Source organism: Chanos chanos, chromosome 2 (assembly GCF_902362185.1).
Source record: "Chanos chanos chromosome 2, fChaCha1.1, whole genome shotgun sequence".
In the NCBI taxonomy this organism is placed as follows: domain Eukaryota; kingdom Metazoa; phylum Chordata; class Actinopteri; order Gonorynchiformes; family Chanidae; genus Chanos; species Chanos chanos.
In genome coordinates this window covers 33,348,359-33,468,176 of record NC_044496.1, presented here as the reverse complement: position 1 = coordinate 33,468,176, position 119,818 = coordinate 33,348,359, and the positions used below count along the sequence as shown (strand labels likewise).

The following is a 119,818-nucleotide window of genomic DNA, read 5'->3' as shown; positions in this document are numbered from 1 at the left end:
CCTCGTTAGATGAGTTTGTAATCTCCCTCTCAGTGTTTACCATTTTTAAAAACAATCTGGAAACCGCTCTAGCATGAGACACTCATTATTTTCGCTCCACACATGACTCTCTTCAGCACAAAGGCCTGAATGACTCAAATAAGTAAATGATGACAACATTAATCCCACCATTTTGCTTTCTGATGTTTTCGCCGGCTGTAAGCTTCTCAGGTTACATTCGGTCAGACCAAACTCGACACACAGTGGGTAAGTGTAGAATTTCCAACAAATCCGTGCTCTTGGAATTAATTTTCTTTCAAAGGTTAAATGTTTGGGAAGTCAAAATTGCTCATAAGAGATAATTATTTACTAGTGATTCAGTCATTAAGTGCAGAATAATATACTGAAGTACTTGTATGCTAAGAGCTTTGTGGCACTCAACATGGACTTATAGCTAACCATAAAACCGAACACAGGGTCTGTAGTTCTCCGGGATATGGTATTGGAAGCTCATGATTGTTGTAGCTGGTACCGAAATGATCTGACATGAGCGCAGACATGAAAATGGAAAAAAGAAGGAGTGTCAGTGCAACACGAGTATGCAACTTTGGACATTTCACTGAACAATTAAAAAACTGTAAATGCTTTAGTTTTTATACCTCGTAATTATGCAGGGCCAACATGGACGCGAGACGGCATCGTTTGCTTTATTTTGGAAGTTTCAGATTAAATATTTCCTGACAATTTTCAGATGAAGTAATGATATACGATTCAGGACACCCAAGAATGTCATCTTACTTACATACCGGTAGACAAGGACCTGTGCGCACGATGCATTCAACCCTTGTGTTTACTTTTGGTTACTTTAACAGCATAAATACACCAAAACTAGTCACTAGATGGCGCTCTGATATTATTTTACGTTTAGGCATGCATCTAATTTGTCCATGCCCTCATTTCCACGACCATGCAAATGTTTTACCTGTTTCTGGTGCCTTTGGGTGGTTTCAATCGCCTTTTATTAAAGCATAACGGACAGAAGTACAAGCAATTAAACTCCAAACCAAATTAAAGGAGAGCAGGAAGTGACCTCCTGTCAATCTGATCATACAGTACATGCATGGTATGATGTGGTCAAACCATTTCTATGAATAAACTGTAGATGTGTTCTTGGGGATAAAAACAAACATTTATCGAGGTTAATGTATCTTCACTGGCTGCTGCTGGAGAGCTGTGATGACTTGGTCCAATAACAAAGGTATTACAGTAATGCATTTGTAAGATTACAAAAGTGCCCTCATTAAAGAGCTATTCAGAGCAAAATATACAGCATGTTTTGGTGTGGAGTAGCATTTTTGTACAAGCATTGTTGGCTTCATTATGAGACAGGGTTTTTTGCAGATGGGGTTTAAAGTGTCTGAACATTTGAGAACATCTCGGTCATTTATACAGCGCACATTAAGAACGGAATTAGGAACTAGATTTCTCAGCTCCCAAACCACATCTCCTCATTATAAAATACAAGAAGTGCTTTTTAAAAAAAAAAAACAAGAGGAAGAGTTAGAGACAGAGACAGACAGAAAACAAGCAACTCTAATATGAATTAAACATTATTCACTGGTAATTTGTTTAAAAAAAAAAAACTACTTATGGTTTACAAACGATGTCTTTAAAATGTATTTCTATAAATTTAAAGTAGAAAAATATGTGCACATCAGTTCCATTTCAGACACATTAATTTGTTACATTCTTTGTTTAAGACTGGTGAATACAGCTGATGATCATCGAGTGCAGCATGAGATTTCTACTGTGGTCAAGTCTCAGTCCTGCTCTGTGTAGCGCCATCAGCCTGCACGGGGCAGCAGTGCAGGGAGATGTAAACAGTGCCACTGGGTGACACATTACATGTAATGGTACGTTTAGAGACACAAGCGCACCTGGCAGCATCAGTCTTCTGGAACACTTGGTAACATCCTCAGTCTCGCACAGTAGAGCACTTTGACCACTCAGTTGGGCCTGCTTAAGGATTTGTCGCATATCTGTTCGACATTCCACAGTCCACAGTAACACTACTCTCCATGGAGGCTTAGCACCACGGCCAGCTGAGGTGACTGCCAGTGAGTCGTCTTCCACAGACACTGGGACAGTGCAGCAGTCACATCCTCAGGGCAATGTATATAGTCCACAGCAGGAAAGGGATCCCTTAAAATCAATAGTGAGTCTCAGATTGATGTCTCGTTGCTTCCACTGCAAGGACACAGAGAGAGAGAGAGAGAGAAAGAGAGAGAGTGAGAGAGAGGAGAAGTGAGGGGGAGAGAGGAGATAAGAAGAGGAGTTTATCATCTCCATAGCCATGTGGAGTACAGTAGAGCCCAAAGGAGTGTGTCATTATATTTAACAACACAGAACACAACGTTACACTTTCTAGTCTTGCAGTAGGGTCTGATTTCAGTAATACTGATCCAGTACAGTAGACAGATACACAGGTTTTCAATTCACTCTGCGTTACACATGCTTGACATACATCTTCATCCAGTAGCATCTTTAAGTCTAACATCTGTAAAGCAGTGGTGGAATGTAACGAAGTACAAGTACTTCGTTACTGTACTTAAGTACATTTTTCATGTATCTGTACTTTACTTAAGTAGATTTAGTTGTGGGTACTTTTGACTTTTACTCCACTACATTTTACAGCAAGTATCTATACTTTCTACTCCACTATATTTCTACAATGCGTTGCGTTACACGTTACAGTCACATTGCGTTTTTTTGTTTGTTCGTTAGTTTTAAAGTAATCAATGGCGAGAGGGGAATTGGTCCACTGAACCAATCAAAGCGGACAGGTAATGTTAGACCCTCCTTCATCACGAGCGGGGCGCGCCCGCAGCAGCAGCAGCACTAACCGGTGATAAAACACCCAAAATGAATTCGAGAGAGGCCACCACAGAGATTCAGCCATTAGATATGCGCCACCAATTGCCTTATTTAAAAGAGTTGTTTGAGATAACCGGTTCTAAAAATGATTCATGGAGATTCCGGTGCCATCTTTGTCTCCCTCGAAAACACGAGATGCTAGCTTTCAAAAATTCGCCGTCAAATTTGAAGAAACATATTGAGGTAAATTAGGTTGCTTAACGCTACCTGACTTTTGCATGTTAAATTAATTTAGGTTAGTGAAGTCTTATGTAACCTTAGCTAGCCTCTTTTTCAAATGCACCACTAGCAACAAGTAAACACGATTAAATTATTATAATCTAGCGTTAACTGGCAAGTAACACATGCATGTTGCGTACGCAATGTAGTCTTGGTCCTGGGTGTTTGCTTGGATGCTAGATGCCGGGAACATCGGTGGTTATGTTGCTTGTGTGGCTAGGGGCTCTTTAGCCCTGTGCTTAGAGTTAAGGTTTAAAATGAGTTGGTATTATAGAATGACAGTATTAACATCGTAGTAATTACTTTAAAGATACCTTTGTCTTAATTACACTAAAATGGAATTTAAAAGTCAGACTGTCAACCCTACTTGGCATGCTTATATTGAGCCAAACCAAATTTCCATCTCCTGTAGGAACAGTCTGGCAAAAGTATACATTTTGTAATAGATAATATGTTGAAACCCTGTGTTAGGATCAGTGCCTATTCCTTTGTTAGGTGCATTTAATGCCCCTTTTTTCAGGCAGACAACTTGACTTGAATGTGTTTACTGCAGTCAATATAACACAATGGTTTTGCATTGTGTTCTATTGTGTTTGGTTTTATTTACAGTTAAATAAAAACTTTCAAAGGTATAATCAGTCCTCTTTATTATTTTGCTTAATGGCATTTAACTCTGCAGGTCACCCCTGAAATTCTGATTCACAGAATCGTAAGTCCAAGTGTGAACTGTGTCACAGAGGGTAAACACAATAAAAACAATAACCTTTCAAATAATTGATAAGAGATTGTTTGCCAGTGTTATCAATAGCATCATCTGCAGCATTGTTAATTAAAATGGCACAGCCCATACTATTGATGTATTAAACAAAATATAACTACAGTAGGCACACAATGATATTGTAGACCATTGCATTAGGGAATACATTCAGCAAGTACTTTTACTTTTAATACTTTAAGTATATTTAAAAGCAGGTACTTACTTTTGCTCACGTAAAAAGGTTAATGTGGTACTTTTACTTTTACTAGAGTACATTTTTGTCTGTTTATTTGTACTTTTACTTAAGTACAGTGTTTGATTACTTCCTCCACCACTGCTGTAAAGGTATTTTGGGTGGAGCATTCTGAGAGCAAGAGTTTTTGTGTTTTTAAATAAGCAGTCAGTTTAATGAAGGAGATGTGTAAAGCAGGTTTGTAGTTTACAACCACTCACTCAGAGTTGAACTGTTCGCCTGCTGTGACTAGGCTTGTGCCCTGCTCCATGGTAACCCCATTGGAGGGGATTACTGGAGGTAATGGGGGAGGTTTGATAATGATGCTGTTGGTCTCAGTGCCCGTGCAGAGCCCTTCAGTAGACCCTAATGATGGAGTCTTACAGCCAGACAGTGGGGGGTTGTAGTCACTCGGCTTCTCCCTCAGTCGGTTTTTCATGTTCTTGTCAGTAAGTGGCAGCGGGTAGGTGATTTTGTTTTTTAAAATCCCTGAGAGAGACAAGTACAGATACAGACCAGGCTCATATCTCACAGGCTTTGTTCTCTGTTCAACATTTAGCCAATGAGCATTTATTTATCATCCGTTCAAAAGCAAGACAAAACATTGTTTTGATAGACAAGCAATTTGTGACATGACAGAGCAATGATGGACACTTCTCTGACCTCTCCTGGGTAACTGGTTGCTCCCAGGCTGACTTGGAGGTTGCGGGAGATCTCCATTATGACTGAGTTTATTCTGCTGATGAAGTTCCACATTCACCCTGGTCTCCACACACGGTTTCTCCATTTTGCCAGCATTCTCACTCTCACTGGCTGTTGGGTGCTCTACTGGCCAGTGCGGCCTTACAGGATTGGACACTGTATCAACTAAAATAATAACAGCTAGTCAACCCACAGCTCAAAAATAAGGACAAGAGCAATGGAAACGATCTTCCTTTTTTCCCCTCTTATTTGTCTTGTTCTCAAGTCCTATAACAGTACTTTACCTGCATCACTGTGGACACTGACAACATGTTAACAAATAATTTTTAATTTTACCCAAAGGTGATATGTACAAAAAGATGAAGAGTGAACCAAGAATCAGTCCATGAGGAACTCCTAAAGAAATTTTATCACAATATTGTTTTCATAATGTGAAATAAAGAAAGTGTTACCTTTAGGAGTGCTGTGGAGTGGAGATCTTTCATTATTCCATTTAGGTTTAGTCTTCTTCTCCTCCTCATGCTCGCTGTCTGATGAGTGAGACGAAGCACAGGAACAGCTATTATTGTCTACTGAGAGCTCACTGTCCGAGTCTGACCCTAGATCACACACACACACACACACACACACACACACACACACACACACACACAAACAATAGGTTAATGTACAACTGATGAAGAGAATAACACAAAATGTCTGATATAAAAAAGAGAGAGGGAGAAAGAGGTGTGGGGTGTAATGTACATCAATTAATTACTTTCAGTAGACTGTCAACATGTTGTCAATTCACATGTTCAATATCGACTCCCAGAATCTGTGAATACATCTCACAATGTAATTCAGTCCTCACCCTCAGCTTTTTTACTGTTACGGTAGAAGAGAGATGAGTCTCCCTCCCCATGCTCCTCTTTTCTGCTGGTAGAAGACCCTCTGCACCTCTGTCTCGACACCTCCCTGTATAGGAACAAAATGAGAGCAAACCACTCCCATACACACCTGGATATGTTTTCTGATGTTGATAAGTGTAAACACAGACAAAGACACTGCACAGTGAGAGAAAAGAGCCATTAGCTGCTTACCTGAGTGCATATGTCAGGTAGCCGCTGCTACAGCTCTTGCCTGACCTGACAGAACTTTCCAGAAACACAGTGGACTCTCCGATCGGTGTACGGTATAAAGCCCCATCCTCCGTGTATGTGTTACCATTCAGAGAACGCTGTGGACATCAGAGAGACTTATTCCCTATATCCCTCAATATACACACACACTTCAATTGTGTCAGCTCTGCTATTTCCACTTAAATGTGTCAACTATACCATCTCCATTTAAATCCCTCAACTATATTATTTTTATTTAAATGTGTGAACTTTGCAAAATCCATTAAAACGTAATGTTTCAAAAGTAACGTCATTTGGATCAATTCTTCCACTCCTGGTCCCTCATGTACAAACAATATGCACAAAGATGTTGCGTGCACCATCTTTCACGCTCACGGTCGGATGTATCAAGAGTGAAATGAACGTGAGAATGTGCGTTCCTCCACGCCACCTTTATGTCTGGCGTACGCACATTTCTAATGGTTTTTGTCCATTGGCGACTCTTAGAGGCTATGCAGTGAAACTGCTAACATTGGGAATTGGTTTCCGAGTCTGTCGGACCACATGGAGATGCCGGAGATGCTAGGTTGTTCGGGAGAGACAGACTCAGAGTGCGTGCCACTGGAGTCTCCTGCCACCACACCGTCTCATTGAAAATAAAGAAATCACACCAAAGAACATACGCTGCAGCCTATTCATTGTAAACAGGGATGCCTATTTGGCATCATTGCATCTTTACATGTAACAAGGTTATTACATAAAAGTAAATCTAGTAATCTATAGGAAGGTTACCCAAAAACATGGAATTTTTTTTCCTTCATTGCGACCTTGTATGCATTCAGTCTCCCTCACATGCATGTAATAACCCCGTAAAAATAGCGTCGTCCACAACAGAGGAAACTCTCTGTTCTAACGGTGTGAGTCCTTGACTCCTGCACCTCCGCCTGCTCTGCCACCACTCTGGTGGTGGGCAGCAGTCCTCCGCTTCACGTCCAGAAAACCAAAACCATCTCTCAGTCACCAAAACCATCTTTCAGTCACCAAAACCATCTCTCAGTCACCAATACCATCTCTTCAGTCACCAAAACCATCTCTTCGCGGGCCAACCAGAAGCCATGGCTGACAGCAGAAGTCCGGGCACTGCTGAGGACCCGGAATGATGCATTCAGATCTGGTGATAAGTCAGCCCTCAAGACAGCACGGGCCAACCTGTTGCGTGGCATCAGGGAGGCGAAAAGACAATGTGCCCAAAAAATCAACAGCCACTTCACAAACGGCAAAGATGCACGGCGTCTGTGGAAGGGAATCCAGACCCTCACTGACCTCAAGCCTCCTCCTCCTCAGACCTGTAGCAATGACCCCACCCTCCCAGATGCATTGAACGACTTCTACGCACGGTATGAGAGACTGAACAATGTGCTGGCGGTAAAAACTACCCCCCGGACGGATGACCAGATTCTGCAGGTGACTGCAGACGAAGTGAGAAAGACCCTCTCCAGAGTCAACCCACGAAAAGCTGCGGGCCCAGACAGAATCCCAGGCCGAGCTATCAGGGACTGTGCTGAGCAGCTGGCAGATGTTCTTGCTGACATCTTCAACATCTCGCTGTTCCACGCAGTCGTCCCCATGTGTTTCAAGTCTACTACAGTCATACCAGTGCCTAAGAAGTCCCCCGTGTCCTGCCACAATGACTACCGTCCCATTGCGCTGACTCCCATCATCATGAAGTGCTTTGAGAGGCTGGTCATGAAACACATCAAGTCCAGCCTGCCCTCTACACTGGACCCTCTCCAGTTTGCATACCGCGCTAACCGCTCCACAGAAGATGCCATAACCTCTTCCCTCCACCCAGCCCTGTCCCACCTGGAGAGAAAGAACAGCTATGTGAGGATGCTGTTCATTGACTTCAGCTCAGCTTTTAACACAATCATACCTCAACACCTGATAGAAAAGCTGAGCCAGCTGGGCCTTAACACCCCTGTCTGCAACTGGGTGCTTGACTTCCTCATGGAGAGGCCACAGTCAGTCCAAATTGGCAGCATCACCTCCAGGTCCATCACACTGAGCACCGGCACTCCACAGGGCTGTGTGCTCAGTCCGCTCCTGTTCACCCTGCTGACCCACGACTGCACAGCATCATCCACCTCCAACCTCATCATAAAGTTTGCTGACGACACTACATTGGTAGGCCTCATCAGCAACAATGATGAATTCTCTATACAGAACAGAAGTGGACCAACTGGCAGCGTGCTGCAAAATCAGCAACCTCTTCCTAAACATAGGGAAAACTAAGGAGGTCATCATCGACTTCAGAAAGACCAGAACCCACCATACCCCCCTGACCATCGATGGTACGGACGTACAGAGAGTCAACAGCGCTAAGTTCTTGGGAGTGTACATCACAGAGGACCTCTCCTGGTCCTCACATGTCACTGCGCTCTCCAAGAAGGCCCAGCAGCGTCTCCACTTCCTGCGGTGCCTGAAGAAGGCGAGTCTCCCCCCATCCATCCTCACCACATTCTACAGAGGCACCATAGAGAGCATTCTGACCAGCTGTATCACTGTCTGGCATGAGAACTGCAAAGCCTGTGATCGCAAGTCCCTGCAGCGGATAGTGAAGACAGCTGAAAAGATCATAGGAACTGCTCTCCCATCCATACAGGCCATCTACAATGCACGGTGCACCCGAAAGCCCTCAGCATCGCGAAGGACCCTACCCACCCTTCCCACATCCACTTCTCCCTCCTACCCTCTGGCAGGAGGTTCCGGAGCATCCGTGCTGCCTCCACCAGACTATGCAGCAGTTTCTTTCCTCAGGCTGTGAGGTTCCTCAACAGCTTGAACACTCTCTGACCTCTCCTTTGCACAATAAACTGCACAACTGCACCTTTGAACAATCAACTGCACTACTGCACAATCAAATTGCACTAACACCCCATACAACTCACCTACCTACCTGCACAATGCCAATGCTGTTGCCAGTAATTCACTGTCTGTGTCTGGTGTTATGTCTGTAGGTGTTATGTCATATATGTCTAGGTTTGAAATATGTAGGGTTGTTTTTTTGTTTGTATGTTGTAGAAGTTTTACTTCTTACTACTACTACTTACTTAGTACTTTCTTTACCCAGTACTTTCTGTCTTTACTTAGTACTTCTGTTTTACCCAGTACTTTCTGTTGTCATATTTATTACCCCCCGGATTTCTTTTTTTCTTTTCTTTTTTTTAACCCTCCCCTCAGTACTTATTGTGCGTATTTATTGTTTTATGTGGTATTTATTTGTTATATTGTTTTATGTGGCACTGTGGTCCTTGTGTAACACAATCTCGTTCCCCTGTATGTATGAGTCATGCATATGTGGAAATGACAATAAAAGCAGTCTAAGTCTAAGTCCACCTCAATATCGGACCACTTCTTTTTAAATTTCATTTACCGTCCGTTTCTCCGACCCAACCGCATCAGTAGCCTCTGCCACACTGTCCCACTCCATTTTTTTCCATTTCTTTTATTATGAACGCCAGAGGACAGAGTGCCAAATAAAATACTGTTTCTGGCCTCCACCTCTGTCAATAGCACCTCCACTTCGCACTTGATGAAATTTAGTTTTTTGATCGACTTGCCGATTGCTTTCGCCATTCTTCATGAATTTGAAGAGAGGAGACTCTAGGCCTATTCATACTCATTAGCATATTACAATCGGTCTAACTGATGGATGAGAGAGGTTGGAGTGCGGCGCACATGCATGTGCACTCAATTTCACGTTGACTGAGATGTACAAAGAGAAGGTGCGAGGAATCTTGCATGCGCGCGGTTTCATACATCTAAATTTTTTTGTGCATACGCAGCTTCCCAGCTTCGTGCGTATGCTATTTTTTAGTATGAATTCTACGCAAGGTTTTGTACATGAGGCCCCTGATGTTTTCCTGATAATTACGATTTTCATTTTATTGATACTATTTCTGCCTGAGTAAGCAGTTATGAGTTCATGTCATTATGTGTACTGTCATGAGCTCATGTCATTATGATTATTGTTAGTGCTGAATGATAAATGCAGCCTTATCTTTAAAGTGCTCATCTGGTAAAAATGTGTTGATGAAACTTATGTGTTGATGTGTGATATGTTAGCTTTATAACTGATACTGCCCAACAGGAATAATGAGTCCTCAGATAAATGAATCCTCTGTAACTCACACTCACCGTGAGCAGAGTGAATCTGTAACTCACACTCATTGTGAGCAGAGTGAATCTGTAACTCACACTCACAGTGAACAGAGTGAATCTGTAACTCACACTCACCGTGAACAGAGTGAATCTGTAACTCAAACTCACCGTGAGCAGAGTTGCACGCGTAGCATTGAAGGCACTCGAATCCCCTGCTGACAACTTTTTCCCTGTGAAGAAGCTTTTCAAATTTCTCCTCACATCTTTGTTGAAAATGCAGTGGAAGAAGAAGATACAAATGCCCTGGAAAGGGGAGAGAGGGAGAGACAGTGAGAGAGAAAGGCAGACTGAATCCCCTCCATTTATCCATTACTTCTTGTCACTTCTGTAAATGAATCAGAGGGTCATAATGACTTTAGTCAGTGACACTTACAGAAATTAACATACCCACAGATAGTGGAATAAAGAGAGAACTGACCCATAGGATCCATTGGCACCACAGAATCACATTGCTTCTGGATGATCACACCCTGAGCATTACCTGCAGGCAGCTGAGGATGGCAAAAAGGTAGTGGAAAGTAAGAACATCACTGTTGACCGCCATTAGTCCCAGCAGCCAGGTGGCGCTAATGAGCAGAAGGAGCATGAAAGCCACACGCAGAGCAGAGCTGTAGAAGAAGGAGAGGGTGAGCAAGACACAAAACAGTCAGGACACACGGTACCCATAACTTATCCTGCCGTAGGAGAATATGTTTAGTTTAACAGAATTTAAATTTGATTTATTCTTCCATGTTGCACATTCACAGATACTGTTTAGAGATGCAGGGCAGGGACTGTGGCCTTGAGAGCACAGATTTCCTGGTTTATGTGGTAAAAGAGAGACTGTGAAATCTGGAAAAAAAAGCTGTTTAAAACCGGAGAGGGGAATTCTGATAGGACTTACATTGCTAATGTCTTTTCAAAAGTGCGCTGCCTCTGTCCACAAGAAGCCTTGGCAGCCAGTGTAAATATTACCATGTTTATCTGAGAAGGGAGGGAGCATTTCCGAACATTATAACAGCCAAGATAATCATTAAGTATGTTACTGAAACACAGACACACATGCACAGACAGTGAGCAGACAAGAGAAAAGTAGCCATGGCTTTGCTAATGAAGCTTATCATACACACTCACACCCACACAGACACACACACAGACTGACCAGGACTATGACAGAGATGGGGCCAGTGATGCTCCAGATGAGTGTGTCATGAACAGAGAGCCAACAGAAGTCTGGGTTCCCATAACCCTGAGGATCCAGCCCCACTGCCAAACCTACAACAGAGACACAATATACAGTGTTAAACAGCCCCACTGCCAAACCTACAACAGAGAGACGATACACGCTGTTAAATAACCCACTGCCAAACCTATGACAGAGACACAACACACACTGTTAAACAACCCACTGTCAAGCCTACGACAGAGAGATGATACACACTGTTATACAGACACAACACATACAGTTAAACAACCCACTGTCTGTCTATATGTATGCTAAATGTATGACAGATATACAACACACACAGTCAAACAACCCACTGCCAAACCCATGACAGAGAGACGATGCACACTGTTTGACATAACACACACTGTCAAACAAGCCACTGTCAACCTGACACAACACACACTGTCAAACTACCCACTGTTAAACAGTGTGAGCAGATAAGCGACCACAGTGACAGACACGCATTCGGTCAGGACAGTCTTTTCAGTCGCTAATATCTGAACACAAATAGAGCAGAGAACTGCTCCTTTCCGCAACACCTTAAGTCTCTCTGTAGTGTAGGCACACAGTTAACGTATCAGCACATAAAAAAAACCTAACTGAACCAAAAAAATAATAGAGATCTGTATCTGTTAGCATGTTAATCCTTCTTGAGAAATGTAATACGCCAACCAATCAGAGGCAGTCAAATGAGAGGTGTGATCTGAATTATACTGAGCTGACAGGAAGCAGAGGATCAGTATTCCTATGATTAAAAGACACCTCCAGTTCCCCTCTCTGTCTGGGCATGGGTATATTTCTGATTCAAGATATTGTCAGGGTGTGTGGGATTATAGTTGATTAGGAGAGGAGCCTGCATCAGAATGTGTGTGTGTGTGTGTGTGTGTGTGTGTGTGTGTGGATGGAGCTCTGTGTGCATATCCGGATGTGTGTGTGTATATGTGTGCACGCGTGCGGATGATTACGTCTGTGTCTGTGTACGTGTGTGTGTGTGTGTGTGTGTGTTTGTGTGTGTGTATGTTTCTGATTCAAGATATTGTCAGGGTGTGTGGGATTATAGTTGATTAGGAGAGGAGCCTGCATCAGAGTGTGTGTGTGTCTGTGAGTATATGTGTGTGTGTGTGTGCATGCTTGCGTGTGTGTGCATGCTTGTGTGTGTGTGCACGCGCATGTGTGTACAGATGGGTGGGTGTGTGTGTGTGTGTGTGTGTGGATGGAGCTCTGTGTGCATATGCAGATGTGTGTGTTTATATGTGTACACATGTGTGGATGAGTACGTCTGTGTCTGTGTATGTATGTGTGTGTATGTATGTGTGAGCATGTGTGTATATGTGTGCGTGTGTGCACAGATGGGTGTGTATGTGTGCACAGGTAGGGGTGTGTGTGTGTGTGTGTGTGTGTGTGTGTGTGAGCCTGTGTGTGTGTACATGTGTGTGGATGGGTGCATGTCTCACCGGTGATAATGGCAGGAAAGCCCCAGCCGATGGCATAGTAGAAGTGCATGTGACCGTGATTAATGTTGCGCATTTCTGTGAGCATGCGGTAAATGTGCAGACCCTCCACAAACATCCAGGCAAAGGTGCACATGTAGGAATAATGCAACACAATGGCCACCACTGTGCACACAAACTACAGACAGAACGAGAAAAAAAAGCAGTTTTTTTTTTTTTTTTTACAGTCATAGAAGGTTCCTGTCTGAAGGGAGAAAGTTGATCAAGGCTTTGTGAATGAAAGTCGTATCCTGTACAGAACATTTTTAAAGGCGGCTTTGAATATCTCTAATGTCTGTAACATGTCCATGATTGTCAGAATATATGAGGTAAAAGAAAGTAGAAAGAGAGCCACTTTGATCCAGACACACACTTCAGCGTTAACTGTAACCAACACACACATACACACACACAGAGGCATTTGAAGAGACTCTGTCATTAATTGTTTGAGGTGCTTACTGAATATCCATGGGCTATGTGGTACATAACATCTCTTAATCTAACACCTCAATGTGACTCTCACACAGAAACAAAATCTCTCTCGCTCTCTCACACACAGACACAAACGTGTGCACGTGCTCATGTTATACTGTACAATATCATTCACAGAGGCTTGGTGCTTATTGTACAAAATAACTACAAAAAAACTTTTTACAAAAATGCCATTTAAATGAAACAGAATAGGTACAGTTGTCATGCTCCCAGTCAGATGTGGGTGTTTAGCAGTTTAGTCAATGAATCCTGCCCAAAGTTTCCTGCGGTAGAGCTAGATTAAAGCATGTCTAACTCCTCAAGTATTTCTGGACGCGCACAAAAAATGAGTGCCTAAAACAGATTAGTGCCTATGCAGAGATCAATACCCAGTCTTTGTCTTTTTTTGGAAGAACACTGTCCTGCTGACCTGGTTATCTGTCTGATTGATGCCTGTGAGGAAGACGAGCTTGGAGAGAAAAATGGATGCCACCAGGTTCTTATGGATGCTGTGCAGGTTAGAGCGTAGTTTGTGGAGGATGGCGAGCAGGAGAAAGGTGATGAGGAGGGCAACCAGGGAGGCTGACACTGTGGTGTATGTCACCACCTTCAGAGGCAGAACATCCCCGTGCTGACAGAGCAAAGATACGACAGAATCAGTTAGACAGAATGAGAACCTCGGTGTACTAGCAACCTACTGAATAGGTCACAGAACACAGAACACAGGTCACATAAAATCTCATATTAAAATAATGTCTTAAAAATATTTTGCATAAGTTGTATGGTATCTAAGATATGTGAAAAGGAATAATTTAGAAAAGTAAGTGCATCCGAGATAGGATCAAAATAATTATTGAATATTTTTCCGTTTTCCTCTAAGGACATTTTAAAGTAAGAATCACATCACATTTTCATTCTGTATGTATTCAGTCTTGTCTGAATAAAACACCTAACCCACACACACATCTGTCAGTGTTTCCTCCAGGTGAGGAACCTGTTCATGCTGTATAGACTGACCTCTCTCTTGGAGATGTCCATGAGGATGGCAAAGCTGGTCATGTGGTTACACTGGCAGCTGACGTGAGAGATGTTCCTGAAAACCAGCTCACAGCCTCTGGAAGACCAGGCCCCTGTTCCCCCAGCTCTGCATGGCAGCAAATATTACACTGATGAACCTGTGCATTCACTGACTCACCCATACATACAGATATACGCTATGACTAAGTAAACAGCAATGGGAGATAATGGGGACTTACAGGAGGGAATGGTTCCAGAACACACAGACAGGCTTGGTTCTCTCCTCTGTCTCCAGCAGTCTGAAGTGGAGGGTGACAGGACATTCAGGTGGAGCAGAGACAGGATCTCTCTCTTTGTACAGCACGGTAGTCACCACAGGACTGTTAATGACAGGATGATTTGGCAGCCTACACACACACACACACACACACACAGATCAACACACACAAAGGGACAGAACAATTACCTAATGTCCAATCACTGAATGGAATTATTTGCCATTTGTAAACAGTGCTGTAAAACACATCTCAAGTTAGCTCACCAGTATAGAGCAACTATGCATTCTTGCTTTGCCTTTCTTTTCACTGACTTAATGACAGAATGAACTAACCAAAATTTTAGTATAGAAGTTAGAGCAGATTGGTAAAAGGTCTAAAATTAAGGTTTAAGGCCTAAAAATATTATGAATTACAATATATAGGAGAAGGGGAAACAAAAGGCTCAGGTGTGATTACAAAACTGCACACGAAGCAGATTCACCGGCATTAAACTCTGACAGTGCAATCCATGCCAGCGACTAAGGATTATAGACACCCTTTTTTTGTTTTAATATAAAGGAAATCTCACTAGAGTAAATGCATTTATGAAAGCATACAGAAGAGTGCTGTCTCACATATCTTATTAATACTGTAGGTGGTTAGGGATGGGAAATGAAATTAACTCTGAAATGAACTCTGTGCTACTCAAGTAAGTGTTAACCATCTGATTTGCCATGCTTGGTTACTGTGTAGGGAGGCACTGTAAGATCACACACCGGAAGCTGCGTCGATCTGTGTCATAATTCTCGGGTAGGAGCTGGCCTAGAGACCTGTAAATGATCACCATCGCAACGGGGGAGGAGTCAGTACCCTCACTATGATGCTTTTTTTTAACCGATGGTGTGTGATTGGCTGTTGTAGGAGCGGGGCCATCCACAGGAGCGTCGGGAGGATCAGTCTGGAGGGATAGTTCTTCAGCAGGAAGAACTACACAACAAAGGACAGTGTGGTCATTTAGGACTATCTAAAGAAATACAAGAGTGGGCAGTGTTCAGAACATTCAGCTGCAGCACAAATTGGTTTCTGTGGTAACACACATGCCAAAGAGACTACATCTCCTGCATTATCTAGCTCTTAGACGAGATAAAGCAGAGATTAACCCCTGTTCTCTGCTGCCCTGATGGATAAACCCAGGAAGGAGACGGATGACTCCAGCTCTTTGGAATACACCTCCTTTATCCTCTGGAAACGAGGGATTTGATCTGAGGTGGAGAAGTCCAGGTAGTCCATAGATACAACTTAATGAGTAAAAGAAAATGACATGTAAGTTCAACGCTCACACTCTGCCCTGTTGTCATGTCTAGCAATCTAAATATACTTATGAGTTCAGAACTCACTGATGTTCTCTGAGACAGTGGTAAAAGGTCTGAGGTAGGTTCTCTTGGCGTTCTGAGTCAGGGTGTGGGCATACTCTTCAAAACTCCGCAGCAGTTGGGAAGTGCCCCCCTCTGACTGCTGGATCCGATCCCAGTGCTCCTTAAGGTCTGGGTTGAGGATGGAGCTGCCTGCCCTGATAATGTTCTGGATAATGAAGAAGCATGAAATTATTACTAACCTTAACAGGCTGTCTGTTTCCAAATAATATATTGGTTCATAAGCACATATTGAAAACCCAAATGCCCAGATTTCTGGAGGACACATGTAGGGGTCTCATCCATCCATCCATCCATCCACCCATACATCTGATAATTGTGAGTAATGTATCTGAACTACTACTGAATGATTTTTCATAGAAATACTTTCTCTCTGCTCTCTGACATGTAAATGGGGTGATTTCTCAAAGGCATTAAGTTTCAATACTTTAGCAACTAGACTGCATTATGAATGAAGATTCTCCCCTTTATCAATCATGTTTTTTCCCAGAATGTCCAGAAAACCAACCAGTAATGGTTGGCAAGTACCTATTCCACTCCTCCAGAGCTGGATAATTCCCAAAAGGGCATATCTGCCCCGGTTTAAAGCAGGATTTGGAAACTGTTAACAATTATTTCATAACTACTGAGGTGAATTCATAGACTTTAATCCGGTGTTGTTAGGTGGATTACAGGGATTTCCTGAGGTCTAGGGAAACCTTTTTAATTGACCTGTTGCCAAAGACAGTCCACAAACAATTGCTGTTTACATGTACATACATACAAATACCACTTAGTGTTGATGGATTTGCCCAGGCTGATTAAATAAAAAAGGAAATTTTTCATAATGTCAGTGAGTATAATAAAGTGTAAAACAACTGTGAGGTAAAGTGCCAGTGACTGCAGATGAGACATGCCACTTGGTCTAAGTCATTAGTCTTTGTTAAGTCTTGGTATGTGCACCAGGCTGTGTGCTTCACCTCGTTAAAGGCTGAATCGTGAGTAGAGGTCAGGTCAAATCCATGCTTGAGGTTCTCGAGCTGTAGCATGTTTGTGATGAGGTGGTAGGCTGTCTTCACGTCGTTACTATACAGAGGGCCAGTTTGCTCTGTGGCACTGCGTAGTGTGGCTGCCAGGCTTATGGATCGCTCTCTGTCTAGTCTGGAGGCATTTGCCTGGATCTCTGCACTCTGAGAGGGGACAGACAGTTTAATGACTGGTCTTAATCCCAAATGTCCTCTGCCCAAACTGCCTCTCACCCACTTGGACACAAGACAAAAACTTACACAAGTTAACAATGAAAAATGAAGACATAAAATGGAGTTTAATATGCTGGGTACCTTCTACAGGTGAGTGTATAGGTGCTCAGTTAAGGAACTTTCTGTCCATGCCTAAACTCATACTATGCATACCATCACACACACACACACACCCACACACACACACCAGAGATAAGCAAACCTCTTTCATGAGCTTGGAGAAAGCCAGGGAGGTACAGTTGAAGAGCTGCGGTGGAAGCCAGCCCTTCTCATCACTGCAGTGCCGGACGGCTGTGCCTTCAAAGATGGCGCAGACACACAGGGATGAATTCATAATGTGAGCAGATGGGCATGTGTCCAAACGTGTATTTTTAAAGTTTTTACTTAACTCACCGCTGGATCCTTTAGGACATTTCATGGCAGCAGGACTGCCAAATGTAGTTTCGGGCCACCAGATCCCTGTGTCAAAGGCTCTGGGACAGCCATCATAAACCACTGCGAATACAAAGTAAACTTTACCATCAGGCCATGTATCATTGTACCAAGTACAATTGTCAAGCCTACAGACTCTCCCCAATCTGACCCTGTTAAAAAAACACTCTCCAACCTGACCCTGTTAAAAAAACATTCCGCAGTCTGACCCTGTTAAAAAAACAATTCCTAATCTGATCCTGTTAAAATAGGACCACAGCTCCCCCATTTACGCCCTTGGTAATCCCCCTGAGCTACAGCCCAGCTGTGCATAAGTGATATAGAATGTTTTAAATCCTTATTACCATAAGCATATGCTAAGAGAACATTAGATGTGATTTAGGATGGATGAGACTGTGAGCTGAAATCAAGTGGGTACATCCATTGACAGAACACATACCCACACAGCCGCTGGGTGTGACCTCAGCAAAGGGGTTGTCACAGCGGTCGCAACGACGTCCCACCACACCCGTCTTACAAGAGCACTGACCAGTCAGAGGATCACAAGTCCGACTGTGAGCACCCAGATGGAAACACTCACAGGCGTAACAGGCGTCTTCACCTGCGGGACGGTAGTAATTGTCCTACCGAAGAGGGAGGGACAGAGAACACTTTCAGCTGTACACACCCTACAGCAACCAGCAACTGCACAATCCCATAATGCCAAGCCCACAATGCAAGATTCAAGATTCATCTGAATCTTGAATCTTAAATCTTCTTGAATCTTGAACCCCATAATGCCAAGCCCATAATGCAGTACATATGGGTATATTTTCTCTTCAAACACACGTGACTGTAGGTCACACCTGACAGTAGATCACAATGGCCAGATGCTCCTTACAGGAATGGTTTGGACATTTAAGTCATTGTGTCTAATGGAAGCTATGCAATGCAGTTTGTTGTTTTGTGCACTTCATGCAAGTCTGACAGGTGCTATGCTGTACGATGCAATACAAGTGTGTGTGCTACAAGGGCCTTTACTCTGTATTACGTCATTATGTCTGGCAAATGCTACACTAAACAGTTGTGTGGCTTGTGTAAGTCATAACTTAAAAACATTATGATAAACAGTCCTTTGGCTTGGGTAAGTCATAATTAAACAAACGCTGTAATAAAAAGTCCTTTGGCTTGTGAAAGTCATAACTTATAAACATTATGATAAACAGTCTTTTGGTCTGTGTAAGTCATAAATTATAAACATTATGATAAACAGTCTTTTGGCTTGCGTAAGTCATAACTAACAAATGCTATAATAGACAGTCCTTTGGCTTGTGAAAGTCATACCTTATAAACATTATGATAAACAATATTTTGGCTTGCGCAAGTCATAACTAACAAATGCTATAATAGACAATCTTTTGGCTCGTGTAAATCATAACCTACAAACACTATAATAAACACTCTCACCCTGTGTGTAAGTCATTGCACTGTGCTACACAGTTCTTTACCTTGCAGCGACACTCCCCAGTGGTCTTGTTACAGTCTCTGTGAAAGCCTTTGCTGACATCACAGTTACACGGCCCGCAGGTCGGGTGACCCCACCACCCCAGTGCACAGGGCTGGCCACTTCTGCACACGAGACAAAAAAAATCTACATTTCATTCCCCACATCACACTCATGGCAGAGGGCATTTATACAGTCAGACAAGTACATGCAGCCAGCTCATGTGAAATGATAAAATTAATGCCAAGCTCCGATCAGATAGGACTGTTTGGAAACTCTTCAGAAAGTAAAAAGACATTTGGACTGACGGAAAACTCCATTTCAGTCCAAAATCAACAGACAGAGCAGCCAAGAATTTATTACCATAACAGTGAAAAAGAGAAACTATGTGACTCTTACTTTGCATTTAATAATTAATTGGGGGAATGGGGGAATGTACAGACAGCTGAAACAAATGCTTTCACTTACTGTACATACACTAACACACATATTAAACAAAAGGGTCTGTGTTACTACATCTGTCCTAATCTGCATGGAATTCAGAGAGCTGTGTTCTAAACACACACACACACACACACACTAATCTGAGAATGTTTACTGTACTGTGTACTATACACAAAGCATATCCTCCTTTTATCCTCCTTTATTCCTTTGTTAATTTGTTCGGCAGTTCAGCAGCTGGTCTAAGATCATACAGGGTTATTCCACATACCTATAAATTGGGCCTGCATTAAAAGACACCTAGACAAAAGACACTGTCAATGCAAGCGTTTCCTTCTGTCAGGAAAAATTACCTGAATTTGTGGTTATAAAGTAATATTTCACTCGCTGCTATTGAGTCGCGACACTACTGTTCTCTCACAGATTTGCGACACAAATCAGTGGGAATGAGGTATAAAAGGGCGACAAAGATTACCTGTACTGGCAGTGTGAGCCGTAGTAGTTGTGGTCACACACACAGCTGTAGCCATGTTTGGAGCCTGGCTTATGCACACAGGTGGAAGTGTGTTCACAAGGGTTCAGCAGGCACGCATCGACACAGTCTCTTCCAAAATAACCTGATGCAGTACAGCATGGGAGAGAGAGACAGAGAGAGAAACAGAACAAAACAGCGTTAAGACGGCGCTTAACATGAATATATCTTGACCACCATATCGCTTTGACGACTTCTCTCTTTTATTAAATGTACGACAAATGCTATATCCTGTGAGGGCTAAATTAATCTTACTGAATCAGGTCTATGTAAAGTAGTATGCTGAAAGACTCAATGAAACATAATATCATGTAAGTGCTGCTTTCCAAGCAGCTGAATGTGAGTTACCTGGCTCACACAGACAGGAGTGAGATGCCCAGGTGTCTTTGCATCGACTGTGTGTGGGACACACTGAGGTCAAACATGAGTTAGCGACTTCACAGCCCTTCTTAATCCGTATCCTCAGAGCCTGACGCATGTTAATGTTGGCTGTGTTAGTGGATGTCTCTCCCATTCGCACACCCTGCCGAACAACAAAGTCCAAAGCCATTACCAGCAACTAATGCCTGTTTAATTTCAATCATCTGAAACATATGCACATTAATCTGTAGCTAACAATTAAAGCACATCAAATGCAGGTTCAAGAGATATGTGGGTTTCCGTGTGCCTGTGTGTGCATGCTTGTGTGTGATGTGTATGTGTATGTGTGCGTGTTTGTGAGTGTGCATGTGTTTGTGTGCATCCATGCGTTTATGTGTGCATGTGTTTATTGTTCACGTGTCTGTGTGCGCATGCGTGTTTGTTGTTTTATGTCTGCGCGCGCATGTGCGTGCATTTGCATGTGCATGTGTGTGCCTCACCTGCATGCAGCCGTTAAATCCATTCTGTACAGTGCCATCTTTCTTCAGTATTCCTCCTACAAACAGACTCCTCACTCTGAGGCCGGGCAGTTCATTCCCAATCTCCACCGACCGCTGCAGATTAACGCCAAAATACGGATTAACACAGCTATACACTATCCAAATACAGCTACAACTACCCAAAACACTTATAATGAAAAAATCATCTCAAATGACATCAGCACAAACACTGCTCAAGGACACATGTCCGGAGCCTTCACATTTCAGGCTGTCATCAAACAAAAACAGTGACCAGATATAATCCTGTTAGACAACTGAATACAGTCTCTGTGTTACTGACCCACTTAAAAAAACTCCCTCTACAACTGGGTGTACAAGGATTAACATGTGTGATGTGCCAGTATTCACGCTCTCATAGACAATACAGGGACAGAGACAATATGGAATATACTGTTGTGCCAATGGTATGAGAAAATCTGGTAAATGGTCCTTTGTGAATATTAGACTTAGTACTAATATCACTTCGCTGTAACCATAACCTTATTTTGGAACCTGAACCCAGTGAAATTACAGATATTCTGAAAAACTATTTGTAGCTCAGCGCTCTGAACACTGAACCTAGAAATTATTCAGAATAACTCTTCCTTAGCCGTACATATAATAAATAACAGCATTAATGTAGCAAGTACAAATATAGCTGCAAGCAGCAATGAAGGGGCCAAGCAGCTCATGGCCACCGGGTAGGCAAGTAATCAAAACAACCCCTGCACAAGACAGCAGTCCATCACATGGTGAACAGACACACTGAAACCCACTATTCCCTATGAAGGTGCCACATTCCATGAAAATTTACCTAGGGCTCCTTTGGCCTGTCATAGATAACCATTAAAAAACAATGATACCAAGCTGAGTCAAAAACAGAATGGCCTGCATAGAGTGTTCGTGATTCTTCTATAGGATTCTTTACTGTGACGATGCCCAAGAAGATTTATTGAAATGTCTGCGTTGTCTTGGAGTAATGAGTATTTTAATATATTTTTATATGTTTTTGTGGAATGGCGCCCCCATGTCGCCAAATTTCACCAAACTTTGTGGGTATCAAGTACTCACCCTGGCAATGAGGTGTATCAAGCACTGCCGAGATGTGCTCACTTCCTGTTTTAGAGGCTTTGCTATCAAAGTTCACTGGACGACAGGAGCCATAACGTTTGTCCTAACAAAATTCTTTATACAACTTTTGGTCAGGCTCCTCTGTACACAATTTGGGTGGTAATAGGATCAACGGTCTAGGACTACTTTTCACAAAAGTAGGTTTTTTGAAAAATTCAAGATGGCGGAAAATGAAATATGGTAATTTTTGATAAACTGAGTCCATTTCACTAAGCATGATGAAAAATAATTGCTCTAGGCCCAATGGTTCAAAAGTTATAGGCAAAAATGTACTCTGAAATTTGGCCTGTTGGTGGCGCTAGAGGCAATGATGGAATGACACCAAATTTGGTGTCTGGATACCTTGGGCTGTACTCAATAAGTGTGCCAGATTTCACCAAGATCCATTGAGGGCTTCTATTGGCTACCATTGAAAACAGTTGAAATTTGTTGAGACAAGATGGCCGTCAAACAAAATGGCTGGGGGTCATAATATTCTTGTTGGGGCTTGATACTGTGATGAAGCACAATAAGTTTCATTAAAATCTCTGCTTTTGTCTTGGAGTTATGGGTACCTGAATACATTTTTTTGTGTTTTTCTGGTATAGCACCACCATGTGGCCAAATTTCATGAAACTCAGTGGGGACCCAGGATGCCTCCTGTCAAGGAATTGTACCAAGTTTTGCATCAATCCAACCAAGCACTGCTGAGATATGCTCACTTCCTGTTTTGGCGGCTTCGCCATCGAAATTCCCCGGACAACCGCGGCCAAATCCTTTGGCCTAGAAAAATTCTTTATACTACTTTTGGTCCAACTGGTCTGTAGATGATGTGTACCAAATTTGGTGGTGACTGGATCAATGGTCTAGGACTAGTTTGCAAAAGTAGATTTTTCAAAAAATTAAAAATGTCGGAAAATCTAGTTCGGCGGAAATTGACGTCAACATGTGCATTCGACTCATCATGGCCCAAGCATTTAGGGGGGAAAAGATCACAACTCTAGGACAAGCGGTTCAAAAGTTATAGGCCAAAGTGTACCTTTAAGTTTGGCCTGTTGGTGGCGCTAGAAGTCTTTATGGATTGACCGCAAATTTACGGCCCCGATACCTTGGACTGTCCTCTATCAATGCGCCAAATTTCATCAAGATCCACCAAGCGGTTCTATGGGCTGCCATATACTTCCAAAGGAGAAAACGTAATAATAAATATAGCTGCAAGCAGCAATAACAGTGCCAAGTAGCTGAGCGCCAGCAGGTAGAGGACTGATCAGAAGAAGCCCTGAAGAAGACAGCAGTCCATCAGAGTGTGAGCAGACATCAGTGGGACTTTGGGAGAAGCAGGGACCCGGGCCCGGTCCGGAAGCTCCCCCCATTAGGGTGCCTGAAAGTAGGGGAAGACCACTGGCTTCCCTGGGGCCTGGAGGTTAGCTCTAGGGAATGAGTCCCAGTGAGGGAAGCAGGGACCTGGGCCCGGTCCAGAAGCTCGTCCCATTAGGGTGCCTGGAAGTCAGGGAAGACCACTGGCTTCCCTGGGGCCTGAAGGTTAGCTCCAGGGACTGAGTCCAACTGGGGGAAGCTTCCCTGGGGCCTGGAGCTCAGCCGGGGCCTGGAGCCACCTTCCGGAGGTGACGTCCCAGTTAGGAAGCAGGGACCCAGGGTCAGTTGAAAAGCTCCCCCTGTCAGGGTGCTTGGAAGTCGGGGGAAAACGGCCGGCGTCCCTAGGGCCTGGAGCTTCCCTCCGGGAGCCAAGTCCCACTGGAAAAGTGGGGACTCAGGCCCGGGCCTGGAGCTCCCCCCAGCGGGGCGGCTCCGGATGGGCCAAGAGGTCCCTAGGCCTGCCTCTCCGGAGCCCCAGGGCGCAGTACCCAGCGCTCCGTTGGTCCCCGAGCACCAACTCTTAAGCACGGGCACATTGCCTCCAGCATACGCCCGCTCAAAGAAGCCTGACCCTCTGGTAACCCAAACTGGAATTTGGCTCCATTCCCTCGATTTGGTCCACCAGGCGGTCAGGCCTCCGGAGGTTGCGCTAGGTGTGGAGACGATGGTTCCCGGGCTTCAGAGTGGGTGCCCGGGGACCAAGGGAGAGCCGGGCTCTGGGCTGGAGCTCCAGGGAGCGAGGCAGAGGCACAAGTTTCCCCTCACTTGGGTCAAGGTCAGTGGGCATGGATGTCCTGGAATAATGAGTACTTCAATATGTTTTGGTGTGTTTTTCTGGTATAGTGCCCCCATGTGGCCATATTGCATGAAACTTGGTGGCTACCCAGTTGTCTCCCTCTCAATGAAGTGTACCAAGTTTGGCATCAATCCATGCAAGCTCACTTCCTGTTTTAGAGGCATTGCCGTCAAAGTTCAATCTGGTGGTGATCAGATCAATGGTCTAAGACTACTTCACAAAAGTAGGTTTTTGGAAAAATTCAAAATGCCGGATAATCCAATATGGCAGATTTTCAAGAAATGGATGCATTCTCCTCAGCATGTCCCAGGCAATAAGATGACACAAAGATCACCACTCTAGGTCAATTGATTCAAAAGGTATAAGCAAAAATGTACTGTGAAATTTGGCCTGTTGGTGGCGCTAGAGACAATGATGGAATGACACCAAATTTGGTGATTGGATACCTTTTATTGTGCCTATGAGGGTGCCAAATTTCATCATGATCCATGAAGGGCTTCTATGGTCTGCCATTGAAAATTACTTATTCTAAGATGGCCGACAAACACAATGGCTGACGGCTAGGGGTCTTAGTATTCCAGATAGGGCTTGATACTGTGATGGTGCACAAGAAGTTTGGCTGAAATATCTGCTTTTGTCTTGGAGTTATGGGCATTTGAATACATTTTGTGATATTTTCCTAGTATAGCGCCACCATGTGGCCAAATGTCATGAAACTTGGTGGGGACACAGTATTCATCATGTCAATGAAGTGCACCAAGTTTGGCATCAATCCATACAAGCATTGCTGAGATATTATCACTTCCTCTTTGGAGCCTTTGCCATCAAAATTCATCGGATGACCGCAGCCACACCCTTTGGCCTAGCAAAATTCTTTATAGAACTTTTGATCAGGATTGTCTGTAGATGGTGTGTGTCAAATCTGGTGGTGATTGGATCAATGGTTTAGGACTAGTTCGCAAAAGTAGGTTTTTCGAAAAACAATTCAACATGACGGAACATCTAGTTAGGCGGAAATTGGCATATTTGACTCGCCATGATCCAAGGATTCAGGGGGAAAAAGATCACGACTCTAGGACAAAGGATTCAAAAGTTATGAGTAAATAAGTACCACAAAAGTACCTTGATATTTGGCCTGCTGGTGGCGCTAAAGGGGTGGATGGGGAGACCCCAAATTTGGTGCCTGGATACCTTGGACTGTCTTCTGTCAATGTGCCAAATTTCACAGAAATCTACCAAGGGGTTCTAGGGGCTGCCATAGACCCTTATGTGACGAAGTATAATAATAGTGGAACTTACTAACAATTACAATAGAGTTCCAGCAGCTTCGCTGCTTGGCCCCTAATAATTCTTTTCGAATTCAATACCTCTAGCTAAGTAAGTTCCTGGATCACCACATTCAGTAACTAGGAAATAACTTATCATGTACTCAAATAGTAGGAATATGAACGTACGCGTTTAACACAACGATCAAAGTCAAACGGTATAGAATGAATCTAATATTGAATAAATTGGAAATCAGTTAGAATTTAGGCACATCCCCTATACACACACATACAACAGCATCTAAACTACTAACAAGAAGACAAACAACTAATGGTAGACAATAACAATATCCTAAAGTATGTATGAAGAACAACTACGTGAGTATGAGGCATTACACACTTAACCAAAAAACTATCTGAGTGATGTTCTAGTGGAGTTACTTACACACAACAAGGGGTAGTGAGGAAGGGAGAGAACAGGGATGAGGAAGAAGAAGAGGAGGCCCAGCCATGTTCAGGTAGGAGAAACCGGAGTTATTGAGGTTAGAGACCGTGAGCGAGACTTCGTGTCGGTGCCAGGAAAGTCTTTTAGTGTCACGGATGTTCCGTAGCGGTGAGCCTGGGTCGATTCTTCGTGGAGACAAGCAGGACAGAACGGACAGACTTACATTATGGCTGATACAACCGGAGCTCAACTGGAGCTGACCCTTAGCATAGCTGAACTGTAGTACAGCAAGGAGTCTGGCATTTTATCTGATTTGTAGATGGGGGTGCTGCCATCCTTTTGGAGGTGTCTCTCCCTGAAGGGAGGAGACACTCTTTGGAACTTGGAAAGTATTAATTTGAACTGTGTTGAAATAATTTTACATAACTTTTTCCCATTAAAAATAGTAAAATTACATCCGCGTACTCGTATCTGCCGCATTTTATGCTTCCGAACGAGACCAAATATGGTTTCTCTATCATTAAAAACAGCACAGTTCAAAGGTCATACAATTAGCTGCTCGAGTCTTGGCTCCTGGTTATTTTAAAGTTTTACCGCGCATTTATGACTAAACGAACAGTTCTGACTCTATATGCATATTTAACTGATAATATCGTATGGTTAGTTTCATTTCTCTTTTGTTCTACATAGTTTGTGCCCAAGTGGAGCAATGCAGATGGGGCCTGTGCCATTGTCTGAATTCCATTCTCACAGGGAAACTAACCTCCCGAGGTGATCTAGTCTCCCTCGCAATTAAACGTTATCAGCATTTGACCAAATGGTCTGGGGGTGTTACAGTGAGGGGTTTCTGTTTTGATGTGTTTGGTCCTGAATGCAGGGAGGCCTGGGCCATAAAAGAGAGAACTGAGATCAAAGGGAATGGGGATAGAGAGGCTGAGTGAAAGTGATAGAAAGAGATAAGGAAGGGGGGAAAAGAGAGCGAGAGTTTACACTGCAACTTTAATTACTAAGGAACACTAAAGGTTAACAAATGTCCTTTTCTTTCTGAAAGCTGCACAGTGTCTGCCCGACAATACACTATGCAGGCACCCACGTCATCACTCCAGATCCATCATCTCCATTATATGAGTGAATACCTGAAACATGCCGTAGTCCAGAGACACCAGAGCCATGTACTTAATGTCTTTTCCTTCTTTAATGCTTTTCAGCTCCACCAGGACATGGTGCCATCCTCCATCGTTTACACGAATCTGTGGGAAGTCTAGCAACGCCACCAGCCTAGTTCCCAGAAATACCTGGAAATGCACATGTCTGTTGCTGATCTACAGAGAGAGAGGATGAAAGAAAGGCATTTCAAAGAGGACATCCATTATCCACATCATAATACTTTCCTTTGATCAGAGGACAGCGGACAGTTACAGCCAGTGTAGAGGCCAGGTTTTTATAGAAATAATTTGGTAAAGCCACATCTCTGACAGTTTTGCAGATTGATGCATTGGGGACAGATGATAGAAGAGACATGACAATGCAGAATTACTGTGGACTGCTGTGGAGAATGCTGCTTTGATCTGTGTAAACCATGCTTACCAGGAGGTTGATTTTGGAGAAGTTGCCGGCATTAACCAGCAGCAAGGTGCCAGTGCTCTTACGGGTGCGGAACATGAGGCCCAGGTACCAGGGTATGGCAATTGTGACGTCAGGCTCACTCCAAGATGCCAGGGCATGGCCGTCAAAGTGCTGAGGAGAGGGCATGACTAGGGCAAAACAAACATTTCACCATGTCAGTCCACATTCAAGACATAAACACCAACTCAGTAACAAACAACAGCTACACAAACCATCAGCCCCCTTAATACTAATTAACTGATTAACACAAGACACTCACCAGACCCCAAGACTATCCTAATCACTATCACTATCACACCAAGAAATGTTTCCAGTCATTCAAAAGATTGCTCAGGTATGCCGAGTACACTTACACACTCAGTCCCTCAGGCTAAACTTTTTACTCCGCGGCATGAGAACTTGTGTAAAGGCAGGGAAACGCCTGACATGTGACACAGTTTCTTTGATAGTGTTTGTACAGTATTTGATACATTAGTAACTGTGGGATCCTCCTCCTGCTCTAGTGTAATTCAGAATAGATGCAGATAAATTACACACAAAGGCTACATGCTGGTGCACTGATGAAAACTAAGGGGCAGTTTTTAATGTCTGCATAATGTGTAGCAGTGATTAATGTTTGTATAATGTTGAGGAACAGTGTCTAATGACTGTATGATGTTGAGGAACAGTGTCTAATGAATGTATAAATGTTGAACAGCAGTGTTTAATGACTATATAGTGTTGAGGAGCAGTGATTACAGTTTTTGCCAATTGCTTACACACTGGAAGTGCATGCCTAGACAAAAGCACCAAAGCCTTAACTTTTGCAACCATGTCTTTAACAAAGGCACCAAAAGTACAAACACATTTTCTGCTTTTGCACTTTGTTTGCAATTCTGTAACACGCTGTTTGCAAAACACTACACACTGTTTCTTACATTAGACACATTGTTCATGAATGAACCTCTTGCAATTCTATCAGAAATGCAAAATATAGATGAAATTGGCAACACCCAAACACGCATATAAAAAAACTTATACAGTAATTGAACACCAATCAGTCTGAGCCTTAGCACTGCAAATAGACCTCAGGTAAGCTTTTGGTGGGGGTGGGGTGTCTGTGGGGACTCCTGCAAGGAGTCTGCAAGGTGTTCTCCATCACCATGCCACCCTAGGTCGCTATAACACAGCACAAATAATCACATCTCTTGATGTACTACATACTTGTACTGGACAGACCAGAGCAGCCCAGGTTTGTCGTGGTCTGGGATATTGTTAGTTTCCACCAGGCTGCACTGGTCTGAGACTGGTTCACCAACAACAATAACTTCACAGTTGTATACTTTCCCCACTACTCCCCATTTCTCAGTCCTACTGAGGAATTCTTTTCAGCTTGGCTTTGGAGAGTGTATGACCACAAACCACATGCCCACCTGCCTCTTCTGCAAGCAATGTAAGAGGCATGTGGAGACACTGAGGTGGGGTCAGTCCAGGGTTGGATACGGCACACAAGGCGATATTTTCCCTGTTGCCCAGCCAGGGATGACATTGCTTGCGATGTGAACGAGGTGATGTGGCCAGACCCTGACAGAGGGCGGGATCCATAAACCATCCACCTCATCCCTTACAATTCCTTACAATACTAATTTTTGTTTACCATTGCACTGTAATTTTACTGTAATTCTTTTTGAGTTTGGCGTAACATATTGTATTGATTACTGTGCTGCAACTCTATTTTTCTTTGTGTTTTCTTGTCATAAAAACCTACAATGGTGAAAAAAAAAAGCTGTATACGAAATACTAAAGACAGAGGTGTTTTGTATAAAGTACATCAGTGTGTTGTTGCTGCTTTCAAAGAGTAATTCAAATGGTGCATGTGTGTATCATTTTGTCGCAAAAATGCCATTTTGAAAAAGGATTGTTATGTTTTGACTGCAGCATTTCATTTTGACATAGAAGTGAGATGTTTGTCTCCAAGTGTTGTGTCTTATTGGCTTGTGTGTAGAGTTTTGACACAATGAGCGAAATTCCGCAACAAGTGTGTAAGCAATCATAAAAAACTGTAATACGGATGTCCCGATCCGATCTCAAAGATCGGTATCAGAGCCGAACAAGGCATTTTTTAACTGATCGGTATCGGTTTTATTAAGCAGGACCCTAACTGTACGTTCACACTGAGAGCGGCGAGAGCGTCAAAGTGACCGGAAGTCATTAATTTTCTATGAGAGCCAGCGTCTTTAAGCGGCGAAGAGCGTCGCGGCAAAGGGCGTCGCGGCGAGGGTGGTTTGAGCGTCAAAATACAGTTGAAGTTCGGTTAACTTTATGGTAATGAGATATGAGGCGGTTTGGCGGCAACCAATAGGAATTTGGAAGTGCTCCGCTCTAGAGAACTGATTAAACTGATTAAATCTGTGGTGGGTTTCCCCATGTTGTACTGTAATGTAGGTTATGCACAAACGTTAGTGTTAATTAAAGACCAAGGCTAGTAAACCTGTCCTATAAACTCCATGCTGGAATTTGACCTAGTCTAGCATTACCACAAAAGACACACAACAAAAAAGCTTTCAAGTAGTGTTTTTCGTTTGTTTATTTTGTTACGAAATATGTAATTAGCATTGTTTATTTATTTCTGTCATCGGTCGATTTCGCACCTTCACATTTAAAATATCTCATAAGGTTAACTTAGAGCCTACTGGTGGTCAGTCAGCACAAAGATACCGCTCGACCTGTTTGTTTGCTTTATGGCAACTTTCAAAAACATTTGCATAATTCCGAAGATATCAACGTCAGAGCGTCCACAGTGTTCAACAGCGTTGTTAACGGGAAGGTTTGGGCGACTCTTGACGCTCTAACCGCTCTCAGTGTGAACGTACAGTAAGCCCTTTTTTTCTACGTCAGCTGTCACACAGGTGTCGTAAACGGAGAGCGTAATTTGTGGCAGGACGCGACTAAAATGTCTCCAGTGTGGAAATATTTTAAATTAGGAAATGAGAGCAGTCCAAAGCCACTTGTAATGTTTGTAATGCGAGCATTTTGAGGCGGTAGGAGCTGCGTTCAAGAGGCTACTACCGCTTTGATATGGCACCTAAAAAAATAATCACTCAACGGAATACAGTGAGTTGACTCAGGTAAAGGCTGCTCCGAAGCAACACACATTGGAGGATATACATTTAAAAGGAGAGAGAAATTTCCTCGAGACAGCGACAAGCCCAGAAAGATTACCGAGAGGGTAACTGAATCGATCGCTTTGCATGACCAGCCCATCGCTGTGGTAGCGAATACAAAGGTGCTCTGAAATTCGGCAAATTGAGGCGAACGTTGCAGGCGAATGGGTTCTTTTGACTTTCAAATTTGAACGTTTTTTAGGTCAGCATACTCCCACGATATTAAACCTCAAGGCAACTAACAACAACCAAGGTATCATTTCAAAACTGAAACACCTAACGCTTTAGCTGTATGTGATGTATGCGAGTTAGCCTAAACTAACGACAGGTACAGCAATACAGTCGCTCAACTAACGCCAAGGATTAATAACGACAGCGTACACGAAGAGGCGTTCAGAAAAAGTATCAGCGAAACTGACAGTCAAGTTAACCAGTTGAATTATACTAAGAAGATTAAATAAAATCGAAAACTTGCGTATATTTTCTGGCACAACTCCTATAGCGCACATGTTTATTCGCGGAAAACTGCCTCCCCAGATAGCAAGACGACATTGAAAAAATATTGATTTCCATCTGAATCATCATTATGGTTGAAATTTAAATCTCAATGCTAAATAAATGTTGGATCACCATTACAATACAGATGAAACCCGACAGTATAGTAATGTTGATGACCGTGACGTTGGAATAACATTGATTTATAGTTGTCCTGATTATAAATGATTGAGCATCGATTTGTAGTTGACCGAGTAACGACAATGATGTTGAAAAGTCATCGATATATAGTTGACCGGGAAATGATGATATGACATTGAGAAGCCATCGATTTATGGTTGACCAATATGATCGAGAAGTCATCAAGTTATAGTTGACCGGGAGACCATCTTGTGGAAGACCAACGGCAGCTCACGCATCTCATTTGTGAATCCAGATCAGGTAAGCATGCATTTATTTATCTAATGTTTGAATGAATCGTACCAAATTGAATGTTCGTAAACGTTTATAGCTTATTTACATTGTCTAACATTATATGCCGTCATACATTCGTGCTTGTCACAATGGTCATTATTATAATTTAGACACCTTTAAATGTCATTGAAACGTTAGCATCTGATGCCAGATTTAGGCAACACAGACCAAGTTCACTCTGCAGTTTTACAAATACCTACATAAAGTTAATTTAGTCAGTTAGCTAACCTTGGTTTACTGTCACTTACTTTGGGGGGGGGGGGGGGGGGGGGGGGACGACAGACAGCGCAGAAGTGAAGTCGCAAAGAATTAAAATAAACTTGTTTTAATAAACTTGTTTTTTAACTGATGTAAAGTTGTCCATTGTCATTTACATATAGAGCAAACCTAATGTTTAATAATATAGGGCTATAAATATATTTAATAACATCCTGGCTGTGGTTAAAGCAGGACATATTTTTTCACAGTATTTTAAAGTAGTAATTTGCTATGGTTTAATTTCGGTTGAAATACCATTGAAGTCCCGATCATGTTTAGTTATGATTTCAACGTTGTTGATATAAACCGAGGGTGCAAAAGTGATGAAGAATCAACATCGGAGTTCGACATTGATTCAATGAATTTAATGTTGACAGTGGAATGTTGATTTAACATCATTTCAATGATTGTTTGCTATCTGGATCCTTACATCATTTGTGTGTGTTCACAAACGTTCGCAGTGAACTCAAAGCAGACGAAAAACGTACGTTTACGCCAGCTACTACGCAGAACTTTATCAATAATCTCCCAGAGTTATCAACCTTGATTGGATCACTGTCACACCCCACAGAACTTGATCAGGCAACTGAATCTTTAGAGTCAACATTCCGCAACACCTTAGAAAATGTGGCCCCACTTAGAAGGAAAATAATCAGAGAGAAAAAAAGTAGCTCCCTGGTATAGTGAGCACACACCACCTTAAAACTTACCACTCAAAAATTAGAACATAAATGGCGCCAAACTAAATTGGTAGTATTCCAGTTAGCATGGAAGGAGAGCCTCCTGAGCTAAAAAAAAAAGCTCTTAGTGCCACTAGATCAATGTATCTTTCCACCCTAATAGAAGACAACAAAAATAATCCTAGGTTCTTATTTAATATTGTATTAAGACTAACTAGGAATAAGAGCACCTTGGAAACATGTACACTGTCAATATACAGTGGTGACGATTTTATGGTGATTTTTTCAGTAGCAAAATTGAAAATATCAGGCAAACAATTCAGACTATAAATTTAAAACCAGCTAATTTTATAACCAACACTATAGATAACAATATAACTATATCAGATCAGCGATTAGAATGTTTTACTCCCCTTCAAGCGACCGAATTAACCTCACTAATTTCTTCATCAAAATCACCAACTTGTGTATTAGATCCCTTACCTACACGTTTCCTTAAACAGATACTACCAGTAGTCATTGAACCTCTTCTAAAAATAATCAATTCCTCCCTTAGCATTTGCTACGTACCTAAATCTTTTAAACTAGCAGTTATCAAACCCCTAATTAAAAAACCTGACCTTGACCCCTGTTCGTTGTCCAACTACAGGCCAACATCTAACCTCCCCTTTATCTCCAAGATCCTAGAAAAGGTTGTAGCACAGCAATTATGCTCATAATTACATAGGAATAACATTCATGAAATGTATCAGTCAGGATTTAGGCCTCATCACAGCACAGAGACAGTACTGGTTAAAGTTGCAAATGACCTATTACTGGCCTCTGATCAGGGTTGTTTCTCCTTGCTTGTGTTGCTTGACCTCAGTGCAGCCTTTGACACCACTGGTCATACTATTCTCCTTGATAGACTAGAAAATGTTGTTGGAGTTAAGGGAACAGCCCTCTTATGGCTTAGGTCCTACTTGACTGATCGTTATCAGTTTGTTGATGTAAATGGTGACTTCTCTACACATACTGAGGTAAAGTCTGGATACCCACAAGGTTCTGTTTTAGGCCCACTGCTTTTTTCTTTATATATGCTACCTCTAGGTAATATTATTTGTAAACATGGTATTAGCTTCCACTGCTATGCTGATGACACACAGTTGTATGTCTCAGCGAAGCCAGACGAGAGACACCAGCTTAACAAAATTGAGGAATGTGTAAAGGATATTAGGCACTGGATGCTTACTAACTTCCTCTCACTTAACTCTGAAAAGACAGAAGTACTTGTACTAGGATCACGTGCAGCTAGGAGTAAGCTTTCCGATCACATAGTAACTCTGGATGGCCTTTCTCTTTCATCATGTGCAACAGTAAAAGACCTTGGTGTAATTATTGACTCCAGTCTTTGATTTGAAGCTCATGTAGATAACATTACCAGGATAGCCTTCTTTCATCTTAGAAATATTAACAGGATAAGAAATGCATTATCATTTCAAGATGCTGAAAAATTGGTTCATGCTTTCATTACCTCTAGGTTAGACTATTGTAATGTCTTACTGTCTGGATGTTCTAATAGGTGTATAAATAAGCTACAGTTAGTTCAGAATGCAGCAGAGTTCTTACTAGAACCAAAAGATATGATCACATCACTCCTATCCTATCCTCACTGCACTGGCTGCCAGTCAAATCTCGTATTGATTATAAAATCTTACTATTAACCTATAGAGCACTAAATGGTCTTGCGCCACAGTACCTGCGCAAACTCCTGGTCTTCTATGATCCACCACACCTACTTAGATCAAAAGGTGCAGGCTATTTGTTGGTACCCCGAGTTGTGATGGCTACAGCAGGGGCAGAGCCCTCTCTTACAGAGCCCCACAGTTATGGAACAGCCTTCCAATTAATGCTCGAGACTCAGACACAGTCTCTATGTTTAAGTCAAGGCTGAAAACTTATCTGTTTAGCCAAGCCTTTGGCTAACAGCTCTTTACTAGGCAAAGGAGCAGATCTGGAGGGTTCTCGGGCATAGAATGTTTGGTGAACTGGGATGTTTGGATGCTGTCGCCCCCCCTAACATGTTCATTCAGGTTTGCTGACGGTGGAGTGGGTGGCCGCCTTGTGTCCCAGAGTACCTTCATGTCCGTATTACCTTCTAGCTCTCCCTTTTAACTATGCTGTAATAGCTAGTCTTGCTGGAGTCTCTGCCTGCACTCGGCACACAATGTATATTTTCCCTTGACCATTATGTGGAAATGAACATCTAACAATCTCTCTCTCTCTCTCTTTCATTCTTTCTTTCTCTCTCTCTCTGTCAAGCCACACATGCTACTCGCCACACATGCTACTCCTGAGATACCAGTGATCCTGACTTCTCCTGCCCTCTGGACTGATCCATCCTGGTGTTATCATCTTTCATCCCCCTGTCAGCCTCCTGTCAGCATCGCCATCCCCTTTGTCCATGCTCCAATTTACTTGCAATTGTAACTGCCCGCTGGGTCGGCACATATTGCACACCTGTCTGGCCAAGGAGGGGTCTCCTCTCTCTGTAGTCCTTCTGAAGATTTCTCCCATTTTCCCATTTCCCTTTTGGGTTTTTGGGGAGTTTTTTCTTGCCCGCCATGAGGATTAAGTCAGGGGGTGCCATCCTGTTTTGATTTTGACCGTTGTGGCCTGTAAAGCCCTTTGAGACTGTAAACAGTGATATTGGGCTCTAAATAAACTTGAAACTTTTTTGAAGCGGTACGCCCTAACCTCTAGACACCACAGACACTGCCCTAACGAAGCTTTTCAACAAGGTTTACTTTGTTATTTTGTAAAATTAAAAATAAATAAATAAATAAATAAAATTAAGGATCAGCATGGATGCAGGCAATTTTTCCCAATGCATTGCTATTCAGTTATCAAGCATATACATTGAATTGATTTTAATACCTTTAATGTACTTGAAATGTGCACTGCACAACTGTATTATCTAGGAAAATACAAGTGTCAGATTGGGACTCAGTATTGGCAGATACTCAATATTAAATGACTCGGATCGGGATCGGGGGCAAAAAAAAAAAAAATCATGAGATCCCTATTGATTAATGTCTGTATAATATTGAGGAGCAGTGTCTAATGACTGTATGATGTTGAGGAAATGTGTAATGACTGTATCGTGTTGGGGAGCAGTGTGTAATGACTGTATAAGGTTGAGGAGCAGTGTCTAATGACTGTATGATGTTGAGGAGCAGTGTCTAATGACTGTACTGTATAATGTTGAGTAGTGTCTAATGACTGTATAATTTTGAGGAGCAGTGTTTAATGTTTTTATGCTGTTGAGGAGCAGTGATTAATGACTGTACAAGGCTGAGCAGCAGTGTTTAAGTTTTATTTTTTATTTTGCTGTGTATCTCCTTTTGTCTTATTTTTTGTATTTAGGAAAATACATTTTGAGGCAGTTATTCTTCAGAACTAAAAGCCTTTACATTGCTAGACCATGTGTTTTAAAGAAAGCGACTAATTACTTAGTACATATATAGTTGGTTAATGTGTTGCTGTACTGTACTGAAATTACTCTGTGTCTTCCTTGTAGTTTTTATAGCTGTACCTGACTCAGAATTTTGTCAGTCGAATCGGATTTGGCTGTTCAATACCAGTATTTGACTATTCATTCCTTTTTTTCCATAAAGACTTATCTGGAAATCGGAAAATCCACTGGCATGAGTTTCTGTGATAATTTCGACCACATTGACATAGTCAAGTGCAACAGAGTTATGGGAACATATTTTGAGCATTTAAAAATCAATTAAAGACAGCTGCATCCAAGATTGCAGCCTATTTTAATTGCCGACATATAATGTCAGGCTACCATGGATTTGTCGGAATAATGACACAGGCGGTACACGTGTATTTCTGTTTAAATCAAGCTCTTATAACCTGTTTTTAAAATTTCACTTTAAACATTAAAAACAACGTGTGGCCTAAATGAATGATCAAATGAAACAGTTTAAAATGAATCCATGTCATTGCCCGCTATAACTTTTGGTCTTCAACAGGATAGGCTTATTGGGCTACTATATTTCTCTTCCAACATAATGCGTAAATCTTAAGTGTAAACAAAAAATAAACAACAAATAAACAAATTAAACACTTGCAATTTAAGATTTGAGGTAGGCCTATTTAAGATGAAAAAGCAAACGTATGTCTTCAGTCTCTTTCTCGATGGCTACCAAGCTATGCAACTTACCCGTTTCAAGTGGTTTGCCATGTTCGATGTTGTTGAATGATAAACGAATTCTTGCATACAGAATTTGCATTTAACTTTGTTCGGGCTGTCCTTCAAAAGTTTGAAATGCCGCCATACTTGAGACTTCTTCTGAGACATGTTTATAACCAGCCTAGACTACCAACCACCCCACCTCAGGTTTCAGCTTCTCTCATCAGTTAACCACCAGCGCGTTTTGTCACGTGGAGTTTTTAGCAAGCGTGCCAGCTAGCCCTGCTAGAATATAAAAATATATTTATGATTCCCCTTATTTATAATTTCTCACTGAAATGTTATCTCTGTGCATTTTCTGTTTTATCCTGTCATTGTAATGCACACTGACTAGCAAAAAAAAAAAAGACTGCTGGACCTGAAGAATCTCAGTAGACTGACGGGTCTGTAAGTGCATGATCTGTCCCGGATCGTTCTGCACATGAGTACGCTGACCGTTAGGGTTAGGGTTAGGGTTAGGGTTAGGGTTAAGGATTGGGTTGAGTTGACTTTTGCGAAAGCGCATGCATGTGCAGAGCGGATCGTGCTTCCGGGACGGATCATGTAGTTACAGGGTCTCCGAATAGTCAAAACATTTACGTCCCAAGTCTTTTCCTAACCACTTTTCCTTGACCTCGATGGAAAACGTCATGATGTTAAGGAAAGATGGGAAGGAGAACTCTTAAAGACAACCGCGGTGCTAAGAGAATCCGACTGCACTTACACTAGGCTACGTAATCTTGCGACTGAGGATATTACTGACGTAGATCTGCCGTGGTGAAACTACAATGTTCCGAAGATGGACTACTAAAATCGCATCTTAGATGCTTCGCCTCGTGCGTTCATACCGTGTTTTTTCACGGCATGTAAACGTGTACAACCCACTGAAAAATGCTACTTAATTACCAAGCTTAGAATTGAAACAAAAAAAGGCATATAGGCTACCATTTCACAAAAGTGAAATGAATGGTTGCTCATGCTCACCCTCGTATCCACTCACATTTATTAACATGAATCCCAGTATGACTGCAGGAAAATAATTGAGAAATTTATGCATGATAGGCATAGGCCTTCAAATCTACTATTGTACATACCACCACTCTCAAGTTTCAAACATACTAAATCAAAAACATCATCTGGCTATAAACGTCTCATATCCCTTATCGGTCATGTTGATCTGATCCATTTTTAGGAAATATCATTTAATTTGATTTGCAATTACTAATGCTTGTATTTCAGCACCAATACTTAGTTTTAATCAGAGATAATTGGAATATTGTTTGTAGATTATTTAAATTCATATTGTGAATTTTAACTGTTAAGAATTTACGTATGAATGCATGAGCACGACGCGGTTTGCGTGAGAAGCCCTTTTATAGTCAGAAATCGTTAGAAACTGTTTAGAAACTGTTATTTCTAAACAGATTTTGAAGAGCATACGTATTTAGACCGACACCATCACTTAGTCATGTTACTTTTACTTACTTATTTTATTTTACTTGTATAGGATCAGCAAATCATTAAATGAGAAAACTTCAGCCAGATAATCTTTGTGTTGCGTCAAGGATACGCTTGTCACTGTCCAGCGGTTAGTATTTTGCATTCAAATAATCGTTTGTTTTCGCAGTGCGTCGCTTTAAATGTTGGGTACCGCAAAGTATTATGGGACGAAATTATCTCCTTTCCTTTTGTAAACAATGGTCCAGTGTACCGTATGGCAAAGGAGATAGGATTGGAGGCACTGAAGCACCTTTCCTTAGCATTTAGAGAACTCGACCAGCTCTTATCATGGCTGCCACTTAGATACTTCCGGGTCATTTTAGTCAGTTAGGAACCCTCCTAAAGATAGAAGACTATTCAGATGCACCTTCTGACAGATAATTCGACTCGTCGACTTTCACAGGGCGGCCCTAGTAGATTCCATTTTGTAGATTTGTACTCTCTTTCAGAGAGTAAAGTGATAAAGTAGTGTGTAAATTAAATAAAGTACTGTATAATGAAATAAAATAATGTATAAATGAAATAAAGTAAAGTGTAATGAAATAAAGTAATGTATAAATGAAATAAAGTAATATGTAATGAAATGAAGTAATGTGTATGAAATAATGTATGATGAAATGAAGTAATGTGTAATGAAATAAAGTAATGTATATTGAAGATAAAGTAATCTGAAATTAAATAAAGTGATGTGTAACGAGTAGTTGCTTTTTCCATGAGTTAATGAGAGAAGTAATTAGTATTCCGTAATGGATTACTTTGTCTGAATAACTATCTCATCACTGGTTAGAGGACAGTGAAAGTGTGTCAGGTTTTGCTCTAAACCTCCACTTGAGCAGAGCTGTTTATGGATTACTACACATTGCCTTCTCCAATGTGAGGAGCATGGCGTAATTCTGTGCATTAATCAGGTCTTGTGAATCATCAGCTCAGACATGGAGATGAAAACACAACCTGGCCTATCCATGACCAAGACCTGTCAGATATCACTTTCGCTAGCACCCCAACCTGTCTGCCCCTCAGGCGTAAGCAATCCAGGAGTACACCATGTTTTATGACTCATGTGCAGAGGTCTACATTAGTTTTTCATCTGGCTTCACTGGATTCCTCTATATAGCAAAATACCCATTCTTTGTGGTATGACGTGCAAATATAATTGTAGAACAGCTTGTAAGCATTCCCGGGTCAATACAATGATATATACAAAAGTACTAACTAATCAATCTCATGTGCTATACATTGAGTACCAGCTATTGCCATCAGGGAGGAGGTTTAAAATACAATGTTGTCACTTGAATAGATTTAAAAACTCTTTTATCCCTACTTAAAAAAAAAAATTAAATGGCAGCCACAGGGACAGAATTGATGTGACCATTTTCCAGTTGTAGTGCCTCTCTGTACTTTTTTGGAATTATAGGTTTTATCTATTTAATCAGTGTATGTTTTTCTCTGTCTTTTTTACTACATGTTACTGTATGTTTTGACTATTATGTTCTTAGATATGTTTCTTGTTCCCTGTAGCTGTTTTACCCTGTCTTTTATGCATGTGAAATGTTTTTCTCTATGGATGCAGCATGAGTGGAGGCCCGAGCCAGATTTCCTACAGTGTGGGACAATAAAATGAATCTTGAATCTTGAATGTGGCCACAGACACACAGCAGATCATGTTTCTGAGTGGTTCCAGGAGCAAGGTCAGAGATGAGCATTGGCAGATCATGACATTGTCAAGGTCATAGATGAGCATTGGCAGGTCATGACATTGTCAAACAGAGGAGCAGATCTGAAGCACAGACCTCATCAAAGAGCAAAACCACCAGGAAGTAGATCAAACTAAGCTCTCTGAAACCACTAAGCCACTTATAACTCCATTTCCTTCTGTCTTATTCACCACACCATCACATTTTACCATGTGTTATACTCACTATTAATGCAGCCTGACAAATTATAAAAAATACTTGTGGGTTGTCATGAAGCTGAATCTTTAATCCATCAGTGTCGTTTCTCTTTTGAGGAACATACTTCAAAAGAAATCGACTAAATGTTAATGAGTCAAAGTTCAAACTACATTAAAAAATATCAGTGGGATAACACTGCTTCTAAAAAATATACAGAAGAATTTGAAATCAAAATCACAAACTTTTTCTCAAGGTATTAAAATACATTCTCCATCATGGTGCAGGAGACCAGCACCATTTGAGTAATTTAGTCAGAGGAGAAGAGACAGCTCTAGCAGTATCTTGTAGAATAATCATGGCCAGGGTGTGGGATAGGATTAGGTTTTAGGGTTGGGGTTTGGGATAGGATAGGATTAGGGTTAGGGTTAAGGTTGGGGTCAGAGATATGGTTAAGTGTAGTCTGGCTGCCAGGGAAAGGTAGGCCAAGGCTCCAGGCTGATAATGTCTTGAAAATCATCTCCATGCCTTTGCTTTCCAAATACCAGGGCACTCAGTACACAGACCGGGTAAAAAAGTTCAATACTTTTTATGCATGAAGAAAACCCTACTGATTCCCTTAGCTGCTTGGTTGGAAGTGTGGACAGAGATTGAAGGTGTGAGTGGGTATGTTTAGCACAGTGCAGTGTTGTGTGACACACGTATCAGTTGCGACAGCCTGCTTTTGCCACCCTATCTGCTTTCACCGTTCATTCACAAACAGAACACAACCACAAGAGAGAGAGAGGAAAAGAATTCCCTACTTTGGTCACAGTTCTTGCCTCCGAACCCCAGTGGACAGTTACAGGAGTATGTATTCCACTTGTTTACACACAGCCCTCCGTTGTGACATACACTCTGTGTACAAAAGTTCCTCTTGGCAGCACAACCTAAAAAGCAGTGAGATTGCTTCAATCACCCTGAACTGAAAATGAGTAAGGAAATAGTCATCAGTGGTTTTTTGTGCCAGCGGCACTGCCTCTGGTAGGAATAGAGGCATTTTCATGGACTGGAGTGTTTGGTCTCTAACCTGCTGTTGTGCCATTGTTTGCGATGAAGCTGGCCATGTCCACAAGCTTGCTGTCAATTGTCAGGTCTTTAATGCAGCCGACAAAATCTCTGTTCCTCACGGGAAAGTCCTCAGGCAGGTTTGGAACGCCGCCCAGCAGCAGAGGCCCGGTCAGGTCCAAAGACCTGCAGACGAAACAGGCAAGCCTGAACAATACTGGTTAAAGAAAAAAACGCACAGGCGCTCACATGTCTTTTACACCACGACTATTCACACACAGAGGGCCGCAGGAGTGAATCATCCGTGAGATTTCCATCTCTGAGTGCTGTGACAGGGAGAGAAAAGATATTTTACTGCAATGTTCCACAATCAGTCACTAATCACCGGAGTCAAGCCTACTTCAAACACCCAACAATCCAAATCAAACAAACACCTAAGCACTCAAATCAAATGTTCCCAGGAAACAGACCGCTGCATCATTGCCACCTGATATTCAGTTATTGACAATGATCCAAACTGTTCTCCAGCCTTATGATCTCCTCGAAAACCCTGAAACAAAATGACCCCAATCAGATGCTGAATTGGATCCAAAATAGAAATATTGCTCAAGAGCTTGATGAAAACAAAAGCCTTTTTGTGTGTAATATGAGTAATCTCTTTGCTCAATTAATGTATTTCTGTTGCAACCTGAAAACTTTTGCCTGACTAAGATCTACTAAGAGTTTCTGGGTAGTCAAGATAAAGAACCAGTGGGTCAAATGGGGATGTGAAATGTTTGACCTGCTGGAACATAAAACTTATCACACATCTACTGTTTTCACACATACTTAATCCTAAATTTGGCCATATGTGGTACTAAACAAATATTAGACATCAATAAATGTTTTGCTTCATCATTATTTTATTTTTATTTGGGTTAATGAAGTGCAAATGTGTAAATTGCACCTGCTCCCTTTACCAGTGTGGGTTAATTACACAGAAACAGGAGCTGTCTGGAGACAGAGTGTCTGGTTGCAGTAAAAGCTGAGTTACCAGAGGACTAATGAGGTTGGCCAGTAAATCAGGTCTCTCATATACTGTACTGGATGTGGAACTTTACCCATGGCTACATTTTACCAGCAGTACGTTAAGTGATTTGATATATCTTCACATTGACTTTGTGTATATCTTAGTTGCATGCAGTAAATATACTTAATCAAAGCTTGCTCGTCAGTCCTTACTGACAGAAGAAGGCTTGTCTCCCTTTAACCCAAACGTAGCTAATACCAACTAACTCCACCGCTACAGGAGATGCAAACTGCCCTGCAAAGCTAAGTCTGGAGTGAGATTCCATTAAAGCCAGGGAGGGTGCTTTGACATGAAGCAGAATGGTGATCTGGGGGAGATTAGTGCAGGAATAGAGGGCTAAGTGGAAGGAGAGTGAGAGAGTGCTGTGTAATCTCCTATAATGATCTACTATTCAACACAAGGCTGCGGTTTGTGTGTCTCACTGATCTCATGTTCTCACATCAAAATATAAGCTCGGGCTAGAGTTTGTGAGAGAGAGAGAGGGAGGTCAAGAGAGAGTGAGTGAGTGGGAGGTAAAGAGAGAGAGAGGGAGGTAAAGGGAGAGTGAGCTTAACTATGTCTAATTTGGTCATTTCTCAAAAGAAACGAATAACTTTGATACTGAACTTGAAATTACAACAGAGGAAGCTGACAATCTACATGAATATGAATATGAATATGGGAATAAAAACATACATGATGAAGAAAAAGTAACACAGAATTGTATTGGAGTAACAACATTTCATTTCTATAGTTTTATGGTGAGATGGTGAAAAAGAACACACTGAGAGTAAGGGAGAAAAACAGTGTCATAAAGGGGCAGACAGACAGACAGACAGACTAACTTTTTAGGCCCTGTCTGGGTTCCACGAGCAGCGCAGGTGTAATTTCCGATCTGTCCTCCAAAGCGCAGTGCCATGGTAATGTCACAATCGTCCACGGCAACCACAGCTACCTTCTCTCCTGACGGTCCGTGGGGAAGGCCGAGGCGTCCGATATTAGGCTGAAACAAGAGGTAAAGACATTTGACTACAGCAGCAGGTGCTAGGCCACAGGACAAAACATACAGTGAGAGCTTTATCACACCTAAAACATTTTAATGTTGATATATTTAAAAGAACTACTCTCTCTTTTATTAGGGCTTCTAAAGTGTTTGTGAGTGACTGAGCAATAGAATTCAAAAGAAATGAGCTCTTCTTTCTTTTGGCAATTTGGAAATATGCCATCATGGAGCGACTGGTTTGGTGTTCTCTGCAGCTCAGAATTCTCATTCTTTCTGGAACCCTGTTATCTGTGAAATCCATAGTTAAAAAAGCACCCCCAGTAAGAACAAAGCTCACTAGGGAGTTGTTGCAGTGGAAATATCTAGCTCAGACACAGTGTGAGGTGGCTGCATTACACTCTGTGGATCCACGGCCTTTTCAGTAGCGACTATAATTGGATTAGGATAGTGAGACACTGCTGGAGAGGAGATATCAGAGAAAGAACACCATTCTATGTCAAATTTCTCCAGGGATCTAACAGTTTCCACAATGCAGCAGAAATCAGCGTTATCAAGCGACACCCATTCCTTTCCAACTACCAATCTCCTTCCTCTTACTACAGCAGGGTTTTTTTCAGATAGAACAAAGCCTTTTTGACTGATTCATCTCCATGTTCTGCATGTCTTTCTGTATGCCTATTATTATTCTCCCGAAACAGAGGGTGTAAATGAATCAGTCGGACGATCACAGGTCACATTGGTTGAGACGCTGAGTGAGTAAGACTTGAAGGAGTTAATGCTAGCAATGCAAATATGCTCTCTCTGCCGGGCTTTATTTCAAAGAGACTCAATCAGAGAAAAGAGGGGAGGAAACTATGTGAGCATGTTTGTTGTAGGGCAGAAAAATTGTGTTCTTCAAACAGGGCAGAGAGAGCCAAACTATGGGAGTGGTGGGGAGGGAAATTAAAAAACCAAAAAAACAAAAACCAGATTGCTTTTTGATTTGTCAGTGTTCTGCAGCTGAAATCAGGGTTTAGAGAGTAGATGCAATATGTGGAATTCTAAGCATTAGTGATTTTTCAGTAATCCATAAACATTTTTTTGTTGTTGTTTGTTTTTTGAAATGTTGCATATGTTGTAAACATCTGAAACTGCTGCTAACTGTTTTTCACTATGTACTTTGCTGTTACAACACAGGAACAGAGATACTGTTTTTGTAAGGACGTTTGCCTGTGAACACGTTCATCACTACCACTCGATGTAAAATTTGAAGCAGCATCACCTTTATGATATGGCATCTTCAAAACACGTCTTCAAAAAGTGTCCCTCTCCAGCCGGATGGAGCGTATGGACTTCATGTGTACGGTTCATATTTCTCAGAGCGTGGTGGGGCTTTGTTCCAGCACAGTGAGATCATAGTGGTAATGCTGCTGTCTTCATTCACATTATCTATAGAGTCAACACAACCTGACGCATGACTTTAGGACATACAGCTCACCTGATACACACATCCTCTGGCTGACAGTGAAAGAACGTCCATTTAAGAGCTACACATTTCATTAGCAACATCTCTGAAATTCATGAAAAAATAAATCCATTTATAAATGTTTGCTATTAATCTTAATCCAGATTTTTACTCAGTTTGTGACTGGGAACATTCTCCTGGCAAAAGATACCAATTAAAGAGGAAGAAACAAACAAAAATGTTAAGTCTGTTTGAATGCGGCTTTGTACCCATAGGATCCATTACACATTGCTACTTTGAAAGAAAATCAAACTTTCAGGTCTATGCAGGTCCCAGCACATGATAAAACAACCATGTGGTCACCTATAAAAAATATATCAGACAACGAAACGTTTTGTCTTGATCAAGTTCTCTGTGTGGAGTAAAGAGGCAGTGCTCTGCCAGTGTGAGATTTATATAAGTACACAACACCCTAAGAAAAGTCATGACATGCCACAAGTTACTGATTAACTGGGCATTTATCTTCAATTAATACATTAATTGCCCTGTTGTTCGGCCTCAGAGACTGTTCTTACAAACTTACAATACTTTCATGACATTTTGGAAAGGGAAAAGTTGAAAATGTCTGTGCATCCTGGAGGGAGGATCTGCAACACTCTTCCAAAACAGCTTTAGCATGCACCAGTGCCAAAGTGGGGGTTTACAGCCATGCCTGTATCCTGTATTCAAGCTCACCACACAGGTTGGCCTCTGGATTAAGACAGGGACTCATCCCATAGATGGTCCACAGGGTTAGGACTGTGATTCTGTCCTGTTCCAATCCTGGAACCCAGCACTGCAAACCATACCATAACATCACCCCCTCTGAATTTTGCTGCTAGAGCAACCCACTCAGGTTAGAAATGTTCCACAGGGAATCCAAACCATGCATGAGACAAAAAATCCATCAGAATGGCACAGCATATAGCTTGACTTGACATCTTACAAAACTAATTTCCATTCTTCCATTGTGTGTTGGCAATATTAAACAGTGATGCGCATTTACCTATAGCTAGTTTGTGGGCTGCAGCTCTTCCATGAAGTTTCATGTCATGCAGTTTTAAACGTGTTACAGAAAAATGGTGGTAAGATTTACTTGTGGTTGCTTGTACCTCTGGGGAGAGGATTGTGCTCTTTAATGCTCTGATGGACAGATGAGATCACCCGGTGTGGTGGCTTCTGGTAGTAAATATTTTGCACCTACTTGGTTATGTCTTAGGCTCCTCATCACCTGCTAACTTTACAACATTGCCAGTTGTCAACATGGGAAATTTTAATTCTTTCATGATAAATATTTACCCCAAAAGTTATCCAAGCCCAAATTCCCTCTGAATGTCTTTTCCAGTACTCTCTTAGTGCTGCATAAAAAACTCCTTTCCTATACACTGATCATTCCTGCCGCCAAAGTTATGTTTAAATAATGAAGCCACTTCAATTTCCCTGAAATTTGATGGGTATTGCATGCCTTTTTTGTAGACGTTCAGATAATCCACTTTTTTGTGTATCTAAAACAGTCAGGTGATTGCCAAAGTCATTCAAATGCACAAGCACAAGAAGAGTGATCTGCAGGTATCAGCCCTCCAAGCGTTATACAGGGTTCCTTTCCTTCTCCCAGGAGCAGATACAAACTTACACCATTAATCTCTTTGTCCCCCAAATCCATAAAGCCCTTTCAGAGCAATATGTTAGCAGGTAATGAACACAGGATCCCTACAGTCACAGGAGTGGTAATTGGCTGAAATTCAACTCTAAGCAACTCATAATAAAAACTTTGGCCAGCCTCGACCTTCCGTTGGAATGCCTTGATGATTACACGTTCTCCCATTTCACATGCCAAAATACAACAATTAATCGTCCAAAGGATAAGTGCCACGAGGAATGCTGAAGGCACAAAGCTGTCAGTTCAGCCCACAAACAAAACTTTGTGCCACCAAACATCATCACCTGTATGCCAGAACAATGGGCCACTGATCCCTATGGACAGACATGAGGCCTTTCCTGTCCCATAAACACAGCCCCATAAATCCAGCCCTGCTTCAGAGAACATGCCTGGTATGCACTTTGTCAGAACCAGGCAGAAATGGACCATTTTTTTTAAACACAAAACCAGGCATTTTATTGGAGCAAAGAAAGGAATGATAAAATCAGAAACTTTTACTCCATTCAAAAAGTTAATCAACATTTCCTGTTTTGAACAGCCTGGATCATCCATGACATATCATTGAAAACAGCGGCCTTATAAAGAAAAGGTATTTAGGATTTGAATGTAATGTTTTCTGGCAGTTTATATTTAAATGTAATATTTTATAATAGTTCATATTTAAATGTTATGTTTTATAATAGTTCATATTTTAAATGTATTATTTTCTAACCATCCATGTTTTAATGCAGTGTTTTCTGACCATTCATATTTAAATGATTCTGGTTCTGACAAAGATTAAGTCAGGGGGTGCCATCCTGTTTTGTTTGTTGTGGGCATATAAAGCCCTTTGAGACTGTAAACAGTGATATTGGGCTCTAAATAAACTTGAAACTTGAAATTTGAAACTTGTAACTTGAAACTTAAATGCAGTCTTATATTACTTGCAGTTCACATTTGAAGGCACAAGACTGACTGAGAGAAGGATACAACAATTTACAAAAGGTTAAATACAAGTTTCATTTAAATTATGAAAACAAGAACTCCAATGTTTTTGACCTCAACTCAAGTATAACTTATATCAGGCAGAGTTCCAGAGGTTTCACTCAGCGGTTGATTGCTGTGTTTGTGTGTAAGCTGATATGATATCATATGCAGTTACAATATCTAACAATGTTTTTAGCACAAGGTTGCACCTGCAGACAAAACAACATGCCACTTGAACTGTGTAGGGTGAAACACCAGGCCCAGGGGTCAGCTCAAGGTTAAGTGAACACAGGTTGACAATGGGAGATGACAACAGACAGAACCACTGGCCAAACAAGACTCGCCACACCAGGGTCAAGCATGTCAGACTTTTAATAAACAACAAAAACAAGAAAGCTCCTATGACACATACCCCTGACTAATATGAGCATTTAAAACAACACCACCAGTAGCACTCAGGGAGCGCAGTGGGCTTTAACGTACTTGACCATAGAGAGTAAAGTAAAAACTTCATAAGACAAAGTAAAAGTGAAGTGGATTAGCTATACTTCCAGACCCTTGAGAAACCCTTTAAACATCAGTGTCAATTTGTCAATGAATGTTAATATAGATGTTTATATATGTATATATATATATATATATATATATATAGCATATAAATTTACTGTTCCAATATTAGAAAAATAAAAGTTTTGTAAGTGTGATCTAAAGTCCAAAGTCTCTCACATGTGATGCAACAGGTAAAAATTTAAAAAGTTGTTTTATGGAAATATTTGGGAAAAATCAAACAAACATCCTTACTGAGGATTTAATTATGTTTAATTATGATTTAATCATGATTTAGTATGGGAGACGGAGGAGCTCTTATTGTCTCCAAAAAAAAAAAAAAAAAAAGAAACAAAAAAAAAACAACTCAAGATAATTTCAGATCATTTCAGCCGATTAAACACATCTTATTGTGAGACCTTGTCAAACGCAGCTTTATGAGTAATGTAGTTTTATGAGTTACAGTAGACAAAACAGAAGGTCAGAGTGACGAGATGGAAACCAGGCCAGCAGATTATGTTAATGTATGAGTTGTGTAAATTCCGTGGAAGAACTGTGGGCCATCTGGTATTTTCAGAGTCTCCAGGCGTCTCACTGTACCCAGAGACTAACTCATCAGGGGGCACAGCTATTGTCCTTCCATCTCAATAGGACCTAAATATGAACCAAGGCCCAGGGGGTGAAGACAGCACCTGTCACTGCTCCATCACAAAGGAACAGAGAAAAACAGCACTGGCCATCTGGATTAGTCCTCAGATACTTTGATTTAGTAGCTACATCAACATCATCTAAACATTATAGTTTAGAAATCTGTTTAGCATGCCAGAGACTGACTGAGACATGCTTAGTTAAAAATGTATATGTCAGAAAGTTGAGAGAGAGCCTGAATGATACATTTCTTATTCATTCATGCTTCAAAAACAGTGACCACAAGATATCTGAATGTATGCTTGTGTGTATAATTTTACTTTCTTTAAATTTAGTGGGGAAGGAAGGAAGAGCACTAAAGTAAAACAAAACACCACATATTTCTCCTAACAGTCATAGCATCGCAGCAAAAACCTTCAAAAGCGTCACAAGGAAGTCCCTCTGTCCAGAAATACCTTTCCACTTCCTGTTTTGCCACAGAGACCTTAAGCACGCTGCCCATCAGGGACAGGACAAAAACCCTCAGACCTTAAGCACGCTGCCCATCAGGGACAGGACAAAAACCCTCAGACCTTAAACATACTGCCCATCAGGGACAGGACAAAAACCCTCAGACCTTAAGCACGCTGCCCATCAGGGACAGGACAAAAACTCTCAGACCTTAAACATACTGCCCATCAGGCACAGGACAAAAACCCTCAGACCTTAAACATACTGCCCATCAGGGACAGGACAAAAACCCTCAGACCTTAAGCACGCTGCCCATCAGGGACAGGACAAAAACCCTCAGACCTTAAACACACTGCCCATCAGGCACAGGACAAAAACCCTCAGATCTTAAACACACTGCCCATCAGGCACAGGGCAGAAACTCTCAGACAAACACACTGCCCATCAGGGACAGGACAAAACTCATCAGACCTTAAACACGCTGCCCACGCAAAAACCCCCACGCAACAGGAGTGTCAAAAATCCATTTACTTTCCTCATCAGTGTGACAGTCTCTAAAGAGAACCACACAAAAAGAATGGCAAAGTCTCACCAAATATGGACTGATCTGTCTGTTCCCATGGCAACCCTACAGTCTGCAATCCAAAACATGACCCCACAAGTCTAAGAATCCCCTATTAACACAGGGAAAATCAGAGTGGGAGGCTAACCTTTGACACCAAACACTCATCCTGATCATGAATCTATCATTCTACAAAAGCCTGAGGTGGCAATAACAGCTCAAGATGACCAAAACAGTTCGTTCATAGACCAGTTTAAGGGGTCTGAATGTGTTTAGAGGTTGGTTTTTCCTCACTGGCATCTTATCCCCACAGAAAATCTACCACACACCTTCATCCATCTACTCTTTGTTCTGTTGCACAGTATTACCACTGCTAATATCCGACCAGAAATATAAATCAAACAAAATCTACTCAGTTGTATTGTATTGAGAGGCGGGGGGGGGGGGGGGGGGGGGGGGGGGGGAGTTCAGAAGTGAAAAAGACAGAGAACGTGAGAGAGAAAAAAGTTTCTCATTCCATGTGAAACTACATAATGAAATATGACACACAGTCAACAAAGGAAGACAATTTGCTCACAGCTATGAAACATGACATGCTTCATTAGACAAATACAGACTTTTTAAAAAATGTGGCATTTCTTTCCTGGCCCTAACCTATTGTATTAGGATTTGAAGACAGTGAGGATCAAAGTCACAGAGACACAAGCTGTGTTTGAGAAACACATACCTTACTAGGCCCTGATACAGGGAGAAAGCCTACAGAAGGTCTTATTTGCCTGTAAGCCACTTGAGAAAGTGTTAAAAAAACACAGGCAATGATCTCCAGTCAAGCTTTAATACTGATACTCTCTGTAGGCTGAAATCAGCAAAACCCATTGGGTCAGATTTACTGTACTTTTCTTTACATGACCTCATAACAAGAGTTCTCTTCTCAGCACTGCAGTAATCAAACCTTTCAAAAAGAAAACCTGTTCACACAGACAGTGTAGTGCAATTACGTTCACACAGACAGTGCAGTGGAGTGATGTTCACACAGACAGTGCAGTGCAGTGTTGTTCACACAAACAGTGTAGTGGAGCAATGTTCACACAGACAATGCAGTGCAGTTATCTTCACACAGACAGTGCAGTGCAGTGATGTTCACACAGGCAGTGCAGGAGAGTGATGTTCACACAGACAGTGTAGTGGAGTGATGTTCACACAGACAGTGCAGTGCAGTGCAGTGACATTTACACAAACAGTGCAGTGATGTTCACACAGACAGTGTAGTGGAGTGACATTCACACAGACAGTGAAGTGATGTTCACACAGACAATGCAGGAGAGTGATTTTCACACAGACAGTGTAGTACAATGATGTTCACACAGGCAGCGCAGTGCAGTTATGTTCACATAGACAGTGCAGTGCAGTGACGTTTCCACAGACAGTGCAGTGATGTTCATTCAGACAGTGTAGTGGAGTGACATTCACGCAGACAGTGTAATTTTTTCCACACAGACGGTGCAGTGGAGCGATGTCCACACAGACAGTGCAGTGCAGTGATGTTCACACAGACAGTGCAGTGCAGTGATGTTCACACAGACAGCAAAGTACTGTGGTGTTCACACAGGCAGTGCAGTGCAGTGATGTTCACACAGAAAGTGCAGTGTTGTGCAGTGCTGCACGGTGTTATGCATTGTTTCACAGTGTAGTGCAGTGTTATAAAGTTTTACCTTGTTGTAGTAGTGCAGATGCACTGTGTGCCAATGGCCATCACTGACTCCGCCAGGAACGAAGGGAGACACTCCTGTCTGAGCTTCTCCTGTACACACCAAACACCCCACAATTTTACACATCCAGCACACACACCAAGTCTGTCCCTCAAAAATACACATCAGAAAATATCTGAAAATATAATATTTACTTGGGCTGCACCCTAATAGTCAACCAAACCATTAGTCAACGAAAAGAGTCTTAGTTGACAAAGTTTTCATTGGTTGGTTATTCACAGAAAAAAAATGAAAACAAAAACCTCAATCTCTACTCAGGAGCTGCGCCTTGTCATTAAAAAGTTATTAGGCTATGTTGGTCAAGTCACCATCCAAAGTGTGGGATCATTTCGAATGTGTGCGAAGGATGACCTCAAGAAGGTGACATGCAAACTCTGCATACAGAAATTTGCCTATAATTCACTGACCTCAAACAGGACTTATTATTTGAAACTTGAAACATTATGCTAAATAACTGGGGGCCAAGCATCGAAGCTGTGTAGGCACCCATTGTGTTTCTACCTTTTCTCCATCTTCTTTTTCTTCTTCTGGCTAGGGTGTCTATAGCAGCCCCTAAGTGTATGGTAAAAAGTTGTAAATTTTGGCTGATTGGGGACAGTTCCCTGATTGTTTTCACCAAGCTTCATGTCTGCACCTTGAGCGCTCTAGCACCACCAATGGGTCAAAGTTGGAGGTGCATTTACGCATGTAACTTTTAAACTGCATGCCCGATTTTCGAAAATGAATATCATTGGATTCCATGGATCAAGCCAAGTTCAATGCACCCCATGCTGTCAATTTCACCCATATTGGATTTTCTGCCATATTGGATTTTCTGAAAAGGTTTAAAAAGTTTTCACAGGCCACAAATTTTGTCCAATATTCCCCAAAATTGGCAGATGATCTTCAGAGCAATCCTCACAAAAGTTATTTGTTGGCTTTTCAGTTTGCATCAACCCATTACAGCCATTCGAAATTGGTGGCGAAGTCGCCAAAATGGAAGAGAGCTCATATTTCAACAATGATTCGGTGTATAAAGACCAAACTTCGTGAACTGACTCAAGACTCCGCTCAAAGGGCATCCAAAACAAATTGCCCCATTTTACCACTCGGTGGCGCTATAATAAGAAAAAACATGTTTTTGCTTATTACTCTTCATATGTTTGGTCTAAAATCATGGTTGCTATTTCAAGTCATGCCTTTTTTGATCCTGAGGTCTGGACACTACACCATTTCTTGTTCTGCTATTGTATTCGACAGCGAAGTCGCCAAAGAGGAAGTATAGACATAACTCAGTGACAGTTTGATGTATCAAAACAAGGAGCATGGACTATTTGTTGGCTTTTCGATTTACAATAACATTCACCATTACAGCCGATCACAATCAGTGGCGAGGCCGCCAAACAGGAAGTGAGGGCATATCTCAGCCATTCTTTGATGTACTGGCACAAAACTTGGCAGGTAGACTCAGGACACCTACCTGAGGATGTGCATAAAATTTGTGTCATTTTACCAGTGGGGGGCGCTGTAATGAGCAAAAATAACTTTTTGACTCTTAAGTGTTCATGTGTTTCTCTTAGCTAAATTGATTCTTGCATTTGTTCAATTGTCTTAAAACTTGCTATCAGTGCTTACAGCCATGCTTTTAACAAAATCAGATCAAGTTACCATGTCAACTCTGCCCTGCTTGGTCCCCACATTGCTGCTTGCAGCTATATTTAATGGTCTATTTGTGTGGCGGCCTGGGAGAACCTGTCAGATGTCACTGCCACATTCAGAATCATCACCGGAATAGCCGTTAGCACTGTCGTATACAGGCGGCTCGCTTCGCGCATGTGCTTGTAAAATTTATATATTAAAGGCTCTTTATTACGGTTTTGGTTTTGTATCTCTCTGTAATCTAGCACAGTGTTAATGATGTCACTTATAACATTCTCTCTCAGCTCTGGAAGTCAACCCATTTTCTGATGCCCCCCCCCCCAAAAAAATATTATATATATATATATATATATATATATATATATATATATATATATATATATATATATATATATATATATATATATACACACACAATGCCTTTAAATAACGTCCTCTAGTCGACTAGGACAATCTTTGGCCAGGGGCAGCCCAACTATTTACATACCATGACAATCAGAGGAATGCAGCATTTCATATTCACAACATGAATTTTTTTTTTTTCTGTCTCAAACCTTGCACAAAAATAGCTGTTAAGGCTGAGGAGTGTTTTATATTGTGTTGTGTTTGTTTGGATAAAAAGAACACAAAGGGAGACTTTAATATGAACAGCACTCTTCCAGTCCAGCGCTCACAGCAAGCAGAGCATTATGGGAGGAGAGAAGGTAGTCTAATGTGTGACTGTGGAGTCTTGGACCTTCCATGTGTAAATGTAACATATCTCATGACCCCTGTGTCCCTCCACCCCCACTTTCGTTTAAGTTCTCAGAACTGTAGGTGACCTTTGACATCTTTGAATTCATCAGTCACCAGTGACTCTGTATTGTCGGCATTCCTCACGGATGCAGACAGTGAGGGGCCTGATAGTGTCTTCACTGTGAGGAAATGTACTGGCAGCACTGACCCACAACAGCATACACTACACACAAGTCATCCACCCAGTCCCACAGACTGAATGTGTGAAAGCATTCAGTTGACTGCAGTGAGATAACTGCTACCACAAATGCTCTGAACTCAGGCCAAAGATTACAAGAAAGAACAGCATGAGAAAACAAAGGAACAGGTAGATAGAGGAAGTGTGTTCCTGTGGCCTATGGCTTTTTGCTTCCTTTTCCAGGGCATCACCGTTCTCTACACATAAAGACCTGCTCATGTCTTGCTTTGAGCTTTGGAAATATCACTGAACAAATTTCACTGCATCTATGTGTGCTAAGAATGTCAAAAACCTTGCCTCAGACTACCCCTTGACCTCCACACCTAACTACACACAGTTCAGCTCTCTACCCTAACCTTGACCAGGCCAGCCATGACAGAGGCACTGAAGCCTTACAATGAAATCACTAACTGGATTAAAGGGACTGGGGAGGGAAAGCTGTCGGACACCCACCGGCAGAGAAGGTCAGCTGGATCTGCTCCTCAACAATCTCTATGGCAAGGAAATCGTGTCTCTCGTTGAACCTGCCATTGTACAGTAAAAGAGCATTTCTCTCTCGAGTGGCAAACCTGTAGGCACAAGAACAAAGAATGCACCTCATTTCGTTTAATTTTCTCATCCAGATTCAACAGAGAGGAGAGAAACAATACAGAAGTGGAGAACCTTACAGAGAGATAACAGCTTTGAGATTAGAGGATAAGATCTTATCTTATTCAGAGAACATATGACCATTTAATCATCTTTTCATACCAAACATTTTATCCCAACAATTTAGGACCGTTTTAAAAGGGCGACCCACATTCACAGCCACTAAAAGAAATGAACATAAGAGACAGTCAAGTATCTAAACACTCTTCCACTGCGGAAACACGCAGTTAACAGGAACATGTTAGAAAAATAACTGAATGGAGCTGGAAAATAAAAGAGAGGAGTTAAAGGGGAAATGAGCCAGATAAAGGATGTGGATGGATGGAGAAGGATGGAGATGGGAAAATGGCGAGACCAACCTGTGGAAGTTTCACTAAGGCTGCAGAGAGGACACAGGGGGCTCGGACTCAGACAGGTGTCACATGCCATATGGCATAGGGGCAACTTCACAGGAAGACTGAACACAAATGCCTTAACACAGCACGCTTCCTGTTTTCCTATCTGCTGAGGCATGACTGCATTGGCCTACTGGACTTATGAACTTATGGAAATGTTATATTATTATTATTTTTTTGTCTACATAGTCTCATGGAGAATTTACAAACAGGATCACTCCACTCATTCATATATAGTGTATGAGGTGGTAGAGTAAGGCCTAACTGATTACTCAGAGTGTTCAAAAGACCTTCCCTGTCCCTTAAAAATATCACGAAGAGACAGGATCCTTTGACTGTTTTAAAGGTAGAAAAACTAGGAAAAGTCTCACACACATTTCTTCTCCAGTGTCCTTGTTGTTGTTTGTTTGTTTTTGTTGATTTTGTTTTAGGCTTTTTTGTATATTTATTTCTTTCTTAACGGCCCCATAATGCTGAGGAAGGGAGCTTGCTGCCGAAACATTCACTAAATTGAAAAAAAAAAAAACAGTGTTGGAGAAAAGAGAGTGTGATCTTTCCTTACTTTTTTGGCAAGTTCTTTGTTCAGCACCTAACCAAACAAAAGTGTGGGTTTTTTTTCTTTTTCATTTTTGTAGTTTTAGGATCAGACTCAACAGGAAAGAAAGATGTGTCTGAACATGCCCAGTCATCCCCAAGTTCAACTATTTATCAGCATTGCCATGAAAACAATTTTTTTAAAAATGAAAATCTCTCTGTTTATGCTGTCAGTATGAGCAGGTGGACAGAATAATGAAACAGAATAATGAGAAAGAATAATGAGAAGGCAAGAAGATGTGTCACATGTTTCACCTGAGGAGGAGGTGAGAGGATAGGAGATTGGTTAATGGATGGATGGTTGGATGGTCTTACATGAAGTGACAGAAAAACAGGACAGGACAACAGACAAACAGTAAGAGGAGAGTCCAGTTAGAGTCCAGTGAGATGGTAAGTAAGAGTTCAATATTAAGTACCAGTAAGAGGGTAAAAGAATGAAAGTCCAGTCAGATTGAAGAGGAAAACTGATTGACTTGTATGTGCCTAGTTGGGTGAGGCAACAGAGATATGGAAATTATACTCACATGAAGGAGACAGAGAAGTGGAACCTTTGTCGAAGACCTCTGAAGGTGAGAAAGGACTGCCCAGGGAAACTGCGTGTGGTCATGTGACAGAACGGTTTTTCAAATTCCCCCTCAGGACACCGACACAAGAACCCCCCAACCAGCAGGTCAACACAATGGCCTCCGTTTTTACACACATCAGGCACACACCGTCCAGAGCGTGCATTCACCTCACAATGTTCACCTGGAGAAAAAAATGTGAGAACCACGAACAAACAACGGATTCCTGCAGAACCACAAAAGGTGAACAAACAGTAAAAAGTACAACAAAAAGAACTGTGTTCTCTCTGAGGCAAAGAGCGCTGGAACACATGCTCTTTCACATGTTTGGTCTGTTCTTACATCTAAGCTGTCTTCAGCCACACTTACAAAGAAAAGACCAACTCAAAGTTTTGTTTTGTGTTTTTATTGCATGCCAAAACACAATGTAAAAAAGAAACTTCTTAAATTTGTTTTTTTGTTTTTAAGTGCAGTGAAAGACAGATTAGATGTAAGAACAGATGAAAAGTCTCAGAAAGATCAACTATTAGTTCATGTAAGACAGAAACCCTGGCAATTCTTAAAATGTTTTCATGTTTTTAAACATCAGTCATACAATTGCTGAAATGAGTTATCCTGGCTAGACACATGGAGAGAAAGTGAGCATAAACAAGATGTAGAAGAATATCAACACACAGTCTGTTTCATTTGCATGCCATCTTTGCAAAAGAAATCAAAAATGCTCAAAGATATCCATTCACTTTATCCAGTGTGGTACTTTACGGTATAGAAAAACTCTGCCATGCCCTCATTTTCTCTGACAGAGTCCACTGTTCTGTGCCTACAAATGTACTACACAATCACCACTGTGTTCAGTGACCCTGTCTGACCTCTGCTCTTGAACGAAATCAGCAGCTCACGCCATAGCAGCCGTGGCACAATTGACTAGCTCTGGTGGTCTGAGAGGTCTGGTCCCTGTCACACTCCACTCCTCACAGGGGGACCTGAGATCTATGACCGCAAACACATGACACTGTCAGAGGGGCTGAAATCATTACCTTGTCCTTTTGGACAGTTGGATAGTGCAGTTTGAATTGTTTTAGATTTCTTTCAATCATTCTTGACACAAAATCAGGTCCATGAAAAGAATGCTTCAGATTGTTTCAAAAATATATGTCTGTTTAACTACTAACAACTCTATTAAAAATCTTTTACTGGCTGGACAATACATTCATCAACATAAGTATGTCAAAGCAACCAATCAATACCCATGGTATTAATTAAAGTCATGAACATGCTTCGTTTCCTCCCCCGTCATCCGCCGTTCACCGTCTTTAATGCTGTCATGCCGTCACGGCATGGTTTAAGACTGTCACAGCAGATTAGAGATGTGCTCTCTGTAACAAACATGCTCAGTCAGGGAACAGTGCCTGACCTTCTAAAGGTTAACTGCTTTTCAATTTCTAAATCACTGAGGTAGATTGTCTAAATGCTTAACTGAGGCATTCCTGCCAGTATGTCTTTTCTCTGTAATACATGCAAGAGAAGATGTTATAATGAGCCAAGTCTGTAATAAACCATAACAGACACAAGCATGCACCAAACAGTTCCTGCAAGGACATATGTAATGCTGTGTCACAAATAAAAGGGCCAATCAAATATGTTCTTTTATCTGACTGCCATTCTCCTGACAAGATCAGGGTCCAGAGTACCAATCTGAACACAGAAAGCAAAGTTCCAAGGCAGTAATGAAACAACTGCCACACTGATAATCCTTTATTAGAGTGGAATTACAGAGACTCCTTTCCCTGTAATGAGAGAAACCTAAGACAAATACTACCAACTGTCCTGTCAACACATCAGGTTATGACCGGGGGCTAGAAAGACACAGGCCCACTGAGTTTTGCACTGTGGCAGAGAAATTAGAGCCCACAAGGAAAGAACCTCTCTGGATCATACAGTGATCCAAAGAGGAATCTGTTCATCTGCACACTCACTCCACTAAAACACTTAAAACACTGCCCCTGTCTGCCCAGCCTTAGGGCCGGGATCAACTGCTTCAGACCATTCTGTCTGAGGATGAGGATGATGATGCAAATATAATTAGAATTATTTTACCTAGAAAAACGTTTTGAGAGTCAGTCCTTGAAATTCTCTCATTTAAAAATAATTGCAATTTACTGAATTTATTCAACTTCTTATCGGCCAATGATACCACAGTTAAGAAAAATGACTGATGAGAGAACATGAGAGGAGAGGTGGGAACCAGACACTGACCAGTGAAGTCCTCTGGACACTCACAGGTGTACCCTCCCTCGCGGCTGTGGCATTTCCCGTTATTCTGGCAGGGCCCAGAGTAGCACAGGTCTATCTCTGTCTCACAGTAGTCCCCAGTAAACCCATCTGGACACCGGCACCGCAGTCCACTGACAGGGCGGATGGGTCTGAAGAGCACAGTGTCTGAGGCCACGAAAGGAGCAGAGCTGTTGAACCTCAGGATGGCCACACACTTCATGTAGTTCTCACAGGGCTCTCGCAGGCAGATGTTGTCGTCGAAGGGCAGGACATGCTGGGCAGAGACGAGCCTCAGCAGGGTGCGGTTCAGGTAGAGCTGCTCCTGCAGCTCCTCTGATGGAAAGTAACGTCCTGGAGTGCCGCCCGGAAGCAGAGCCGAAAATGTGACATTGAGAATGCTGCCGCTGACGTCGGTGTCGTTCTGTATGTTGAAGATAAAGACACTGTCACGACTGGTGGACAACACAGTGGCCACGCCCTCAACGAAGAGTCCGAGGAGAGGGGACAGGAAGCGCTCCTGAGACATGTTGTCCAGACGCACAGTGATGCTGTTGGTCAGCATGTCGTCTGTGATGATGATGACACGCAGTGTACAGAGAGCTAAGACCTGATGGAGTCCATCTGAAACGAGAGAGACTGTCAGCCCAAGATGGAAAAAGAGACACCAACTCAATACATACATTTTCACAAACAATACCAATTTTATTTCAAATTTCAGGTAAATGAATGACTGAAAAAAAATCATAGGTGGTTAAAATGTCATCCTAGAGCAAAATCTGATGTGAGGATACACCAGTATACTTCACTTTAAAACATGCCCATGTAGGGCTTTCCCCTTAACCAAACTGTTAGTCAGTGAGAAGAGTCTTAGTCGACCAAGTTTTCATTGGTCGGTTAGTCGCAAAAAAAAAAAAAAACCCTCAAACTCCATTCGGGAGCTATGGAAGTTATTAGACTATGTTGGACAGGAAATCATCCAAAGTGAGGGATCATTTCGAGCATGTAAAGGACGAAATGAAGATATTTTGTTCAATTTAGTTTGTTAACAAAAGGCTGTTTTTTTTATTTATTTATCATTTGTTTTGTAAGTTATTGTGTTGGTGTAACAAGTTCATACGCTGTGAAATGGAGTGTTGGGACCACATTGAGGAAACAAAATCTGAGATGTCTAGAATCTTTCTGGCTGTTCCAACACATTCAGACTCATTACCCCTCTTGCCGTTAGCATTGTTGTTAACAGGCGGCTCGCTTCATGCATGTGCTTGTAAAATGTATATTTTAAAGGCTCTTTATTGCGGTTTGTATTTCTCTGTAATGTAGCACAGTGTTAATAATGTGACTTACAGCTTTCTTTCTCAGTCCTGGAACTCAACCCATTTTCTGATTTCCCCAAAATATATATATTTAAATCATCAAATTAGTATCATAAACGCACGACATCTAGTGACTAATGGCTTGAACTAACAACTACTAGTCAATTAGGAAAATCTTTGATTGGGGGCAGCCCTATGCTCATGCATCTGTCATAACCTTAAACACTCCCATGGCATAGATGCTTACCAGCTCCACTGTAAAAATTTGTGTGACAAATCTACGGGTTATTGTGACCTGAACTGGAACCTAATGCAACATCAGTCATTTTCAGGATCTGGTTTGACCGTCTCCAAGCCAAGTTCCAGAGATCACAGCTGGTTAGATTTTTTTCTCATACTAATGACACAGAATGGGACACAGAAGGCAACAATTTATAACTAAATTATTCAAGCCTTATAACCATTAACATAGACTTTGTAAAAAAATAACACAACGATCTGATGGGACTAGTATCAAATTCCAGATTGAGAACCAACACCAAAATGCTGTGCTTAGCAAAAGAAAATTTATAATTCACTGAGAATATATTATAATTCTATTTTTTCCTTCATGATTCCTGTGTAATTTCTGACATTTAAATGATAATTTCTTTTCACTTCAAATCCTTGAAAAACAATTCCTAACACTTTCTGTTGCCCAGTGTAACTTAAACAGGTCAGTGTAATTCTAGAGAATTCTAGGCTGTTTCAGCTGCTCAGTACATTGTGGAGTTCCTTGTCCATTGTCTGGCAATGTCAAAAACATTGTTGAAGTCCCTTGTGTTCTCCTCTCACCCCTGCCGCTCTGTGTGCTGGCTCCTTTAGCATGAGAATGCAGTCTAGTATAATTACTGAACAATGAAAACATGTTTCCACCCTGATTCACTGTCTTCTCACATACTGTCAATTCAGCCCCTAAACACAGCTACAGACACCACAAGTACCTCCAGTTTCCATTCATACGCACACACGCATGCACCCTCCCCCCCCACACACACAAACAGAAAGAGAGAGAGAGAGAGAGAGGGAGAGAGAGAGAGAGAGGGAGAGAGAGAGAGATTTAAGAACATCAAGAAGCATCATTTCACGGGATTACATCATTGTGAAAATTCAGAAAACTTTCTCCATTCTGGATAAAACACCCACCAGTCCACTGTGTTGTGGCCATGTGAAGCACTTCAGAGAACAGTTTATTCCCAATAGTTCACCCGACTGCATCAACTATACTTCAAACAACAAAAAAAAGCTTTTTTTTTTCAAAATTGCAAGTTCAGGAGTTGTCCATGAGATCAAACTCCAGCAATGACAAGTCTGTCAAACTCAACAGACGTCCGAACATCCTGTACAAACTCTACAAGGGCTGTCAGTAAAACAAAACCCATATCCAGGCTTTGACTTAGTTTATTTATTCATTTATTTATTTTTTTATTTAAATGTTCCCCTCTCCTCTCCTAATCTACAGGACAGATTTCCTCTGATATCAGTCAAGCTAACAACTGCTTATCGTGAGTCAGCCAGGTACCACTATTTGTGTCAAGTTACCCACAAAGGCACGCGGTTGATTGATCCTTCTGTTCACCTCTCCAGCGACTCATGATCGATGACATCACCATGGACCTCCATCTACAGTCACCAAATGCTGAACACACATGAATTCTGAATCCCAGATGTGTGGGCTATCATGGAACAGTGCATGAACTGTGTGCAACAGTCAGAGTTAACCCAAGTTTTCCATTACAAACTAAACTGGCATTTATATTATTCAGTTTCCCTATTTCTGTCATTAGAAAACGTCAGAAATAAAAGCACATCTCTCATACTGAGTCACGGCATTCATCATCCGTTTAAGAATGGCCTTTAGGTTAACTGAGGTAAAACCAGATTGCAGGCAGACTAAAGCAATGCACACTGAAGTGACCAGGAGGGAAATATGTATTTGAAGTCCTGTCTGGCCTTTAAATTCCTAAAAACTTAAGATATATAGGACATCTGACAAAAGAGAGATATTGCAATCAGGGATAGGCATCAATTAGCTAAAAACAGTCAAAAGTCAGATCCTTTTTCTGTTCCTCCTCAGCCTGTGACAGTGTCCCGGCCAACATCACCACTGATGGCTGACCTACATATTTACAGAGTTGGGCCATATCTCCTCAATAGTACAATGAGCAAAATGAACACAGACAGAGGCCATCATGAGGGAGGGCAAGAGACCAGTGGGGTCTCCCTACAGGGCCTGAAAGAAAAAACACATTCACCAGTTTGATGGACAGGGACCAGGACTATGCAAATACTACCATCAAACTCTTATGGATGTCACCTATCAAAAATTAAACTACCCACTCAGTTCAATTATGAAACATCACAATGTTTTCATGACAGAAAAAGCAGAAACTGTGATTACCTTTATTGTTGTATGTCAGTGGTAGGTTAAATACTTTGCATGAAGTATTATAAACATTTATTTCTTAGCCTTTCTTTCCACTCTGTGGGGTTCTTGTCATTCCTAACAAGTGTTTCCTCTTGTATGCTTGATACTGTAAGACCTAGAGTCATAAATTGCTCAGTGCACAAAAGAGTGAGAATGTGTTTGTCAGTTTGTTTAAGAATTACTTACTTACTAACTGACCAATTTTAGGATAAAGTTTTAAATCTCTGCAGACATACTTGCTCACATAAACATGTTATCAGTTGAACCTGCTCGCCCTGTATGGAAGACATGGAATTGGAACAGGGTATTAAATCACTGAGTTCAGAGGATCTTAATTGATGAAACATGATTCAATTTTCTGCTCTACTCTGGCTCATATTAGTTGCCTTAGTACTTTGATTCTGTCTTTCCTCCACACACGTTTTTTAGCACATGGACTGCATTCTTTCTGCAGCCCTATTAAACCCTCCTCTCCTCAGGCAGACTTGGATGGAACGTGGCAAGGTACACTCTCTGTTGTTAATGACCAAAACCTGTCTGGTGTTAAAGTGTTAAATCAGGCCCTGTACAAATCTTTGAAAAGGCATGCTCCCAGCTCTTCCTCCATAGATAGAAATGAGAGAGAGACAGAGAGAGAGACAGAGACAGAGAGAGAGAGAGACAGAGAGAGAGAGAGAGAGAGAGAGAGATCACTCTGTGACCTGTGCTATTAAATCTCCCACAGGCTCTTTTAAATATTTCTGGTAGAAAGTCTGCTTTGATCTTTGCAGAGACGCAAAGCAGTGTCAGAAATCTGTGTGAGGTAAATTCCAGCTACCATAGCTGCGGAGTTTATGAGCATCGCTTTAAAACCATCCCCACAAGGCTGGGAAAAAGGAAAGGAATGAATGGTGTAAGGCATTAATCAGTAAACTATAAAGGATTCAGAGAATTTTCATTTTTTTAACTGTGTACTTTCACCGAGAAACCAGGAAAATGAAGCACCATTTTCTTGATTTCCTATATTGGACCTTTTCTGTGGGGAGTGACACAGGAGTTCCCACAGAATACTGAAACATCCAAGAATGCATTTTCCTTTCCCTCTGTTCTGGAGGAGTGTGGAGGTTGGTGCATAGCAGTAGAGTAGACAATGGCCTTTGGCCTTAGTATTTGGGAAGTCTCACCTACACCTACATATTGCTGTGCTGCATAGTCAAACCGCCTTTGGTTTCTATTGGCAACCAATTGTTTGCTGTGTGAAAATTAAAAAAAAAAAAAAAAAGTCTAAGGGGAGTGCACTAATTTCCCTGTTCACAAGCAAGTAACACTCCTAATGATCACAACTCAGCAGTGCAACACTTTATCAAACTCCCTTCAAACCAGTAAAATGAGAACCAGTCCCATACAATCTTATTTAAAAATTATGGTGACACTGGGGGCTCATTTGGGAAACTGTCATTTCCATTAATACTGATGTGAATGGTGCACATGCCTGAAAAGCACAGCCTCTACCCTACCATGAGCTTCTACTGATCCATGTCTCAGCTTGGTTCTGCCACGGCAGACATGAAATAAAAACAAAAAAACGCTCTTTTCTCTCACTAAGTCCCTTCCACTAAGTCCTCAGCACATAAACAGCTTTGTCTTCTGTGACAGAAATCTGCATGGGGACAACGCGTCCCTGCTCCTTATGTTAAAGAAGCCCCCTCGCGCAGCCTCCCCCCCTCTCCTTTCACCCCAGATCACAAAAAAGGCCTCATGCTTCAGCACCCCCTCTCACAACAAAATTACCAAGAGCTTGAGAATGGCCCCAGTTACTATGGCAACAGCAGATGAGAGCCAGAACTTCTCAAATTCTCCACCTCAGACTTTCCTTTGGTACCAGCCATGAGAGAAACCGAAAGAGACTCTGTTGCTACAATGGGTATGCAGAACTTGGATAGTCAGAAAAGAAAAAAAAAATCTCGGAGGTTACAACTTCCCCTCATTCTGTGAAAACACCTGCCCTGTTCCTTTGCTTCTGCTATCTGATGGTATGTTTGACATCTGCTCATGTCCTCAACCTCAGCCCTGTCAATAGAATATTATAGTCGCAAATTTGCAGCAACAATTGCACTGCAAAGACAACCACGGTTTGAGCATACAATCAAAGCACATGTGGAGTCTGCTACAGGATTATGTATCAAGAGTTCTGCTTCATATTAAAACCCAGGCATCATCCACTGACATTCCATGATGCTTCAGTAGTGTACAATAGAAGAGTAACTTCTACTTGGGCATTGTGTATGTGTGTGCGTGTGTGTGTGTGTGTGTGTGTGTGTGTGTGTGTGTGTGTGTGTGTGCATGTATGTGAAGGAAAAGACACTGGAAAGGCAGGTGACAGTAGACAGAGGTTAAGCTATACTGGCAGTCCATTGGGTGACCAGCCACAGGGATGGACAAGATATGAAAAAGACTGTGGAAATTCATTCTGGTGAATGTTGAAGCGCCTTGAAAGATATTCAAAACCAAGGTCAAATGCCAAGGAGACCAGGTTGGACCACCAGTAACTTAGTGTTGCAGGACCATCACTAGTTCCCATATTGGAACTAATCTCCAGTGTATTATTGGGTGTCTTTCAGTATGTCTTACAGACTGCCCACGCAGTACTCCACCCTGAATCATCCAAGCAATGATACACTTACATTCCACACAGTTCAGACAATCATACAGACAACCCTGTGCTCTTTCCTAAAATGGTCTTTAAAGAGAACATTGCACTTTTCCTCAGATATGGGCTCAGCTTTCTTCAGTGTCTGGACGAAAGCCTGATTTTTAATGGTTGAATGATTTAAAACAGGAAGCTAAGCCGAAACCTTTCTGAACCGACACAACAAAACTCTCTGCATGTTTTTTCTGCAGTTGGATGACAGACACTCCCTAAGCAACTACCATTCTGTTACACAGAGACCATTTCTTCTATGTGGGCCACCTACAAAGAATCAGTTTATCAGAATAATTTTATCAGTTAAAATAATCTATTCATTTAATATTGAAATATTGCATTGTTGCAGTTTAGTTTGGCATATTATGTAAACAAACTGAAATACTCAAATAACTCTATTATGCCTGAAATAACGTCTAAAAATGTTTGCTTCTCATTGGAATCATAGATCAAACCTCCAGACAAACTAAAGAAACACACCTCATACCACTCCAACACATCCTCAAAACCTTTTACACTGCTAAAACAGTAAATCAGAATTAGAGGGACCCTTTAAATGCAAATTTTAGTCACAATAGAAAAGAAACCATGGTGTTTAGTGTTACCTCAGTTCCAAACAATGTGTGAGAAAAAATGAGCATTTTTGTTCATTTCACCATCTCTTTCACCATATCCATGTTTTGGTACATCGAAACGATTTGTCTCTGTACTATTCAGCAGCACATGCCATGGCTAATTTCCTCAAATAAAATTAAGAAAAGGAGCGGTCATTCACTCACTGCCCATCTATGCTAATTCACAACTCATGACCAGGGTGACCAGGGCTGACCAGGACAGCACTGGGAGCATGACCAAACTCTAACTGTCCAGGACTCAAACTATCATTCATGTCACTTATTACAACAGATTCAACCAGTTTCTCCAAAATAATATGAGTATTTTGCTTATATATTTGTGTCTAGGTGGTGGGATATGCAATACAATACACACAAGAGCTTGGACATGCTCAGAAGAGTTTAATTTCTTTTGATTTGTGATAAGTTCCCTATTTCATCGCCAGAATATTCTGAATGTTTTCTGATTAAAATGAGCATAAAGTACTGAGAATAGGCCTGCTGGCAGAGTCAGATAAGATATTAAATGTTTTTGTAATGTTTAAATGTTTTCACTGCACCAAAGCCAGAGTCTGTAATCTTGATTTAAGAAAGCAGAGTTATGATGATTACTACAAAATCAAACTCTGTTCACATTGTCATACTGTTACAATGCTGATTTTGTATTTTAGCACACACGTGCTTCTCTGGAGACTTTGGGTTGGATGTGTTACCATAAACATGCTTTCTAGGGACTTTCTGGGGTCTGAACATGTTAGACATGTCAAGCCTCTGCAATACCGATAATTCATGACAGGAGAGTCTAATAAGAAAGAGGAAATGGCACCGGCAGAGTGAATCAGGATGTGTTCAGCATCAGTCAAATCATCAAAAACTTGTAAGACTGAGCATGCTGTATGTTCATCAACTTTATCTCCCTAAATGTGACTCTGAAGTACATTTTGCACCTCACTGGTAATACTCTGTAAGACAGAAGGCCAAAGAGGCAAGTCTGTAACCTAAAGCGGTCTCACCGGAGACTGTGATCTTCAAGGTGGCTTCCAGGGGCCTGTTATTGCCCAGAATCCGGCTCAGCCTCAGGTTCCCCGTGTCCTGGTTCAGGATCAGGAGATTCAGGTCATTTCCCTCAGTAAAATTGTAAATAAGCTTATCAGACACATCCGGATCATGTGCAGGCACCTTTCCAATAATACCAGAGGGAAAGCTGTTGGACTTGTTTGTGACATAGTTGTTAAAGATGATCTCAAAGTCCTGCAAAACAGGGTCATTGTCATTGATGTCCACAAGGTGAATGTGCACTGTGGCCCGGCTGACAAGAGGAGCAGATGTGGCTTGAACCACAATCATATACTTATTCTTGGACTCATAATCCAGATCGGTCAGTGCAGTCAGGTCTCCACTGAAGATATCCAGCTGGAAAACCTCTAGGAGGTTCCCCTCTACAATCTGGTAAAGGATCTGGGCATTGGTTCCCTCATCTGGATCTGTGGCAGTGATACGAGCCAAAGTAGAGCCAATTGCACTGTTCTCCTCTATGTAAATGTGCAACTCATCCTTTTCAAATACAGGTGCATTGTCATTAATGTCCAGTAAAGACACCTGAATTTCCACTGCTGCCTTTAAAGGAGGAACTCCTTTGTCCACTGCAAAAGCCTTTAAGGTATATACAGCCACATTTTCCCTGTCTAGTTTCCTTGCTGTTCGTATAATCCCAGAATAGGGTTCAATGAAAAAATCCCCTTCACCATCATCCCCTCCCTGAAAGGTGTAGCTGAGTCTCCCATTTGACCCTGAGTCCCTGTCTGATGCAGACACCTGAAGGACACTTGTGTATACAGGCGCATCCTCAAGCACTGTGCCCTGGTAGATGTCCCTTGAGAACTGAGGTGCATTGTCATTAGCGTCAAGCACTATAATCTCCACGTATGTGGTGTCTGACTTTTGGGGAATACCATTATCACGGGCAATAATGGCCAGAGTGTAAGAGGCCTGGTCTTCATAGTCAATTTCCATCTGGGTGGTGATGGCACCTGAGTCTGGGTGGATCTTGAACTGGGGCACGTTATCCTCCATGATGTAAGTGATGTGAGCATTCTCACCACTGTCCTCGTCTGTGGCACTGATCACCACCACAGTGGACCCCACAGGACGATCTTCGCTTATCACAACCTGGTAATTGGTGCTCTGGAACACAGGGCGGTGTGTGTTAGCATCAGTGACATTTATGAAGATCTGCGCTGTGTCAAAGAGTGTGCCATCTGAAGCTGTCACTGTCAACATGTACTGCCGCTCCTGTTTGTAGTCCAGTGGCAATGCCAAGGTAATGAGACCACCCCCACTCTGACTAGTGATGGCAAACCTGTTCCGTATGTTCCCACTGGAGATCTGGTAAGTCACCACACTGTTCACATCTCGATCAACAGCCATGACTGTCAACACACTGGTGCCCACTACTGCATCCTCATTGATTTTAAGGGAGTAAAGCTTCTGTGTGAAAGTGGGAACATTGTCATTCACATCCAGGACTGTCACACTGACACTGGCTGAAGATGACATCACAGGAACCCCATGGTCCCTTGCCTCCACACCAAAAGTGTAAAATTCTGTTGTCTCTCGGTCAAGCTCTGCACAAACTGTGATCCAACCTGTGTTGTTATTGATGATGAAAGGGAAACTAGGGGATGTGTCTGTGAGCACATATTCCAAACGGGAATTATCTTCACAGTCTGCATCAATAGCCTGTATGTGAATCACTGAGTAACCAATGGGAACATTCTCAAGCACTGAGGCTTGAAAAGGTGTGCTGACAAAAATTGGGACATTGTCATTCACATCTGTAACCTGAACAACAACCAGACCTGTGCTATTTATAAGTGGTGGCCTTCCACCATCTTGTGCTTTTACCCGCAAACTGTATTCTCTGATCATCTCATAATCCAGTGGACTGATGACATCAATGACACCAGTCGGGGAGTGAATGTAGAACTGGCCCTTCACATTCCCACTGATGATGCTATAATGAACCCTAGCATTGTTCCCTTCATCTTTATCAGTAGCCTTCACCTGAGCCACCTGAGAGTTCACGGCTACATTCTCCAGCACCTGGACCACGTATTGTTTCTCAGTGAATTGAGGGTAGTTGTCATTTTCATCTTCAACAGAGATATACACTGTGGCCGTGGCACTGCGTGGACCAGGGTCTTTGCCCTGATCATTGGCCTCCACAATTAACTGGTAATGAGACGTGATCTCTCTGTCTGGACAAACTCTAGTTTTGACCAGTCCATGTCTTGGATCTATTTCAAAACCTTCAGTGAGCTCGTCAGCACTGACAATCTTGTAAATCATATTGGCGTTAGATGGAGCATCTCCGTCAGTGGCTCTGATTGTAATCACTTCAAAACCTACTTCAACATTCTCCCGTATGCTGACTCTGTACTCACTCTGCTCAAACATAGGTCCGTGATCATTGGTGTCACTCACTGTGACAGTGAGATACGCTGTTGCGGACCTCCTTGGAGTTCCCCGGTCAGTAGCAGTGATTTTGAAGACGTGCGTATCTTTCACCTCCCGGTCTAATGCCTGCAGAGTTGTAATGCCACCAGTATCGGGGTTAATTTGAAAGTAATCGTTTGATCTACTGTCAAACAAGGCCTCTATATCATATTCAATTTTTCCAGCATCTCCGTCATCTGTATCCAAGGCTTTCAGCGTAATAACTCGGGTTCCCGATGGCTCGTTCTCGGGTACAGACACTTGGTAATTGGGTAACTGAAACTGTGGAGCTGAATTCACGTTTCTCTTTTTTCGTTTCACCCAAGGATCTCCTGAGAGTACATGCCTGCGCAAAATTCTAATTTGTAATTTCACACCTACAGATAAAATACTGTTTTGCAACTTGGGCACAGTGCACAGTAAATCCAACTCGGCTCCCTCTGGGTGATGAAGACAGCGGCCGCTGTTCACAAATAATCCCCCGATATTTGAAACATCCTCCTTGTGTTTGTCCATGCACTTAGTACAGGAAATTTGTAAATTCCGCATGGCTACAGGCAAATGTTCGTATATGTGTTTAAGTAACATACTTGAGGAAAAACACTGTGTCCCATTTTCTGACCGAAGATAGATGTAGACGTTGCGCTTACTCTTAAGGTTAGTAGGGTGGTGTTTAGTAAAACAGTTTTGCCCATGCACAAATGCATCGAAATTTGCCAAAACGGAATTGTTGGACATCAAAGATGAAATTCTGACGTAAAGTGGCATAGGATTCTTCATTAAACGTGAACAATGAACTTTCCGGAAAAGCGATAGTATACCGTCATTTCTCCCAATCTTTAAATGATGTCTTACAGAACGTGGCGTTAGAGTCGTGTCTATTTTGTAAAGCCATCCTGATCCAAGAGAAACATTTGCCAGCGTTGCTCCTGCCTGTAAAGTGTCTGGAAAGTGTAAGTCGAAGCATCCACACCAGCGAATAAAAAAAATAAATTCAAACCATAGCCATCTCTGAAGTTCCATGGCTTGAAACTCATTTCATCCACGAAAATTCACAGAACAATGGAAAAATGTTCATCGCTTAAACTTCCGAATACTTGTAGTTGGACAAACTTATTTCATGGGTTCGAAATTCACCAGGTTACAATGTAACATCCACATGGCGTTCATCCATCACTCCTACAGCGGGTCGTCGTTCTCTCGCTCCACTCCACCGAAAGTAACTTGAATGAACCTGCTCGTGGGCTGTGGTCTTAGGGGAGTTGTCGTCGAATGACGCCCGTCTTCCGAACAGTTTAACAAAGGCGTTAGAAATAATGCAATCTATTAACCCTTGTCGGACGCGTTAAATCAATTTAAAAATAATATATGCCTGTGATGCTTAAACCAGATTTACGATATTTGGACCAGCAGACTGTCTTAACAACAAAAACACGTTATGATAGGCATTTAATCACTTTACTCATATGAACGAGCAGTATTTAAGTTTTTTTCCGCTTATGCATAGATAAGTTAAACAGCTAGCTGTACCAATCAAAATCACTGTGCGCTGAACTTTTCTAAGCAATCATTAAAGTATGTTTATAGTGACAGTCTGTATTTGAAAGCGTAATAGGTCAAAATAAAGTTTACAGTTTCAGGAGCAATGCAGAGTTTAAATGTGTGCCTCTGCCGTCATTATTATGAATGGACTGATTTCAGAAAGTACAAAATGTAAAACTATGAGACCACTACAAAACATAGAGTGGGCAACACCCTCTTGTGGACAATACAATCAATGGTAATGCAGGGTTAATTGAAAACTCGTACTGTTGAAGGCAACAGTGTCGCAGAGAGATTCAATTCACTATTTTTCCGACCAATCCAGTTAAATCTGTAAACTAACGTTGATAACATATTTAATGTGTCGTTGAACCACAGGCAAATTTCTAAAAGAGAAGTTGTCACTCTCACAGATGAACCGAGGTAATCCACTGAGTCTGAATTACCCCTCTAACACGCAAGCGTGTCCTGGTCATGATGAAACGAACAGCAACACACGTGGATTTCCAGACATAAACCACAGAGAATCGGTTATCATACCAACTTCATACAGCTACCTCATAAAGAGATCCTCCAACCTATTCTAAAACTGATGCAACAATTTCAAACACAAAAACAAAAATGTAAAGTTGATCTATATCAAAAAACGAAACATTTTTCATGGCTTCAAAACTTTTTATTTTAAAAAATGTATTCATATATTAGGAGAAAACATGTAAAGAATAAAGAGTCTTTATTCTGAGAGATAACAGACAGACAAAATTCATCTTCATCTACAGTATTGAAATAATCACTTCAGATGTATAATCAAATTAATATACATATAAAATATACATTCGTGCCAGACAGATTTTCAAGTCATGAATCAATAATCAATTATTGTGTCAAACTGTCACCCAGTCCCAGAGGCTCAGTGTTCTTTTCCTTGTGTTTCAGGCTGATGTGTAGGCTGTTTAGAAGGACAAGTTGATCAGAGGAGCATCGCTCTGCACGTTCTCTCTCTTGTCATCTGGGCTCCATTTTATGAGAGGAGAACTAAGGTCAATCAGCTAGAGGGAGACACATATACACACATAACCAAAAGACATTCGGCATACACGCATGTGATTGCAAGACATTAAACATAAAAAAAGTTTTCGGCTTATGAACAGAAAAAAATTTGCAAATTCAGATGTAAAACATCCATCTTCAGGGACATTTTCAAATCACAATATTCAGCATAATTAAAAAGACTGACTTTTTGTATTTGACATTGAGTGAGTAGCTCTTACTCAAAGTTAAAAAGAAAAAAAAAAAAACCCTCTAAAACACAGAGAAAATAATTATAAAGGCTATTAAACCACCAGAATCATGGACTGAATATGTCCACACAGCAAAACTGTTTCAGACGGACAACAGTTCAAAACTGGGTTTATAAATGTTGATTTTAAGTAATAGATATTTGCTTATCTTAGCTGCTACAAGAGATGACATTTTCACAAGGTTATGTCCTGAGAAATCCATATTTGAAAGTCCAGTAGCTGACAGCTAAACTGGACACAAACCAAACCCCTATCTTTCAAAAATCACTTTGAATTCATAACTACAGCTGTTCATTTCCTCATAGGCTGAATATGGATTAGAGCACTGGATCAGTCCTAAGACAGTATGCTGATGATCCATACATGCCGTAAATCCACTGATAAGATATCTAGAGAATACATTTACATTCTCTTCTCTCACCTGTCCACCGCAGGGCTTGGCTGAGGACATCCTGATGAGGTCAGGAGTGTTGGACAGATCAATCAGGGGTCTCTCCTCTGGCTTTATCACAGGGGCAGGGGCATCCACCAGCAGAACCTGTCAATCAATCACAGTGTCACACCAGTCACAGTCATGGCAGACCAACTACACATTAACATACAGATCAATGTAGGCAAACACATCTTCCTCAAATTCAGATTAGGCAGACGAGAGAAACACAACTTGACACAAGCTTGAAAAGATAAAATGTAGTTTTGGATTCCCACTTGTTCTCCAGCCTTTTCCGCTCTATGTATCCTACACATTACTTTAGTTAATATAAAGGTAATGTAAGACCATGTTCAGGTAAACTCAAAAAACAGAAACATGTTAGAAATGCTAAGTCATTGTTCACTATTCTAAAGTCCACACTAAACTGTGAGCAAGGATGTCTCCTGTTACCTCAGCGACTTCCTTCGACTCCATGGTGCCTGTCTGATCCTGGGTTTTCTCTTGTTCTGTGAGTGTGTGGAACCCTGAGCTGGAATTAGAGGGTTTCTGAGCTTCAGAGCTGGGTTCTGCTGGCTCACAGACCGTAAGTTCCTGACAGTCATCGTCCAGAGAAAAGGGAATGGAGCAGGACTGGGGCTCAGCTGGGCAGTCGTGCACCTCCCCCGCCTCCCTTCCCAATGTACCCAGCTCTGGAACTCTCTGCTGCTGCTGCTTCTCCTTCAGCTGGGCTGGACTACACAACCACATTCACAGTCATAATTTCCCATACACTTTACACTAACTGAGTGATGCAACATGCTCAGTGACTGCTCAAATTCTTGTTCGGGATGAATGACTCCAGTATAAAAGAAACAATTCAAGTGTATAAAACAGTGTATTCCATCTAAATGTGAATTTGAATGGAATAACATTGCTTAGAGCAGGAGGAGAAGAAACAGGAAGTGGCATTCAGAGGCTAAGACAGTGAGGAGAGAGACACTGTTTTAAGGCTGACGATAAACATGGTGGTGTTTAGTGAGTATGTCTGGAACACACCTGGTGGTGAAGCTGGTCTTTCTGGCAGGGGTGGGCAGGTATTCAGTGTGCTGATTGGCTGGCTTGCCATGGTGGGTCACACTTTTCGGGGTCAGCATGGGGATCCCTGTGACACAGCGGCTGACTGGCATGGGCAGGGCCAAGGGTCTCCTCAATTTAGGCTGGAGAGACCTGATGCTCCCAGCAGGGGGTGTCTGGGAGCCCACGGGAGCAGCCCTCTCAGGCTGCTGCGCCACACTACAAAGAGACAGAGAAGAACCAATTCAGATTAGATCTGACAACACAATTCTGACACAATCTGTCCGTGGATGAATATTCACCTACATATTGAGTTTTTTATATTTTGAAATGCATTCTGAGATATTAATGTATGACCATGACAATGTGACAGAGAGAAAACAACTTTACATCTGGTCTTAAAGACCAAACATAATTGTAACAGCTTCACTCTGACTCTTCTGAGAGAAAACGACAAACACACCAACATGATGATACGCCACACCAACTGCTTTTCCTTTCTTTCTTGAACCAAAGTCACATTTTCAAAATCATCATTTCAGAAATTCACTCTGGACACAGCCACCACCGTTAATATTTATGCAATTTTTGATGAAATTAAATGTATTTGAGTTTTTGATGAAAACCCCAGAAAACAGTCAAATTTCTGTTTGATCTAAAAACTGTCTTAGGCACTGACAAAAGCCCAGGCAAGGGCTAGTATGAGCTCCGAAGTCAAAAAGGGCAACATTCCCTTTCAAGTTCTCATACTGAGAGGAATGACAGGAAACCCCACAATCACATCATTTTAATATATTACACAACATGACATGAAACATGCAAACATGACCTCAGACGCTGCTTCAGTGACAGTCATTAAGTGTACAGAGCACAACAGTTAAGACATCTGAAATTTAACTGCATATTAATTAACTACACGCTTCATCGGAGCATCGTCGGAAGGGGTATCAGAGTGTCTCTTTACCTTTCCACACTGCAAGCAGACATCAGTCTCTTTGGTTTCATAATCCGAGGGACATCAGGAGATGAAACCACTGCAAATGATTTGAAACACATGATGTTATTAGCAAAAATAAATATTTATATACAAAATTATTTGAGGTGTTGAATGGTGAAGATTATCAAACGGGGGCAGCCAAGAACTGCACATATATTACTTATAATAATAAAAAAGAAATAAACACTGAGATGACATGTGTAGCTCTTTTCCACTAGGACGGTGCTGGTGTGGTGCCCATGCCGGTGCGGAGCCAGTGCTGCCTAGGTGCCTTTTGAGAACCAGCCCGCATTTCCACAGGTTAGGGAACCGAACGCTATGTAGCGAAAGTTTGGGTAATTTCAGTGGGGAAAAAATAATGTCGGACAGAATGCATCTGCTTGCTTTCCATAAATTTACTTTTACGCTAGGCTTCCGGTTCTCGATCAGGCACCGGCACCGCGTCAGTGGAAAAGGGGTAGTGGCAATACATTCCTCACCTTCTGACCTATGCGGTCCCTTTAAATGACTTGTGGGTGTGGGTGCTACAAACGCCTTCACTCTGGGTTGACCTTTGACCATGCTGTTGGTCAAGGCAGACAGTGTAGGGTTGGCAGTGGTGGAGTTTGTCCTCTCCACTGCTCTCCTGGCAGAGGCCTGCTGCTGAGGAGTGGGGACGGGGTCTGGTTTCTTTATGGGGGTGGATTTGACTGGTTTGGACAGAGGCTTGGAGTCTTTTCTCCCCTGTGTGGACAGAGACAAACGCCCTGTGGCTTTGGTCTCTGAAGCTCTGCTGATGACAGAGGACCTGCGGCTTCTGGCGGTGCCCAGAGCAGAACTGGGCAGTCTGCTCACACCACTGGGCCCTCGGCCACTCATACTGGAGTTGAGGGAGCAGTTGAGTTTGGCTGGAGAGCACATACAGAGAGAGGAAACACACTCATAAGCTCTGGACACGGGATCACCAAACTCCTCAGAGAATCCAGTTCTGGAGGAGTGGAGCACCTTTGTGTGGCTTGGGCTTTGTAAACTGGTATTATAAGGAATTCCTTTGTAGCTGATTCACTTATACAACTGTAATCACTTCTATAAGTGAAAATTAATATTTCTTAGAGGGTAACAACAAGGAACACACAGGACAAAGGTCTTACCAGTAGGAGAGGCAGTCAGACTGGAGTTGATGCTGGAGACTGATGAGGAGGACGAAGAGGTGTTTATCCTTCTATCCACCACTGTTTTGTTTGGCAGAGGACCAGGTTTACCCCAAGTGGAACCTGTCAATGCAGCCTGAAACAGGAACATCAGGCAGACACAGTTTCAAAAAAAACAAAAAACAAAACCTACTGACAGTTCATTAATTCAAGGTTAACAACTTCAGTAATACTTTAATGCATGGCAGAAACTCACAATATCTACAACACTGTGCTAAACTGAACACAGCTACAGCACTTTTAATAGCCTGATAAAACTCTCCCTGTTGCCTCCAAGACAAACCACGACCAGCTGCTGGACTCACAGAAATGACTTACTTAGTCATTTTCCTATAAAGCAGAATAAATCTGCTCTTAACATAAAAACAATTCCTTCATGTAGGATACCGAGTTAACCAGCTGGTGAGTTCTTTAATCTTTTACCTTCTTGGTGGCTGGAGCCCTCCTCTTGCTGAGCAGACTGGTGTTTAGTGAGGAGTAGCTGACGTCTGACGCTACACTGGCCGTGTCAGACAGCAGGTCTTCAGCAGAACCTGCTCTGTTCACAGTTTTACTGCTGGGAAGCTGCTCAGAAAAAAAATCAAGCATTTGGATTCAGTATCAAACCTAACATCAAATAAACAAATACATAAAGAGATCCAGCCAAGCAACTCTACAGACAATCGCAGTATCTGTCAAATTTTAGTTTATTTTGTACCAGTTCTGAATTGAGCATCATATTGTTACATGCTTTCCAGCACACAGTAATTATCTTAGCAATTCTCTGGCTGCCCCTCAGTTAAAACTAATGCTGGCAGAGAGAGGTGGCTTTACTTTGCTTGGCTGAGGAAGTCTGGGCCTGTCAGAGTGTGCTGGTTTGGCGCAGGAGGACAGTCTGTTACTGCCTGGGGCTGTAGGCTTGTTGGGCAGGACTCGGCTACCACTGGTCAAAATTGCTTTGCCTCGCAGTGCCATCAGCTGCTGGGCCTTAGCCTGGCTCACTGGGCTGGATGTGCTGAGACATGGCTTGGCTAGGCCATGGGCACCGTTTGTCTTGAGCATGCGCTGCTGGATGGTGGGTGGCAGTTTGTGCATGGGGCTGTCCTGGACACAAAAGGTGTCTCGCTTTATGGGGCTGATCACATCTGTCGGCTTGCTGAAAATGCTCATCTTAGCTTTGGAGTCTTCCTCAAACTTTTCTTTTGCCACAGGCTGGTCAGCTGTGGACTTGCTGACCTCTGTTACGGGCTTGTCTATGGCTCTCTCCAGGTGCATAGCCAGCAGGTTGGCCTCTATACAGATGTCCTCAAACTTCTCCCCCCTGAGAGGGCTCCAGCTCGGCTCCTCACCCATTGAGGCCCCACTGCTCACACTCTCTTTCAAATGGTTTTCTAGTCCATAAGAAATACACTTCTCCCTGTGACCCACTGGCCCAAGGAACACCTCATCATCTTCTTCATTTCCTTTGGAACTGTTAGCAGGTAGAAAATGGTCAAAGGGCAATTCTTAGGTGCAAAACATATAGCATTTAAGCAATGATCTCAGCAAACTAAACAAACCTGGCTGGTGACAGGGAAATGTCAAAGTCGAACTTCTCTTCGGCCACAGAGATAAATTCTAGAAGGAAAGGGGCATTTTAACGCACAACAGGTAGCTCGTTGTGTCACCCAGAGGTTTTCAAAACAATGTCCGATTATTTCAGAACTAATCTCTTGTAAAACAGCTATGTTTATTTACAAAATCTTGTTGCGGAATAATCGACATAGCATGTGTAAATCGAAGAAAAGTACTAGACTCTTACCACCGTCGGCTAGTGAAGCCATTTTTCAAAGTGAAGAAAATGTCAGGCCAAATGTCCTAAATGAAAAAGTTGGGGTTTCAAATTTCCAGAAAAAAGACAATAAAGCAGGTACAGTAACGCGTAGAGCGCTTTCAGCATACCATTTATTTGCAAAAACTGGCCTAACTGTACAGTCCAGGTCAATTTAGCTACTGAAGTAACTACAGTGGTCTGGAAAATCCTCTGGGCATGTCACTTACAAACTATGACGTACGATGTTTCACAGGTTGCGTTGCTAATTGAGGCTAACACCAAGTGAACATCAGTTCGCAGTTGATATGTCAGCTAACTTCAGTTTTCTGTACTGTACTGTCCTGTCTAGTACAGTTACTTAGGCTACCCAAGCTAGCTAGCGACCAGACTGCCTTAGTCGTTTGTCCAGTTAACAAGCTAGCGAAAGAAGTTTAATTTCATGATGACCTCTGGAAAGTATTTACTACGCTTTTACATTCTAGGAGATACACTCACTCTGCAGTTTTTAAGGATCCGTTTATGTTAGCTGTTTTCGTGTTAACTGACGTCGATTCCACTGATTGATTCAACAATATCATAACTTGCAGTTCAGCTGTCGTTTACCACATTTCAAATTTTGTGAACAGCAGCGTTTCAAAGATCATATGACTTGAATCCTGTACTGCATTGGTTGCAAACTCTTCACGGAAGTGAAAAAAAAGGCTATCTCAATGGCGCCCCAAGAGGCAACATAGGCGTACTTGATTCACAATTACCTCGTTTGAATCAGAGTTTTTAATATGTTAAACATTATAGCAATGTCATGTTATACTTGGACACGGGTATCTCTGGGAATAATTGCATATGCATTAATGGGTTGTTTCTGTGTCTAAGAGGAAGGAGTCCTTTCTCTCAGATATTTTGCAGCTCCACCTTAAACGTGTCCTTTCAAACTCTACTCCAGATATTCAGCTTTACTCGTTATGCAGGAATGTGAGGATAATTAAGCGTAAACTGTTGACGGCTGCAGGCAGTTGTAATGTATGCATCCAGATTAAGTTAATGTAACCTTTTATTGTGATAAAATGGGATCTCCATGGCTAGCCCGTTAGCTGCTTTTGATATGCTTATGATGTTGTGCTGCTTGGAAATATACGTATAATCAAATTACTGACTACAAAAATAAATAAATACACATTTTTATATATTGATCATATAGAACAGTGTTCATATATTGCTGATGTACTTTCACTTTGGCAGTATTACAAGCTGTCATACAGCATACATTTTGAGAGCATCATAACTGCATTTGTAGGACTTACTAACTGTGAGTAATACTGTTGGTTGTGGAAAGTGCATTGTGAGCAGTTTCATGTAGTAACAATAATGCTCTATATTGCCCCGGACACAGGTATCTGCAATATTAAAAAAAAAAAAATATGAATAGTTCAAGTTCAGCTAAATATTCAAGATTTATTTTTAAAAACCACACACGACTCAAAACTTTAAAATATACAATTAACCACAATATCCATTTACATAGGTCAAGATCAACAGACATTACATAAGTTATAACCAAAAATTAAATTACAAAAAAAAATAAAATAAAATAATAATACGTAGTCATTCCTGAAAGAGGAATGAGGCTACAGTATAACAAATAAAACGACGAGTGACTTTTCTCTTAAATTCTTAACATGTGAACGTTGCAAATTACAGTCTCTAGTTATTTTTTTTGTTTTGTTTTGTTTTGTTTTGTTTTGTTTTTTCAAATTCAGTGGAGCATTTCACTTTGTTCCCAAACATTCCCCTTTCCTTCAGTCTTTTTTTTTTTTTTTTTACATTTAAAACAGTGGTTCCCACCCTCCCTCTCCCAAGGACTCTTAGGCCCGCACATTCACCTAATCTAACATCAGCATCCAGATGAGAAATTGGGACCGGAGACGGAAGCCACTTATTCAGAGCTGGTCTAGGCAGTCTTCCCTTTGGGCTTTAAAATTATCTAGGTTTTTGTCCAAACCCCACACAAAAACTTTTCATTGCATTTATGAGTCTTGGCCAGGCTTTGACAGCCAGAGTCAAAGGCTGAACAGGGCCAAAAACTGTAGGTCCCAGGCCTTTTAGGGAGAGGATTTTTCACTGATGACTCAGAGGGTGAAAAGTAGAATAGCTCTCTTCCTGAGGAAAGGTGCAGGTTATTGAATGAGATTGATAATGTGGCTCATTTGAATTTGGTTGAAACACTTTAAGTGGTATTGTCCTCATGCTCTACAAGAGAACTTCCTTTATCATTTTAGGACTGCAGGATGAAAGCTAATGGCATTTGAAAAAAACAAGAAAAAGAAACACCTTACATTTTACACAGACTTATGTACAGTACTACTGTCATAGGTAATGTAATGAGATTAAACACCACATCAAATTTGCCTTATTGCTGTCCTCCGGTCAGCTACTCCAATTTCATTAGGTTTCAACAAACTAGAGGCCCACCAAGCAATAGAAGCTATATTTATTTATTTATTTTTTTACATTGTTTTCTACTGCTGTAGACATTCAACAAACCATTGTGCCTGTCGAGATTGTCCCAAATAAATCACTTAACCAAACCTCACTGGTACACAGATCACTGCTTTACTGACTTTACTCCAAAGGTCACTATCTAAAATTAAATATCATGTTCCGCTTAGACGAAAAACGTTGTAGCTCCAACAAAAACACAAATTTAATATTTTGAATTCCTAAAAAAACACAGCGGGATCTAAGTTTATCTCACACTTTGCACTTTGCCCCAAATTTCACCAATAACGAAAAAGTATCTAAGAACTTGTAAACAGACCAGTTTTCATGAGTTTAGTAACTACAAAATAAACAGTCAAAATGCCACATATCAAAGTGTTTTACTGTAAAAAGAAGAGGGGAAATGACGGACCATTCCACCAGAACTTCCACAAAAGTATAACTTTTAGATATCACCACTGTATTCTTTTAGGATGAATTACTCTTGATTACTTAATCTACATATACAAAAAGTTTCATTCTGTTCAAAAACACCCAGGCCAACAAAATCCAGACTCAACTCATAAGTGTCTGACCATCCATAAACAGGCCGTGACGGTGGTTTCTGAGTGGAGGGGTTGGATCAGAGCGAAGTCTCCAAACTATGGAGGGGGCTGCCAGGCGTTGGAGGGAGGGCAGTCTTGGCCAAGTCCTTATGGTAGTGAAAGCTTTGATCTGCAGCATTATTGTTTTGATTGAGTGAGGAGGGGATTGGGGGGAGCGTAGAAAGAGGGGGGACAGAGTTACGTTTGGTGGGCACATCATCTTCTTGATCTGTGTCATCGATGAGGGGAATCTGTGGCTCTGAGTCCTCAATACGGAACTCTGGATGACTCATAAAATTATGAATGGAACTGCGTGACTCTGGCGTCTCCAGGCCTTGATAGGGAGACATGGAGTCCCGGAAAGCATTGACCACACGGATCTGTCATAGGGAAGAGTATGTCACACATTACAGTAGGTATGTGGGAGGAAAGCATCAGACATATGCTCTGCTTAAACACACACACACGCGCACACACACACACACACACTTATGCAGCAACATATGCACGTCAGACCCAGTTTTAGTACACTGTAAACCCAAATAAGTTAGCAGAACTGAAAAATTAAGGCCACTGATTGCCTTAAAGTGAGAGGTTTTCAGAACTATTTTTTTTAAGATATAATTGCTTGAAGTTAAATCAAATTACTGATTATATCAACTCAAATTTTAGCAATATGTGCCAACAACATAATATTTCATTAAAAAATGAATTTAAGCTAACAGAACTTAACCTTTTGAATAAACACACTATTTCATGTTTTGCTTATAATACTCTGACCTAGAATCAGGTCATCATCTCTGGGAGCTGGCGGCGCTCTTTTCCCTCACCCGGCCACACGCTCACTCAGCCACAGAGACAGTGCCAGATATTCGAGGCTAACTGAAGGCCGTTACAGGACAGTATCATCGCATACATGCGAGATTCTGACTTACAGGCATTCCATAATTATCACACAGATGGTAGCTCCGCACCATTGGCTTGTCAGTAGTTGTAATGACGACTGTAGTGACCGTTCTCTTTTTTAAAAGCTCTTTTCAATCGCCGTAGAAAGTTCGCCATGCTCGAAGGATACACAATTTTTGGGTTTCATGGTGGCTCACTGGTTAGCACTGTTGCCCCACAGCAAGAGGGCCCTGGGTTCTAATCATTTGAGTGCTCCGGTTTTCTCCCACCACAAAGACATGTATGCTAAGATTAGTATTCCCTTGACCAAGGCACTGGCAAAAAGACCTGGAGTTAGTCCCCGGGTGGTGGTGGCTGCCCATTGCTCCTAGCTCATAGTGTGTGTCTCACTGCTCTAGTGTGTGTGTGCTCACTGGTGTTAGGATGGGTTGAATGCAGAGGCTGCTTTTCACTGTTCACTGCTCAGTGTGTGTGTGTGACAAATAAAGTCCTTCTCTCTCTTCTCTCTATTGCAGTGATCAGCTGCTGTCTTAGTCGGTGCAATAAATTCAAAAGACTTGCGGAGAGACTTCTACTTTTTGTGAAAAGTGCTGCTGTGCATTTCATGGTTTTTCTGCAACACTGGGTGCATTCAGTTTCCCGAACATCTTGTCTTTGAATTTTGACCGGATGAGCCCTAGCAGCCACACACTTTCACAAACCATTTATACAGTCCTTTGTATACACACATCATAACAGATTCTTTAACCTGGATTAGGGCTTGTCCTCAAATAACAGTGAATGCAGTGTGTCAGATGAGTGCTGGCAAGCATACCTGTGTCTGTATCCTGTTAAGGCCCCTGCACCAGAGGACCTGCCCCCTGCGGAGTTCCATCTCAGCATGGTCAATTTCATCCAGGTCCTCCATCTCCTCCAGTTCCTCCTCAGGGATCTCCTCCTTCTGCGTGCCATGGCCAGCCGTCTTCAGGAACTTCAGACGGCTTGTAGGGATTGTGGAAATCAGCTGCGGGCAGAGGTCAGTGTACAATGGTTTTCAGTTTCTCCATGATTTTTTCAGATAATACACCATTTTCCTCAAAATAATGAGAGGACAATTACAATATAAAATATTGTAAATTTGGTATAAATTTGAAATACCGTAAATTACAGAGACAATTATTTTATCCAAAGCTGGTTTTGAGGGCTTACCTGACCCCAGAGAAGACAGCCAAAGCCCATAAAAACACACCACAGCCACTGGTCAATACTGAGGCCCACACAGCTGAAAGGCTTTCCACCAAACTGTACAATCACAATCTGTTCAACAAACCAAAACAGAAACTTATTTTTTTTTCCTTTTCACTTATCTGCAAAAAAAACGCTGTAGTTTAATGATGGGATTGCTGTATGTTATGTTTCCCTGTGTTGTATGTATTACGCTCTGAGCGATATTTGTAAGCTAAACATCTAGGGCTGGTTCCCTTTGAGAAGAGACCTGGGAGACACTGCTCTGGTGGATAAGATTTGCTATGACCTTGTTAACAGGGTAGTGAGAGTACTGTATGTCACTGTCTATCAGCCTGTGGCACCAGAACACACCAGTGGACTTTTTTTCACTGATTTCACTTTAAAAGACTCAAGCCATCCTCTGATGAGTGCAAATGTTGTCAGATGATACCGACCTAACACAATGGCTTTGACATGTCCTCAAGGGACACTCGAAACGTTTTCAGAACTTTTCAAAATATGGCCACTGCTAGTATTAAAGGCCTGTAACACTAGCAGTAAATAGAGGAGACAGGCCAGGAGGGACAACCACATTTACTGCCTCTAAATACACTGCTTTTTATTTTACTTATGTATGAACAAACTCTTGTCGAATGACTTAATGAACCAAGTTTTCCTGACACACCTGGATCACAAAGGTGCTAAATACAATGGAGCAGAAGATCATGTTGTTGAAGATCCCGTCGAAGACATTCCTCTCTCCGTGTATCTTGCGGGCGTTGATTTCATTAAAGAGCTGCATCATGACGAACGTGTTGAAGACAATGGTGTAGTGTTCAGATGGAGGAGCATGCAATGGCGCGTTCCTTCCACTGTCAATGTCAAAGATCTGCTCACCTGTAAGCAAGACAAAATACAAATTCAAGACAAGTTTGTTAAAATCCTTAGTTTTTCCACCCTGCTACTCTCAACCCCTATCTACTGTCTTCATGGTTCAAATGTATTACTCATCTTTCTATGATGTATATTTCACAACACTCCCTTCTAAATATTGTAAATCTATGGATGTCACAGCATTTGGTAAATGAGTAAATGTAAATGTTTTTATTCATCCATCTAACACATGGTTTTTTAAAAGTATGAGCTTCTTTTCAGTCTGGAAGAAGATTCTGTAAAGTGTTAAGGTAACTATTGAGCAGCCTACCTCACCTTTTAAAAGACAGCAGACAACATAAACTCGACAAAATGAATCGACAAAATGAAGCCAGATTTTTTTACATAACTCCATGTCAAGCATCTGCAACATAGCTGTGGCCCTTCGAAAATGGGCCAGATTCTAGCTGAGGTCATTTTTCTGAAATTAACCTTCACCTGCAAACAACAGCGTGAAGATGATGGTGAGCTGATACACAGCGTGACCCAGGATGTTCTTCATCATGGTGCGGGAGATGAGGGGTTTGTTGCGACCGTAGGGTTTTCGCAGGAGTAAAGCTTCAGTTGGCGGCTCAGTGGCCAGAGCCAGGGAGGCAAACGTGTCCATGATCAGATTCACCCACAACATCTGCACTGCCTTCAGAGGAGAGTCCTACACAGGAACATAACACATTTGGGTAAAAACTCACACACATAAATCACATACAAACAGACATAGGAAGAAAACTGAAAACCAGAAAAAGAACTGTGTGAATGTGTAAGAAGAGGGATGGAAAAAAATGAACAGACATGAGAGAGAGGATATGGAAGCTGACAGAATTTCAGACATAGAGAGAGTCTATCCAGGGTTATAGTGACGCTCCCAGCATGGCGCACAAAGATTTCAGGATAGAGCCAAATAGCTGATTCGTTTGAGAATTTAACAACAGAACAGCTTTTAAAACAATTCTGAATGTGTGAAATATCTGGATTATACAATAACCAGATTATTTGAAATACTTGTTCAGTGAAGGTCTAATACAGGCCATAGTGAGCTGGAGGTGAGAGACTGTGGAAACCTACTGACCTGTGTGATACAGGCTCCTGTGAAAGCCACAATCACAGCCACCACATTCACTGTCAACTGGAACTGCAGGAATTTGGAGATGCTGTCATAAACGTTTCTTCCCCACATCACTGCCTTCACGATGCTGGTGAAGTTATCGTCCGTTAGGATTATGTCAGAGGCCTCTTTGGCCACGTCAGTGCCAGCAATACCCTAAAGACACACGGCACAATGAACTCAGCTCAAGAAGTGTCACATTCTATTAAGAAACCTTTAACAGAACATCGCCCGCTCCTTCCTGTTCAGTTAAATCCATGTTTAGTATGCAGACTGTGCACCATGAACCAACATACTATACTGACTAACTCCAGTGAACAGTGACATATGTGTTATTAAATAAGTAACACTGTATAAAATATCACTATTTACAATAAAACAAACAGACATTAACTAGCCATACATTTATCTGTATACATGATTATTATGAGTGACCTCTCCCAGTAACTCCTCTTTCTCTACTGCAGTCAGTCAGATTCAGAGAAATAGATTACTCATGTAACAAATGTGTCCATGTAACTCCAGTAAACAGGTCTGTCACATCAGTGATGATGTGAACAGCGTAAGCTTCAGTAAAGCCTGAGCTGTGTTAGGCTGTGACCTTTCAATGAGACTGATAACATTCAGTATAGTTACCATTGCAAAACCGACATCAGCTTTCTTCAGAGCAGGGCCATCGTTTGTCCCATCTCCTGTCACAGCCACCACCTGTCTCTGCTCTATGACTGTGCTATCTATTATACCTGAGAAAATAAACATACAGCATTACAATCTAAACACTCTACACTGCTGTACTACACGTCTGACAAACATGACATGAGCCAATCATGTCATATGCACATACATCAAAGCCACACCGATCTAAAAGTACCTTTCACTAAAGTGTGCTTGTCCGTAGGAGAGGACCGTGCCAACACCCGTAGTTTTGGCCAAATCTTGTCAATACGCTCTTGCTCGATCTAAAAGTAAGTAGAACAATAGAATGATTGTGGATGACCTCCTTTCCCACTGCAGGATAAGACAAGTTCAGTTCTTCAGGTTTCTCACCTCTCCCAGCTCGTTGCGTATCCGCCTGTTGAATTCTTTGCCTTCAAGGCACAGGAAGTCGTCTCCAGGGTGGAGAATGCCACACTTAGTGGCAATGGCCCGAGCAGTGTTAATATTGTCTCCTGTCACCATGCGCACAGTGATTCCTGCCTGCTGACACTTTTTTATGGCATCAGGGACCTGAACACACACACACACACACACACACACACACACAGAAGTGACAGGTGAGCAATTTTAACACACGCGCGCGCATGCGTGCACACACACACACAGTGGAGACAAGAGAGCAGTTTTAACACACACACAGAGTGAGGACATGTGAAGACAGTGTCAGTGTCTGGCCCACAAACTTGGAATGCATGATATACCATCATCTGATCATAAATAATTCACAACTGTAAAAAAGCAAAGACGACACTGAATGCAGAAGAAGTGGCACTGAGTAAAGGAGGATCGTTCTAGGACAGGTGTTTACCTCCGGCCTGACAGGGTCCTCAATGCCCACCACACATACACAGGTGAGGCCAGTGAGGATCTCGGCCTCGTTGTCCCAGTCGGGCATGACCTCTGAGGCAGGGAAGTCCCTGTAGGCCAGGCAGATGGTCCTCAGGCCCTCACAGGCCATGGGCTCAATCACCTTCTTCACCAAGTCATCCCGATCCCTGGGCTTGAACATTCTGGGCTCTCCACTGGCCGTCAAGATCTTACAGCACCTGCAAACAGGCCAGAGCCAGAACTGGATTACAGACACCAGACTGACTACATGTATACAGCAAAAAAACATTAAGTAAAGCAGACTTTTTTTAGGTATGTCATCAAGAGGATGGTTGTTTGTTTTTGTTTTTTTCTTTCAAACACCATCAGTTTATCTGAAAATGCATTTGTTTTTAATCTATATTCTCTTCACGAGGAACAATTCTAGATCATCTCTAGCATCTCTAAGATCTGTCGAAGCTATCTCCATGTCGATTAGACAGCTGTAATGTTTTACTTTTTTAGAAGGATTTCTGAGGCTCCTTTGCTGAACATCCGGAAACTTCCATCATAGTTCCTGAGTACTGTGCTCATGGACTTTCTCACAGAGTTGAAGGTGTAGACTTTGTAGAATTTCTCCTCAGGATACTCATTGCGAATGGACTGGTAGTCACGTCGTAAATCCAGGACAAATCCCAGCAAGGCACACTCTGTTTTGTTCCCCACCTGACGGGGCAGCCCGCCATCTTTCTCCGGAGTCTGGGGCACAGAGACCAAACCAAACACAGGTCTGCTTACAGGTCTATCAGACAATAGGAATGGCACAATTTCCCAGACAACTTCACTGAACAGGATGGAATCCCTTTGGCTCTTATTCATAGACTTTGATACACATTCCATGAGAAATTATGATTTTAGCAGTGGGAATTTACATTACTTTATTTCTACATTTACAGTTTAGAAGTGGTAAAATAATGACGAAGTTCCCCTTCTTGTCCTAAGTTTGACTTTTCATGAAAGTATAGTTGCGTTTCATGAAATGCCCAGGTCACAAAACAGCTCATAAACCAGAGGACTTCTGATTAACACACACACACACACACAGTTTCCTACCATGATCTTGGTGGTGTATGCACAGTTGATGCTGATCCCCATAATCAGCAGGTCCAAGATTTTGGCTGGGATCAGGTCAGGCTCAGGGACCTTCCTGTAGTGTCTCTCCCCGATGTATGCCTGAACCACCGTCATTCTGTTCATGGTCAAAGTGCCCGTTTTATCAGAGCAGATAGCTGTGGCATTACCCATGGTCTCACACGCATCCAGATGTCTCACCAGGTTATTATCTTTCATCATTTTCTGGAAAGAATGACATTTTAAAAAGGTACTCAAACAAAAGGAAATATCCAAACCAGCAGAAAAACACCAAACACACATATATGGCAGAGATGTGATTCATACAGCATGGGTCTCCCGTAGAGTTTATCAGGTAATAAAGTCAGTGATACAGTGCATCATTGTTCAGAACTTCAATCAAATAAAACTCAGTAAATTAATTTAATCAAATTTAAGTTATTCTCAGAGGCTTTGATAAGTTTACTGAAACTCTGTTGCCCAATGAGACAAATGAATTTTCACATGATCTGTGAAAATTGTTGTGAATAATTATTACTACTATGAAGAACTACAACAAAAATACACAATTTGACATCTTGTGCAGAAGACTCTGTCTATAGTTTTCACAAAATATACTTAACATACAGAAAGGTGTGCACTGATTTGAAAAAATTTACTTAATATACAGAAAGGTGTGCCCTGATTTGAGAAAAGGTGATTATCATAGAGACTGTGTGTGAAACAGCTATCCTGTAGTTATAAAACACTGTCATGTAGAGCTGAACAATCTGGGGAAAATATCTAACTGCGATTTAGATAGATATTGCGACTGCGGTTTAATTTGTGGTATAATTTTTCATAGTCAAGCTTCAGTTAAATATTCACTGTGTAATAGATTTAAAACATGTGATGGAGCATTACCACATGAGATACCATCATCCAATGCAAGGATGAGAACTTAAAGATATGAATTGCTTCCAACATGCATTTCTTATATCTTTTAATTGGCATAGAACAATTGAGCACGTAAAGGATAATGTATAGTCTGCCAGTCATTATTGAAAAATTAATCCCCACAGGATGAACAGGACGCTTATTTAACGGTTAATTGCCAAAATGATAAAAGAAACTTTACACAATAATTCATTTTAATGATTTTATTGCCGTTTCGTGGCTTTCGCTGAGAAAAATAGTCCTTCTAGCAAACAGTACTTTAAGGTTGCAAGCGTTGCGTGGCAACGTGTTAGGCTCCCTGCAGACCCGTCAACTTGTTGCAGATAGGCTGCTTATTTCCGTTACGATCAGTGAACTGACTACTTGCGGAGTGATGTGAAAGATGTGATCAGAGGCACAAAACCCGTTGCCGCAGCAGTCATTCATTTTTTCAGTGGTTATTATCAAGAAATATTGGACCTCTGATGGCTGGGAGGGCCCATTCAATTCAATGTAACTTTCTGCAGCATTCTGAGGAACCGTATAATAAAGCACAATTATCACAAAAGCAGTGACTGTGTTAAGTTAAATAAATAAAGTAATAGAAAAAAAAAACAAAACAATTCCAATAAGAAAATAAAAGGACCTTTCTGTAAACATTCTCTGACATTTTAAACAGGTAGGTCATTCACTTATGGCTCAGGCGCAGCATAGAAATACTGAAGTGTTGCTTTTCTTCGGGACTGAAGTGTCGAACGTTGTTTGTAACTCAGCTGACGCCATTTTTCTGCACCACCAATGTAACATTTTCCTTAGGTTTCAGATGTTTGTTGCTGGTGGGCTGGTATATGCAGTTGCCTTGGTTCACTTCTGATTGGTGAGCATGACTGGTACACAAGGAGCACAGCATGAATTTGTAAAACCACTGACACAACAGTTGGGTCAGACGCGCTGTGTAACGTATATCCTAAACCCTGGGTCAGACGCGCTGTGTAACGTATATCCTCAATCTCCTAAATTGCAGCCTTTGTGATTTGCTAATTGCATTGTTTCAAATTGATTTCAAATCGATTAATCGTTCAGCCCTACTGTCATGATCATTTGGGTTTTTGTGTTGCCTATTTAAATCCCAGTTTCATTCATCTGGCATGAGCCAAATAAGGGAGTCCGAAGCACCGTGATACTCGATTAGCCTGTCACTGGAAACTGGGTGAAAGCACATGAGAAAAACCTAACATCTTCACACAACCTTTAAAACACTTTAAGAAGCACTTGTGAAATACAACTTCATACTTGTGATTGTTTTTGTATTAGATAAGACATTTCAGTATGTCTCATCACTTTTAGCATACAAGCACACTCTTCGTCACTTTTCATAAGCAGTGATGTGTCCAGACACGTACTTTGACGGAATAGGCCAGTGAGATAGTGACGGCTAGAGGAAGTCCCTCAGGCACAGCCACCACCAGCACAGTGACTCCGATGATGAAGAACTTGACAAAGAACTGGATGTAAATGGGAGTGCACTCTTTTATCCATGGCAGGCCCTGGATCCAGAACGTGTCCACCACAAACAGCACTACCAGGATAATCACCGTGATGGCTGACATGAAAAGGCCTGAGAAATACACACACACATGCACACACGTGTGCCCGCATGAACACACGCACACGCATGTACACACACACACACACACACACACATACACACACACAAATTTAACAACCAATCTAACGTAATCGTTGATCTTTCATGCAATCAAACAAAAAGTAATGGATCAGACATTTTGCTAGTTCAGCAAAAAAAATATTATTATTTTACCTGCTTTGCCAATCTGCACAGCTAGCTTGGTTAGTTTCCCCTGAAGAACAGACTTCTCTTTCTTTGGTAGTTTATTTTTCTTTTTGTCCTCTCCCTCAGTGCTATCCCCACCATTGAGAGGCTGTGCCTCTGTGGCTCCATGCTTCCCTGGAAAACACAGGACCCAGTTCTCAGAGGTTGTCAAAGCTTACTCACACATACACATCCAGAGAATCACAGTCGATGAAGTTTCAAGGTCAAACCTTACTCACACATACACATCCAAAGAATTACTGCTGATGAAGCTTCATGGTCAAACCTTATACTCATCCATACAATCAAGGTTGATAAAGTTTCAAGGTCAAACCAGACTCGCACATACACATCCGCAGAATCACAGTCGATGAAGTTTCAAGGTCAAAGCTTACTCACACATACACATCCAACGAATCACAGCTGACGAAGTTTCAAGGTCAAGCCAGACTCACACATTCACATCCACGTAATCACAGTTGACGAAGTTTCAAGGTCAAGGCTTACTCACACAGACACATTCACAGAGTCACAGCTGATTAAGTTTCAAGGTCAAAGGTTACTCCCACATACACAGCCACAGAATCACAGTCGATGAAGTTTCAAGGTCAAAGCTTACTTGCACATATACATCCATTGAATCAATCGTCAAAGTTTCAAGGTCAAAGCTTACTCACACATACATAGCCACACAGTCACAGTCCCGATCCGATACTTGTATTTTCCTAGATAATTCAGTTACACAGTGCACATTTCAATTAGGCCTACATTAAAGGTCTTAAAATGAATTCAGTGTATATGGTTGATAACTGAATAGCAATGCATTAAGAAAAAATTGCCTGCATCCATACTGTTCCTTAATTTTATTTATTTATTTATTTTAAATTTTACAAAACAACAAAGTAAACGTTGTTGTAAACCTTCAGTAGGGCAGTGTCTGTGGTGTTGAGAGGGTGGGGTGTACCATGGCTCCAAAAGATTCAAAAATGTTTGTGAACACACATAAATAGTGTAAGGAGGCAGTTCTTGGCGAATGAGCTCGCATACATCACATACAGCTAAAGCGTTTGTAACGACCTCGCCTCTCCCCTTGTCAGCTTTAGCCACTCAGCGTTTAGCATCGCCGGTCTCCTGATCACCGGTCTGATCACCACCTACCACCTTCACCTGTTTGCACTTTAATTTCATTAATTTTCCTCCCTATTTAAACACTTTAGTTGCGCACCTTCTTTGCGAAGTCTACACATGGTTTTGCATCACGGACCTTTGCCTTGTATTCTTGTGAGACGAACCCGGTTTCAACTAACTTTGTGAGACGAACCCAGTTTGAATGAACTTTGTGAGACAGACCTTGTTGTATTCTCCAGATCCTTTGTTTACCTCTGCCTTTGTGTGAATAAAATCCTGTGTTGCGCACTTGTGTCCTGCTGCAGTTTCGCTTCCCTGACAGCGTTAGATGTTTCAATTTTGAAATGATACCTTGGTTGTTATTAGTGGCCTTGAGGATTCATGTTGTTGGAGTATGCTGACCTAAAAAACGTTCAAATTTAAAAGTTAAAAGAAAACATGTTTGCCTCAATTTGCCGAATTTCGGAGCACCTCTGTATTCGCTACCACAGCGATGGGCTGGTCATGCAAAGCGATCGATTCAATTACCCTCGCGGTAATCTTCTTGGCCTTGTTGCTAACTCGAGGAAATTTCTTTCTCCTTTTAAACGTATATCCTCCAATGTGTGCTGCTTCAGAGCAGCCTTTACCTGAGAGAACTCACTGTATTCCGTTGTTTATTTTTTAGGTGCCATATCAAAGTGGTAGTAGCCCATTGAACGCAGCTCCGAACCGCCTCGCTAAGTGCTCGCATTACAAGTGACTGCTGGACTGCTTTCGTTTCCCAATTTAAAATATTTCCACACTGCAGACATTTTATCCGCGTCCTGCCACAAATTACGCTCTCTGTTTACGACACCCTTGTGTAAAAGAAAGTATCGGACGTAGGGTCGTGCTCAATAAAGCCGATACCGATCAGTTAAAAAATCTTTGAGATCAGAATAGGACATCTCTAGTTATTGTTATTGTTGTTGTATTAGAAAATCATCAGAATGTGTGTTAAGGTAAACAGTTACCTGCCACTGCAAAATAATATTACCTGCATTGGACAGGTAACCAGGTGTTAATGTCCAGCCCTGATAATTGTTATTGTTGTTGTTAGGAAAAGTAGCCTAATAGTAGTAGTAGCTTTTGAGGTTTTGTATTTTTTGTAAATATAACTTAATCATGTTCATTAAACTCTTTCAGGGCCATGCGTGGTGCAGGTCTCCATTCTGCAGTAAAATCTGTTTGTCATATCAGACCTTAACATTCAGATGGCATCATAACACTGGTAACATGCAAGCTTAAAACTAGAAAGAGAGAAATATTTCACATCTCACAGGTAAACAGGGTATAAGGGGCAGAGCATACCAGTGAGTCGCATTAATTATACAAGGTGCAGACGTGTTTCTGTGGCATACTGACTAGGTTAGTATGGTCTGAACTGTGTGTCAGGTGAAATGAACCAGAACGTGGGTGTTCTCCAGAGCACTGGTCTGGGTACAGACTTACACACAGCCACTGAAAATACTGCACAGTCAAAAAAGGTGCTGTTAAGCTCACACGCCTTAATCCTTAGCCAGGGATTATTCAGTCTTGGCAGAGATTCCTCATAAGCCAATCCGGCTATCGACATCTTAACTAGCAAACATCCTACAACAGCAGCAAATGTGCAGGGAGACGTTTCAGTCACTGCACACGTATAGCCCGGGAGTGCAGGGTATCCTTTCATAAACACATAAAATGTACAGACTCCAGATAAAAACACATCAACAGTTTTAACCTGCTTGTAACCTGATCAGGGTGAGGGGAGAGAGGAGCACCTGCTGCGTAGAACACGGGGGCTCACCATATGGCCGCAGAGACACTGTGAGATTTCACCAACACAACACACCATATGGAAGCAAAGACACACACTCACACACACACAGTAGGAGCAAAAATACATGACGCTACGCAGACACGTCAATCATATGGCTAAGCACATGACATGCCAGAGAAAAAAGAGCCTACAGCTTCAAAGTAATACAGCACACAAAATTAAATATAGCAGCGTACACTCACCTTTCTTTTTATGAGAGCCATCCTGCTTTTTGTCTGTCAAGGAGGAGGAGAGAGGACACATAGTGAGAATATGGTGACGGTTGGTAATGAGAATGATTGGGAAATGGGTGTGAGCTCTTAACACACATACACACACTCGTGGGCCCCTGGCCTTTGTCCACACACACACACACACACACACACACACACACACACGCTTCAATGGCAAGATTTCTTAATAAATAAAAAAAAATTAATTAATACTCAAGGTTAATATCAGCTGTTAAAAAATAGAAGATTTCTGTTAGGCCACAGCTTACTTTTCTTTTCCTTCTTTTCTTTCTTCTCCTTCTTTTTCCTTTCCTTTTCTTTCCTCTTTTCCTCCTTTTCCCTCTTCTTCCTCTCCTTCTCTTCCTTTTCGTCATCGTCAGCATCATCATCTCCCCCTCCAAGCAGATTGAAAATGATACCAGTTTGGGAATTCACTCCCACTGCTGTGACCAGCATCTTCCCTGAGCCCTCCATAACGTGAGTGCCTGAGGAGAGCCAGAGAAATGACATGACACACTCCTCACCCTTCTGTCTGTTTATTAAACATTAATATATACGATCAGTCTGGGATAGGCAGTCATGTTGCGTTAATTATTTTAAGGTGTGCTTCATTACATTACATTGTGCTACAGTAATTCCTTAATGCAATAGGACAGTCAGGATTACCTTGTTTTGGGGGGAAGAACTGATTTAAATAATTTAAATGATCTGTATAATACAGTGTATAGTTTTTTGAGTGCAAATGAATCAAAAATGGGTGGAAATCTACTAACTGTACAGAAGCATTTTGACTTAGAGCCCTGTAAAGTCAGGGCACACACAGTGATAAAACTAGCACCAGTAATGTCTTCACAAACAGAGGCGCTGTGAAAGAGAGCACAGATATAATGGCCAAGAGTTTAGATTATAGAGTTTGATGTGACACCTGACAACAACATCGGATCTTTGTTCAGAGTCTTTTTGACGTGGTCTGATTCTCCAGTGAGAGAGCTCTCATCGATTTTCAGATCATTGCCTTGGATTAGTACTCCATCCGCAGGAAGGAGGTCACCTGGACAGGGCAAGAACAGACCAGATGGGTACAACAAACAGACATGCACTACATCAGACCAGACCAGACAGGCAAACACAATTGACAACCAATTAAAGCACAGGCCAAAACAAGGCTTAAGACCAATCCAAAACACACCGGCGTAATCACAGACTGTATAGCCAAGATAACAGCACACCGTAAATAAACTGCCAGACATGATGAAGTACATAGAACATTAAAAACAAACAAACAAACAAAAACAAACAAAAAAAATAGTGTGCTGAGCTGTGGGATTGGCATAGAGCATACAAGCGTGTTGGTGAGCAGGCAGACGTAAACAGTGCTGGGGAAAACTGCACTTATACTTCACAAAGACAAACAGTAAAGCTGTACAATACCCTGCTATATTTCAACTTTAAAAAGACACAGAAAAAAACAAGCCTGAGAGAGCAACTACGAATGAATGAACAGAACAGACTCTGCCAGCACCTTTCTGAAATAGAGCTGAACATTGCAGAGAGAGCAGAGGTGATGGGAGAGTTAAAGAAAATCTGTTCAGTTGGTGATTACCCTTCCTTAGAATTATAGGTGTGTGAATAGAGGAATACAACGAAGGGTGTAAATTGAGAGCACAATTTTCCTGTTTTTCTAACAAAGATCCTAGCACCTCAACTTATTTTTCTCGTTTTTTCATTTTATACTGCCTTTTATGCTCATCCCTATTAAGGGTTAGGATCTATTTGCAGTCTCTGACTGTAGAAGTGGTAAACAGAAAACACGTTACCATATTTAACTTGTGTGACATCCCCCACCACGATCTCAGCCACAGGTATCTGTACAACCTGTCCCCCCCGCACCACCGTAAACCTCTGCTCCTGTTCAATGCGACTCTGTAACCCACGGAACTGCTTCTCTTTGCTCCAGTCGTTAAAGGCCGTGACCAAAACCACGCAGATGACAGACAGGAGAATGGCCGCACCCTCGATCCAACCAGCTTCCGCCTCTCCTTCATCCTCCACCCCTCCAGCCGCTCGTCCACAGTCTAAGACAGACACAACACATTTACATAGAGTCACATGGCTGACTGGTACAACAAAGCTAAAAATGCATTTTTACAGACAACTTTGAATGAATGCACTGTTGAGAACAAAAGCTGAAATGCCATCAAATAATTAATAGAGATTACAACAACCCCATACCAGTCTGAAACATCAGTCTCCGTGGATTTAAACCTCAACAGATATTCAGATTAGTCATGATGACTAGCCAGTGAAATTTTGATTTGACTTGGTGTACTCACGTTCCCTCTCCACGTCAGGAGGTCTATAGAAGGAAAGGCCTAATGAAATCATGGCGGCTATCTCTAGGATAATTAGTGTGACATCTTGCAGCGCTTCCCATACTAACTGAAGGAATGTTTTTGGCTTTTTTGGAGGTATGAAATTCTTCCCAAATTCTTCTTTTCTTCTGGCAATATCATCAGGGTGAGCTGCCAGCCCTAAAAGGAAAAAATGTAGGAAAAAACAATAGTGAGATCTCCCCAAATTCATCAAAACATTTAAATAGATTCATAAATGAAATTGATCAGATAAACTTAATATGTCAAAGTCAAATGGAAAGTTGTCTCCTTTGTAGTATTTGTGTCAAAGTTCACTTCAGCAGCACTGTGTCTGCTGGTCGTTGCTTTTCTTCCTGTACCAGCAGTGATGTGTTGTACCATCCATTTTCCTTTGAAATGTGTAGCAGATCCAGGAGCAGGGAAATTTTCACACTTAATAGCAAACTTTGTGTTAGACCAAACTCTTACATTAATGCCTGTGAATGATAGATGAGCCAAAAGGATGGTTTGTTTGTTTTGAGGATTTGTTCCATAATCCAAAATTTTGTTGTCTAAAAAAGTGGTGTAGTACCATTGAAACCAGGCCATCTGTGTAATTCCATACACAGACAGAAAATAAGGAATCTGAAGTCCATTGTGAGGCATTCCTGCATTCTCCAAATGTATTCAGAAGGTTAAATGGAACCCAAGCAAAAGGCAATGAAATTGTCTTCAGTCATGGATATACTGATTAGAAATCTTGTTGTGTGTACATTTCTGCTGGCATTTTGGTGATTCAAAACTACGAGTGACATAGTTTAAGGGCCACAACAGGTTTCATTAGATTACATTACATGGCACCAGAGTACACTTCATTCTCTGTAATTGTAGAAATGTGTCTCTTATTTCAGGTCAGCAATGACAGTATGAAAGGAATTGTCTCCGTTTTTAGTTAATCAACCTCAATGTACTGGTAATATCAGCAACATCAGTTTGTATAGCACTCTTTCATTCCAGGACTGATATTCAGCACTGCTGTTCTGTTTGTTTTATGACAACATTAAGAACATATTTACACTGAGCTTCAGCCATTCTGTCCATTTCCTCACATTCCCTGCTGTGGGTTTACATACAACATGGCTGTGCACATAAGACCCTCTTGACAAGGTGTGTTCGGCGTGTGTGTTCATTTCTCCACATTGTCCTCATGTTAAACAGCAAGTGTTGTCTCTCGCAGAGTTTCGATAAGAACTGGAATAGGAGCAATGAACGACCATACACTTGACTACAGAACTGAACACCGATACACCTGACTCCACAACTGAGTGACCACACACCTGACTCCAGAACTGAATGACCATACACCTGACTTCAGAACTGAACAATGACAAACTTGACTCCAGAGCTGAGCAACAACACACCTGACTCCAGCACTGAATAACCATACAATTGACTCCACGCTCTGGGGCCAACAGAGGATTCCAAGCCTCCATAAAATGCTATCTTTCTCTCTGGCATTGTTTGGTTTTGACTTGATAATAACAGAGTGGAGGGAAAAAAGAGAGAATCCAGTGCGGTGTAGTACAGCAGTGATGAGAGATTAATTCAAATGGAGCAGTGGACAACCTGTGGTGTGCTTTAAGGTGAGTCAGATTACATGAGGTAAATCAATCTGCTGCCACCTGTCACCTCCCTGTTACGGGGCTCACTGCACTATAGACCAGTCTGAAGTTTTTAAAGACATTCTCAATTAAGCCTGAATCCTCATGACTTGGCTAATGCACCTGTAAAAACAGGCCACTCTAAAAGAGAGCCCTGTGTTAAACAGGAGTCAGCAGCAGCTGCTGTCCTTGTTAGTTAAGGTTGTGATTTGTAAGAGTGCAAATAAGATGCTGCTGGTGTTTCGCCAAATGATTTGAGATAAGTATGCCAAAATCATATGAGAATGAACTGGTCTCATGAAATGAAGGGCTTTTTTGAGGGGGGGGGGGTAATCTGAGATTGGAGCAGTTGTAAAAAAGGGCACTGGATGTGAACATTGGGACTGTCCTAGTGTCTGTCAATCCTGTTAGTGCAGATTAACGGAGCTGAGGAGAAACCAACAGCAGTTCAGACCTTCAGCTGTCAACATACAACAACACAGTCACAAACATTAGTAAGTCAGTACCAGCAATACAGTGTACTATTTGATTGTTCAAGGAGAACTGCAAGCAGCAAACCAGTCAAGATATATATGCTAACATATGCATTAGCCTCAGTGCCACAGACACATGAAGAGTAGTCCGACGATATTAAGCCCAAGGTACATTTCCCATTAATAATAACACAGTTTTTCGGATCATAAAATCAAAAATCGGACTGTTTAACTCTTCATGATTGACACTGAGCACTGAGTATGGAACTGTTCTGCATGAGCTGTTTTGTTAAAATAAGTCTATTCTGACTTTGATTTAAACTGTCCTCTACTTCTATGCATTTGTATTTTCAGTAAAAACATAAACATGAGACTATGTCTGAGCATCAATCAATCTAAATGCTTCCACTAATCCTTGTTCATGTTCTCACTAAAATGTCCCCAGTGAAAAGTCCCCACTGGGATGTTTTATGTTTATAATACCATTTACTGAAACTCAATCTGGACATTACATTTTTATGATAATGGAACTTAACTCAGGGCACCTGTTTTTCACCTGCTCACATCCAACATGCTGGGTCCAACAGGAATCCACGCATACATATGCTGGTGTTTTACTAGTACTTGTACCTGAGTGTTTATCACTAAAGACTAGCATGGTGCCTGTGGTGGTAAAGGGGGATACCTGCACTGACAAGGCTTGGTCTCTCAGGACTGTATCATCCTGCCAGCAGTGTGTCCCCATGTTTCAGAGACCAACGTGAACACAAATGCTTCTGATGGCCTTACAACAGTTACTGTCTCACTCATGACACCAGCACAGTATGACAGGAGGGACCTGATGCCCCTGGAAACAGACCTTAGAGATCCCACAACAGGTATCTTCATCATGAAACAAAGGGGTAAGACACATCAGCTTTACCAAGATTTAACTAAAATACAGCACATCACCAGGGGATGAGCTGTGTACACCATGAACTGGAGAAAATGTTCTTTATCCACAGATGCAGAGCAAAGCTCATTAATGTGATAGTCAGAATGCATGGAGAGTAAACAACGGAGCAAACAAACAGCCCCACATAATATGAAATGAACATTTAAGATAGGCAAATGGGCTCTAGAGTCTTGTGTGTTTGGTTAAGACACTGAAAAAGCCTCAGACAGTGCAGATGTATATCCCACATCCAGGATCCAGGGTTTTCCCTGTAACCTGCTCCCCAAACCTGTTTGATCAAAACACTGTGTTTAGATGACTGAACAGGAGTCCATGCAGAGAAACCCTGAACATGACATCACCCATAAATAATCTGCTAATTACTGCCTTACAGATATTCATTCAGATGCAGTCTAGATTTCACCAAATTAACAACCCAACCGTATTAATCCATTATGTCATGAATGTTCTCAGATTTTAATGGACTAGAATGGATGATTGTGCCTGAATAGGTTCTATCTCTGTCTGAGAATGTGCCCATCGGCATGTGGCTCTGTTTTAATGTGAAGGGTTGTTTATATTTACCATCTGTAGGTGAGGTTTTTAATCTGGAGCAGAGTCCCTGGACATCTCCGTAACATTCCTGAATTCTCTGTAATCCCTCTGCTCCTCTGAGTTCCATGAGAGAGCGAAGTTCTTTGAGCGTGCAGCCAAAATCTCCATTGTGATTGGCCTCAGCCCTGGCATGCTTTGACCCACGGAATGAGTTTTTGGCCATGTCTCCTCCTGAGCACACCACAGAGGGGTGAAAAAGCTTCTACTAAGGCAAACAAAACCCTCAGGGACTAAATCCAAAATTTTCCATAAACCACTGTAATGGCTTAGGGACATGGAAAGATGGACTCCAGTAGGAAAATGTTACATGGATGAACAGACATTCTTGTTTGATTCTTGTGTGAAGACTCTTTCATCTTGACTTGATGAGACTTGATTGCAGACCAGTGGTGTTTGGTGTCAAAAAATCTCCACCTGAAGGAGACAAAAGGGAATAATTCTTTTCTCAAACACGTCGGGGACATTCCATCATTTAGCAATGCACTGGATGTTAATGAAGAACCCTGACCAAATATAGGCTGAATGCACTTTTTTAGACTAAAGTGACAAAGCCTCTTATTTGTTATTAAAACAATTAATTACTTATCACAAATTACTTACAGTGTTTATGCAATAAAATATTCACAGTCATTGAAACTGCTTTACATTTTTTTGCATAAAGTATGAAATATTTTAAATTTAAATTCCTCCATGTATCTTTTAAACTGTAAATGTAGGCTCTCTTATTCAATAAAAATACCTCATCTGAAATGATCCTTTTCCACTCAGACAATCAGGTGTCTTCAGTGGAATTTTAATTAAATTAAGCCTGTATTCTAATGCAACATCTGGCCCCACTGATGAAGAAATTCAGTTATGTCTATCATTAGATTTAAAACACTCAAGAATAACAAACAGCTGCATTTTGATGCAACTTAATGTCTAGAACACCGTCATCTCTATACACTTTGCACTGAGTGAAGAGGGCATTTTGAGACAATACAAACAGAAAGCAATGTCTGAAATGGCATTGCTGTCAATCAGCATGGAAGTAGCAGACAACCAAATGTCTTTTGTCCTTAAGAGAAACAAGAGAGCTAACAGGAAATGACACTCAGTCTTCACGGTTGCCCTTCAGAGGGAAATACCTGCCAAGACTGGTTAAGACGCGACAGGCTAAAATTAGTGTCGTTACATAAAAACTGACATGTTGGTCCAAGATTCCTCCTAAGGCAAACTCCAGGCCTGTCCAGAATTTATAAATTATAAACTGACAAAAAATGACAGTTTAAATACACTGATTTCTCTAAACAAATCTGAAAAGGACACTGACAGAGGTTTTAGCGCTGTAAGCATACTGACATTGAGACCTCAAACAGGGATTAAAGTGAGAATGGTCTATATGACCGTATTGAACTACATTGCCACACAAAGACCACTCAAAATTTGAGACCGTCCCAGTATGTTTGAGTTGAACTGACCAAATGTAATCAAGAGCGACAAGATTAGCAGGTTTCTCCCTCAACGTGACAGGAATCCGCAGTGTCTAAAATTCATTACTGTAACGACACACATAGCACTCACTAACATTTTCATATCCACAGTCTCCTCTCAGGCCAGGACTTTAAAACATCCACTGCCGAAGATTAACAACAAACCATAGATCCATAGAGCTATAATCAGGCAATAATAAAAGCCTAAGATATCTTTTAATGTATAGATACCAAATATTGCACAATTTCCAATTCATGAATTTCATAACTCTTACTGAATAAATGAATGTGCATAAAAAGGTGATCGCTTCTTAAAAAGGTACTCACAGTAAATATTCCTTTTCAAATTTCCACTGCAACGGGAGGCAACTGACAGTGGCTACGCCAGCCCAGACAGTTACCCAAACCTTCTCCTTTCAAAGAACATACTAAACACCTCCCTCACTCCTCATCTCCCACATCCTCACGACACCTCTAAACAGCCAGAGTTCTGATCCAGGACCATTTCTTCTTTTAAGAAAAGGCTTTGACCTTCAGCGTGCAGTTTGAAAGTGTGCTGGCTTCATTAGAGGAAAAGGTTGGCTACATGATTATCTCAGGAAAGCCTCTTGCTTAATCTAATTAGTCAATCGGTGGCTGCACAGCAATGTACAGCCATGGCTTTTATGGAGGGTGGAATACACAGAGGGTGAGGTCTACATACAGTGGAAATACAGCTACATAGAGCTAAAGTACACATACACACACACACACACACACACACACACACACACACACACACACACCCCTACAGTATTGACTGCTATAAGTCTGAACTGAAACCCAACAATGACAAAGCCCATTAGTACATACAGTGTTTAGCTATACAGCAAAATCATCTGCATTAAATGAACTGTATGTGCACTAAAAGAACACCTCCTTCTCCTTCTTACCCGCTCACAGTCAGATGAGTACTAACAATATTAGCTGTGGGACCACAAAGCATCTATGTCAAGCCTCCTCCATTATTTTCTGTATGACAACATTCAGACCAAACCATGACCATTTCAGTAATCTGTGACCATTTTAGTAAACCATTTTCTCAGTGATCTCTCATTAACATATAAAAGACTCCATTCGAGTTACATCAGAGACATCACTCGAAGAGTTACGCAGGTCTTGCTCAACAACACTGCACAAACATTGGCAGGGCCACAGCTAAACATGAATTTTTATGAGTTTAAAAATATCAGTTTTATAAACGTTGGTGACTTGAGGGGACATGTTTGATATGAAATGGAAATTAAATTAGCAAACAGGGCTCATTTATACCCAGGGCTTTTCTCAAGACAGAGCTTCACTGTGACAGCCGCACACTGCTATCTGAATGGTTAAAAGCTCTAGGCCAGATTACTGAGAGTCACAGCTGTGTAAAAATCAATGTGTTTGCCTCTCCATTGCTCTAGGTTAGCATAGTGGAAGTGGAAGCAGCAGATTGTCCAACACTGTTGCTGGCAGTATATAACTTTTAATGTGGGCAGTACTATATACACTGAAAACTCTGTGACTCAAAATGACCAGTTAACTCAGCGTGGGTAAAGACAACACTGCGTGACCACCAAGACCATGTGTGCAGTTTATCAGAACATGAGATGCAGACTGAAATTCTCATTGTTCTTATTCAAATCCTTCGTGAACAGACAAGTGTGAACAGACAAGTGTGTGCATCGTTTTTCAGTAAGATTGCTTCTCCTTCAGAGCAGGATCCAAGTAAGGCTTTGCTTTAAATTGCTTCAGTAGCCACGATTTCTGGTTTCTCTCTTGTCTCTGTTGCTTGTTATTTGCCTGAGTAGCTGCGATTTCTGTTTGCTCTGCTCACTCTGTTGTCGTTCACCGTATATAACTTACTTCGTGCTAGATTCTTTCGGGTTCGCTTTGATTTAGGTTCTTAGGTTCTTTGTCAATTTATAAGTGTGCTCTGTCTGGTAGCGTCGCTAGCTTATTTTACTAGGGAGTTTGAATTGAATCCCTGTTGTGTCAGCTGTTGAGTTGCTGATTTGCGTTTGTTTGTAACTCTCGGCCACAGCCGATTTCTGGTTTGTTCTGGTCCCTGAGGGGGCGGGGCTGTAGCCAGCCCTTAAGCCGCGAGCGCTTTAGTCACAAGACTCATTAGGAATAGTGCTTCCGCCAAGTGGCAGCTGAAGCGGTCGTGTCTCCCTTGTCTCATCTACCTGTGGGAGTCCACCGAGGAAGGACAACGAGGAAGCCGAGACAACTACTACCCGTCTGCCGTACCCTCAGTGATTCATTTTCCATGTCCATCTGAATAATTGTGCGACTTCCCTACCTCTCTAAATACCTCTGTCCCCCTCCTTCTGTTTATCTATGTAATTGCGCAGCTATACTTATTACTGCAGTTTCATTGTACTGATACTGCATTACCACACTCTCCAATTATCTTTGTCTCTCTCACACTCACACTAATCATGTGTCATCTCCCCATTCCTGTTTGAGTTTCCTCTCACAATCTTTGCAGGTGGCGGCCACTGCATCCTCGTGGACGCAACCTGTCTAACCTCATCCATCCGCCCCGCTCTGCTGACACTACTGTTGTCATTTCAGGTGGCCTCTGGAACTGCCAATCAGCGGTACAGAAGGCCGACTTCATCTCTGCTCAAGCCTCCATGCTGTCCCTGCACTTTCTGGCCCTCACTGAGACTTGGATCATGCCAGAGAACACAGCCACTCCCGCTGCCCTCTCCACTGCTTTTTCCTTCTCTCACAGCCCCAGAACCTCGGGGAGGGGCGGGGGAACCGGCTTCCTGATCTCCCCCTCATGGACCTTCCGAGCAACCTCTCTCCCTTCTATCCCCCCCCCACATCTTTTGAATTTCACGCTGTTTCTGTTTCTTCCCCCTATAAACTACACATGACTGTTCTCTACCGGCCTCCAGGCCCTCTGCAGTCATTCCTGGACAAATTGGACAAGCTTCCCTGAGGACGGCACTCCCATCCTGCTGCTAGGAGACTTCAACCTTCCGTTGATCTCTACTCAGTCTGATGGCCTACTCTCCCTCCTTCAGTCCTTTGACTTTACCCTCGTGGAGTCCCCAGCAACGCACAAGGGTGGCAACTAGCTGGACCTTTTCTTCACAAGAGGCTGCCATGTTCCTGATCTCATGGTCACACCGCTCTACGCCTCAGATCACTTCTTCATGTCTTTCTCTCTCTTGATCTCACCCTCCCTGAAATCCTTTGCTCCCACGCTGCCAGTCTCAGCTAGGCGTAACCTTCGCACCCTCTCCTCTAGTGCCTTCTCTTCTATGGTCTGCTCCTCTCTCCCACCTGCAGAAGCCTTCTCACTTCTTCCCGTGGAGGAGAAATCCTCTACGGTCCTTTCTGCACTGGCCTCCTCCCTGGACACCCTCTGCCCCCCCCTCCCCCCGTCACCAAAGCGGCTCGCCTCTCTGCTCCCAGTCATTGGCTGACTGATAGTATTAGTGCTGACAGAGCCAAACTTCGTCCGGCTGAATGGAGATGGCGAAAATCGAGATCCCCCAACGACCTATCCCACTACCACTCTCTTCTTTCTTCTTTCTCCTCTACCCTGTCCTCTGCCAAATCTTCCTTTTTCCACTCCAGGATCAACTCTGCGTCTTCTAACACCGCAAACTCTTCTCCACCTTCTCCTCCCTCCTCTCTTCTCCTCCTCCTCCCTCATCCCTGTCTGCTGATGACTTTGTCTCCTTCTTTGAGAAGAAGATCAAAGACATCTGCAACTCCTTCCCCCCATCCCCTCCCACCTCGGATCCTGCACCCTCCGCCCTCCCCCACTACCTTTTCCTCCTTCTCCCCGCTATCTGACTCTGAAGCTCTCCTACTTATAAAATCCCATCGTCCTACTACCTGTCCTCTAGATCCCATCCCCTCCTCTCTCTTTCAGGCCATCTCAGACGACATTCTGCCCTTCATCTCGTCCTTGATCAACAGCTCCCTGTCTACTGGCACAGTTCCTTCTGCCCTGAAGACTGCACGGGTCAAGCCACTACTTAAGAAGTACACTCTAGACCCTGCTGATGCCAGTAGCTACCGTCCAGTCTCTCTCCTACCATTTCTCTCCAAAACCCTGGAATGTGCAGTCTATAACCAACTCTCTCCATATCTCCTCCAGAACAATCCCCTGGATCAGAATCAATCTGGATTCAAAGCCGGCCACTCCACCGAGACGGCCCTCCTTGCTGTCTCGGAAGAGCTCCACTTGGTCAGAGCGAAGTCTCTCAGCTCTTTCCTCATACTCCTAGACCTCTCCGCAGCATTTGACACGGTCAACCACCAGATTCTCCTCACATCTCTTGCTGGACTGGGCTTCGTGGGATCTGCACGCGCATGGTTCAAGTCCTATCTGTCTGACCGTTCTTACCAGGTCTCTTGGAGGGAATCGGTCTCCACCCCCTGCCCTTTCCACACTGGAGTCCCACAAGGTTTTGTACTTGGTCCACTCCTCTTCTCTCTCTACACCAGATCATTCGGTCAAGTTATCTCCGCCCATGGTCTCTCTTACCACTGCTACACTGATGACACACAGCTGTTCTTCTCCTTCCCCCCTCTGACTCTCAGGTTCAGCCTCGCATTGCAACCTGCTTAGCTGACGTTGCCTCCTGGATAACCGCTAACCACCTCAAACTCAACCTGGGGAAAACGGAGCTTCTGTTTTTTCCTGCTAAGAACTCCCCAATGATCGACACTGCAATCACCATCGAGGGATCTGTGGTGTTCCCCACCACAGCAGCCAGAAACCTTGGCGTGACCGTGGAAAACCAGCTAACCTACTCCAGTCACATCGCGGCAGTCACTCAATCCTGCAGATTCTCCCTCTACAACATCAGGGGAATCCGCCCCTTCCTCACACAACAGGCAACCCAGCTCCTGGTCCAAGCGCTTGTCATCTCCCACCTGGACTACTGCAATGTTCTACTGGCTGGCTTTCCGACCTGCGCCATCAGGCCACTCCAGCTTGTGCAGAACGCTGCTGCACGCCTGGTATTCAACCTCCCTAAGCACTCTCATGTTACTCCACTGCTTACTGCACTCCACTGGCTTCCGGTAGCTGCCCGCATCCACTTCAAGACACTGGTACTGGCCTATCAGGCCACAAGAGGCTCCGCCCCATCATACCTTCAGTCCCTGATAACTCCTTACACCCCTACTAGAACCCTCCGCTCTACGACCTCCGGTCAACTGACGGTCCCCTCACTTCGGGAACCCGGCAGCCATTCCTCCCGACCATGCCTCTTCTCCGCCATTGCCCCACGGTGGTGGAAGGACCTCCCTCATGCAGTTAGGACTGCAGAATCTCTTGCCATCTTCCGCAGGAAACTGAAAACCCACCTCTTCAGAACCCACCCGTCCCCCACTGCCTAACTTCCCTTTCTGTACAAAAAAAAAAAAAATTGTCTTGTATCTGTGTCTGTCATTCACTGTCAAAGTATTCCAGGGGCGCAATATGAAGGGTAAATTAACGCACAGTCCTATTGTGATCTCTGCTTATGAGGTAATAGGATCTGACTGATGCACTTATTGTAAGTCTCTTTGGCTAAAAGCGTCTGCCAAATACCAAATTGTAATTGTAAGTTAAAATAGTGTGCTGTGGTGAACATTGTTAAAATGGAATGAATGGGGTGAAACTCTAGCAACAGCCTGAAGACAAGTTCTGCATGTCTGGGACTGGTCACCTCAGTTTAGGCCTAGTCATAGTGGGCCCATTCAGAATAATACTCTTGTCTGACTCATACAACACAATGACTACACTGATGATGCTCCACTGACCATGCATTTTAAGAATTCATATCACGCACATATGCACACACACATACATGCATCCGCATGCACACACACGCACACACACACTTCTCTCTCTCATACCACACATGCATTCGCATACGCATACACAAACACAAACACAAACTCTCTCTCTCTCTCTCTCTCTCTCTCTCACACACACACACACACACAAACATATTGAAAAACATACACAACACATGCCTGCACACAGTCTGGAAGAACTGTATTTTCCAACATTGAAATGAGAGCACAGGCCAGGGTGGGCATATAATTCAAAGAGCACGACATACTTTCACACCGGTCTTACTTCGTTAGATGTCAAAAAAGAAAATTAAAAAATATGCTTTGGTTACTAAAAGGGGTATTAGGCTACATTTGCAGCCTAGGTCTGGTTGTCCTAAATTAGCTGTCAACACCTTTCTGAAATTCTACACAAATATACAGTGGTGCAACAAAATCTGACAGGAGTCCTGAGAGCTTAATTAATAATTTAATTTTAGTTTGATTTTTTTTGTAACCCATCTCACATCCTGAAATAACCCTAGCTTCCAGTCATGAGACTGTCTGCTCAGACTTCACTGTAACAGTTACAGAACACTCCAGTTAACCAGGTCTGTAAACAAATATGCATTCATACATAATAATAATAATAATAATAATAATATTTATTTAGAGCCTATTATCACTATTTATAGTCTCAAAGGGCTTTACATGTCTATAACAAAGTCAAATCAAAATTATATTATGCATAAGTTCGAGAAAATAGATAAGTCTTTAGTCTTGTTTTAAAAGTATTGAGAGAGTTTGCCTCTCTGTCTTCTGTAGGTAAACCATTCCAGAGGAAGGGAGAGCGGTAGGAAAAGGCTCGGTTGCCAGCGGACTTCTTTTTAACTCTTGGAATGACTAATAATCCAGAATCTTCAGAGCGCAGGGTGCGAGGTGGGTTATAGGGTGTAATTAAGTCAGACAGGTAGGAAGGCACAAGCCCATGTAAAATTTTATATGTTAATAAGAGGACCTTAAAATCTGCCCTTGCATGAATTGGGAGCCAATGAAGGGAAGCCAGGACAGGGCTAATGTGATCAAACTTCTTCGTTCTGGTCAGAATTCTAGCAGCAGCATTCTGGACCAGCTGAAGACTATTGGTACTAGAAGCAGGCAGGCCTGAGTAAATAACATTGCAGTAATCCAGGTGAGACGTGACGAATGCATGAATAATGGTTTATACTTAGAAAGTATACTTACCATACTTAGAAAGGGCCTAATTTTAGCAGGCCTGTTACGGAGGTGATAAAAGGCAGTTTTGGTTGTGTTCTTGATATGAGTGACAAGTGAGAGACTAGAGTCAAAAATCACACACAAGGTTTTTAGCTGAAGAGTTTTGAGAGATGATGCAATTGTCAAAATTTAGGGAAAGATCACTAAAAAGATGCTTATGCGTAGGGGGACCAATGACCAGCATTTCAGTCTTGCCTGCGTTAAGCATCAGGAAATTTGAAGACATCCAACCCTTAATAGCACAAAGACATGCCTCAAGGTTAGCCAATTCAGAGCTGTCATTGTGCTGGATAGGTAAGAAAATCTGAGTATCGCCAGCATAACAATGAAAGTTAATGTTGTAACTACGAATAATGTCACCCAAAGGGAGCATGTAAATAGAGAATAGAAGAGGGCCAAGGACTGATCCCTGAGGAACACCATAGTTAAGCTTACGGTATTCAGAGGTCACATTATTATAGTGGACACACTGCTTTCTATAGAGAGATAAGATTTAAACCAAGAGAGCGCCAGGCCACGAATGCCAATTTGGTTTTCCAGGCGCTTTAACAATATAGTGTGATCGACCGTGTAAAATGCTGCACTCAGATCAAGCAGAATAAGAATAGAAGTAGCACAAGGGTCCATGGCTAATAAAAGATCATTAGTTACTCTAGTAAGCGTGGTTTCACTAGCGTGAAAACACCTGAAGCCTGACTGAAATATTTCAAACAGACTGTTAGAGGACATATGGGCTATCAGCTGAGCAGCTACAATTTTTTTTTTTAAGTATTTTTGAAAGAAACGGGAGATTAGAGATCGGCCTATAATTATTTAAGGCTTCAGGGTCAAGGTTCGGTTTTTTAAGTAAAGGCCTGATCACGGCTGTTTTAAAAGAGGAGGATACAACACCAGATTTAAGTGACATATTTAGAGTGTTTAAGATTGTTGGGCTGAGAACCAAGAAAAGCTCTGTGTAAAGTTTAGCAGGTAGGGGATCAAGGAGGCAAGAAGCTGGTTTAGTAGAGTGCACCAATTTGGACAGCGTGTCTAGAGAGATAGGGTTAAATTGAGTTAAAGGGCGCACATCCTGACTAAACTTAGGCGCAGTAACAGAGAGTGTGCAGGCAGTCTGATTTGATAAATTAATTTGAATATTACGATGAATTAAGTCTATTTTTTGCGAGAAAAATTCAACAAAATTGTTTGCAGTAAAAGGGCTAGATTGAGGGGAGTGATTAGATACTGTATCAAAAAGGAACCTGGGGTTATTTTTGTTAACATTAATTATTTTTGAGTAATACGTGGATTTGGCTGTGTAGAGAGCACGTTTATAATCTATCAGGCTGTCGTGCCATGCAAGGCATACAAAATGGCATATACATACACAATGAGATAAGAGTGCTCAGTGGACAATCTGAGTGAGTGAGTGAGTGAGTGAGCGAGTGAGCGAGCAAGTGAGCAAATGAGTGAGTGAGTGAGTGAGTGAGTTAGTAAGTGAGTGGCAATAGCACAATCACGGAAAGTCGACAGAATAATTTTATGGAATCATTACCTCATTCATTGCACTGTTACCTTAAATGATACTCTACTTTCTTGGACACAGTAAAGCATATTTAGTTCTTTTCAAAATCTCTGGAGATGTTAATAAATCCTGAGAAATGTTGAGAATGTGATTTCTGAAATAATGACTGACACAGTTACAGTCTATCCCTCCCTGGTGACTGTCATACCCTCCCTGGTGATTGTCTTACCCTGCACCGTGACTGTATTACCCTCCCTGGTGACTCTTTTACTCTGCTTGGTGACTGTCTTACCTTCCCTGGTGACTGTGTCACTCTGCCTGGCAACTCCATCTGGCTGTTGTGGTGTCAGTGTAACAGCGAGTATGTGAAAGATTCTGTGCGCATGCAGTGTGTTCAAAAGCTGCAGGTTTAAAACTAAAACAAACACAGGAATATCTGTCAAATCATGGCAAAAAATAAAATGCTTGGCTGTTTCTGGGAATAAATCTGTCTTTACTCATATAGCCAGATCTCTGCTTGAGCTATGCAATTTGTGCCTCTAGGAACACAGCTGCTGAATTTAATCACTGTATTTGAAAATAAAAACGTGAGACTGACCATAATATAAGATCAAAATTAGTAAAGAGCCAAAACACTTTTATTATGTGAGTAGTCACTCAGATTTCTGGTGAATCAAAATTTTCCCGTCTCATAGACTTTATAAACACAAGCGTCTGTAATGTGGTACAACATCTTTTTCCCATTTTCAGAATTACTGTTTCAGCTACCTATGCCCAGTGCAAACCTCAGGCGCTCTAGTGCGATGCAATATTAATATGTATTGCACTATTGTTTAGTGAAAGCTATTCATTCAGACAGCTCATCGTATAATGTGAAATACTGGTTTGATACAGCTGCCTACTTTATGCCGTGGTTTTTAAGTTTAGAGTGGCAATATATTTTGAAACAAAAAAGATACTTGTATGCCCAACACATTTCAGTTCCCGTTGCTTTAAAGCGTATTAACGATATAAATACTATTTCAAGAAATCTGTTCTGACAATTCATATGATGCCCTGCATTTTATAACAGATGTCCAACAAGAGAAAAACAGCTCGTATCAAACGGTCATTTCACCGCGTACCCAACAAATTAGGATGTTTTTGAGATTACTGCCAGGTTTATCTCAGGGTACGCTATGCAAGGCAGAAAATTCAATCAGCGTTCGTCTAGAGCACATCCGGTTCTTTTATCGCCCAGTCTCCAAAAGGAGGCAGGGGAAGGCTATTTGAAGGCACGGAATGCGCACGGAGTTGACCAACTTTTTCTCATCAAGTGAGTCCTAATTGTCTCTCATACGTTTATTCACATAAAACGAGTCTTACGTGATTTATGAGACCGAGCTGATAGTATTTACACGTATATAAAATCTTACTCGACATCAATCCAAATTTCCATTCAAAACGGCTGGTAGTAGCCATAAGAACATTTGTATCTTTAATCATGACACTACATAAAATATGAAAAGTCAAGAGACACCGATACTCACCTCGTACTTAACAGGTCACTTCATCATGCTCCTCGCACTGTTTACCGTTACACTATTCCTGAACGTATTTTAGAGACCCTCCTGCAGTAACGTACTCTGTGGAGCGTTTTGCGTCAAGAGGAACTATTCGGGATTTATCCAGGGTCCCTATTGGCTGGCGCTTGTCTCGGGTACAGGTGTTACCCTTAGTACGGCAGCTGGCATCTCAAACAAACACCGCGGGAACCGTAATCTAATTGTCTCTCACAAGATTAAACATAGCATTTATAATGACATGTACAGATTCACATGTACAGATTCACAGATTCACTTTGGGGTTTTTAGCTGCTATAAATAAACATATATGTCTGTAATTACTATAATGCTCAATGGTTACACTGACTTAGGAAATGTTTATAACGTTTGATGATATATGAACTCATAATATGTACAAAATATACTATAGAACACAAACTTTTGTTAAACTCTACACTTTCAGTAAGAAATTAAAATCAGAAAGATATCTGACATGTGAAAGACAATGTATTATAGAGATTTATAGACTTGTGAAGCTGAAGAACAGGATATCACACAGCAAAGGATCAAACTATGGATTACGATTATGAGGAGGTCAAACCGACATGCGTGTGTGTGTGTGTCTGTGTGGGTGTGTGTGTGTGCACACATGCACACGTGCATTTGTGTGTTGTGTGTTTGAAGGAAAGACTGTGATCTGGGTTGGGGAATCAGGGAATTTACTGATGTACATTTATGTTGAAAATTACAACTGGTAGAGTACTGGTGTGTGGCCATGTATTGAATCTTCTAGTGACATGTTAAAACAGTTTGATTTATTCGTCAGTTGTTACTGATGATAAGTATCATATTAAAACGGTTTGATTTATTGGTCAGTTGTTACTGATGATAAGTATCATATTAAAACAGTTTGATTTATTGGTCAGTTGTTACTGATGATAAGTATCATATTAAAACGGTTTGATTTATTGGTCAGTTGTTACTGATGATAAGTATCATATTAAAACGGTTTGATTTATTGGTCAGTTGTTACTGATGATAAGTATCATATTAAAACAGTTTGATTTATTGGTCAGTTGTTACTGATGATAAGTATCATACTAAAACAGTTTGATTTATTGGTCAGTTGTTACTGATGATAAGTATCATGGGTAAAGGCTGTGCTAACACAGGTTTGGAGCCCAGTCAAGGCCAAGAATGTACTGAAGTCATAGAAATGCGGAGGAAGGGCTGAACGCTGAAAAACACAAGGTCACCTTTCTTCCATCTGACACTCCTCACAGCCTCAAAGTTCACAACTCAGTCCACCAGAGCAGAGTAATCTGAAAAGCTTCTTACACACACCACACAAGGGAGAAATTGTGGAGGGTGGTCCTCTGTGTATTAAAAACATGGAACAGCTCACGGGTTGTGTTTACTCTACTCATTCCTCATCTTCAGCTGGACGCCTATTCATTCACTCTTTCACCCTTTGTTTGTACTGCAGACTGATCTGACTGGGGACAACTGGTCAATGTGGGGATCTCTGCAGAGGAAAACTGGTCTTTATGACAGCGATGTGTGATGGACCTGCCTGGAAATATGAAATTACAGACATTTGACATTTGCTTTATTTCACTGTATTAAACACAAGTGTATCATCATAGAGTACTATTATAACAAAAGCCAGATCTTTATGTCCTGTTAAAACTGAGTCTTAGGTTTTAGCTGGTCTGGATGAGAGAGGGAGAGAGAGTGTTGCATGTATGTATGTGTGTGTGTGTGTGTGTGTATGTGTGTGTGTGTGTGTGTGTGTGTGTGTGTTGTGCGTGTTTGTGACGTGTGTGTGTGTGTAGAGAGCAGACGAGTGGACTCTAAATGGGAGCATACAGAAAAAGATTGACGTGATTTTGTGCCGCTGGTTCTCACACAGTGGCACGCGAGAGCTTAACTCCACTGCTCTGTGTCAGGGATGGTAGAGAGCACGACCTCGCTTAAACTGGATTATCTATAAATAGCATTGCCCGTCCTCAAGGCTGCAGTGTGGCCACAGCTCAGCCACTGACAGAGCCCCACTCTCATGCTGTGGGCCCAGTCACCACCCTGTCCTCTTATTCTGTCCCATGGCTGTCCAGCCTCTTCCCAAACTGTCCTCTCCCCTCATCTCAAAAAACTCTGTTCTCTGTCTGCTAACTGTTCAGCAGCCCCATACAAGCCTTCCTCCCTCTGCTCTGGAAATTACAGGATCATACCAAGTTCCTTCTTTGTTCCAAGCCTCATCCTCCAGCACCTCACTGCAACTATGACGCCTGATGACGTAAGCCAGGCAGGTGCGCACATATGCATGAATATCTACGTGTGTGTGTGTGTGGCAAACAGGCCTACTGCTTGAATAATATCAGATATGCAGAGCATGTTCACATGCTCACAATCACAAGATTAAACTCCATGCACACACACACACACACACACACACACACACACACACAGGATTACAGATTCAAATTCACATAGACAGCAAGATTACAAATACACATAAATACACATTTGAAAACACACACACACACACGTACACAGACTCAGAGCACAGACAGCAGGATTATAGAGACACAGTCCCTCACAAGCAAAGAGCTGTATTACAATAAGAGACCCCTCCCGAGGCAGCACTGGTCATCTGTTACCACAGCCTCAGAAAGTCTTTTTACTCACTCGCTATCTACAGTACATGGCTTGATAGATAGATAGATAGATAGATAGATAGATAGATAGATAGATAGATAGATAGATAGAAGTTTAGACTAGCAGCAGAATCACTCGCTCCCATCAAAAACTGAAGTATTGTACAGAAATGGTGACGCATGTCCAAACAGACAGAGGGAGAGAGGAGAGAGGAGACTTACGGGGAGGCTGCTGGGGAGCTGTGGCCTGGAGTTTAATTGCTATTCACAGATCGATCATCTCTGTTGGAGAGCTCTGAGTGTTCCAGCTGCTGTCCTGCTGAACTGGGATGTTCATTTACACCCTCTGCCACTACTATCACAAAGCAAGGAGCTGAGAAAAGAATCAGAAAGCAAGCAGCTGAAAACACACACACACACACACACATAAACACACACATAGAGAAGGAGAGAGAGGGAGAGAGGGGGGGAGAACTGTTGAATAGACAAATATGCATGCGCGCACACACACGTACCACCAGTACAAAATAACCTCACTAATCTTCTTCTCAATGGCTTAAAGCAGCTGAGGAAGCTTAATAATTGAAGAGGAAAACAGCATCAGTGCTTTTAAGGACATATGCACACAGATTAGCCCCCTGCTCCAGACCAGACAGCATTAAAAGAGTGACCTTCCATCCTCACTCAGACACACAGTAAATGTGGAGATATAGGCCTAAATCCACCCCCAATTAAGCCTTTATTGACTCCTTAAATAAGCAGCATTACACACATTGTGAAGGCTCCATCAAGAAACATAATAATACAGGAAACATTTAACGCAGAGTGTGTGAAATATGAGACCAGAAGGTTGCTGCTCTGTTGAGAATGACAGGACCTGTCTTTCTGTTTTTCCTTGGATGTGCATCAAGTTTCAAGTTTCAAGTTTATTTAGAGCCCAAGATCACTGTTTACAGTCTCAAAGGTTTTTACAGTCCACAACAGTCAAAATCAAAACAGGACGGCACCCCCTGACTTAATCCTCATGGCGGGCAAGAAAAAACTCCCCAAAAACCCAAAAGGGAAATGGGAGAAATCTTGAGAAGGACCACAGAGAGAGGAGACCCCTCCTTGGCCAGACAGGTGTGCAATAGGTGCCGACCCAGCGGGCAGTTACAATTGCAAGTAAATTAGAGCATGAACAAAGGGGATGGCGATGCTGACAGGAGGCTGACAGGGGGATGAAAGATGATAACACCAGGATGGATCAGTACAGAGAGCAGGAGAAGTCAGGATCATTGGTATCTCAGGAGTAGCATGTGTGGCGAGTAGCATGTGTGGCTCGACAGAGAGAGAGAGAGAGATTGTTAGATGTTCATTTCCACATAATGGTTAAGGGAAAATATACATCGTGTGCCGAGTGCAGGCCGGGACTCCAGCAAGACTAGCTATTACAGCATAGTTAAAAGGGAGAGCTAGAAGGTAATACGGACATGATGGCACTCTGGGACACAAGGAGGCCACCTACTCCACCGTCAGCAAACCTGAGTGAACATGTTAGAGTGGGGGGGCGACAGCATCCAAACATCACAGTTCACCAAACATTCTATGCCTGAGAACCCTCCAGATCTGCTCCTTTACCTAGTAAAGAGCTGTTAGCAAAAGGCTTGGCTAAACAGATAAGTTTTCAGCCTTTACTTAAACATAGAGACTGTGTCTGAGTCTCACCACTGTATACTGATGGTGTGCCTGTTTCCGAGGTGCTCTTATTCCCAGTTAGTTTTGATACCATATTAAATAAAAATCTAGGATTATTTTTGTTGTCTTCTATTAGAATGGAAAGATACATTGATCTAGCAGCACTAAGAGCTTTTCTATAGCTCAGGAGGCTCTCCTTCCATGCTAACTGGAATACTACCAATTTAGTTTGCCGCCATTTACGTTCTAATTTTCAAGTGGTAAGTTTGCTCATTATACCAGGGAGCTAGTTTTTCTCTCTGATTATTTTCCTTTTAAGTGTTGCGAAATGTTGACATCAGTGGGCGGTGGACAGTCAGGAAGCTTCTGACTGAAGGAATGTATCAGCTTCCTGGCCTGATGTGACATGTGTCTGCCTCGGTACGTGAGGAGACAGAAAACCCTCTTCATTATTCATCGGGGTGGAGGCATGTAAAGGTCAAGTGGTTGAGGTGGTGTAAAACTAAAGAGACATTCACTGCTCGTCATTTAGCACCACAATGCTAGTATCATTAGTGAGACTTTACTCGTTATTAGCGTTTCTCAGGAAAAACTTCCATTAATACAGATACCGTCTTGGCTGTGTGTTGTGTGTGGCCCAGGGCAGCAGTTTTAGACACTGATGTAAAACCTACAGAACAGCATGCACCACTGACACCTTGTCATGGCCATAAAATGGCTTATTTTTAATCATTTGAGGGTGGCGTCTTTTCGACAGAGTGCTCAAGGAAAGAGCCATAGAGAATTTAATAGAAGATTCTAGAATTACAGTTTTATCAGTCAATTGAAAATTTTTAATCACACCTTCTTCAAGAGGGTAATTAATTCTACATTCTCGTCTCCTGCTGAAGCTGGGAACCTGCTCACAATGCTTCATTAGTTCATTCTCCATAAACATCTCCAGGCACAAACCCAGATCAGTGTGTGTCGGATCAGTGTGTATTTGTCCAGTCAGGACAAAGTAAAGCAGCATCTGGATAGGTCACTGTGAGAGCTTTGGATATGTGATTCTTTCAGCTACTCCACAGGTCCAGCGTTGTCATGGTCACACCCTTGCGCTAAGGATGGAGTACGTAATAATGTAGGCTCTAGGAGTCAGAGGTCAGATGCTCCGACCACCTGACCCTGTTGTTTGATGTTTCGTTGGACTGATGTCACTGCTTACATAAACTGCTCTGGTGTCATGGAGTAGCTGACCTTTGACTCTTTACTTCTCTATGTTTACAATGTCAGTTTTCCTTGGTGACAAAGTACCTCATTTATATTCCACTGCTTTTCACAGAGCTGTTGTTATATAAAATAAAACAAAAACCCCCTACACCCTCTGTCTTTTCTGAGAGTGAGCTGGGCTTTGCTGAAGTGTGGCTAAATTTTGTGTCTGTTGTTCTCTTGTGTCTTTACACACATTCTGCCTGCAAGGCTGAGATAAATAACCCTATAAATAATACAACTGCTTGCTGTCAATCATCTGGAACTTCCCTTTCCTGCCACGCCAACTGGAAAATATTTCTCAGCCATTTGACTCCAGTTTCCCAATAAGGTTTAGGTTGTTTCGGCTGGCAGTGATTCCAGTGTTGTCATTTGGATGGTTTGGAATAAACTGATGGTGGTTGTCATTTGATTTTATGGGATTTAGTAATGCTGTGAAATAATCTTACCATCTCTGCATATGCCTTGCAGATGGTTTCTGTCCTTGTCATTAATACTGTGTTTGGACTGAGGGCTTCATTTCCAAGGAGCATGACTCTTGCTATGTTATGGGCATCGGCTGGTGAATTCTTAGGGATCACTTAGTACTTTTCTGTACATGTTCCTTGATATAACTTTTGTCTCTTTAACTACGCTTTCATCATACGCCTTCTACCAAGTTTGTAGATTGAATAGACTTTTTCTCCTTTTTGCCTTGACCCTTGGACAGTCATTTCTTCTCCTTGAAGTTTGATTGCACCAGGCTGTTGCCTTCCTTTGTCCTGTTTCTGATTTTCATGTTTTATGTTTGTTCTTCCCTGCCTTTTGCCCAGTGAGTGCTACCCTAATTAGGATAAGCAGCTTAGAGAATGAATGAATGAATGAATGAATGAATGAATGAATGAATGTTCCTAAGTGTTTGGAGGAATATGATCTTTACTGCTATTGATGATCACACTTTCAGTCTTTATTGACCCAAATCTTTCTTCAGCTTTCTGGTTCAGCTTTTATCTCTTTTTGGACCTCTGTTTGCTGATGTTTTTGGTGATTTCCATAAGTTCTCATGTTCTCTCACTGTTGTGTAGAATAAAACAGTGGAAGATAAAGGCTCTGTGGAGACTGTGTGGTAGGTTGACTGATACAGAGGTGGAGCGAACTAACCTGTGACAGAAAAACAGACGCTTCAGAAAGAAAACACCAAGATGAACAGAAAAAGAGTCATACTGAAGAGAGAGAGAGAGAGAGAGCGAAAGAGAGAGAGAGAAAGAGAGGGGAGTGGGGTTCACAGAAAGAGAAAAGACTGAGATTCAGAGAGTGATCATAGTTTGTGAAGGACAACTGTAGGGGTCACCAGGCCCGTAGACCATATTACCCATAATTCCCTGCTTGACCGCATGGGTAATCTGATCCCATCATCTCAGCTTCAGTGTAATGGTATTGGATACAGCAATAGAGCCAGATACCACATACACTGATGATGCAATTTTTGCCATAAAACCGCGGAAAAATGCAAACTCTCTTGCTCTCCAACTCTCCCTAGCAGCGGCTCGCTAGCAGCGGTTTGTTCTAGCCGCATCTCACTAGCAGCGGGTGTCTCTAGCGAGTGTTCCTGCCTGCATAAAGAGACACCGTTACTCCCTGGCACTGGATCTCTCGGCTGAGTGATCCTTCTGGGATAAAGAGACACCGTTTCTCTGCCGAAGAAAAGAACTAGGAAAAAACGAAGAGAGACGTGTACGGCCAAAGTTTAATGGACTTTCTCTCGTGGAATTGCGACTTTAACTTCAACCAGCTAATTGCACTGTAACGCACACAGTATTCGACGGAAGAAAAGGCGACCGGATCAAGAACCCTTCAAGATCATCAGACAAGCGACGGAGCCCCTAAGATCTTCAAGCAACAAGGAAAAAAACTTCTCCCTAGACCTGCGCATCGCACGGCTCATCAGGCCACCAAAGACGCATCTTCGGTCAAAGTAAGGCTGGCTTCTGGGCACGCTTTATATATGCATGCATATATTATATGCAGTTAATGTGAAGGAAGTGTTGTTATTTGAATTCTTTTATGATTTAAATGTACACACTGTATTTCATGCACAATGCGGTTTTTAGCCGCTTGTTATTTTCTTTCGTTTGAGACTTCTAAAGGATATAGCTTGCATGTGTTCTCTCTCTCTCTCTAGCTCCCTTTGTCTGATTGCACACCTCCAATATTGGGATTACAGTGCGGGTTGGGTAGAGTTGTTGGGTTTAGGGCCTACTTGAGACTAGCTCTCAAGTTAGCGATCCTTTGTTTCTCCCTTACACGCGCTTCTTGTTGCCCATCCCCACTTTCATTGATGCCTAGCACACACGCTTGCGCACTACATTCTCATACCACACATACCTCTTGCCTGTGCACCTGCGCACAGCCTCTCCTCCTTCTCTCTTCTGTGTGCCTGTGCACAGCCTCTCTCCCTCGCTCCTCCTTCTCTTTCCAGTGCGCAGCTGCACACATGCCCACATGCATGCATGCTCTCTCTCTCTCTCTCTCTCTCTCTCTCTCACACACACACAGACACACTCATTCAGTCTTAAACTAAATACTTGTACATAGCCTCATCACCATCATATTACCATTTGTGTTTTGATCATTCTATTTGCTGCCGATTATTGATTGTACCATATCAGTATTAGTTTGCCAAGTAGTATTGATTATGTTAATAATATCTTAACATAGTAAACTGTTGTCCTGTCTGTTTCTGCAGCAATATTCACTGAATGCCAACCTCTGCCATCAAAGTACTCCCAATTACCTTCATCAACCTGGTTGTTCATGAGTGCTATGGATTTAGTAGTGTAATTGTAATACATTAGTACTGCAATACTCTCTAAGACTGTAGCACAGTGTTAGAGCTAGCTTATTCCATTAATCTTAGTTGTTTAATTATAAAATATTGAACACCCAAATTAATGGTTTATAACTTTATGAGAGTGATTTATAAGAGACTGATTTTTATGAGACTGAGACCTGTTTGGACTGCATACCATGTGAAAATGACATAAATCTCTGAAAAACATTAAATGTCAAAGGCCTGATGAAGAATGGACAAGGTTCTCTGGAGGATGTGGAGCTCTGCTGGCAGAAAGCACTCAGAGAAAGGGCAGAAGCCTCCAGCTTTCATAAAGACTGCACCCAAAGTTTCAAAGAATAATACAACTTATCCACTGCATAGTACTGGCTCTACTCAAGTCGATTATACTGGCCTTTTTCGGTTTTCCTTTTGGCACATCTAGCACTTAGTACCTGGTACTATTTTTCATACCTACTCCATCGTGGTT

At 42.0% G+C, this 119,818-nt stretch overlaps 3 protein-coding genes across 11 annotated transcripts; all 3 read right to left on the bottom strand.

Annotated features, from left to right (window-relative positions):
• Positions 1 to 2,201: 2,201 nt before the first annotated feature.
• Positions 2,202 to 70,186, bottom strand: celsr1b (cadherin EGF LAG seven-pass G-type receptor 1b). Its single transcript, XM_030764957.1, has 35 exons — positions 66,682 to 70,186; positions 58,574 to 59,212; positions 56,279 to 56,501; positions 54,571 to 54,686; positions 51,450 to 51,538; positions 43,265 to 43,422; positions 41,394 to 41,557; positions 41,128 to 41,253; positions 27,625 to 27,791; positions 27,174 to 27,359; positions 21,006 to 21,119; positions 20,494 to 20,668; positions 20,089 to 20,230; positions 19,177 to 19,297; positions 18,129 to 18,312; positions 17,651 to 17,752; positions 17,460 to 17,554; positions 16,979 to 17,188; positions 15,984 to 16,167; positions 15,747 to 15,884; positions 15,363 to 15,573; positions 14,569 to 14,736; positions 14,330 to 14,456; positions 13,743 to 13,943; positions 12,806 to 12,980; positions 11,286 to 11,398; positions 11,028 to 11,107; positions 10,626 to 10,752; positions 10,253 to 10,387; positions 5,906 to 6,042; positions 5,677 to 5,756; positions 5,276 to 5,422; positions 4,785 to 4,988; positions 4,343 to 4,610; positions 2,202 to 2,226 (listed from the first exon to the last, which is right to left on the bottom strand). The coding sequence occupies exons 1-35, from the start codon at positions 70,184 to 70,186 to the stop codon at positions 2,202 to 2,204; spliced, it is 9,036 nt and encodes a 3,011-aa protein (XP_030620817.1).
• A 1,472-nt stretch (positions 70,187 to 71,658) lies between these two features.
• gtse1 (G-2 and S-phase expressed 1) lies at positions 71,659 to 77,481 on the bottom strand. Its single transcript, XM_030765266.1, has 11 exons — positions 77,460 to 77,481; positions 77,218 to 77,275; positions 76,475 to 77,129; positions 76,103 to 76,246; positions 75,602 to 75,755; positions 74,969 to 75,376; positions 74,457 to 74,526; positions 73,475 to 73,711; positions 72,890 to 73,172; positions 72,428 to 72,544; positions 71,659 to 71,754 (listed from the first exon to the last, which is right to left on the bottom strand). The coding sequence occupies exons 1-11, from the start codon at positions 77,479 to 77,481 to the stop codon at positions 71,659 to 71,661; spliced, it is 2,244 nt and encodes a 747-aa protein (XP_030621126.1).
• Positions 77,482 to 80,589: 3,108 nt separating this feature from the next.
• atp2b1b (ATPase plasma membrane Ca2+ transporting 1b) lies at positions 80,590 to 99,482 on the bottom strand. Of its 9 annotated transcripts, none has more exons than XM_030794303.1 (20): positions 99,290 to 99,482; positions 95,619 to 95,816; positions 95,103 to 95,360; positions 94,211 to 94,336; positions 93,555 to 93,770; positions 93,256 to 93,288; positions 90,091 to 90,237; positions 89,672 to 89,886; positions 87,336 to 87,578; positions 86,740 to 86,981; positions 86,224 to 86,461; positions 85,746 to 85,925; positions 85,570 to 85,657; positions 85,335 to 85,441; positions 84,663 to 84,854; positions 84,035 to 84,248; positions 83,349 to 83,560; positions 82,646 to 82,753; positions 82,272 to 82,460; positions 80,590 to 80,931 (listed from the first exon to the last, which is right to left on the bottom strand). In XM_030794303.1, the coding sequence occupies exons 1-20, from the start codon at positions 99,480 to 99,482 to the stop codon at positions 80,590 to 80,592; spliced, it is 3,741 nt and encodes a 1,246-aa protein (XP_030650163.1). The 9 variants fall into 9 exon arrangements, with proteins under 9 accessions (XP_030650163.1, XP_030650164.1, XP_030650165.1 ...); XM_030794304.1 differs by having other exon boundaries at positions 90,091 to 90,225; XM_030794305.1 differs by lacking the exon at positions 93,256 to 93,288 and adding an exon at positions 91,358 to 91,380 and having other exon boundaries at positions 90,091 to 90,232.
• Between the last annotated feature and the right edge of the window lie 20,336 nt (positions 99,483 to 119,818).

What these genes read in the sequence shown, in the direction of transcription:
- celsr1b (XM_030764957.1), bottom strand. Translation starts at nt 70,186, where the DNA reads ATGGAACTTCAGAGATGGCTATGGTTTGAATTTATTTTTTTTATTCGC. An exon ending in CTGGGGAGTGTCGCTGCAAG is followed by an intron (nt 18,313 to 19,176) that starts GTAAAGAACTGT and finishes CCTCTTCGGTAG; the next exon opens with GACAATTACTACCGTCCCGC. An exon ending in ACAGATCGACGCAGCTTCCG is followed by an intron (nt 14,737 to 15,362) that starts GTGTGTGATCTT and finishes GTGTGTGTGTAG; the next exon opens with GCTGCCAAATCATCCTGTCA.
- gtse1 (XM_030765266.1), bottom strand. Translation starts at nt 77,481, where the DNA reads ATGGCTTCACTAGCCGACGGTG. An exon ending in ATTTCCCTGTCACCAGCCAG is followed by an intron (nt 77,130 to 77,217) that starts GTTTGTTTAGTT and finishes ACCTGCTAACAG; the next exon opens with TTCCAAAGGAAATGAAGAAG. An exon ending in AAGACCAGCTTCACCACCAG is followed by an intron (nt 73,173 to 73,474) that starts GTGTGTTCCAGA and finishes GTGGTTGTGTAG; the next exon opens with TCCAGCCCAGCTGAAGGAGA.
- atp2b1b (XM_030794302.1), bottom strand. Translation starts at nt 99,482, where the DNA reads ATGGCCAAAAACTCATTCCGTGGGTCAAAGCATGCCAGGGCTGAGGCC. An exon ending in AGGACCCTGTCAGGCCGGAG is followed by an intron (nt 85,926 to 86,223) that starts GTAAACACCTGT and finishes GTGTGTGTTCAG; the next exon opens with GTCCCTGATGCCATAAAAAA. An exon ending in TTAACAGGATACAGACACAG is followed by an intron (nt 80,932 to 82,271) that starts GTATGCTTGCCA and finishes TCCCTATGACAG; the next exon opens with ATCCGTGTGGTCAATGCTTT.